General features: G+C 43.3%; 4 protein-coding genes across 5 annotated transcripts in view; 2 read left to right on the forward strand and 2 right to left on the reverse strand.

Annotated features, from left to right (window-relative positions):
* Window positions 1-581: 581 nt before the first annotated feature.
* On the forward strand, window positions 582-34,626 carry LOC104349712 (gamma-aminobutyric acid receptor subunit rho-2). The gene is made up of 9 exons (XM_086461384.1): window positions 582-939; window positions 8,861-8,967; window positions 22,931-22,998; window positions 24,562-24,785; window positions 28,833-28,915; window positions 30,073-30,213; window positions 30,459-30,611; window positions 32,657-32,853; window positions 34,318-34,626. Exons 1-9 carry the CDS (start codon window positions 752-754, stop codon window positions 34,624-34,626), a joined length of 1,470 nt encoding a protein of 489 aa, XP_086317510.1. The 5' UTR covers window positions 582-751.
* A 28,617-nt stretch (window positions 34,627-63,243) lies between these two features.
* On the forward strand, window positions 63,244-93,098 carry LOC104345819 (gamma-aminobutyric acid type A receptor subunit rho1). 2 transcript variants are annotated; one of them, XM_086461386.1, is made up of 10 exons: window positions 63,256-63,359; window positions 76,173-76,226; window positions 77,959-78,065; window positions 79,436-79,503; window positions 82,833-83,056; window positions 88,032-88,114; window positions 89,299-89,439; window positions 89,907-90,059; window positions 91,781-91,977; window positions 92,811-93,098. In XM_086461386.1, exons 1-10 carry the CDS (start codon window positions 63,256-63,258, stop codon window positions 93,096-93,098), a joined length of 1,419 nt encoding a protein of 472 aa, XP_086317512.1. The 2 variants fall into 2 exon arrangements, with proteins under 2 accessions (XP_009948691.1, XP_086317512.1); XM_009950389.2 differs by lacking the exon at window positions 76,173-76,226 and having other exon boundaries at window positions 63,244-63,359.
* A 5,703-nt stretch (window positions 93,099-98,801) lies between these two features.
* Window positions 98,802-116,661, reverse strand: PM20D2 (peptidase M20 domain containing 2). Its single transcript, XM_086482458.1, has 7 exons — window positions 116,197-116,661; window positions 115,974-116,122; window positions 111,700-111,842; window positions 108,734-108,888; window positions 106,238-106,373; window positions 101,728-101,835; window positions 98,802-99,950 (listed from the first exon to the last, which is right to left on the reverse strand). Exons 1-7 carry the CDS (start codon window positions 116,659-116,661, stop codon window positions 99,748-99,750), a joined length of 1,359 nt encoding a protein of 452 aa, XP_086338584.1. The 3' UTR covers window positions 98,802-99,747.
* A 26,148-nt stretch (window positions 116,662-142,809) lies between these two features.
* The window catches only part of PNRC1 (proline rich nuclear receptor coactivator 1), a 2,410-nt gene continuing 1,040 nt past the window's right edge, over window positions 142,810-144,179 (reverse strand). Inside the window, exon 2 of the mRNA XM_086461387.1 lies at window positions 142,810-143,936. Within this exon, the coding sequence (XP_086317513.1) occupies window positions 143,496-143,936 (441 nt within the window). The 3' untranslated portion in view covers window positions 142,810-143,495. The remainder of the gene's footprint in view (window positions 143,937-144,179) is intronic.

The raw sequence follows: 144,179 nt of genomic DNA on the forward strand, positions 1-144,179 counted from the left end.
TGTGAGAAAATCAGCTTCCAATGGTCTCTGAAAACAGCCTGTTCCTTGTGGTTAAAGAAATAGCTGCTTTGTGGCTTTTTGGTTTTATTTCAGTCTCCTTTATTAAAAATTAAAATGCCTGATTGTGCAACTACAATTTCAAAAATAAGTATTAATGGTGACTTGACTTCTGTAAAGGGTTGATTGCATGTATAGATACTTTGGGGGTTACTGTGTTTTTTCAACAGTAAATAAAGTGATCATTTTCAGAGGAAATAGCTCATTTTTTGTCTTCGGCAGCATACAGAGCCAGGCTAAATCAGAAAGTAAAATCTCAACTGCTATAAAACCGTCAAAATACGTACATTTCACACTGATATACGTGTCTGAAACATGGCACAGGCGCTTTCCAGTTGAAAAAAATGCCATGAAAAGGAACAGAAAATCTGGAAAGCCTAATGAAAAGGGACAGCCCGGTTTTACACAGTCTGGCAGGAGGATAGCACTGTCCTGAGATTAGGGGATTGAGCAAAAAGCCGGCATGCAGAATTGTGGGGTTTTATATAATGGCTTTAGTAAATATCCTTTAGGACCCAGTGGAAATGTTTGGTGAGGCAAACTTCGTGAGTAATGGCCAATCATTAAGCGGTGATGAGGGAAAAGCTTTGAGTGAGAAGCCCTTGGAAGCCTGTCGGAAACATCACGTCGGGAAAGCAGCATTTCTGCCACTGATTGCCGGCGAACGCACGACGCCAGAGTTTGAGTTGATTCAATGTTTAAACCCGGGGGGACTTGTGCTGCAGGAGGTTACTGGAGTGCAGAGTGCCCGGCTCCTGTTTCCAGCAAGATGCCTTATTTTGCAAAACTCCTTTTATTCATCTTTTGCTTAGTTCTTCTTGTGGAAAGCAGAAAACACAGGAGGAGGAGGTGGACAAGCCAGCTGGAGGTGCAGAGGGCAAGGTAAGGGTTGTCGAAACACAGATGTTTCTTTTCCTGGAGTGTTATAGACACATTGCTGCGTAGACATAAAAATCCGTCCTGTCAGTGTCTTTGTGTATATTGTGTGTGCAAACAGCTTTATAGATAATGTTTTTATAATAGTCTCTGATAGTACAATCAGTTTTAACTGTAAACGGACGCATTCAATGGTAATGTTAATTAACTCTTAATGAGGCAGGTTTTGCAGGCAATTTGACCGCTTCAGCATGGGTTGTGGTAAAAATATTCTTAGACCTATATGTGAATTACTGAGAGAATTCAGAGATGTTGCAATTAATAGAGACGTTCAAATCTACATGTTGTTTCAGTACTGTTTCAAGAGCAGTCTCAAGGTTATTTACTCTGCTTGCTGGAATGTCTGTGCTACTTATGTTCGCTTGAAATTGCATGTTATTCTCTAACAATTTGAGGTGGGGATGTTGGTTAGCATGCATTATACTAATTAATTACAAATAAATCTCTGGAAGTTACCCAGGGATTGTAAAATTTTGAAAAAACACATGGAAACTTTAAAAAAATATACATTTTGAAGTCAAGCAAAGGCCCAAGAAAGAGTTAAAGGTCTTAGTACAGTTTATTAGATTTACTGTTGCTGAGATTTGACCGGAGGTTTACATTAGAAAAGATAATCTTCCAAACCTGTCAGGCAGTCCAAAGTATGTTATCCTTTTTTGTAGTTATGTCATCCCGTGGCAGTTACATCTTACAAGACTGTTCATTGTTCGAAGGGCTCAAAAATAAAATTGGGTTAATCCATCTTATTAAATGGCTTCACTGTGGCTGTAAACTTTCATATTTTCATTTATTTTGTTGGGTGTTTTGGTTTAACACCTAACGCTTTTGTAGGGAATGTTGTTACTTGAACGTTTGACAAAGAAATGTGATATAATTGAAAGCAGAGAATACCTAATATGCTCTCAGATTTATACTACTCATTGAAAAAATACAGTAGCATATGCTTTTAGTGACGTAAATCTTATAAAGCTGAAACAGCTAGGGCCTGATCCTGAAATCCTGAAGCCAACTGAAGTTTTACCACCGATTTCCACAGAATGTCTGTTGCTGAATAAGAACTTTCATTTCACTCTGAAAATTTTTCCAAGCCTATGTTTTGGGAAATGCGGGGGATTCAACAGTAACATTTTCTTGCAAACCATTCACATGTAGTAGAGACCATCTACTTTGAAGTAACAAAATAGTATAAATCCTTCTTTTAAACGTGACTTTGCCCAAAACTAGTGCCATTCTCTCGGTTAAAAGTTGTTTGAATATCTTCTATTTCATTTAAACATTGCAAAAATAATTTACAATTTCTACAGCGCCATTATTTTTGTGAAGCTGTGATAGAGTGGAAGTCAAAGCACTGCTAAAATTGTATAAATTACTTTACTGTAAAGAATAATTGATACTATTTGGTTTCCTGTGGAATAATGATTTTAATGAACAGTTTTCCAGCCAGGTAGAACCTGAGGAACAGGTGTATATATATACACACATATGTATAGGGGAGTGTGTGTATATATCTATGTATACACACATATATGTATTTCCTATGCAATGTGCTTACTTAAGAGTATATAAAAACAAGTTTTAGGGACTATCAAATGTGATTGAAATTTTAAATACAGAGAAATCTGCAATAGTCAAAAGAAAAGTGTATGGAGCAGTGACACTGATATTTTAAATTTCCAGTTCTATAGGAAAAATATAGTTGTTTCTAAACCAGCAATGAATAGTGGACCCTTCTAGTAAAAGGAAATTAAAACCAGTTCCTGTGCTGGTTTTCTAATGATGTAAAAGAAGTGAAAACACTGTCATTTTTAATAATTTCATCACATTTTCTGCTTACTATTTCTCTTGCTAACTTACTGTAAGAAATACAGCAAATTTTGTATTAGCCAAGAAAGTGTATTCCTGTGTTTGGGAATCTACATTTGATAAGTTTGGCTGAAGTGTCCTTTAAGGTGATACATCAACCTGGTCTAAAGATCTCAAGAAGCTAGCTTGGGCTGTGCAAGCGCAGAACATCTTCAGCTCTGTAGTTCATCGCTTGAACCTTGTACAGAGGTTCTTACCCACGGAGCTCTGCGGGCTTGGGGTGACTGGTCCTGCAGGCGCCGGCAGAGCTGACTGCAAAGTGTAGGCCGAGAAGCTGAGCCTGAGCCTTCGTGGGGAAGGGAAATGCTAAAGCCAGGTTAGGGCTGTGGAGTTAGGAACCCAAATTAAGAAATGCCAGGTTGAGGGTTGCCTGTGCATCCTTAATTACTCCCTTGGTTTTACATTAATATTGAACTGTAACGCGTGGTTTTTTCTGTCAGTGGTACCTCACTCGGCGTGCTGAACGGGTAACACTTGCTTAATTGGAAACTGTGTCACATTTCATTTTCTCTAGCTCCTGCGCCCCCGCCTCACTGATAATGCAACTGTTCTACAAAACAGAGATGTGGCTTAAAGAAGCAGCTGCCTCTGTGCAGCATTGCCGTGACCATTGCCTGGAGAGGCTTCATGTCATGCTCTGGAGAGCCTGGGCTTTGTGTAGGAAATTGATGTGTGCTCGTTGAGTAGCAACTCCTGGCTTTGTACTTGGATGGTAGGTTTTTCACATTTTCCAGGGATACGATCCCTGTCTCTTATGTTACAAAACTGGGTGAAGGATTCAGTGGCACCTGTTTGTATGAAGTCAAGAGCCTTTTTGCTGATGTACAACCTGGCAACTGGTGTGTGAAACCAAGGGCTTATAACTAACAGAAGATTTGTTACTTAAAAAATTTTGCGTTTCATTCTGGTTTCGAGACATCAGTTGATAAAAGAACAGCGAAGTAGAACCTGTCAGTCACCTGGGTGACTGCTGGGCAAGGGATGTTGGCCCTGGCATTACCTACACACCAGGGAATACATTTCCAGAGAGGTGGTAAAGACTTTGGTGCTGAAAGAGATGGTGTAAGTGTGGAAAGGTGCAGGTGTCTGTGTGGGATGGGCCATGGTCTGTGCTGTCGTGTTGCTAGCCAGGATTTTCCAGGGAGCTGTGTACTGCTGCCAGGGCACATCAGACTTGCTATGTGTAGTACTGACTGCACAGTGCATGTGTATGTGTGCTTGTAGCTTCCTCGGAGCATCAGCTTTACTGTAAGTGCCAAGCAAGTGCTGTTGGCATGTCCAACACTGGATTAGAACAGTTTGCGGTACTCTTCAGTAGCTCTGTGGTGGCTGCATCTCAGGAATTGCAAACAAATGCTGGTAGTCCTCCTAGACTATCCATCTGGACAGAGAGGTTGTGGCGTCTCCTCCTCTGGAGATCCTCAAAACCCAGATGGATGCGATCCTGTGCAACCTGCTGTAAGTGAACCTGCTTCCGCAGGGGGGGGTTGGACTAATGATCTCCAGAGGTCCTTTCCGACCCTACTGTTCTGTGAATTTCCGCACAGAAAAAGAGAAACTCTGAAAAATAGGGGTTTTTTTAATATGTATTGCGATGTAAAAACTGCTGATAATGCTTCTGGTAATGTTTATTGCTCTGCATAAATTGTCCTAGAAGAGAGGGCTCAGGAGACATTTGCCCTCTCAGTTGTGCCTGTGAATGCTGTGTTTCCAATGGCCTCTGCACTGGACAGACAGACACAGTCTGGCTCCGAGTCTTCCTGTTCCTCTCACCTAACTGTTGTGCAAAGCCTCATGCTTCAACCGGCAGAAACACGGCACTTTTGAAGTAGAAGTTGCTTTGAGCTTCTGTTAGCTAAAGACTTCCTGCCAAGGTTTTTGGAAGTGATCAGTGATTTGGAGTATCTCATTAGAGGTGTCATGTTCAGGACATGCTACGTGCCAGCCTTAGGTGGGGACCCAGAAGCAGAAGTAGACCATCAGGGCATGGCAGCACAAGACTCAGCACATGGACAGTTTTTCCAAACAGTGATCCACTGGGGCAAGTAGTCTGTTGATCCCTGCTGAAATGGCTGCGGCTGGCAGGCATGCTGCCTCCATTGCCTTGCAGGGCTGCGTTTTTTTCCCCAACTTTTGACCAGGTGCTACAGACAGGTCTTCTGGCCTGTGCTACCTCCCAGCCCCTACTGATCCTCTCAGCTGTATGTTGGTTTCTCAGAAAATGCAGTATTTGTAAGTGGCTCGGTGGTTACAATGTTGATAACCATTTCTTACAGGCGTGAGGCTCACCCTGAGGCTGAAGTCCAGGGCATTGCAAAGCCTCTGGTTGTGCGAGGTCTGATGCCTCCTGAGATTTTTTTCGCCAACACTACAGCTTCACTGCAGGACCAAATAACAACGATGTGAAACAAAATGCACGCGTGAATGGCAACAGCGGATCTGAGAAGGAGACCTCATGCCTTCCCTTGGCTGTGTGCTCCAGCTGTGGTTCATGTTTGCAGTTACGACTTCTTTGCTGTTGCTAACATTGCCCCCTCGGACCGTGCTGCAGCTGTGTAGTTGTCTGTGCAGACCGTGAGATCTTTAGAGCCTCAACACTGCTTCCTCACCAGCCTGCGTGCATTCGGCGCTGTCTTTTCAACAGTTGTGCCTCCTGCCCCTTCAGCAGAACAGTGGCTGGACCCGTTATCCCTCACATCTCCATCACTTGGTGTTCGCTGCCCAAGCAGCCTATTTACACTGGAAAGCTGAGCGTTATCACAGTGCTCTACCTCTGTACTTAAACACGCTGGTTTCCTTTTGCTTCTGCTGGCACTGGTGCGACTGGCACTGATTTCACAGTGAGGAGGGCCTGTAATTATTTTTTGTTTTCGTGGGCCGAAGATGACACCTTAAGGGGCAGGGGGCGTGGGGACAGGCAGGTTGGATAGTTCTGCCCTGAAATGATGAAAATAAAAGGTTGAACTTTTTAGCCTTGCAAGGGAGTGTCTCTGCATAAAACATCTTTGTGAATTTTACCTAATTTTATGTTACTGTTGCTGGCTTTGGGCTGGCTGGTTACAGGAAGATGTAAGGAGTGCAGGATTTGGGATATACTTGGTAAAAAAAGTCTCAATTTATTGCTGTGAAGAACAAATGTATTCTGCATTCATCTTTAATATGCTAAAAATATGAACTACCATAGAATAGATTTATTGTTTTTTTCTGGTTAAAAACCATACTTTTATAAAACCAAGCAAAAATGGAGGGTCCCAAACAGTAGATGATAATGTGTGTTGGACAAGTGACCATAAGGTATTCCTGATGTGTACCATAACAGTGATTGTGTCTGAGTTTGTGTCCATCACTTCGCAGAATCTGATTAATTTTTTTTTTTTCTAGAACTCTGGCAGGGAAAGTCACTTTCCTTTCCTTGCTGCTCCAGGCATAAAACCACAAATGTGTCAGTGTGGAGCATGTTACATCCGGAGATAGGGCAATAGAGTCCCTCTCCCCTGCGGCTCTGGGAGCAATAGGGACTGGTGTAGCCATCCATGTAAACCAGGACAGACCTGCCTTGTTGTAGAGCTACCAGGGCCTCTTGGGCAGCTGGGACTCATCAAGCCCTTGAATTGGTGGCCCTGACAGGCAATGGAAGGAGTCCACCCCAAAATAGAAGACCTTGAGGCTCCCAACTTCATGTGATCCGTGTATTAAAGATACACACCTTTGTGGGGTACACGTACAGCATAATGGAGATAATAAATTTGGAAACCTGACCTAGGAGTGAGTTAATTGTTATTGTACCTTCTCTTTTTGATTTATCCTCTAGGGGGTCTTTGCAGCAGTCATATCCTTTGTTGGTTAGAAAACCAGGAGGTTTTGTACGTTTCTCAGTGCTAGGTTTACACAGTGTGCCTCTCCTCCAGCTTGCTGTGGCTGCTACACAAAGTAAATGACACCTTCAACTAATGCGTTTTGGGCTTTTTTTCCTAGATAATATACTGCACTGCGGTAAGATTTTCACTGAAACTGTAGAGATATTTTCTAAATCCCAATAGGAAATGGGATAATAGGAGCCAATGTCCTATGACCACCTTATTGTGACCAAAGTCAGTGCTGAGTTCTCCAGAGGGAGGTGCAGAAGCCTCCTGGACCCTGGCTGCTGGCAGCTGCACTGTGCTTTGGCCAGAGATCATGTTTCCTTGCAGGCTCACCACTTAGCCATTGCCTTATGCCCTACAGCACGAGGACTGTTTCGAATTTTATAAGTTCTTTATCTTGCTCTGGAAAGGTCCAAATGTCTGCACAGATACCCTCTGCTTTTTTGAGTCCTTCTGAGCTGTTACCTGATTTCTCACGCTATCCGAGTTTAATTTTCTTTGATCTATTTGGCAATATAAAAAGGATCCATTTTATGCGATCGAGAACAATTCTGAATAAAAGTGTCGGGAAAGGAAAATACATATTAAAAAATAGAGCAATAATGGAGAAGCCTTTACAGAAGCTCAATGAGATACCTGTCCCCTTCTGTTTTCTGTAAAGCGGAACAGGTCTTCATAAAAGACAGTTGTATCAAACTCATCCCACTTGAGCGAAGTGTGAACAGCAATAAAATTACATACGAAAAACACGGCAAAAGAGAGAAAGGGAGATTGGTGGCTTTAAATGAATAATGGTGAACTGCAGAGAGTATATAAAGCTGAAAGAAACCCTGACAAATCTATAATCAGAAGTGCTAAAGACTGTAAGTACCTCAGGGAGGATTTATGAGATACCGGTGATTAGATTGTCAGTAAAGGCACTCGATGGGCAGGAGTGTTCTGTGCATCCTTCAGCTCTGCAAAGGCACTGGCAGCTGTATTTGCCTTTGCTGCAGATAATGAGATACTTCCTATGCCAAACAGCGCTGGGGGTGGCACAGGGATACCTGCCAGAGAGGATCAGAAGATACCAGTGTAACTGATGTCACTTACTCTTATAAAGAATGTTTTTTTCTTCAAACAAATTTGGTCTTGCTTTTGTATTAAATTGACAAAAATAAATTTCAAAGGCTGTTTAGACTGCCTATTATTAAAAATAGCTCTATACAAAATCTTTGTAAATGGATTAAATTGATTAAAAATTAAATGACAGACCTCTGTCTGTAAATTCTGACTCATCTGTCGCGTACCTGAAGGACTGGGCATGAGCTGATGGTTAAATGCTGGCTATTAAATGCAACCCCTGGTTCAGGAAGTTCCTGAAACCCCCTGTTTTCTTCCTAAGGCAGCATCGGTGTCCCCAGCAAGCCCTCTGAAGCCTCTGCAGCCACAGACTTGTTCTTAGCAGCTCTCCTACGTGCTATTTGCTGTTTGATGATTTTTAAATTAATGGATCAGAGCTTGGCATTTTAGTGAGGCTGTGCTGTCAATCTATAAGATGGTATTGCAATACCATCAGGGTTTTCCATACTATTTCCTCATACAGCATGCAATCCAAAGTTTTATTGGATTTTTAATTTGATATCCCCCCCCCCCCCCCATTCTTTGAGTAGAGAGGTTTGATTAAACATTCCCTAGTACTTAGGCCTTTCCCTGATGGTTAGTCAAGCAGACACAGGAAGATCATTCTTCTCCACTGCCAGCTTTTCAGGAGCAGAGACAATACTGCAGACTGCGAAGTGGAGCGCATTGTCAGCAAATGTCAGTTTCTTTGCAAAGAAACGCAACCTTCCCTTGCAGCAAGCAGTTCAAAGCTCAACCTTTGCCTCCAACCATTCCCATTAATGGCCGTGCTTGGGTTTATCTTCCTGCTTTTAGGGAAATACTAATGCGGCTGTGTTGGGAGGTCACTTGCTCCAGCTGGGTCTTTTTTTTGCAGCCAGCAGGAAGAGAGATGTTCTAACATCCCAATTTAAACAGGAGCCCATGGTGAGGTGAGGAGGATCCAAATTTTTCTATTTAGCATGTGCCCTGGAGCACAAGGGCTTATATTCCTTCCAAACATCTATTTAATATACATTATTTTTTAATTCTGTTGGCAGTCACATCTATAAGAAGAATCATGACGTCACCAAAACCTGGAAAGGAAAGACAGAGCAGCTTCTCAGAGTCGACGACCATGACTTCACCATGCGGCCGGCTTTTGGAGGTGAGAGTTAAACGGTTCTCTTGTTTTCATGCTCATCTAATTAATAATCTAATTTTTAAAAAACAGCCTCTGACCAAATGCACCAGTGTGAAAGGAAAGTTCTTGGGTGGTCTTAGGAGATGTTCGAGGCAATTCAGAGTGGCCTCATCCTCACTTCATAGCCCTCTGTGCTCTGCACAGCTCCTACACTCCTTCCTGTTGTTGAAGTTGGCTCTTTTTTTGGCTAGTGTTCCCTAGAGCTCAGGATGGACCCCCCTGGTAAGTGTTTTGCTCTGTTGAGGAGATGAATAAGCTGCGGGTTTTAATGTTCATTTGTAGTTGTGAAATTGCAATGAACATTTCTGCTCATGTGGTGAAATTCCGAAGTAAAGAGCTCATTAGGTGGATCACATTCCCTCCTTGCTAGGAGAAAATGGAGTATTTTTGTCCAGATAAAATCTTGTCTCAAACTCTCTAAAGCAACAAAAAGAGGAGGAGGGGAGGCCTCTGTCACCTTCACTTCTGTCTTCTGTCATGCCCAGTTACAGGAATATTCTTGCCTGATGTTTCCAAACTCACTATGGCAGAGGCAAGAGAGTATCTGAATAAAAAATGTGCTGGCAATCCCTCTTCTGATTAGATCAATCACCATGCCCCTCCAGAGTTTTCTGCAGGTTTCACTGAAGGACTACTACCGCATCCTTTGTCTTCTGGCCTTCTAGGATGAAGTGCAACATCTCCCTGTCCAGTGGGTCACATGAATATGTTGCACTTTGTGCCTAGTACGTAGAACAGAACTTCCCTGACCTGCTCATTCCTGGTGTGGTTGGAAAGCCGTTTCTCGCCCCACAGTGCAGATATGCTGATTTGACAGCACAGTGCTGTCCTCATGCTCACAACTTATATATGTCCAAAACGTGTCACCACCAGTGGTTTTTTTCCTCCACTGTAATTTACTAACAAGTTGCAGTCCGGCCTGCCTATCTTTTGATAATCAGTGGTAAACTTGATTTACTGTTTCTACGGTTGAGGAGTTTGCCTTAAATTGTCCTCTGGGTAGAACATAGGCAATGGGGTTGGTGCCAGCATGCCTGACAAACCCAGGTGTGCAGCTGAGGCTCAAGGCTGAGGTCTGGGAGCTGGCTCTGAAGACATTGGCCATGTCTGCTCCTTCTTGCATTGGCTGTAAAATTTAGTCTGAATGAACTACCCTCAGGCCTCTCACCTACTCCAGGTGGGTATCTCCTTGACAGTGATACTGCTGCTCCACTCTCTGGTTAGGGAAAGGGAGATTATGGGTTAAGGCTGGTATTTCATCTCCTGACAGGTTGCTTCTTTTGGAAGGTGAGCGTTTTAGCAAGGTGAATTTGTGAAGGAATCTGACCTCAGAAAAATTGAATCATGGAGTCGTTAGATTGGAATAGACCTTTGAGATCATCAAGTCCAGCTGTTGACCTAATACCACCATACCCACTAAACCATGTCCTGAAATGCCACATCTACCCGCTTTTTGAACACCTCCAGGGACGGTGATTCCACTACTTCCCTGGGCAACCTGTCCCAATGTTTGACCGCTCTTTTGGTAAAGAAATTTTTCCTAATGTCCAATCTAAACCTCCCCTGGTGCAATTTGAGGCCATTTACCCTTGTCCTATCACTTGTTATTTGGGAGAAGAGACCAACCCCCACCTCACTACAACCTCCTTTCAGGTAGTTGTAGAGAGCAATAAGGTCTCACCTCAACCTCCTCTTCTCCAGGCTAAACAACCCCAGTTCCCTCAGCCGTTCCTCACCAGACCTGCTCTCCAGGGCCTTCACCAGCTTCATTGCCCTTCTCTGGACACGCTCCAGCACCTCAATGTCCTTCTTGCAGTGAGGGGCCCAAAACTGCACACAGCACTCAAGGTGCGGCCTCACCAGTGCCGAGTACAGGGGCAGGATCACTTCCCTGCTCCTGCTGGCCACTCTATTTCTGATACAGGCCAGGATGCTGTTGGCCTTCTTGGCCACCTGGGCACACTCCCTGCTCATGTTCAGCCGGCTCTCGACCAGCACCCCCAGGTCCTTTTCTGCCGGGCAGCTCTCCAGCCACTCATCCCCAAGCCTGTAGCGCTGCATGGGGTTGTTGTGACCCAAGTGCAGGAGCCGGCACTTGGCCTGGTTAAACTTCATAGCATTGGCCTCAGCTCATCAATCCAGCCTGTCCAGATCCCTCTACAGACCCTTCCTACCCTCGAGCAGATCAACATTCCCACCCAATTTAATGTCATGTACAAACTTACTGAGGGTGCGCTCGATCCCCTCATCCAGATCATTGATAAAGATATTAAACAAGACAGGCCTCAAACTGAGCCCTGGGGGACACCGCTTGTGACCAGCCACCAGCTGGGTTTAACTCCATTCACCACCACTCTCTGTGCTCAGCTGTCCAGCCAGTTTTTAACCCAGCTTAGTGTACAGCTGTCTAGTCCATGAGCCACCAGCTTCCTTAGGAGAATGTTGTGGGAGACGGTGTCAAAGGCTTTACTAAAGTCCAGGTAGATGACATGCACAGCCTTCCCCTCATCAACTAGGTGTGTCACCTGGCCATAGAAGGAGATCAGCTTGGTTAAGCAGGGCCTTCATGAACCTATGCTGGCTGGGCCTGAGTCCTTGGTTGTCCTGCACATGCCATGTAAGCGCCCTCAAGATGAACTGCTCCATAATCTTCCCCGGCACCGAGGTCAGGCTCACAGTCCTGTAGTTCCTCAGATCCTCCTTCTGGCCAGATGGGCATCACATTGGCAAAAAGATGAAAAGACCAGGGAGATGTGAGTTTGGTTTCATTCACCTAAATCCTCTTGATTCCAGGAGGAGACGGTCACTGTCAGGATTGTCCAGCCAGCCACCTTTTTGGCTCAGTCTCCTCTCTGTTTTTTTCTTTATTGGAGTCTTGATTTTCTTTACCTTACTTTTTAGGCTTCTTTTTTCCATTTTTCTGTTCTGTTTGCAAAGCCTGGATCTGTGAGGTGTTGGCTGGATGTCCACTGCCTTCAGTCTGGCTTTTTTTTTGTTGGCACGCTGCTCCGTCATGGATTATGGTGATTCCACACTGCTTGCCCAGCACAGCAGTGCTTTATCACAGAATGGATTGGATTGGAAGGGACCTTTGAAGATCATCTAGTCCTTCCCCTTGCCATGGTCAGGGACATCTTTCACTAGATCAGATTGCTCAAAGCTCCGTCCAACCTGGCCTTGAACACTTCCAATGATGGGATCAACATTTCATTGATTCGCCTCACTAGGCTGTATGTTGTCTTCTGAAGGGGGATAGGAGGTTGCATGGTTTCACACATGTGAAGACGGATTGGTATGCTTCATCTTTCCTAAAGAAGACTAGATGCTGAGAAGTAGATATCATGCCCTGTTGAGTGAATTCACTTAGTGGTCCCTAAATACCAGCTATGCCCTGTCCTGCTATAAGCTCAGAGGGTTCCCCCCCTACTTCCCATCCTTTAGATCCTCTATGCTTCTTCTCTTCCCTCCCCAAGGCCTTAAAAGAGAGTAGTGAGAAAAGCTCCTGTGGCTGCTTCTGAAGCAGTAACTTTTTCTTGGCTTTATTCTTCTCCTATGTTCAGATAGGAACCACTATCATATAATAATCTGGCTTTAAAATACATTTTCCTCTGACCGTTTTCACTCCCTACTGCAAGGCTGGTGCCAGTCCGGAATTATACCTTTTCTCTCCGAGAAGAGACATCCTCCCTGGTCACCCCTGATCATGTCGGGAGGTGACCGTGCTTGTTCTAGTGGCTCTCCTGGAGCAAACAAGAAGGGAGAAGCAAAGTGCAGAGGCAAGCTTAGATTTGAAGGCACACAGGACGCCAGGCAGGTAGGCTGTAGGACAGGTACAGCATGCATCGTATGCAGTTGCAGGCACTGAATGAATAGGCCCATGCACAGATTGTAAATTACAGCGAGAAGGAGGAGAATCCCAAACGCTTGCCTTTTGCCCGCTCATGAGAAGGCAGCCACTACTGAACCAATCTCACTGAGGGTGGCCATCCAAGCCATATTTTGTCATATTAAAATGAGAGGGAATACAGCAAGCAGAGAAAAATAGATGGGGCAGAGAGAGACTGCAGCTATGGGATCCTTATTTGTCTTGGTGACTCTGCGTTGAATAGGGCTGGTTTTAACTGTAAGTGGTTTTCCCAGCCAGTGAAGTCAGTGACAAACTCTTCTCAACCCAAAGGGAAGGGATCAAGCTTTCCCTTCAGCAGGCAAAAATCAGTGTCAGAGAAGGAATCTTTCTAGTCTCCTAGGTAGCAAAGAAAAGCCTCAAAGCAAATGCCTCCACAACCTTAAGAAACACAAATTGTTAAAGTTTAGGGCACTGTGTTGGGTTTTCAGGTTTTGGGTTTTTTTAAGCCAACCTCAGTTTTTGCACCTTGGCTGATGACTTCTGGATGTCCAGTGTGGACAGATTGGAAGCGCTGATCTCTCCCCAGTGCAGCTGTTACCACTCTGGCCAGAAGACCTGCTGGCTCCTGGGTCTCATGGGGTGGAACGACAGGGGTTCTCTGGGATGATATTTTGGAGTCCTTCCCTCGACTTGGTTGGAGATAGCTGGGAAACCACTGTGGTTTGTTTTGTTGGTGTTTGTTTTTTTTTTTTTTTTTTTTTTCCTAGCTGGATGCCAGTGCTTTTTGGGGAAGCTGGGGAGTTTTGTTCTGTTGTGCTCGTGGTTTAGGTTTTGATGTCCAGTGTCACCACTGCACTGTATTTCTGTAAATTTTTACTATTTTTATCAGTGTTGCAGAGCCCATGAGGGTACCTTTGTGCACAGTTCACACCAAACAGACACACATAGTGAGATGGTTACTCTTCCAGTGCAAATGTAACTGCATTTTAATCTCCCTCTTGTCTTGTATTCCCCTGCTACCTCCTGTCATGGCATTAGGATACTCCTAGAGCCTAAAACCTTGGAGTAACATTTATAAAACTGATAAATATCCTAACAGCCTTCAGTGAGACAATGACTTTATTTATAAAGGAAAAACATAGTGTTTCTTTAATTTTTGCTCAAAAACCTCCTTATCTTGCAGAGCTACCTGGGACAAAGGTGGGGTATTAGTAAAGTAGTGCTGAAGTTGCACTTGATAAGGAGCAAAACAAGGCAACATCTTGGCCTTGGAAAGCGTGACTCACATGCAGCTCGGGTGCTACAGGTTCTGGCACAGCTGCAGAATTATGCAGTATATTTTCAGTGACAGGTGATAAGCCTGATGGAAAAAAATTCTGAAGGAAAGAAAACAAAAGTCTGGTAAGAGGCAATGCTTATATTTTCTTCTGTAATGTTTTTCGTCAGTCAGTCACAGGGATTTGCTATGCACTGCAAGTCCTTCCAGTTCTTTGCTGTGGCAATGTCAGTCAAACTGATGTGGTCTGAGCTGCGTAGGATAAAAGGGCTTTTGTGCTGTGGAAGCAGAGTAGAGGAGCCTGTGTGACGTGTGTGACTTCAACTGGTCACTGCCCTAAGACCCTCTCTGCTCTCTCAGTGCAGCTCAAGGACCACAGGCTAATGGAGAGTCCAGCCCCATGGCATTGCATTGGGCCTGTGATGTTATGGTGCAGGTGGGAAAGGCAACTCATCTCTGGAAAAAACATAAATAATACCATAAGGAAATCATAAGTGATATTAGACTATAAAGAAACCAAATACTGTAAAAGTGATGGTTTCCAGGCTTTGTGCAATAATGGGCGGCTGTTAACCTTAAACATTTTTGGTGGAGCAGTCTACTACTTCACCATTGAACTTTAAGCTAAAAGGAGATGGGGTCTCTAGCTGCTTCATTGTGGTCATAGTGACTCTTGCTGGTCTGCAGAGGACAGTCAACAAGCTGCCAGCCCAACACAGCTGTGACCACTAGACAGAGCAGGCTGGGGTTATGCAAGGTGAAATGGAAGTAAAACATTAGAGAAAGGTGAAGGGTTTTTCAAGAAAAAGTATCTTTGTAAAGAGCAAGTGAGCAAGCAAATGTTGTGTAAGTTGTGTTATTAACAGCCCAGTAAGCATGGTTGTCTTGCCTGCTCTCAGCCCATTAGAGACAAGCTAAGTGGTAATGACAAACATTTTTGCTTTGCTGATGTTCAAAGTAGCCTCCATAAGCTAAAATAGACTGTGTTTGTTATGACCCTTAGGGAGTTATCTCCATGTCAGTGACCTTGTTCTAGCTAGCAGATGTTCAGGTATTATTTACAAATATTAATATTTAAAGATTATGTAAATGTTTGGTTTGCTGCCTTCCTTAAACATCCATTTTAAGCATTTCATCTATGACCTCTCGTATTTTACAGGGAGCCTGTGAATAAGCAGCTTTAGTTGATACTTAAAATAGCTGTATTTTCTTTGCTGAGGAACAGCCTAATGCTGTACTTCTATTATTTTTCTTCATAGCCTAATAGCCTAATGTCAGCTGGTCCCCGCTGCCCTTTCTGGGCTGTATTTTTGTCAGGATGGATGAATGGTTGGGTGAATGAAGCATAAGTAGTTCACTTAGGGTTAGTATCAAGGGCTGGAAAAAAACTTGATTCTCCCTCAATGACCATCCGTCAGCAAGGTGCAGGGAAATGAAGCTCTCTGCACTCACACGGTCCACACCGAAGAGGTCCCGAACATATATACATTCATTTAAAAACCATAAAATATATATATACACACATACACGCAGAAACACTGAAGATGTTTTGCAGCTTGCAGACGTGGGATCTCTTACGGATGTTTGTAAATCTCTCTGGGTGTGCGCAAAATATCTGGCAGGAAAGAAGTCTCAAACTTGCTTGTATCCCATGTAGATATTTTTATCTCAGGGCCTATGCCTGCCTCACTCCTTTAAAGATAGAAGAGGGGACAAAGAGACTGTCTCAGAGAAAAACAATGGGCCTTTGAAATTACTTCCAAAGAGAAAAATTAAAGAGATGTCACAAAGCTTTCGTCTCAGAGCTGGAGTGGAAAACTGACTCCAGGCATTTTCACGGTAGCATGTTATTCCCTATCTTCCAAAGCTTGCTGCACTGTTGAAAAATAAAAACCATGTTTGTGTCCAGTTCTAACAGGGAATTGACTGGTCCTTTGCAGCTTTCATGAAGCTCCTTAGTGGGTGGTTTTAGGTGCCAAGACAAACTGGGACTCAGCAGGCTTTAATGCTGGGCACCTTCGGAAGTCATTCCTGAATGGGAGTTGTGGAAACCTCCTGGGTTCCCTGGAGGGGTTAGCCCCAGACCAGATGTCCCATGCAACGTGAAACAGAGTTAAGTATTCAAACTGAAGTTTTTGCAAGGTGAAACAAGCCTCAAAGTCTCCTCAGTGTCAGAACCCACCCAAAACGGAGATTTGTTGGGTTCTCCTTGTACAACCACTGAAGGTACATGCAAAGTCAGCCTTTAAAGGTTTTCTGTACCGTATCTTTTCTATATGCAGCATGCAAGTTGAATGTGTAATGGATTTCACTGAAGAGTAGGTCACAAAACAGAGCAGCTCACTGCAGAAGAAAGAGAAATGAGGGAGCACTCTCACTGCTGATTCTCAGGACGCCGGGCTGTGAATTTGACAAAGGAATAAAGACATATAAAGCAACAAACTCCTTGACAGGCTGGTCCCTAAGTAACTTTTTAACACCCAAGTTTGATCTGAGGCAAGGACACTGACATGCAGGAATTTACAGAAATAAGATGTTGTTGATGCAGTTTTGGAAGGTGGTACCTTTACAGTGAGAAGGTGCAAGAGTAGTACCGTGTTGCGTGTAAATCCTATGCAGAAATTGTGGGGCTAACGGACACTGCCCAATACAAGAAAGAAAGCAGAAGCACTCTTGTCAGCCTTGGATTGTGCTTCAGGTCACTTAAATCCTCTTTCAACCTGCAATTATAAATATCTCTTTCAAAAGGAAAATTTCCTATTTTCCATTTCCAATTTTTATATTGTCAAAATTGCTAATGACTGCATGAGTGTCTTGAGCTTGCTTGCAATCCGCCACTGTGCTGTGTCTGAGATGCAAGGGGAATAGTTTATTTGTGGGTTTGTTTCTGTGTCATAATTGGAAACCTGTGACTTTTATGAATTTTTCTGAGTCCAGGGTTTACTTTCTGGTTGTATCAGTCCTGCTGAATTAGGATTCCAGTTCTGCAAGATATAGCTGCGGACAGTGATGGAGATAATTGATGTTGACATGTTTGCTGTTTCTGGAAGAAATGCTTCAGTTGAAGGTTATACAATTCCTCTCTAGACCTTGATCTATAAATACTTGAGATGATGTTTAATTTGAATAATTCCATGAATTTGGCTGACATTTTTCAAAGACCCTGAAGTATGAGCTGAAAAGCATTGCTGGGCTGCAGTCTTTGAGCAAAGCATTGCTGTTTCCTCTTCTGAGCCAAATCCACAGCTTTCACATGGATCTGTTTAGCTTCCCATCCAGCAGTGAACATCCTGGAGAGGAGCCTGAGCTTTGAGATTTCTCCAGTGTTACAGTATTCAGGTCTTTTCCTGCTTGTAGTTCTCCAAGCTGGTCCTTCTATTTTTCCTCTCTCTGAACAAAAAATGAATATTGATAAAATATTGTTTATGACAAGGAAAAGCTGGAATGAGGGATTTTTTTTACTTACAATGCTAGAATCTAAGTTACTTGTCCTCTGTCTACCTGCTCCGTGTATCAGATACCATCTCAGCTCTTCTTTTCCCTTCCCATTCACACCTTTCTCATCCTCTGTTCCCTCTCAATAAAGGGATTTTTTTCTGTTTGCTCATCCCTAGTGGCATTTGATGGGGAATTTGGAAAAGCACCTGGAGGCCCAGTGGTTCAACAGTTTAGTTTCCAGAGGGACAGGATTAAAAAGCTAGCAGTTCCAAATTGACTCCAAGGATTAGTGAGACCAAAGATCTCTTGACATCTTTCTGTGACTGATCAGCAGCCATTTAATTCAATGGTATGTGCTGTAGCCAAGATGACCCTTAAGGAAACCCAGGGTTTGTTTCTGTGGTTTAAAGAGGGCATTTCTTTACAGGGCTTCTGTTTCGCTTCAGACATTGCATGCATTTGCAATGTTGCTGGCATCAAGTGCCTCTGCAAAACTGCATCTTAGTAGAAGTGTTGAAGAGTGATGGGCCAAGTGAATAATCAATTATCATTATCAGTTATGCTCATCGCCTAGAGCAGGACTTGGTGATGGTTTGATTCCGGCCACTAGCTCCCAGGTAGCAACATTTAGGATGGCCCCACTGGCTCTTCACCCGCTCTTTCCTGCTCAGTCCAAGTTCTCGTCCAAGCCAACTGCAAAGGCACTTAGTGTCTCAACGTGGTCTTGTTCCCATTCGTGTGCTTTCTCCTTGCCTCAGCCCCAGGTGCTGAATGAGGAGCAGGGAGAATGGAAAAGCAGCGATTACTCCTGCTGATTGTAGTAAGATTTTGCCCAAGAAAGGAGGGTAAATATTTCCACAGATAAGTAAGTTTTACAGTCTTATCTTCATTGTGTCTTTATTAAGAACTTCATGTTTATGTCCACAGTTCAAATTATTTCTCCCACTCTCTGTTGTACTCACTGTTTTATCATCCCTCAAATTCGTAATTAACTACAGAAAAGAAAAAAAGTAAAAGCAGTTTCACTGATGTACAGAAGATACCTAACACAACCCCAGGCCTTATTTCTCAAGGACTTTCCAGACTGTCCAACTTTACACTGAACACCCTTTATTTTGGATTTAATAAAGCTTCATGGCAGCTCCAGACTGAATCTTAGACTTTGGCCTTGCAATGAGGTAACTGCTGGTTATCTGGAAGCCAAACTGACCGTTTGGTGCGGGTACATGAAAAAAGAAAGTACTGTAGACATAGCATTTTATTTTCAAGAGCAGATACGGAAGGAATAGCAGAGACGGACAAATATCAGCTTGGCAGAGTTCTTCTGTTTCTGATTTTGGTTTTTTGTGTTTGGTGGTGTGTTTGGGTTTTTTTTTAACTGTGATTAGTGTTCAGTCAAGCGTGGAAATCACAGCAGTAAATAGACTTTGGATGGGTGTTGATTTCCTGAATCGAGGCTAAATTAAGCATTCATACACAGAGAGTGTCTCTTGCAGTCTGGAGGTTGCAGGAGTGGGTGTGGGATGGGTGGGGTGGGGGCTGCCCAGCCTGTGCTGGGCACGCAGCCCCTCAGCATTAGGGAGATCCAGTGGGAAGTACCACAGATGACCACTGCCTTCCTCTTCTGGCATAGCCCGATTGTGCTGTGAAACCGTCCTGGCACAGACTGTGTCTTTTCTGTTAGCATCGTGCCTACCACGACATGGCTGTTTAGGATGGCAGCAGTGTTGGGCACTACTGCAATGTCAACAGGTGTGTATGACAATAATATTAATCACAAGTGTTTTCTAGAGTGAGAGCCAGAGGCAGGACTCACGGCATTCTCCTGCCTGCCCTGATGTATGCTGTGTTGGACCGTGGAGCCTTTCCAAAGTGTCTTTCTCTGAGCATTGTGCCTTGCTCTTGCAGAGGCCTAAGTTTAAGTATCAAAAATATGGCTACACTGAAGAGCTATTGAGTATTTAAAGACATTAAAGGAATAGATAAGTATTTGAATTGTTTCCCAGGATCTCCTTGATCACCATGCATGACTTCATGAGGTATCTGAGCAAAGAAAGACTAACCGGCTACCAACAGGGCACTATCAGCAAGCTTGTGTTGTTTCCCTCTTGTATATACTGCACATCAAAATGCGTTATCACCACAGATACAATGTTTTTTGGTACACAGTCTACCTTGTTTAAAAAAACCCAACAAAACACATTTTACTGAGCAGGAGGAATGTCATATAGAAAATCTTTCTCTTGGTATTGTTTTTAACTTTTGTTTACTCAATGTCCTAAATAATCATAGAGAGTAGAAAGAAGTGAGGCTGCAACCAAGGTATAAACTCACAGAGTGATTTCAGATTGAAAAGGACTACATTAAAATACTGTATGTAAGACAGGCAGGGTTTGTAGAGAGCTGAAGCATGACTTACTAGGTCAACTGAAAGAACCAGAAGTAACAAAACACCTCCTTAAAAACAGCACTCTAAAAGCTAATTTGCTTATTATACCTTATCATGCTCCACAACTACTCAACTGAAGAGGACAAAGGAGCGCAGAATACCGCAAAACCATTGTCACGATATTTCCACATAATGAAGCCACTGTTTCCTTTGGCCAAACCCAGAAGATGATGCACTTGTGGGGTGACAGAAGGGCCATGTGCTGGTCATTGTCTGCAGGATTCTGGATTGTGTGTTAAGAATGACACATCTCCCAGGGACATAAACAAAGTCTCTTCCCAGAGCAAGGAGCCAGTCAAAAGAAAGGACATGTGGCAGAAGCAACAAGGAAAAGATATCTGTGATTTTACCATGGATTTGCCCCTCTTTGATGAGTTACGATAGTCTGAGATGGAATACGCTGGCTGATGAATGGTCACATCCTGTGGCCAGATCAGTAGGGACCGAGTACATTTCCTGGCCCAGCAGGCAAGGACTGGCTTGTGAGGAGCTGAGCCGGTGCCACCAAAGGCAGAGGGCTCTCTGTCCTGCTATCCCCTTCCATGTATCTCTCCTCTGGCCCTGGCAGCCAACTTGGCCACCTGACAGGTCTTTCCCAGGGCTGAATCAAGTCACAGATTTGGAAGAAAATAGTCCAATTGCTGCTGCTGTTCTTGGTTTTGGCTGAGTTACTTTTCTGTGGGTCGGTAAGCTGAAGAGTCTTACAGAAGGTCCCATGCAATCTCAGTCTGCTCCTCTATGCAACTGCACCCGTTGCTGAAAGTTGTTCCCTGTAAAATTTGGGAGGGGGACTGAGGATTGTTCTCTCCTGCTGAATGAGCACAGCTGTGTTGTGAAGCCCTGTATGCAAAAGGAAAAAAACCTTCAGAACTACTCAGCCCCACTGCTAGATGCGGTCATGACAGCATGTCTGCATTTCATCAGTGGGTGCAGACTGGGGCTTTGTGATTTTTCCCAGTTTCAAAGAGTAACTGGGAGAAGGGGAACTGAACACCAACAGGGTGAGAATTTCCTTGGCCTCCAGTGATTCCTTATAATACATAAGCAACCAAAAGGGAGTCAGATGTCATTGGAGTGAAAAATCTTAGTCTCTGGGCTCCTGAGAAACATGCCAGTGCTGATTAATTTGAATTTCTCCCTAAGTAAATTTTCCTGCAAGCGCCCTTCAGCTTGGACAGATGCCACCAAGACATGAATAGGAGTGAGCAAATGTTTGCTGGCATGTTTTTTTAAGCATGGCACACACAGCTGTGTGTCTGAATGTGACGTGTAGGTGTTTGTAAGCATCTCGGAGTCATCTGAAAGTGCTGGGTTAGCCATGTTTCAGCTTCAGTGCTGGGGGCAACAGTCACTTAAATTGGAATTGGTGGTGCTGAGGAGCCTGGTCCTGCTCCATAGGGCTCACTTAAGGGTGCCTGTACCCAGCACAGATGCTGATGGACAGTGTGGGCACAACAGGTTGGAGCCGTGCGTGCAGAAAAGGGACAGTGTCACCGCCAGCACGCTCTGCTGTAATTCAGTGTGGCTGGCTTATCAAAGCCCTAGCAAAATCTGTATCAGGGCCAGTTGCAGTAATCAGCTTGTCTCATGGGCTTTGCAATTACCCTTTCCCTAGCGAAGCCGAGTTGGTGCTTCTTTCTCCTCCAGCAGAGGCAAACATACGGCTGTGTTCAAAAGCCCTGAAGATGCAGGGAGTCTGTGCACGCTGCTGCAGGTACAGGAGCAGGACAGATGGCAGCTTGCAAAAGTGTTCCGCACTCTCAAACCAGCAGTTCTGCTCTCTTGTTAGGCTTGGACATAGTCTTGAGGAAGATGCTACTGTAGCTAAATACATACATGCAGCAGGCCCTGCTGTGCATGGCACTGCACAAATATGGGTCAGGATCTACAGAGGGATTGTGGTGCCTCTTAAATACCATCCAGCTGCTAATCAGGTTCCAATCTATGTGCTAAAAATCTTTACAAACCTTCATGGAGGCCACTGTGGTCCTCGGAAAATTCATTTCTGCTGGACAAGTCCCAGACATGTCTGCAGAGCTGCTACTTCCTTTGCCATGGTCTGTCTCACTGACAGTGCCCAGGCTGGAGATACGCTCTAGGTACACACATCGGTGTGAGCCCTGTGAGACCCACTGCCACACACTGAGAGCTCAAGGTAACAGTGGATCCACCTGGACAGTTTCTCAGCAGTTCCTGCTGACCTGTCTTAGTGGGGCGTGCTTGGTGTGCACGTCTCTGTGGGCACTTACCTCCTCAGTGCACCAGAAAAGGGAAAAAACTGTGTGAGGACACGCTATGTGTGGGGAACTTGAGTAACCTGAGGAGGTCCTGGTCATTAATGAGCAGCAGTCTACAGTGACATTTTGATACAAGGAGTACGTATTTCTTATGGGATGTTTTCCACTTATTTACTCTTTGTGAATTCTCTGCTTGCTAATTTTAAAATTACTGTGGAAAATTATTAACATCATCAATGAGTCATATGAATGAAAACAGTGATGGATTCTTGAAAGTTTAATGTAGCTTGTCATGTTGATAAGAAATGAGAAACCCACAAGGAAGAGCTCATTGCTTGCAGTTTCCTCTTCTCAGTCGCCTGTTCTTGGGGCTGAATTTGTTCATAAAGGCCTAAAATCTATGATGGGGTGGCTCAGCTTTTAAAACCATATGCAAATGTTTCATCCAAGCGCTGGATTAGCTGGGCAATGTCAACATTGCAGCACATGCCAAGGGAAGATAATTCAGTGTTTCAAAAAGGGCCTTACATGGTTATTCCTCCAGCCCCCTCATGAAGAATCACGGACAGAAGAGTATAACATAAGCTCAGAAGTATTTTGCTTGCTACCTTGTAGTGCTAATTAAATGCAGATGATATAAAAGAACAGTTATTTACATATCTAAATCTCATTCTCTACAGGCCCAGCAATTCCTGTTGGGGTGGATGTGCAAGTTGAAAGCTTGGACAGTATTTCTGAGGTTGACATGGTACGTAATCCACTTTTAAGCCTCAATTATTCCTAGTCATAAAAAGTCCCTCGCACGGGAAACCTATGGATTTCAAATTATTGGTCAGATGAAAGTAAAGGTAGCATTTGTCGAATTCAAAGAAGCTGATACTCAGAACTAAAGACTTGATAAAACCAGGTGTTCAAAGGCTTACCTCTGTATTTCAGATAAAGATCAAAATATGAAGGAAAAAGGGACCTTAAATAGGAGAATAATCAGTAGTGCCTGGCCCTCCTCTTGCATCATGGCCAGAAGGCTGCCCCAGGGCTGGTGACCTGAATAGCCAGGCTCATTTTGACCTCTTTTTTCCCTTCTGGTGTAAGTGGCACTGTCTCCTAAGAAATCATTAGTTGTCCCTCTTCCTTGCTTTCCTTTTTCCCAGCTCTGGTCAAGCTGATGTGCTTTCCTTGTCCAGCCCCTGAGGTTGGCTTTTCCAGCCAGGTTGCAGCCTAAATGCTGCCAGTGGCAGCAGTCGCTGGAAGATTTTCTTTGGGGCTATAGCTGTAAGGGCAAGGTGGCCAGTATCCTCTAGGGAACAGGAGCTGGCAGCATCCCTAGGGGGAGAAGCAATGGAGACTGGGGCTAGTCTGCCAAGGTGGGGACCTGCAGGTGGGAGAGCCTGTCCCTACAGCAGGTCTCTGCCATGGTCAGAGAGGGACATGTCTAGCTAGCTCTGCCCCATGCAGCAAGGCGAGGGCTGGCGCTGGCGATTTCTTTGACAAATTCGTGAAAAACCTATTGGCAATGCAAGACTGCTGCCAGGCAGCCCTTTGAAAGAGACAGTCAGATTTACTGATGGTTTGTCATTGGCAAAGCAAAATGAGGTGGTGGTGGTGGTTTTAGAAAGCTGTGTGGTTAGGAAGAGATCCCAGCCTCTGTTGCTGCCTGTCCAGGCTTGGCAGCTGTGGCTCCCATAACCGCTCACTTAATTGGGAATATAAAGAAAACAAGTGTATTTGATCTCTCAGCATGAGAGAGTAGATTCAGCTCTGAAAGCAGCAGCTGCCAGGTCAGGATCAACAAACAGATGCTTTCCTTTTTGTGACTCCTGCCCCTCAACGAGCTTAAAAGAGAGCTTTATTTATACGCTTGTACAGTAGGAAAAACAGTTCCCTCAGTTGCTGTTCGCAGCAATCTAGGTTTTGGGGGGATAAATTGCTTAGTGTTTAGCCTGACCATTAAGCTGATTTTTAAAGTTTTTCCTCTTGAACATGCTATTGATACCATAGTCCTTCAGGACAATTTTGCCAGGATTGAAGAATCATTTCTGCAGGGCACTGCTTCTCTTGGGGCATATTTATATCGCTTTCAGGACTGAACATTACTGAGTACTGTAATACATTGATTGGGGGGTTATGTTTTGTTTTGGCTGAAATTATTTTATCAGGAAAACCTATTTACAAAGAGCATTGCTCTAGGGAAAAAACAGAGAGGGGAGGGATTTCATCTACTTGGTAGGAGTGAGTTTTCTTTCCAGTGCTTCCTAGGTGTAGAAAGCAAGACTGACAGACCTCTTTCTGGTCCTTTTCGTTTTTCGCGAAGGATTTCACTATGACTCTGTACTTAAGGCACTACTGGAAGGACGAGCGTCTCTCGTTTCCCAGCACCAACAACAAGAGCATGACCTTCGATGGCAGGCTGGTGAAGAAGATCTGGGTCCCTGATGTCTTCTTCGTGCACTCCAAAAGGTCTTTCATTCATGACACTACTACGGACAACATCATGCTGCGAGTGTTCCCTGACGGTCATGTCCTCTACAGCATGAGGTAATGGTGCTACTCCTGTACACCCCATGGGACTTCACTGTCAGTTTTGCTCCTGATGCAGCTTTGGTGACCACCAGCACTGCTACTGCCAACCCTCCTGCTCCCACTGCTAATGCAGAGCCCTGTTTCCAGCACGTCCAGTATAAGGTGCTTCACAGGAAGCTGCAGGAAACCATGCTGTGGGCAGTAACAGGATCATCTCTTCCCAGGGGAAGCATTCCCCTAATTCTTTGCAGTCAGAGGAGGGCTTAGTCGCGCGGGAATTTTTGTCCCAGGGTCAATGTGTGATTAAACTGGAAGCTGCTGATATACCAGATGGTGACCTCTATAATTATCCTATTTTGCTTCCTGTTTGTCTAGAAAAACTTTTTTTTTTTTTTTTTTAGTTGGCATTTGCGTGTTGATGTAAAGATTTAAGTTTATTGAAGCTGGAATGGCAGTATTAAAGGCGCCCTATAGTCCCGAGTTTTCTAGCAGATTTGTTGGCTGGAAGAATCCCGAGGCATGACCTGAAGGGTTACTCGGCCTGTGGGTATACACAGACCATGACTGTGGGTTTGAGGGTTTCTGTAGTACACAAGGACATGGAGACTTAATCCTCTAAACTCCTCTACCTTATTACAGATTACCAAAAGTACCACAAAAATCACCACTAGCAAGTAAACTGCCATATAATCACCACTAGCAAGTATACCTATGATTAATCAAGTGAATATATATATGTAATGCTATCAAAAATTACTATCAGCAATCAATAATACAGTATCAATCAATCATAGAGCAACAGCCAATAACAGCAATAACTGACTAGGTATATACTATTACAGGTTACTATAGACGTATCATTAGTGGGGCAGCTGATCAACAATATAACAGGAGGTATTCTTATGATGCATTGCTTGTATGGGTGTATAATACTGGTATCAAGTGATACTATCATCAACTGAACCAAATCATCCCATGGTTGGGAAGACAGACTGAAACAACTCCAAAAGTAGGCTCAGAGGTGGACCAATGAGACAACAGACAGAGTCTCACTTCAGAAATGCTCTGCATCACAGAGTCTGGAGTCAGACGGGCATCCCCAATGACATCCCAAGAGCTGGTAGAAAGTTCATGCAGTGAATTCAACCTGTTTAGGAATGGAAAAGTACAGGCAGCATGGGAAGTTCTGAGAGAGAGAGAGGCTCCATTTTAGATAAAAATTATGTCCTCCTTATGTCACAGAGACCACTTCAAGCAGCCAATAGGTGCTGTTAATTTTTATTTTTCACCTGTGATTGCCAATAGATGATGATATTTTCTGTTCTTTGAGAACAATTTTTATTTTCCAGACTGTTTTCCACCTTTTCAGACAATACTTTTACAATCCTTTTTTGTGTGCTTATCAATGACATCTCAGGATGTCTCCAGTTTCTGTTTACCCCATCTGCACTTCAAAAGGGCTGGCTGTGCTTCTCAGGGACGTGTCTGGTTCCTAGGCTGGCAGGCCTTTCTCCATCAATATTTTTCAGCAGACATTTTCTTTTGCTCAGTAATTTCCCCTTTCTAACCAGGCCATCTCTACGGCTGCTCACATCAGCATCCCGGCAGATTTCATTTCCTTCAGATGAATGGAAAAAGAGATGCAGAGAAAAATACATTGCCAGAGGAGAAAAGCTCAAGAGCCCAGACAAAAGGACATTTCCATAGGACAGAAAAAATGCTCTCAGTGTACAGTGACCTTTGAATGCTTTGTAGCCAAGGATTTCTGTTCTAGGATCTTTCTGGAACTTATTCACTTCAGCTATGGTAAAATAATTCTCAAAAACTCAGAAAGGCTGTATATAAAGTTTGATTCAGGAGGTTATTTCTCTTTGAAGACTGAGCACAGTGGGCAACATTGTCCGAAGTAGGAATATATCCCACTGAACCAGAGGGCTCTAAAGTTCACTGGTTTCATAGTCCAAATACAATTCTACTAAATTTACTTTAAAAAGCTCTGGACAAATTATTAAAACCACAAAGAAACATGTATGCGTGTAAGAAAGAGAGAAGGCACCATATGGCCACTTTGTTTTGCCTGGTCTTAATGACGAAAACCACATCTTGACCAAACACTTAGGAACACTTTCCCTGTTTTGAATGCATGTAATAAATACATTTATTGCATGAAAGGTCTGATTGCCCACACCTTAACTAAGCCCCTAAAGACATTGTGTATTTTGTTAGAACTGGATGAGGATGAAGGTGCCATGTAGCAGGAAAGACAAGAAGGAGAAAGAAAAATGAAGGAGGAGGTTAGATGTAAGCTTGGGTCAGCACTGGGAGGAGATGAGCAGGAGGAGGGTAGGAATGTTTTTGACAGATGTTGCTTGGTGGAACTGAGTATCGGTTTCCATTGCTCATACTCTGCAGCTCTCGTGCTGAAGCCAGCAGCATGCCACTTGTTAGCAGTACCCAGCAACCAAAACGAAGTAACAAGTATTTTTAATGGCAAACATTGTCTCTGGTCAGATCTGCTCATTTGCCCACGTGCAGAGTATTTACTTTCAAAATTTTCTGTGAGCTGTCAAGGAGGTGATGTGACTTTCTAATGTTACCTGCAAGAGAGAAGGATGTGAATTAACCACAGCTGACCACACAAGAGTTAAATGGATAATTTGGTACCTAAACCACAAGAAGAATGAGAATCTGCACGGTATTCGGGCCTGGTGGTGTTTAGGATACTCAGAACGTGATCTGGCTGACCAAGCATGGGTGTCCATTGGTGCTGGAAATGCCCTCAGGTGTCTTGAGGTGTCTGCATGGGGTTGGCACTGGGCTGAGGGACCTTTCGTTCCTCATTTGGGCCTTGACCTTTCAAGGCCACCGGAACACTGCACTCTAATCAGGGAATACTTTATTGATGTTCTGAGTTTCTGTGCTGTCCCTGACAAATGAATTGTTAATGACCACGTGTTGTGCCACAGTTTAGGTGACCCCAATGAAAGAAAATAGCACATTATAACGGGACTGAGTTATAAAATGCTTAAATGCTGCACACAAATAGGGGAAGTCATTGCTAAAGTATACCTTCTACAGCATATCCCAAAAAGCTTCTTTGAGTTTTGCTCATATGGCAAAATTTTGCTCAAGTTTTATGGTCAAAATGAACAGCGTGTGCTTTTCAGGGGCGATCAGTGTGTAGGTCAGAGTAGGATTTGGATCACAATCCCTTGAACAGAAGAAAAGTTCTTTATCAACATCTGCAGTGAATCTAGTAAATGGTCATGGCCAACGTAAGTCGGCCTCTGAAACGATGACTCACAGCTGATTTGCCCCTAGTAAATCAGGAGCTCCACTGCAAATCTGTCCACAAGAGACAGTTCACCCGCCCTCTGGAAAACTTGTTACGTAATCTTGTGCACAACTGGACTAATTTAAAAACTGGATCTGTGATTGCTGCAGCTTTTTAGCTGACATGAACTTAACAGAGGCAAATCTCACTTGTTGAAAAACAGCTGCACCCATTTTACATCCCCTGCCCCAGAAATACACCCCCCAGATTAAAAGAATTTAATCGAGGACTCAGAGAAACTGCATTTGCCTTAATAACGTATATACTGGAGGAATTTTGTGTCTTGCAATGAGGATAGTCATGTTCCTCAGGCTTGAGTCATTGTTGGGGTGACTACAAAGGGAACTGAGCAATTGGGAAACCTTATTCAAACTGGACATAAGGGAACCTTTGAAAGTAGTTGGTGAAGCTATTTTGTGTTGTTGCCTTGTAAGGAAATAGTTGGATATAAAACACAGTGGAATTATCTGTGCTGACGTTAGTATTACTGTAATGTCCAAGATAGTGGTTTAGTTTCTTGATAGATATTGAAATTACAGCTTCCTTTAGAGTTTCTGTGTATAATCCATCTCACTTGGACTTGGAGAATTGTTAGGCATTTTCCTGGGGATTTTATGCTAACATTATGCATAATTGTTGGCTTTAAAGCTGCAGAATGATTTATCTGTGATACAATCTCCCTTCATTGCTCCTCATGAAAACCAACGTTTCTCATTTTTGACTTCTAGGATCACAGTGACAGCAATGTGCAACATGGACTTCAGCCGCTTCCCCCTGGACACTCAGACATGTTCCCTGGAGCTGGAAAGCTGTACGTTGTGTCTGTCTTTCTAGTTGGACATGCTCCATGGTTGGCTGCACAAACATAGACTGGACACATTTCAGAATACAGTCTATTTTAGAGCCTGACGAAATAGTTCATCAGATGTATTAATACCGTGTTGTATATCTAGCCCTTATGCTGCAAGATGGGAGTTTGCAAGCAAAGCGTTTTAGTAGATGGCACTTTCAAAAAAGATTGCCAACATAAATGTTCAACATACACAGGTTCTCAGCAACTTGCTGATGAGAAATCTGGGGGAGAAGCTTTGCTCTGTTCATTGCTTCTGATGGAAAGGTGATGGTTTCAAGGGTCACAATAAAAAGTTCATTGTAACGATCATTGATTTTCTCTGAATTTCATCACCAATGTGGTTTATATATGATATAATCCTGATCCTGCAAACACTGTGACCTGGGATCAGCTTCTTTGGGAAGGAGTTCTGTGGAGAAAGTGAACAGTAAGATTTTCGTGCCTGTTCAGTAAAATTTCTCCAGGGTGAGGCAAGACTAACATCTAGTTGTTTTGAGGTCCTCACAGCTATTTAACTGAAAATTTTTGTTTACAAACAACAGAATCATAGGGTAATTTAAGCTTGTCTAGAGGTCAGCTGCTCCAATACCCTGCTCGGAGCAGGGAGAGCTTTATAGTGGGTTGCTCAGGACTGCGTCCAGCTGGGTTTTGGACATCTGCAAGGTAATGGAGGCTCCACAACTTTTCTGTGCAACCTGTTGAAAGGTTTGACAGCCCTCGTCCTGAAAAAGTTTCCTTTTACCTGCTGGGAAAAAATCCTTTGCTGCAACTTGCATCCCTTGCCTCTCATCCTTGCGCTTTTCATCTTGGAGAAGAGTCTGAGAAAAGCCTGCTGCCATCTTCTTTATGACCCCCAGCAGGGCAGCAGTTAGGTCCCACCACAGACTGCTCTTCTTCCAGCTGAGCAAACCCAGTTCGCCCAGTCCCTTGCCTGGATTTTTGTTGTTGTGGTTATAGTATATCATATGACAAGATCTTTTTAACTTGCTCTTGTTAGCAAACTTATTTGTGGCATTACTTCATGTCAAAGATGTCTTTGTGCTTGTTAATTTTGACTGGGTTTGTTTCTCCTCCAAGCCAAAGTCACAATACATCGCGTTTCTTCTTTCCCTAAGATGCTTACACTGATGAAGATCTGATGCTGTATTGGAAAAATGGGAATGAATCTCTGAAGACTGATGAAAAGATTACTTTGTCTCAGTTTTTGATACAAAAATTTCACACTACGTCGAGACTGGCTTTCTACAGTAGCACAGGTATTGGCCTTTTCTGATTTAATGCTATTGCTAAACCTAATGCTGTATTAACTACTTGTGAGAGAGCTCTTGGGATTACATGTCACTGAAATGTAGTCTCCACTGTCTGGACAACACATGTTTTGAAAGATCAGTTTCTCTTTTCTCTACCCTTTAGAAATAAAAGATCAAAAGAAAAATCTTGTCTCTCTGTGCCTGCCATCCAGGCTGTTCTCACCGATTCTGGCTTTCCTCCTCTCTCAAAGGTTGGTACAATCGCCTCTATATAAACTTCACTTTACGACGACACATCTTCTTCTTCTTGCTCCAAACCTACTTCCCTGCCACCCTTATGGTCATGTTGTCCTGGGTGTCCTTCTGGATCGATCGCCGAGCAGTTCCTGCCAGAGTCTCTTTGGGTGAGAACAACTGCAACAAGCCACGACTGTGTGAAAATCTTTGAATGTGAAAATTTTGTCAGGAAAGGAAACTATTCTTTTTGATGGTTAAAGATACTGGACAAGCAAATGTTTGGTTTGGATGATGGTTAATATAATGTAAAACTTGCAGTTTGTCTTAAGTCCTTCATTGCTAAACAGTCATCCTGATCTATACTTAGCTTAGGACAGAGAGGGATGTGGTTTTAAAAATAAAGTTGGGCAGAGAAGAGAGGTTTCAGTATTTATGAGCCAATGAATCAAAAATTTTCCCCATTGTGCAGTCCTGCAGTTCTGACACACATCGCCATCGGTGAAGGTAGAGTTTTACAGGAGTTTAGGCCTCTACAGGGAGTTAAAGGCTTCTGTTAGAGTTTTCATGAGTGCCTTTCATGAGCAGGATCCTGTCATGTCCCAGCTGCCACAGCGGGTATCCTAGCTAGGTCTTCCCAACCAGTCAGCACTAGTGCTGTGGCTGGTGGTTTTCTCCAGGCTGCCTGTAGGGAGCTGATGTGGCACATCTTCACAAAGTTGGGAAAGAAAGGCAGCAAGGATCTAGTCCTATCAGCACCTGCACACTTAGGTGTCCCTCCATCTGGTGTGCCCCTGGGGACACTCAGGGCATCTCTGGAATATCAGGTTTCAGACAACAGCAGGGCAGTGAAGGGAACGGGGCTTTCCTCTCACATCTGCAGGGCTGAGGATGAGAGGCCACCAGCCCCAAGGTGAGGCGGAGGTTGTGTTTCTCCACTTCCAAGGGGCCCTCGCACTGAGGGTCCAACGTTTCTGGGGTAGGGAGGTCTCTCATTTGAGGGAGTGGGAAAGCAAAGAAGGAGCTGCTTGAAAATCCTGTGCACAGCAATCTACCCCTCCGGACACCTAAAACCGATCAGGAGGAGCTTTGTCTACATCAGGACTGGAAGAAATTCTTTCGGCTGAGCATAAAGAGCTGAATTATTTATCACTCCATGCATAGGTTAGAGGAAGGCAAAAACGTGGTAGGAGAAAATCTCTGAATGTTAATATGTAAGGCTTCCAATACTAAAAGCATAAACCCAGTATTTTAGCCCACAAGTTTGTCTCACTTAGAGAGCTATGCATTGCAGCAAACATACAAGAAGAGGCAGGCAAGAGTCTGCTCCACCGAAATAAATGTGTTTGGTGGCTATTATTCAAAAAATATTAGATCCTGACGAAAAGTGAACAACAGTAGCTGTGTTTACAGTGGTCATTCTTTTGAAATGGCTGAAGTAACTATGAATGTTTTTTGGCTCTGTTTTCTCTACTGAAATGACTTTGGGAACTTGTAAATATCCTTCTCTCCATGACAATCCAAAGTATATACTATTTTGCAGGATTTTAACTATATCTGTCTCAATATATGTACACATTCACACACAGAGGTATGTATATAGACATAAATACACATGTGTTTAGAAACACATATACATGCACACATCTCTATATATAATACAGTGGTTGTTCAAAACTTTTTGATCCCCACAGCTTGAACTGTAGACAAATATGCCTGGAGGTAAAAACATAACACTTTTCTTTTGCATAGTTTCATGAAAAACATTTTATCATTATTGCACATCCCTTTTAGGATCAGTGATTTAGATCAAATCCTCTTTAGCTGTGACCAAAGGTCAATTCTAAGTTGCATTCTGGCAGTGCCTGTAACACAGATTGGTACAGCTAGGAAACAGGAGTCCCTGTCACCACTGGTCTTAGCAGACCTGGCTCTAAGCACAGTGTTAAAACTCTAGCAGTTAAGGAGGGAGTTGAATGCTGTTCCTAGCAAAATGATGGCTGCTCCACTGCTCCTCAAAACTAAACCCATCGTGCGCACAGAAGTGCAGGTAGTGAAACAGTTCTGCATTGGCAGGAGAGATACTTATCACAAATTTCTTTCATGTCTGATATCTTACAGAGCATCATTTGGAGCATAATTTCTGTTTTTCTTAAGACAAAAGCCTTATAGACTGTATGAGTCAGTAACACCTATTTCTCTCGGTTCTTTCCAGGGATAACCACTGTGCTGACCATGTCTACAATCATCACTGGGGTGAATGCCTCCATGCCTCGTGTTTCCTACATCAAAGCAGTGGACATTTACCTGTGGGTCAGTTTTGTGTTTGTCTTCCTTTCGGTGCTGGAATACGCAGCAGTGAATTATCTGACTACGGTGCAAGAGCGGAAGGAGAGGAAACTGCGGGACAAGGTGGGAAAAACTTTGTTTTGTTCATCCATTTTATTCTTTTTTTTCTTACAGCTGATCTGGTCTTTATATTGACTGGCTTGTGTCTATGAATGGGGAAACACTGACATCCATGTGTGTATAATTGGATCTGTTTAGACCACTCCCCCTCAGGCTGAATTGCTAACACCAGAAAAACAGGAGCTGGTTTCACAGGTCTTCACAGAAACATCAGAGAAGGGGAGAGTGTGGCCTTAACTGTGGAAGACTGCAACCTGGAACAGTGTGGGGATGACAAGAGGGGAAAGTATCAAATCTGATACTTCACTGCAGCTGCCACAATTGCTATATTTTTAAGCTAAAGGTGTTAATTGGAGCAAATTAATTTCCTCCCTCTACAGTCAGCTTCACTCCAGAAACTAGATTCAATGGATGTAATAGTGACGTTGTCCCTCATTACCAAACACAAACAACAGTCAGCCAAGTTTATGCTTGTACTTTTTAATGTGCTATGAAAGGTCTTATCCTGCATCCTTGGAGGTTTTCGAGACCTGACTAGATACAGCCCTGAGCAGCCTGGGCCTGCTATGAGTTGGGGTCTTTTCCAGCCTGAATTATCGTACAGATCTGTGAGCACTTCTTCTTTGTAATTAAACAAAACTCCATCACCTTTTGAACACTAAGGCTTGGGACCAATTTTTTTCAGTACTCACCCACCCAGAACATCACCATGTTTTACAGCTTCTTTCTTCCCATTAGGAACTCCCCACGTTAGTTCACAGGTGACATGGTCACCTATTGCCTTTGACTCTGGGAGATATCTGTATCATCAGCCTTTCAGAAATGCCATTGCACACATCATCTTTCATATGATTTGACCATGATATTTCCCCCTCCAAATGACTCTGTTGGCTTTGCATGTCCTTCTCTTCCCCTTGCACTGTTTCCTATGACTTCCTTGAAGTACGGAATAGACCACCTATGAGCTCAATACCTTTCCTAATTGACATCCCATCAAAAATTTAGTTAGATACATTTTAAAAAGTGTCTGGAATAAATTCCACAGACTCCTGTGACAAAATTTTCCAATGGCTTTCTCCAAGGCCTCCCATAACATGTAGTAATTTCCACAGACAAAACTGCATCTTGTGCTTGAATATTTATAAACAAAGATTGCAAAATAAGGAATTTCAAGACAGCAAGGCTGAACAAAGCTAGCCAAGAAAACCTTTTGGTTAGTTTTTATGTCTACTAAAGCTTTTTTCTAATCTTTTCTGAAGTTGCTTGTCCAAGCAGTGTAGCTAAACTACATCTCTTCGGAACACAAGCAAAAAACGTGACTTTTTTGTTCAAAGGGAAATTTACAGTATCTCAACTAAAATTTCAAGCTCAACTGTTTGCAGGTTGTCTGTTAATAGAAAGGCATCATTTCTGTTGATAATGTGTTCTTCCAGTGTTCAGCTTTTTTTTTTTTGTTTATGTTCCTAGTTTCCATGTACATGTGGAATATCTCATTCGAAAACTATGATGCTGGATGGAAACTACAGCGAATCTGATGCCAGCAGCCTGGCAGGATATACAAGAAACCAGATGGTCCCAGAGGAAGAAAAACAAGAAAAGATGGTTGTGCACTTAGCTATGAGCAACGAATCTCATTCATCAAGGAAGAGAGGCCCGAAGGGCCATGTGGGCTTGCGCATCATCCAGAACAGTCATGCAATTGATAAATACTCAAGATTAATATTTCCAGGCACCTATATATTTTTTAATTTGATATATTGGTCTGTCTTTAGCTAAGCATGCTGGCCCAGCAGTGACTGAAGCAGAAGACATTTACAAAACTTTCTTGTTGGTTCTTTTTCAGTCTAATCTGGATGCAAAGCCAGAAAACTGATTATTTTATTGCTTCTTTGGAGGGTAAAGGGGAGGACACATCCTCCAGTGGGCAACTCCATGCACAGTCATCTTGGAGGAACCTGCTGTGCTGGTTGCTTTCCAACCCACACCCCAGCTCCTGTTTGCTTTATGACACATGTCATTTCTCATACTTGAAAATATGTACTCACTGTTCACCCAAAAGGTGCTGTATGTTCATTTGGGGCCGGCCATGCTGGTGATGCCTGCTGTGCAATGGACAACCAGAGACAGTGCTCACGTGGGCTGCCAGGGATTAGACTAATTCAACTTGCAAGGGGAGGTCTGGACAGTGCGTCTCCTGTAAGGGAACTGAATGAGGCCTTTCCTTTTCAAAATCTCTGCTTTTGAGCAAATCCTTTTAATTTTCTTTGGCATATGAAGATCACATTTCTTTCCATTGGTTTTTGCAGAAGACCTCCTTTTAGGGTCCAAATTCTACTTTCTCTGGATACGACCTTCATCCATGATAGGACAGTTGACTGGCCAGGATCAACAGGATTGGTTACAGAGTGCAGGTGGTTCGTTCAAGTCAGTGGTCATTATTTTTCCCGATTACAAGTAAGGAGTGATGATGAAGCAGAGCAAAGAAGCCCACAGACTCACAGAAAACGGCTCCCAGGGTATACGGGTAGTGAAAACAGGGAGGTTTAGGCATGTGTTCTCCATATAACGTGAGCACAGCACATGATATGTAGCTCCTGGCCTCTAAAGTGTGAGGGGAAGCTTATGTGTAGCATGTACAATCAACTCATGGTGAATGGGCAGTGTCTCTGGGACCGTCACTTTCTCTCTCCAGAAGCAGAAAAAACAGTGTTGAGGGCAGCACTGGTGGCTTTCAAGGATTTTCCTTATCCCTGTGAGGAAAGTGCAGACCACAGAGAAACTGTATGTCCCAATGTGCCTCTCCCAATCAACACATTGTCCTTCAGGCATTATGGATCAAGAGGGAGAGATATCTGCCAGAACCTCTCTCTGCAGAAACATAGGCATGTCAGAGATTAAGTGGCCAAGAATAATACTGTGCAATTCAATGAGACTCTGTCTGGCCTCTGACTCTAAGGTTGATGTAAGTCCTTTGAAGTTGCTGGAGAGCATGGTAACAAGATTCCGTGCTTGGCATTTCATTTTTCATCCTGTGATATCTCCCTTTCCTTTGCTAACAACGCTGACAGCAAAACCCAAATGTAGAAACATGATAGCAACAAGACAGTGATATCCAGGTTTGCATGCTCCTTATTTTTAGAAAACACCGTGACTTTTTGGCTGTGGTAGAGATTATGTTCATCAAAGCTTCTGGTTTCCAAGCTCAAACTCAGCAGGGTGAGTAGAACATGAAGAAGACACATGACTGGGGTTAGAAGCAGGATAAGATTGTTACATATCTGACTGGATGTGGGCCATGAAGATTCAGATGAATAACAGAAAAGAAATCAAAAATGCTAATAAAACCGTAACTATTTGTTGGCATGTGAAATTTTCTGCTTACCATAGTGGTAATTCTTATGTCCATCTCATAGGATGTAGAAGATGGCAGGGAAGTGTCAACCCTAGGCTGTCAACAATACCCAGGTTTTCCCTTGTGCCTCAGATATTGCTGCCTAAGTCGCACTGATGGTTGCACTGATTTACTGGAAACAAAATTCTTGAGAGAAACTGAAATTAACTTTTCCCCTTTCATCAACCATGTTAATAACGGACATGAATGGAGTTTTGTCTGGTCGTAAAAGTGAGAAAATACAGCCCTGAAATCACTGGCAAGAAGAGGAGCCATGGGAGGACAGTATTTGAAAGAAAGGATTGCCCTGTACCCCAACCTGTCACTTCTCTCCTGAGCCACCAGGTCAGTGCATTTACCACACATCGCTCTTCTTGGAGCTGAAACCTTGACAATTCTCACATCGACAGGTGGAGATCACTACAATAAAGATGCACCAAAAATATTAAAGAAATAACCCATTCATCTTTTGAGAGGTTAAAGCCTGGACATAACAGTATGCATCCTTCAGCTTTAGCAGTTTTGAGTGTAAAACAGGAACCAATGCCATGGTTGGCTGCCGGATAGTGCCGCGAAGGGACCTTTGCTGGGGTAAGGCAGCAGAACTGCACTACGAAGTCACCAGTGCAGGGAATGAGAAACTCGCTTCCCGTGCCCCCCATTTTGCCAGCCTTTCTGCATTACCCATGGCACGTGCCATTTAACCTCCCAGTGCCTCGTCTCCTCTATCTGGAAAGTGGGGAGCAATAACATTTACCTACCTCATGAGGTGCCGAGGGGCTTAACTTGCTTAACTAGCATGTGTGTGGGGCACGGTTATGGTTTCTGAGCAGGTCATCCAGCGGGAATCCAAAAGTTTTTGTCTTAGTTACTAGGGAGTTCTTCAAATGTGTCCTCTGAATCAGTCCAGCTGGAAGAGAGTATCTCCCTTGCCTTATAATGATAGTAAGCCAGATAACTCATCTGCATTATAATGATATTAAACCAGAGACAAATGTAGCCCAACAGCTGAAAAAGTGAGCACTGTCAACAAATAATGCCTCCTGCCATACACAAAAAAAGAGTCGTCCTTGTGCTTTACTTTGCTGTTTATTACTATTATTACATCTGCTGTTCCCTTAGAAGTTATGTGGTGACAAAGACAGTCCTTTAGATCCTATCATCTTTTCACTAGTGCTGCCTCTAGTTTAAATGCTAGCTAGCTAATAAACATCTTTTGGAGAGGCTACCCTACTATTATTTTATATGCATGTGTACATAACGGATAGAGATTGGTGTCTGTTTCTACCAGACACAATTATACGGCCTATCAAACCATCACGGAGGGTATTTTTCCATTAAAGGAAAAAAAATCCTCTGTCTTAGGCACCACTTACACTCACTGTTCATTAAAACAATAGATGAAAAGTATAGGTGCAAATAAAACCAAGACATCTCCTTCAGGCAGAGTATGAATTGTATTTTTCTGCTTATTAAGAGGAGACTGTCTAGGCATGAAGCTAGAATATTTGAAGGGTGGTATTGAGAATGTATTTCACCTTTCATCTTCCCTGGATTACAAGAGACTCCATGAGCACTGTCTAACTTCTAGTTGCAAAATCCAACCAATCTTTTGAGAGACAGTGCCTGAAGCTAGGCTCTGAATACTGTTTGACGGATACAGCCCAATTCTGTGAAGCCCTGAGCATCTGGACAATTAACCTACTGAAGGACAGGATTTTCAGAAGTGTACAAGGGATCTGAGCAAATGAAGCCCATTCATGAACACGCCTTCTCTGAATAACCTGGTCCAACTGCAAAGAAAGAATATGTCGGCCTCGGTCATTCTGTGTCTGGCTCCACTGTACTTCTAACCAAATCATGTCTTTGAAAGAAAACAACTCTCTGTATAGCTATGTACACATATATATAATGTATACACAGGTAGAATATGAAAAAGGAAGACACTAGGACGTTTACCTATGTTAAATAGTATACATATGTGAAATTGCAATATATTCTATGTAAATTACCTTTTATTATGGCCAGAAACTTACTATGTTGAATTGAAAAAAGGTTGGTTTTGCCAGCCAAGGGCCAAGAAATGAGTTATTGGCAAAAATTATGGGTTTTCTCACATTTTCCTTCTGAAAAAGGAAGTATTGAAAAGTTTGCAAGAAAAGCTGATGTTAAACTGGTTATACAATGGGTACAATCCACTGTGCTGGTCGCTGTAATCAAACCTGCTAATAAAATAACAAATGGAAAGGGTGGAAAATAGTCCATTTCACGGTGTGAACTTTAAGATGTGATTTAAATCTGTTTGGGTATATGTTACCTGTGAGCTAATGCCCAGGAGTAAAGGATTTGAATAAACACCTAATTTCTAATTGATTTTAAATAAAAAGCATCTTGAAAGGTGGAAGAAATGTGGTGCAAGCATGCAAGTACTTTGAAGTACGCAAAACTCCTTGGGAAAACTGAGCCATTAATTACAGCTGTAAGCTACAGAGACCTTTTGTGAAAACTGCAGCCCACAACTGAAGAAATGTTAGTAATTACTTTGCATTTAAGGCCACATTTTCAAAAGCCCAAATGGCAGGTATGTATCTCAATCTCCATTTGACTATAAATGAGAACTTGTCATTTAATTCCTCCTTTGTGCCTTTGAAAAGATTGTCTCCACACTTACCATGGAAGATAAAACCACTCTGGGGTCCCAGCTGCCAGATCTCAGCTATTATCCCTAACCCAGACAATGGGACTAAAGTAAATGTGCACTCGTGAGACTGGTACCTGGACCACTGAATAATGGCTATTGTCTGTCAGATTTCCACAATGGAGAGATTACAGCAAGGTACAGTCTAAGTGAGATACTGCCCTGCTGAAATTTAAAGAACAGAAAAATGTATTTAAAAACCAGCAAGACTTTAGCACTATTAAAATTAAAATGTAATCCAGTCTCACACTAAGCTGATTAATTCCTTTGCAAAAATGACATTTGAAATAATGTATCGGGGTCATTACTTTCCTGGTCAGAGGAATCACCATTTCAGACGAAGCAAGAAGACTGTGGAGGGAAGTTGTTCACGAGCAGGGGGTAAGGTGCTGCTCTTGGCATCTGGCTCTTGGGGCGGTGTAGGGGGTGACCCCAGGCTGAGCCTGGAACCAACTTTTCCAAGGCACTTGGTGCCTGGGCATCACACATCACCATGTGGCACACTTTGATTTGGGCAAGAAAAAGCTATTTTCTTCTGGGAGCTAGGCTTAGGCTGGCTGTGGGCTGGCGTCTGAGGCAGGGGGACCTTGAAAGCCAAGCAATATTTCACCCACAGCTGTCCACAAAATTTTCTCTAAATAAATCATGCCTCATGTCACTGACTTTTGATGCTAGCCTGCGTTGTACCCATAAAAGAAGATCCCCAAAGCAGGATAGCCCCGCATTGCCCACCCCTCAGAGAAACGAGCAAAACCCTCAGTAGATAATTTGAAGACTGATTTTTAGGATTTCCTACCTTTGAGAAAACACACAAGACTCGTCTCGTTCAGTGGTCCAAACTGGACTTCTCCCACGAGTCTTTTAATGGGCTCTGAGTGGGGATATGCACCCTTGCAACCTTAGAAATTACCTTAGGAAAAGTGCCTGGCAACGCAATCCATGCGAAATGTATATAAATGATGTGAGGGGAAAAAAAAAAAAAAAAAGGGGATTTTACTGCTCTACTTGTCATGCAGATTTATAGAAGAAAATTGTGTGTTTAGCTTAGAGGGAATTCGGAGAGGGAAATGAAAGGACAAGTTAATTGTAACGACAGTTTGAATTACTTGAACAAATATATTTTGGGAAATGGGACGGAACATTAGAGCTGTAAAATTCTCTAGCCTCCTGGCTCTTTCCATTTTATCTAGATTTTTATTAGGGTCCAAATTCATTTCAAATATGAAATTTTAAACCTTTCTTATTAAGGTGCATAACAACCACACTTTTATAGGTACGGCTGGGAGGAGACCTTCAGTGCCATGTGCAGGCTGCAATTGCAGCAGCTTCCAAGTAAAAATACTTTTTTCGTCTAGAGTTTCAGGAGAGCTGCAATTCTGCAAAATGGGAAAGGCAGAGTTATTCAGCCATGAGGCAGGCAGACATGGCAGCCTCCGAGGAGCTGGACAAGAGAAAGACGGTATCATTTGCACCAGATAGTTGCCTCAGCATCTAATACATATTGTTAGGTGCTTGGATGCGGTGCTGAGGAGGACTGCTTGGGGAGGAAAGGAAGCTCCTGCTTGAGGCAGATCTGGAGACAGTCATCATCTCGGATGGTCACTTCCAGCCATGACAGTGGCACAGCTGCAAACTGCCACCACGGGGAAGGTGACAAAGGACATTTCCTCAGGGCTTGGTCCCACATGCTGTGCCTCCATGAGCCCCTTTCTTTGTGGGGTCAGCATCCACTTGCCCCAAATGGCTCTGATCTGGCCCTGGGACAGTGCACTGAAGGAAACATTCCTCTTCCATGAGGGCTGGGGCGGGGGGGGAGCAGCTCTCCATGCATGTTTTGTCCATGAGGGAGGTCAGTGCCCTAGTTTGAAGATATGGTGGCTGCTTGCAGGATTTTGCTGTCAGATTCCTGCCACACCAGAGCTCGCTTTCCTTCTGGCGATGGCCCAGGAGAGGAGAAGGAGGAGCCCTTGCTTCAAAGGGCTGATTCCTTTGGAGAGGGGCTGGTGAACAGCACAGAAAGCAGAGGAAAGGATCAAAATGGGAGGTCTTATTGACTACTTGATGTCAAATGGTCGGCCCTGGGCGCTCTCTGCCCTAAATAACAGAGGACATGAAAACTGTGCAACTCAATTTTGAACTGAGCTGCTAAGTGGAAATGGCACTTGCTGAGCTGCCCAGAGCCCTCACCACCACTCACATGGAGTAAAGCCAGGGTAGGAGCTCTGTGGGTGTCATTCTTTACCTCACTAACACACAGAGAAATGCCCGGTGTCCAGCAGTGATGCTACCCAGGATCGATGCTGCCCAACAGCTTGCCCTTCCCCAAGCTCAGCTGCCCACAGAAGGGCTTTCCTCATCTCCTGCCCACCCTCGTGCAGGCCCAGCCACGTAGTGCTTATCAGGACATGGCTTCCTTAAAAATGAGAAAAAAGTGGGGAACGGGAAAGAGGCAAGAAGAGAAAAAGTCCCTCCCCAACCGAAAATAAGTATTTTTGTGACTGTGCCAAAGGCAGTATTTTGCCAAGCCATTAGCTGCTCCTCACTTCTCCCTCCAGCTTTTCTTTAATCATGGCTGTAATGTTTGTGCTTTCTCTTCCTTAGTCCTCTAGCAGCTGACGTAAATATTACAGCAAGTCAACATTCTTCCCACGTCTCAGCTGGTGACAAAAGCTATGAAAATATGTGACTAACAGCTTCAGTGCAAACCACTTTTGTCCCAGTGCTTTGTCAAGGGAAGAAACCGTCAAGGCTGTTTTACAAGTACAAACCCTGTCCGTAAAGACGTTTCCTTACCGTGTGAACCAAATAAACCAATTAGTTGAAGCAGTTTAATGGAGGAGGTAAAACAGCCTGGTACAAATGAAAAAAACCCCCTCCACATTCTGCTTGATTTCCCAGAGGAAGAGGCAGCCTCAGAAAGAAGTCCGAGGCTTACTTCAGCAGCTGTGAGAGGCCTGGCCCGGCTGGCCGGTGGGTGCAGGTCCAGGAGGCAGCCCACAGGAGGACCCACCAGTGCACCCAGGACTGGAGCAGCCACCCATGAAGGACCTGAGATCCAGAGTTTCATTCCTCAGCTATTCCATCCTATGCTGCTGGGCTGCCGCCTAAGCCCTAAAATGCTTATGGTTGCTTTCTGGTACAGAGGCTGTCCTGAAGCCTTGTGGTCACTCCTAGGCATGTCCCTGGTCCCTGGCTCAGCCTGGATGGAGCTGAATGCCCTGCCACTTATCTCTCATGAGCCTCCAGGCTGGTCCACCCTGCTCAGCCCCTGGTGCCATTTCCCAGCTGCCTCCCTGAATGTGAATATGCCTCAACACCTTGAACACCTTGCCCATACCTCAGCCCAGCCTCCCGGCTTTCCACTGTCATTAGAGCAGGTAACAGACTTGAAGACTTCACATGCACTTGCTGCCAAGCAGCCACCTCTCTGGCCATCTTCTGGTATCTACCCTAATCCTCATTTCAGCTCCCTGTGAGGCTGTGAGAAGAGAGCAGGAATTGCCCAGAAACAAGCCAACAGCAGCTGCAGAAGAGGGAAAAAGGCTGAAAAATGTTTCTGAAGGGAGAAGGGAGAGGATGAAGCTGCTGAGCTCTGTCCCTGGGTGCTTGGGCAGAGCACACACACATGGCACTAAGGCTTGGTGGGTGCCAGGGCTCTGGCGTGGTGCAGTAATACCCAGCCTGGCTCCCACACCAACACCTTGCTGGCCAAGGAATGGTAGACTTGGGGCACACCCCCACCGCCAGGACGAGGCCACCATGCCGAGCGCTGCCGCAGTAGCCAGGCAAAACAAGCTCAGTGGGGCCGCAGGGAGGCCAGCCAGCCGGCTCCTGCGCCTGAAGGCAGCATCAGCTGCACTTAAATAATTTCTGACAGATGCTTGTGCAGCCTGCTCTTAAAAACCTGCAATCCCACAGCCTCCCCAGGCAGTTTATACCAGTGGTTAACCAGCCCGAAAATTAGAAAGCATTTACTGGTAGCCTGGCTGGATCTCCCTTGCTGCAACTTGGGCCTGTGACACCCTGTGCTACCTGCAGCGGGTAAGAAGGAAAGTTTATGTACCTAAAGATATGTACCAGGTTTCCTTTGCTCTTCACTTCCTTGGACAGACTCCACTCTATCTGTGACCCTCCTCAAAGTCCCCCAGTTTGTTTACAGAAAATCCTCACAGCAGCCTTGCTGCAATCAAGCCGTACGAGCCCTGCTCACCCCCACCATTTCCTTCTGCGGAAGAAGTAGCACGGTTTGAGGTTGGTTTTGGGGTTTTGGGGTTTTTTTTTGCGTATATGTTTTTTTCAGCTATTTCATTAAATGTCTTATTATACCGCACAGAGGTGATAACTCACCCATGAACAACAGCCCCATCTTTTCCATAACACCAGCTAAGATTACCTGGCAGCCCAGAAGTGACTAGTTTTGAACATTTACAAAAATTCTACTAGTCAGAATAAACCCCTCTCCTCACTTAATCATCAATAAACTCACTCATCCCATAAATACATAGAAGTGCTTTTCCATGCCCTCTGCTTCGCTGCAAACTTTGGTTCCTGCCATGGTGGCAAGTAATGCCCCCAGTATAATCCAAAGGAGGGCTTTTACAGGATGGATCTCTTATCAGCTCGACTCTCCAGCAGGGAGGCTCTGATGAGCTGAGACCGCATCCTGCAACCAGGCAGCGGGGAGGCAGGAGGAAGGCTGAACCTCTGCCCTGCCCGGCTGCCCTCATTCCCCTGCGCCAGCACATGCGTGGGCAGGCAGGCGGAAAGCTGGGCCCCATGCATGCCTGGGCTATGGATAAGTGCATTTTCATATTACATCTAATGTAATAAGTCAGTTAAATGCCCCTAGTCTGGGGAGGGCAGCACGTTAATAAATGGTCGTTACCAGCAGTTGACAGTTGGTTAGCACAGATTAATTCCTAATGAAGAAAAAAACTCTTTATGTAATGTAATGCTTCTGGCTGGGGATCAAGGGTTGCAATCATCCACCCACGGCAGACCTTTAAATCCGGCTTTGTTCCACTGCAGGAAAAATAGACCCAAAAAAAAAAAAAAAAAATCTGCTATTTTTTAAAGGTTATGATTCAGCCAGCGTCACTCAAATCCTAATTGCAGGAGCACTGAGCTTGTTTTCTAAAGAGTACAATATGTTGCACCATAGCCTGGTGATGCAGATGTGGCGGAGGAGGCTGTGTGAGGCGGGAGGGAGGCGTGGCATGGACCCTGCGCCCCAGGGATGCAGGAGATGGTCTCATGCAGCCCCAGGCAAGCCAGGGCTCTTGCACCTGGTGGGATGATGCCAGTTCCCTGGCCACAGCCGCAGGTGCTTTGTGCTGGCTGGTGGGTGTCAGGTCACGCTGGGTTGCATGGAATCACCCTGGGAAGGTGCGAGGAGCGGAGACGCATTGCTGTATTGGGCTGTGCTTGCATGTGGAGCCGGGGTAGCCAGCACTCACCTTCCAGCAGCCATGCAGAAACTGGCTGTGAAAAGCAGGAGGTTAAACCCAGCTTAAGCAGCAGGGGTTTTGGCAGGGGACTGTGCAGCTGCCCGGATCCTGGTGGCTGGTGCTGTAGTGGACACACACACAGGCTTTCACCCTTGCAGCCGTCAGGAGGCTCCTGAGACCTTTATTTCCACTTGCAAGAGAGCAATGTATTTCACACCAACTCACTTTCCTTCCCTTAAGACATTCCTTGAGATGAGGTTTTAGGAGCTGGTTCCTGGGCTCCTCTCCAGGCCATGCCAGTGTCACCTGTGCAGGGGGGATTTACAGAGGCACCTGCACCCACACCAGCAGAGGGTCTGAGATATTCTCCAAAAACTGTGAGATCGAAAGCAAAACTCACTGGAAAGCCAAATCCACTGGAACATCAATAAACAGTGTCAATAATTACTCTACCAGCGTAGAAGAAAAATCACTAGGGTTATCCTATGATCTAAGGATATGGGTGTAATAAAATCAATTCACATACAGGAAAGTGATTTGTGCTTGTGAAGACTGTTTTTTTTACTATATTTTATTTTACTTATGATCTGACGGGAACCTTCCTACTGATTTACTGATGATCTCACAGGAAATATTTGGAAAGGATTTTACAATTATGGCTTAAAGTGAGAATTATTCCATTTTACTTGAGCATTTTATATCTTACAGTATATTGACTTACACAAAATAAATGTACATAAAGTAGGAGACGCCCCACAAGCTGTGACATGAGAATAGGATAAGAAAAATGAGACTCACATGTCCTGAGCAGTGTAGGTCCTCAGCAGGTAAAATTGGGATCTCTCAGATGTTAGGGGTTTCTTTCATCTCCTTTCTGTTTCACCTTGCTTTTCTGCAGTGATGCCAAGCTGCAGAAAGCAGATTAAATCTGTAAGAAGTCTGAGAACAAAGTAAGTTCTGTGAAGGCAAAGGACTTCAAACGGGGAGAAAGGCTGCTGGTGGTGATACTGTCGTAGACAGAGACTTCAAAAGAGGCACAGCAGGTGATTAACTTTGCAACTAATCGGTGCAGCCGGAGTGAGGTATGCAGGCTGTATGAGTGAGGCTGAACTCTTCAAACTTCTGTTTAAGTGATTCCTTAGAGCTTTTGCCATTTACATTCACTCGTGTTAAGGGGACCTAGAAGAGCCCTGTGCTCATGTCTGGGAGCATGACATTGCCCCTAAGGGCTTCCCATCTCCTTGCGTCCCAGGGACGGGAGGGCAGGGGCACCACCACTGAGGGATCATGCTGCTAATGCACAGCTTAGCCAGCAGCACTCCCAAACCTCTCCGCAGCTTACACCAGCCACTGTGGCAGATGAGAGAGGGGAAAAGAAACACCATGGGGCTGCTGCCCAGGCTAATGCTGCCCAAGGAAGACCTCTCCAGAAGTCCAAAAGGCTGTCAGCCAATGGTACCTGAGTGTTAAACGAGGCTTCCCAGCAGGCTGCCATGCAAACAATGGAGTTTGGGTACCGATGTGAGCAGAGAAAATGGGCAACACCCCCTTTCTGAGCCTTTTTCACACATTGTTTTTTATCAGTAAAGGCCATGAGCAGCTTTATGCTTCTCAGCACAAAGCAAAATCCAACTTCTTTTTACTCACGGACAGCTCTGCCTGTGCTGTAATGAAAATTACAGGCCACATTTATAACCAACAGAAAATTTTGTGACACCGATACGAAGTGAACAATGAGATGAAAACATTTGATTATTGACATCAGAGATGGAACAGCTCCATTAGATCATCTTAATCATCTCTCAAAAATGCTGGATGTTTTCTAATACTTTGTCTGGGCTATGAAAGAAGTTATTGTTAAAGGGATGCCATCTTGGGGATGGTTAATGGCTTTTTTGGCTCTGGCACACTGGATAATGCCTTTAATGCCAAATGGTGAATTGAGCTCTTCCAAGGAGCTGCAGAAACCATGTGCAAAAAGCAAGTACAAATTAGTAACAACCATCTTGTAACTTGATTCAGCACTAGAGAAAGACAAAAAAAGAAAAACATTTTGCAGAAATCCCATTGTGTTCTTGAGCTTTGCTGTTTTAAAAGAATCAAGTCTCAAAAAAAAGTTCACCAACATTTTCTGTCTCAAAATGTGCTGCTTTAGGAACATTTGCTTTGTAGCTTTTCTGGGTTTATTTCATTTCCTTGCTCAGTCTTGCTATTAAAAGAAGATAGGAAAATGAAGGGAGTGAACAATAGGAAAAAGCTTGAAAAACTTGCAGAAATATTTTAATGGAGAGGGGAAGATGATTCTGTTTTGGTTTTTTTTCCTCCTTTTTTTTTCTCTTTTTTTTTTTTCCCCCCCTCTGTTTTTGTTTTTTTTTTTTTAAATGTTGGAGAAGTAGCGTTCTCAGGGCTCAGTCCTGGGCGGTAGTGTAGGACACCATGCACTGGCTGATGATGATAATGTGTGTGTGTTGAGGCCTTGCAGGCATGTGGGCCAGTTCTTCCACATCTCCCTGCTCTGAACAGGGCTCCCAGATATTTCTCTACCATTCCTTTTTTTTTTCTGCCAGAAACATAGTGATCCTGGGCCTCAGTGTAAGCAGGGGAAAGCAGAGCTCTTCCATAGAGAGTCTCCTCTTACACAGGGAAGTCTTCAGTGCAATGACCAAAAAGAAACATGTCTTCTTCCTCTGACACCATACGCAGAGACGAGCGGAGTATCACCATAAAGGAGTACTCACTCACAGCAGTGGATGGGCTCAGGAACTCAGTGAGACACGTCAAGTCTCTTGGTCACACTTTGAAAGTGTCCATGTTGGGAAAAACCACACAGTTCCATTTCCTGCAGGACTGCAGATTTATGGATAGGTGTAATCGTGTCGCATATACATTTTTGATCACGGGAAACCAACTTTCTTTTCCTGTTAAAATCAAACTTGAGTCTGATCTTAGAATATCCTTTCTTTTGGCAAGGGTGTTTTGTTTTCCCAGACATGTTATGCTTCATATAGTCAGCACAAAACTCAGCTATCGTGTTCCTGCATACCGTGGGCTGAATTTCCGAGGAGATTTCTGCTTTTCCTGGACTATTTCTGGGCTGACATTAGCACGCTGTGCTGCAAAGCTGTGAAGTTGCAACTACACATGCCCACAGTCTGCTTTTTGGGTCCTTGCCCAGAGCATCTCAAACCGCTGTCTCCCCCTCTTTTAGCTCTGCTCTGGATTTCTCTCAGAAATAGTTACATTATTTTCCTTTAACGATAAGCTATTCAAATGGTATTATTATCAAGCCACTGATAACAAATTCACTCTTGCCAGAGAGGGAGGGGACAGGATTTGGCTGAAGAAATCAGTGCCTGTTTTCAAATGCCTGAGAGTCCAGTGAAACTGCCATTCAAACCAAAGCCATAAACAAACCCACTAATGCTAGGCAGCTTTCCATAATTAGAGTGATGCTTTTTGAAGAGGGAGGAGGAAGAAAGGATAGCGGTATTTTATTTTGTTTCCTTGAATCTTCGGGGGAGTTTCACCACCCGTGGGAGCTGCTCAGCTGGCTCCCCTGAAGTCTCCAGTTACCCATGTGTTAAGGCGGCTGCGGACTGTAGCAACCTGGATTTTTTTCACATTTCCCCCATCCTGGGCAGATTTGAGGGCTGTGGGGGACGTCCTCAATCCTCTCCCTTCCCCAGCTGGTACCAGGGAGGTGTCATTTCCTTCCAGACACAAATACACATCTGCTTAGAGTATCTTTTTCATCCTGGGGTAAACTCCCTTGAAACACCAAATTGCATGAGCAAGACTCTCAAAAGCCACCCATGTACTAAAGAGTCGTCTGCTGGTCATGGTTTTTTTCACATGGAAAAATGATTCCTCCCCTTGGGAAGAGGTGTTTTTTTTTTTTTTTTTAATTGCTTTTAAGCTCCCTTTTCTTCTGCCAGGACTTGCTCAGGGTGACCGGCTACGGCCAGCCTCGGGGCTGCTCCACCCCTGCTGCTCCCAAAAGCCCCTTCGCCTCCCCCCCGACGCACCCCGGCCCCTGGGGGCACGGCGGGGGCTGTGCGGTGGGTGCGGGCATCGCTGCCGGGGCCCCGCCGGCCGCTGGGAACCCTCTGGCCAGACAGCGAGGGAGAGCGGTGCGGAGCCGCTTGTCTCCAGCAGGTGGGAGCCTGCCTGCACTGCTGCCTGCCTGCCTGCACTGCTGCCTGCCTGCGCTGCTGCCTGCCTGCACTGCTTCTGCCTGCACTGCTCCTGCCTGCACTGCTCCTGCCTGCACTGCTCCTGCCTGCACTGCTTCTGCCTGCACTGCTGCTGCCTGCCTTCACTGCTCCTGCCCGCACTGCTGCCTGCCTGCCTGCACTGCTGCCTGCCTGCCCTGCTCCTGCCTGCACTGCTCCTGCCTGCACTGCTGCTGCCTGCCTGCACTGCTCCTGCCCGCACTGCTGCCTGCCTGCCTGCACTGCTGCCTGCCTGCGCTGCTGCCTGCCTGCACTGCTGCCTGCCTGCCTGCCTGCACTGCTGCCTGCCTGCACTGCTGCCTGCCTGCACTGCTCCTGCCTGCACTGCTCCTGCCTGCACTGCTGCTGCCTGCCTTCACTGCTCCTGCCCGCACTGCTGCCTGCCTGCCTGCACTGCTGCCTGCCTGCACTGCTCCTGCCTGCACTGCTCCTGCCTGCACTGCTCCTGCCTGCCTGCAATGCTCCTGCCCGCACTGCTGCCTGCCTGCCTGCACTGCTGCCTGCCTGCCTGCCTGCACTGCTGCCTGCCTGCACTGCTCCTGCCTGCACTGCTCCTGCCTGCACTGCTGCTGCCTGCCTTCACTGCTCCTGCCCGCACTGCTGCCTGCCTGCCTGCACTGCTGCCTGCCTGCACTGCTCCTGCCTGCACTGCTCCTGCCTGCACTGCTCCTGCCTGCCTGCAATGCTCCTGCCCGCACTGCTGCCTGCCTGCCTGCACGGCTGCCTGCCTGCGCTGCTCCTGCCTGCACTGCTGCCTGCCTGCACTGCTGCTGCCTGCTTGCCTGCCATTGCTGCCTGCCTGCACTGCTGCCTGCACCACTTCCCCTGCTGTTGCCTGCCTGCGCCACTCCTCGCCAGTCTGCACCGCTACCCACCTGCCTGCCACTGCTGCCTGCCCTGCTGCCTGCGCTGCTGCCCACTTAACTGCTTGCCTGCCTGCACTGCTGCTTGCTCACCCACGAGCAACCTGCACTGTTTCCAGCCTGCCCACACACTGCCTGCACAGCTGCCTGCCTGCTCTGCTGCTCACACTGCAGAAAACAATGATGTGAGAACCCAAAACACTCATAGCAAAACTGATATTAGTTATGTTTGTGCTTTTGTCGAGGCTTTCCTCTTTTATGGGTGTATCTAATATGTTTTAAACACTACCACTCTGCGTTTGTGAGGAGGCGTACATTCAGTTTTCTCTATTTTATCTGGAAATAGAGCAATGTCAGATAAAAAATGCCTCTTCTATCTATTCCCCCTCATTGATCTGCTGAGACTTTTCTGGCGGACCTTTGTGCCTCGGTCCCCCCGGTGCTGTGCCTTGTGCTTGCTCATACAATTCAGTGGCGCTTTTCAATGGCCTCCACACGTGACCGCTTTAGTGGGATGTGTGTGGATTCATATAACTGGCATTGACCTGGTTTGGAAGGGAAAAGAAGAACAATGGTGAAACCGCTTGGGTAAGCTAAAAAAAGATAACAACTGGCTTTTCTGTAAGACAGCTCACCTACCACGTTACAACCCCAACACTGTGGCACTTGCTTTTCAACATCTGGCACCCTGTTTTTCCTATGCAGCTTCTGCTCGTGGCAGGTCAAGGCCTCTCTGACCTTGCTGAGCTGGCTGTCCCCTGCATAATCACTGCTCCCAGGTCAGTGCAGCAAGCACTGCTTCACCCAGTAACAGTGACAGCACTTTCAGGAGGTTTTTGGTTTTGCTTTCCTGGATGGATGGACCTGTTCTTAGTGATGTTCGGCAAAAGGCAAGAGCTGAAAATCACAAGCTGCAGCAATGTACAAGGGAAAAGCGGCTCAGACAGACTATGGAAACTTCACCTTTGGAGATACGGAAAATTCAACTGTACAGGGCCCTGAGAAGCCTAGTCTAAGTTGGATCTCTCAGGTGTAAGAGAAGAAAGTACCATAAAGACTTTTTTAGTAGATCATACAGGAAAAGAAGCCTGTTACTCACCATATGCCCATCAGAAAAGAAGTGCAAAAATCAAGACTTCCTTTTACGGCTCCGCTCATACTTGTATAAAGATTCAATTATTCTTGCAAACCAAAGAAAGAAATTAAAACCATGGCATGAGATAAATATGTCAGCTCTAGACAGTGGTTGCATTAATAAAAAGTCTACTTTCAAACAATTTCTTGGAATAGCAAGAAACCAGATACCAAGACTGATGGTCTCACATCCAAGCTCCATTGTTTTATGACTTTGATGTCAAATGAGCCTGTCGAATACTTCAGTCAAGTCTCAAGAGATCAATGTCAATTGTGCTGCAAAAGGAACATCAAAATGTCACTAATAAGAAGTTATGAACTCTATGAGACCAAAATTAATTAAAACTCTGTTCCAAACACAGATCTGTGACACCACTGAGACTTGACAGTTAATAGCTGCTTCTGGCCATGCAGTCTGAGAAGTGACAGAATTAAAAGTCATGACTTGGTAGCTCTGCTGAATCCCGGAGAAATCTCGGCAGCCTTCATAGGGGTAACACTAGGAGCAGAAGAGGCTAAGCCAGGCAAAGGGACACTTCCTAACTGTGACCAAGCTGCCCAACACCAGAAGACCCACCCTGATGGTGCAGCCCTAAGGGATGGCTAGCACCATGCACATCACCCTTACTGGGAGAGACCCCACCGTAAGTGGAACCAGACCCTGCCATCCAGCCCTAGGGCTTTCCCACGCAGTGTTTCATCAGACCCTTCTTGCCATTTGCACCATTTTGAGGTCCACTGGGAGCCCAGACGAGTTTCATTATGCAGCCATCCTCTTCTGCTAACAGTGTGTGACCTCAGGTAAATATCTGCTGTTGCTGAACACTGAAACGTGTGTACCTGGGGAACCTGCACAAGGTTTGGGCTGTCAGATACGCTGGTCCTATGTGCTGATGGGCTCATCAGTTGTAAGTGGCTGAGGAGAGAAGTCTGACTCTGTTGGTCAAGCAAAGGATCTCTACATTTAATAGGGCTGTGAATTGTTCTCCCTTACTAATAGGGCATTGGAAAAATTAGATACTAAAGAGATTGCTAATGATGCTTCAGCAGATGACTTCTTTAGTAAAGGTGAAAAATATTATCACCAGGTGTAGAGTAGTTGGTAAGACCTCATTTTTAATGTTTTGTACAATTCTGCTTACTATTCTGTGTTGAAGAAACATGCATGTGAACAGGTGCAGGTGTAGAGAAAGACTCCTAGTATGGTTAGGGACATGGAGAGGCTGTCTTACAAGGAGAGAATTAAATAGCTTGTCTTGTTGAGCCTTGCAAAATCACATCTGTGAAGGCATATGACTGCAGTCTGTGGACACTTCAGGAAGGATAAATACCAGACAAGGAGAATTACTGACGTCAAAGGGTAAACTGATACAGCTTCAAATTAATAGAACTGAATAGTGTTACAGGATGGAACTTAATGAGTTTATGGAGATGAGCTTGTAGGTTTTGGGCATCCATTTGCTTGGTTTCTTTACAAGGGTGCTGCAGGGAAGGCTGGTGGTAAGGGAAGAGGATGGTTATAATTTGTTTGGATTACATGGATTTAAGATACCTATTTGAATATTGAGCTGGCCTCCTTCAAAGGCTGGGAGCCTGCCACACTTGCTCTTCTTCGTACATTTTACTTGGTTGAGAGAAAGGGCAGGGGGTCTTTGGTTTTGTCTTCTGATAGTGCAGTGGAGATAGGTGACAGATGGAGGCAGGCACTGGGCACTGAGGTCTCCTCTTCAGACTTATCCTGGAAAAGCTTTGAGATGTCTGCTTGATGTTTTTGATGTGTGCCCAGGATTAGGCTGATCACCAGTTCTGTAATCTGAAAGGAAATTTTCCCTTGGGTCAGACCAGCAGAACAACTTGTTGGTTTCTTTGGGTGTGATTTTTTTTGGTTTGTTTCCCTCTGTGGCATGAGCCACTTTCAAGAACAGTCTGTGCTGACATCTGAGGAACCCCGTTATTCTGCAGAGGGACAAGCAGGATGCTCTGATACTCATGAAGCTCTAAACCCATACTAAGCTTGCTTATTTGCCAATGGCAGTGATTTCTATGCTATGTAATAGTCTGTTGATTCCTGTAGACTTGCGGTCTCTTGCGGCAAAACTCTTATTAGTATTTTATTTCAGTTAAATATTAAATTCAGACTAATATTCTACTATTTACAGTCTTGTATCTTCCCATATTACACCATACAGTATCTGCAGACAAGGGGCAGAAGCTAAGCTGGTGGAGATAAACAATGTGCTTCATTGTGGATTCAGCCCACTATTTGTGTAAAGACATAACAACAGCAGTAAGACAAATTGAGCAAACAAATGTTCTGCTAAATTGATATCCTGAGAGACAATAAAGCATGCAATTATTTCACTTACAATAAAATTTTTAAAACAAGTGCAAATCCAAGCTGTATCCAGTACAAGAATTTTTATCAGGGAATTAATTTGTTAAGAAAATGGTCTGAAATAACTCCAGTTCACCTATGTAAATCTGGAGGACAGAGTAGTTGAACACCAGTGGGGTTACACTGTTGGCAACAGGCTAAAGGGAGAGACAGTGGGCGATGTCCACTGTGGCGTTTCTATTTTGTCACAGATCTGAAGATCTAGAAGGACTGCAGGTAGTTTGAGATTCAGAGGTGGTAAACTGTACCAGCGGTGGTGGTGAAATTCTGTCGGGCAAGTTTCCCTGTGATAACCCACCTAGCAGCTTTTAGAAGCTGGCCACAGAAATCAGAATTGCACGTTTCAGATTTGTGGTTCCTGTGTTTCTGTGCAGTTCATAATACCTTTTCAGTTTGGTTTTTATTGCTGCTTTCAGGCATCAGTGCTACAGTAATGAAGATCAGTAGCAGAGGAAAATGAGTTGTTTTCCAAATGACCTTGTGTAATTCACAGAGCTTCTGTACATCCAAATGCCAGACTAACAGCATTTCACAGAATTTCAAGGAATGTTGTTGTTAGAGCTGCCCTGATCTGCAGTCATGTTCCAATGTTAGTGCAAAACCATGAAATATCTCAGAGCTGACAGAGCTGGAGATGCTGCAGCATATTCACAGAGGAAAATAATAGCTTCTGATTTTTTTTGTGTCAAAAGTAAAAGGTTGCAGTGACTCCAGTGAGGGGAAACACGTAGGAATTGGGACAGGTTGTCCATGGGCATTCAACATAAGAGTCTCCATCAGAACAAAACAAGAACAGAAAGGTGGGACTTGCTGACATTAATCACATCATCGACTTAGAAAAATATTCTCACAAGCCCATGAGGAGGATCCCATGGCACAGCTGTCTATATGTCAGCCAGATGTACCCGGCTGCTGTCTTCAACAGCGAGAGAGCCTCTGCTGGAAGACAATGCACCTGACTGACTTACACAGCTACCTCCTGATAAAATGCAGTTTCCTAGAAACACTTCCTCAACAGCACCGGATGGCTGGCTCGGATGTAGCTGTCCATGCTGCAGGTAAGGAGTTTGGACAGGTGAGCCCCCCGGCTCTTTACACGCTGAGGGGTGCAGAGTGCTTGAGACACAGTCCAGAGGCTGCCAGTAGACTATGTAGCTTGAAAGTGCTTCTCTCACTTGTCCTGTTCATGTGTTCATCCCCGAATAAATCCAAGATGAGCTGTACTAGATGCCTAGTGTTTGGTTGAAAAAGTTAAGTGGTGCTGAAGCCATATTTGAAATGTGTGGGTCCTGTGAGTGATGGCCAGACAGATCATTTGTGGCTGGCTGGTGGGTCCACCAGGTGGCCACCCATGGAAGCGGGTGATTTCAAGAAGCAGCTTACTGAAAACCACTGCGTACCTCAGAGTACATCTACGGAGGGAGAATATTGTGATATTTATCTGTCTTTATTGACAAAAAATACAAATTGTTATAATCTATTATTTGTTTAAGAACCTCTTTTTGACCAATAATTATGTAAAATTTAGCTGTTATACTGCCCTCTGAAGCTAAATTCAGCAGCGGTTGTCAGATCCAAACAAATTTGTCTTTCAAAAGCACTGTTAGAATTTGCCATGTTAGCTGGTGCCAGTAATTGATGGTTCTGAGCCTGGCTCATTGACAGCTCTTCCTTATGGCAATGGCTGTTGGACTTCCCCAGGCTTATCCCTGTCTGAGAACTAGCCCATATCCTTCAGAAAATCACACTATCTTCAGTTAAAAATTACACTCATAGAGCAACAAACTTCATTGTTACTGTTAAAAAAATAAAAATGAATTTATTTCTATTTCAAATTTGTCTTCTGTGATGTTCCAGCCACTGTATCTTGTAACAGATTTAATAAAGCTATTTTAATAAATCTTTAGCTTGTTGGATAGAGGAGAACTCTCGCTTTCAAGATCCAGTCTACATCATCACATAAAGACACAATTCATACTCTTACAATATGCCCTTTTTTTAAACAAAAGCTAGAAAATTTTGGCCCCTTTTTTTTTTTTTTTTTTTTGATATGGGAAGGTGCTGTTCAGTTAGTTTTACAAGAAAATTCTCCTGATATCCAGAATTTATTCTCCTTGTTCTAAAATTATAACCCCCATTCTTGACTGTTAAATGGATAGTTTTGCAGCAGCAGTAGTCAAACGACCCTAGTAGTTTCTGGACCTTTCCCTATGATACTCCATTTACTCCTTGTCAGTGATCCTTCGGTTTTTCTGATCTACTTCACACCACTGCAGGCTTGTTCAGGAAGCAGTCTGTGTTTTATTCTTGTATTGACAAGAACAGAACAGCATAAAGAACCAGTCTCTTTGAGGAGGTAATTGCATTGTGTGATGGAGATTTGCCATTTACAGTCATGTTCAATACTGGGATTTTATCCAGTTTTAAAATATTTTCCTTATTTTATCTTGATACTATACTGTTGCAGTTCCTTAATCAAAATGCCATGTGGTGCAACATTGAATGCCTTACAGAGCACATTGCATAGCTTCATTTCCTCCAGCAAACACATTTTAAATTAATCAAAAAAAGATTAGCTTGGAAAGATCTATTTTTCTTTAAAGCCATGCTAATTGACATTAATCAAATTACTATCTAACTCTCTATTTATTGAGTGTCATATCAGCCATCCAATATTTCGCCTCGGATCAGTGTCAGGCTGAGGGCTGTAATTACTCCAGTTGTTCCTTTAATCCCCTCTGAATATTGGCAGAACAACTCTCTTATTAAGCACTCCTGCCTTCTCTGAATTGCTGTTGACAGTTCTGAGGCTGTTATTCATACCTGCACTAGCTTGTGCCTCAAGATGGCCCTGTTGGAGTCTCAGCATGTATAAGAGTTTCTGACTCACGACCCTTCTTTTTTCTTCCATTTTGTTGCTGTCTTTGGAAAAGTATTTTTAATTATTTCTTGGTGGACAGGCAGGGGTCCTTAGCATATTACTGATGAAATTCCCTGTGGGAGTGATGCAGATGGGCAGTGAGAACAGTAGAGGAAACTGGGAAACCCTTTTTAGTTAGGGTGGCATGTGTAAGAAAGGCACTTACTGCAAAAAACGGGAACGACATGGGCTGGATAGGAGGGCTGAGGGCTAGAATTTAGTAGTCAGAGTGAAATTAGTCCCTATGCAGGATGTGTGGAGCATAATATCAATCCAGTCTGAATGCTTTCATGTCTTTTAGTTGTGGATCTTCCAACACAGCTAAACCGACACCCTTCAAGTGAGCAGTCCCTCCTGGTAAATGAGTGTACTGCGTGCTCTGGGGATTAGGACGTGTGGGGGAGCATCAAGGGAATCCTTAACACCCATAGTATCCTGTGTCTGCCTCCTCTAGTATATCTGCCAGTAGCAGACAAAAATACTTTCCAACGGGCTGCACTACGCACTAGTATGCAAGTTTCAATATTTTAATTCAGCCTTCTCAAACTGCTAACAGTAAACTATCCTTCTAAAAGTGTCTTTTTACTTTTTATTTGTCTTTTATTTTTTAAAGTATATTTTTCCAGTTTTAGTAGCAGAACCTCCATGCAAAAAGGTCAGGTGCCCCACGGCCGAGTACACGCAAAGCCGCCTAATCCAGCTAACGCAGCTCCAGGAAATTGCAGAAGGGACTGAAACAAAAGGACACAGCTCAGCACGCAATGTACATAATCTCTCAGACAGAGTGTAAGGCCATGTAAAGATACTTGCGAACTCAAATACATCTCCGCGGGCACAATGACACATCATGTGGGGAGAAAAGGCGCATTCAGTGGACAAAGACATCCCTGAGGAACGAGCTCTAATGAAACCGGAGTGGTATTAATGATGTGCCTCGTTGGGGTGCTGTAGCATTGTTACTCATTTTGGTAGTGAGAAACAGCAGCTGAATGCATTAGTCCTGAAGCACTGCAATTCACTCAAGCACATTGTTTGCTGTAGCCTTTCCGGTTTCTGCCCCGTGCAGGCTTGGCCTAGTTCCCTTGTCTTTCATACAGTGCACAATCCATTTAGGGATTTATAGCGGCTTAGAGGCACATGTACAATGCCTTGCCTCTAGCTGATTTTTATTCTGTGATAAGAAGGCTTGGGGTCATGGGTTCACTGGCATTTCTCTCCTCCCTGCCATTCATGTCCATGGAAATCTAATTATTCATTAGTGTTTATGATTTCTTGAGGTTCACCAATGTTCTCATCACTACCTGGAGCAGTCCCAGGGTTTGCCATGAAGAGCATTTGAATCTGCTGTGATGTGATATTATAAGTAACGGGTGCAAGAGACACCAGAGAGGAGCAGGTGCATAAAACCAAATATGATAACAAACTGCAAAAGCTATATGCAATGAAATCCTTGGCCAGTATAAAGTGGCATGATTCTCATCCTGGTGCATAATTATGCCAGCTCATATGTTCATCTTCAACACTGGAAAGTAAAATCTTCCTGTCTCGGCATTTCCCCTGCCCCACTCTTGCCAGCAGCTCCCAGTCTCTGCTCTCCCCAAACACAGCACATCGAGTTATGGCTTGGAAAAGAGTGTATTTGCCTCTTGAGCCTGCAGAGGAAATATTATTGTATTTCCCTTTCCGTGTGAGCTCCTTTAGTTTTAATCACCTCAGTGTTAATACATGTATTCACACTTTTCTCATCCTCTCAACATCCTGGAGAGTTTGATTTCGAGTCACACAAAGAGCAGAGCTACGAGCATTATGAATAGCCACCCGCTCTGCTGACACCGCCATAGTGAAACTCGGTGGATATGCCACTTATTCCCAGGTTGTTCAAATTCTGTTCATCACCTGTACTAACATCCTCCTTGGAAGTGTTCTTATATCCAACAAACATGAAGGATCCAGCTGACATATTTCGCTTTACACAGAGCAAGCATGGATCTCCTGTGAACATCCCAAATAATGGAAGTACACTTATTAAAAAGAGATAGAAGTAATGGATTCAGAAACCCCAGTAACATCATATTAAGCTTGATTTTTAAAGTCTCTGACAATGCCCATGATTGAAGGCACTAAAGAAGTAAAAGTCTACTCAGACCAGTGTGCCCTGGAGACACAGAGTGCTGTTTCTGAAAGAAACAGAGCTGCACAGGGGAAATAAAGTTCCAGAAGACAAATAGCATCCTATCAGTTATACAAGTACCCTTGTGCTCCTCCAGCTCCTGCAAACATAAATCACAACAGAGATGTGGTGACACGTTCATCCATGTTTGCATTAAAAGCTTTTAGATAAAGGCAGACACTTATTAGGAAGAGGATAGAAAATGTAAATGCTGTGGGGTTTTTTATGTGTGGCTGCTTGCGGTCCGATTATAGCTCCAGGAGTGTTTACCTGGTGTAGACTGTGTATTACTGCACAGTTTGAAGCTTTGGGTAATTAATTAAACAAGAGAAGGCCTGGTTGAGGATTTGACTGGAGTTACCGTTGTGGCAGACACACTGCATTGTGCCTTGCCCTCTTGGCCACTGAAAGTACTCCTGGTTTCCTACGGTGGCTGGTGGTTTGTGTGACTGTTCTGCAGGCTGGATTTCTGCTCCTGACAAGTTCAGCACCTCAGTACAGAGCTGACTTAAAGGCAAAAAAAGTCTCAAATTTTTCTTCTGACTGTGTTCGCATTTTGGAGATAGATGGGTTATAAATTCAATTGGTCAAATAATTGACTTTTCTATGGTCACATGGAAGAAGTGCATCTTTGGTTGGCACAAAACTTGTTTTTTTAACAAATTATAATAATATGGTTGGGTCAAATGGAATGTTTACTTTTGTGACATTTCATATCATCCTTTCTTAACGAAAATCCAGGAAATACAGGCATAGAGTCCCAAGCAGCCTGGGAAACCTGCATTTAGATGGCCTCAGTAACTTAGTAAAAGACCAGGGTTCCACTGAACTCCTCTGAGGAACAAAGTGACCAAAGTGATAAAACCCTGGAGCAGGGAAAGCAACATCAGCTGGTGAGTGTTGAGCAGGCCCCTGAGCTGAGCAGGAGCTGGGGGTGACACCCTGGGGAGACACCAAGCCACTGTGCTCAGAGGCAGCTGCTGGGGACTGCCCTCCAACACAAAGGATTCAAACCTTATTCATTTCTGCCTGAGCAAGAACTCTGAATTTTTTTTACCTTTCCTATTCAATATAATTTGTTTCAGCTGGTTGAGATGTTTTTTTCCTCGTGGATTATTATTTGCATTCAGCTCCTCCTGTACATAAGCCTGGTACCCAGCTTCAAGCACCGCAGCATTCCAGGAAAGGTGGCTTTGGCCATAAAAAGTAAATAGTTGGCCTTTCCTACCGCGAAACTCAACATTGCTCAGCTGACTTCAGATCTGAAATCCATCCACACTTCTTGATCTGTTCCTGGATCAGGTACTGGCTGTCTCTGAGGGATTTGGCACAATTGTTTCACATTCGTCTGGCTGTCTACTATCCGTGGAACTGGTGTTAAAGTTAGGAAAGTCAAGGGAAAGTTAGGAAAGTCAATGGTATTGTAGCTTTCAACTGGCATTTTAAAATTTGCTCTGCGATTTTGTGAATGTTGTCAGATGTGGGTGGAAGGCTGATGCTTATGTTACTACTAGTTGGGAATCTAGGAAGCAGAGGGTATGTTTAATTGTAAGTTTGTGAGCACTCATTTCAAGGGTGAACTGGAAAACATGCTGACGGATTAAGAAACCAGATAAAACTAAATAATAATTCAAATTTACAATATTTTGACACAAATCCCTAGGACCCTCTTCCTAAATGTATCAGCTGATAAGCTAAAATAATAAAGTCATTTAAGGAGACCGCAGTCAGCTCACAGCTAGTCTACAAAATGTAAAACAGATGAACTTGTTGAAAATACTGTTCACTGCGAATTCTTCATTCTTTTCTTTTTTGGTATCCAGAGGGTTTCTACCTACCGAATGAAAAGAGTGCTATATCTTTAATCTTTAGCTATTCTCACGGAGAAAGTAGGCAAAGTTAACTCTCCACCTACTCAAGCTCAAGATTAAGATTAAGCAAAATTTGAGGACAATATTTTAAAATGTATTTGTTCAATTTTTCTGTTTGTTTGGTGTTTTTTTTTTTTTTTTTTTTTTCCCATACATAAGGCGCATAGCCATCTTTTATCTTTTTCCTGGATGTTTGAATTTTTCACATTTGTTCTAATTCTTATATGCCAACTTTCCACCATTTTTCATCTGGGAAACCCAGAAAGAAATAGTGCTGGAAGTGACCCTGAGAAGTAATATAGTCTAACCTTTGGTCCTAAGACAAGATCAGCTATACCTGTCTTAATTGCCTCTAATGATGGCAATTGCAAACTCTTCCCATGTAATCTACTGCAATGCTTCCCTGTCCTTATTGTTAGAAAATATTCCTGGTATCTAATCTAGTATCATAGAATCATAGAATCATTTTGGTTGGAAAAGACCTTTAAGATCATCAAGTCCAACCATCATCCTAAGACTACCAAGGCCACCACTAAACCATGTCCCTAAGCACCACATCTATATGTCTTTTGACACCTCCAGGGATAGTGACTCCACCACCTCCCTGGGCAGCCTGTTCCAATGTCTAACCACTCTTTCAACAAAGAATTTTTTCCTAATGTCCAACCTAAATCTCCCCTGGTGCAGCTTGAGGCCATTACCTCTTGTCCTGTCATTAGTTACTTGGGAGAAGAGACCAACATCCGCCTTGCTACAACCTCCTTTCAGGTAGTTGTAGAGAGCAATAAGGTCTCCTCTCAGCCTCCTCTTTGCCAGGCTAAACAGCCCCAGTTCCCTCAGGTGCCCCTCATAAGACGTGTTTTCCAGACCCCTCGCCAGCTAACCTCATTTTTCCATTAACAATCTTTCGGCCCGTTACTTTTTGTTCTATATATCATGGCCATTTGGAACAGAGTACTTTTCTCTTTGAAGTGACTTTTATATATCTGAGGGCATATACGGTGCCATTTCTACCCTTTCAAGCCTTCACTTTGGGTTATGCACCCAGATGATTCACAGCTTCCTTGCAGATCATTCGCAAAACTTGCTACTTGCTTGCATGTTTGTAGTGACTCACGGATAACTGCTCCTGAGGTACAGCAAGATGAACCGACCTGAAGCTAGCGGTTTTGCATCGGTTCTATGAATACTTCATCAAAGCCATGCTTCCCTGTGTTGCTTACGAGAATGTTGTGTGAGATGGTGTTGAAAGCTATCTACAGCTTCTCCCCAGGCTATGAAGCCTGTCGGCCTGTCAGGGAAAGAAGTGACATTTGTTCAATGTATTTGTTTTGTGAGCCCGTGTCTATCCCTCATCTGGGAGTTTAGAAGTTGTCTGATGATTTGTTCCAGGATTTTTCTGCGAATTGATCATATTTGAACTTTCCTGTGAACAGCAATCAAAACAAAGCGAATTGAACATATTTTTTGGCCTTCTCTATATCGTTTTTTAGTATATTCCCTCAGTTAGTGGGAGGATGTATGTTTCCCTCCTCTCATGTGTACCAAGGGACCTCCAGCTTTTCCAGGGTAGATAAGTGAATTCATAGTTATCCATTACTTGCCAATCCACATTGCTCCTCTGGTGCATAGGCAAGGGACTAGCATTTTCAAAAAATATGTATGAAGTAACAAAAATGTATTTCAAAGAGAAGAAAAAGTTCCTGTGATGAATGACATCATAAAACTTTCTATAGATTATTGCAAAGACTGAGAAGAGTATATCTAATATCACCACACATGAAAAAAACAGTTATCAAGGTACTTTTTATTCTCCTTGAGAAGGATAAGTGTAAACTGAATGCAGGTAATTTTCAAAAATATGATGGGTACAACTTCTTTGAACAGCAATGGCAACTAACTGTTGCAACAGACTGCTGGTGACTGATTGTCCATCTCTTGAAGCCTGCGTGACTTTGTGTAGGAAATGTTTTAGCCCAGCAAATCATTAAATTGAATCTTGGTTAATGGAATGAAGTTTCAGTGGCTTTCAATATGTTGTTCCTGTTGATTCCGTGCTTATGCACCAGCCTAATTGCTCACGGAAGTCAATAAAGCCTCGGCAGTTTAGATGAGGTAGAGATCTGCTCCCCAGGGTTTTTAGAAAGGGCTTTCATGAAAAGAGATGGGTGACTTGACAAGCTGCTGTAAAATAAAATCCATGGGTAACCGGCAGAGGAAGAAGAACCTTATCAGCAAAGGGATGGGACAAGGCTGGTGGCGTCTGCAGAGCACAGGGCAACATCTCCATGGTAAGGCATAAGTGAGACCAGAGCTGTATGGCCTTGGGGGGAGGCAAAGAGGAGAAGGAGAGTAAACATGGAGCTGTGGGCTGTGCACGGAGCGGGTGAGCTCCAAGGAAATGGGCAATGTGGTTGGCTCAGTCATGTAGTTCTGCCCCTGCTGCTTTATTTTCTTTAGCACCGATGAGGGTTTTGTCAGCCGTATGAGACCCAGCACACCAGCCCCCCAAGCACTTCTGCAGCTCTGGCATTTGCTGCTCTGCTTTGACAGGATCCCTCCAAACAGCCCCGTGCAGTGAGAAGAGCTGTCTCCCCTGTGCTGCCCTCCTCCCTTCCTCTGCACACCCAGGTACCTTCTAGAGACCCTGCTCAGCAGAGCAGTGAGTTACGTGACCCACGTCCTGAAAGCACCGGCCACTCCAGCCGCAGTACTGCTGTAACGTAGAAAAACACACAGGATCAAAATACTTTTTGTAGAGCTAAATGGAAATGAGATTTTGCTGGAAACTGAAACCTGTTTGTTAACACGTTTCGATCTATTGCAGTGCCTGTTGCAAACATCTCTGCTACACAGATAGTTTGGTGATTAAAGAACGACTAGTGACACCTGCCTGACCAGCTGCATTGCTTTGGTCAACCAGGCAGAAATATATACACGTCATATCCCACAGGTACTTGAAAAGGTTTCAATTTAAACCAATTAATAAAATAGCCTGTTTGGACAAAAAATAATTGTTCTCTGAGAATACGTGAATTCAACACTGCTAGAAAATCCCTGCCATCTGACGTAGAAGGATTTATAGGTTTAGTGGAAATTGCTTTCCCCACTGTCCAGATTAAATACTGCAGGATGATTTTTTGTATGAGTAAACATCCTTCCAATAACGATCAGACCGATAATGTCTTAAAAAGAGGAACAGGACCTACATTTTGGTTTTCTTCTTCTTGTATGGACTATTTCTGGATACAGAGCCTTCAGGTAACATATTGACTGTCCATAAAATGCATTTTAGCATCTTCCTCCTTTTGTGGGGATGGGTTTTATGCACTGAATGCAGAGCCCACCGACAAGGAAAAGAAGTACATGAGGTATACAAAAAAGGCAGGTGAGTCTCTTTTTTTTTTTTTTTTTTTTTTACATTCAAATAGCTACAGTTTGGACAAATGTAATGTTTCAGGTAAAGATATAATAACTAACAGATAATTAGAATTTGCATTTGCAGGTCATGGTCTCTCAGTCAAAAATATTTTCTGTTACTGTTTTTGCCAATGAATGTTTTAATGCATTTTCTATAGTTAAAATCATTGCTTCCCCTCAAAAAATGGGTTTGTGAGATATCTCGGAGTTTGAAAGGGTGCAAAAAAAGAAGCATTTGCTTATATTTATTGTGGTTTAAATGTGATAGAGTATTTATATGAAAGTGGAGAGGAAATTTAGGTCCATGAGGATTGCTGTATTCACTGAAGTTTAAATTGACTTGAGACCTCACATGAAAACATTCAGAATTTATTTTATTATTCCCATACCATTTGTTTTATAGAACTTTTGAGGGGAAAAAAATTAAAATCTCTCTGCAAACTTCAAGGCTATGGTCAGTTATCAGAGGAAACAGAGCATTCAGTGTATTGAATCAAGATATTAAAAATTATTTAAAATATTGTCTATTCTTCTCTTTCTCTCTCTCTCTCTCTCTCTCTCTCTCTCTCTCTCTCTTATAAAAAAGACTATGTGACATTTTTCTCCCACTATCTTGTAGACAGCCATTTTAGGAGATTTTGTGTTGAGGAAGGTTTTTTTTCTACAGCTGAGTTCTGATCGCTTATATTCTATTTGGGGAATATTTGGAACTTCGTGTGAGGATTTTTATACTCAGGCGCATAACAAGGTACATCTGGAGGAAAAATCCTTTGGGGTTTTTTTTGGAGAATATAGCTGACACATTTAGTTTTCTGTTCAAATGTTGTGTACTTCTGCTTGTGACAGATTGAACCTGTGTCGTTTCTGATTTGCTGTGGACACTGTTTCTGTTCTGTAATGACTCCGTATCACCATCAATACCGTAAAGTGCATGGGGGTGGAAATGCAGGACTGTGACAGTCCTAAGGAATCCAAACAACTCCTGTGGGCCTTCAGGAAAAATGACTGAAAGCTGGAAGGGATGGAAAATGCAGTGCATTTTTGTTTTCCCATAGCCCCTTGTAGCAAGTCACGGCTACATTACAGAGTCCCCTTTGTAGCAAGTCAGGGCTACATTACAGAGTGACTGCTGTGTCCCGGTTGGCACTTGGGGGTCCATGAGCCATTTTAAACATAGGAAATGGCTTTAGCAGTGACGCCACCTTCGTGGAGATATAACTGGCAAGATGGATGCAGTGGTTCTGTTTATGATCAGCCCCCAGGGACGGGATGTGTTACCAGAGACAGTACCGGTGCAAGACGGCCATGAAACCTCTATTTTCATTGAGTCTTCATGGCAGTGGTAGCAGAGGTGGTATGCTGGCTGTAGCAAAATAAAGGGGTGAGAAGCAAGGTACCACCATTTGAGCTGAAAAGCGTCCAGCAGAGAGGAATGTGCACACACAGCCGTGCTCTTGTTTAGCATCTTTAACGAAAGCTCTCGCTGCACCAAGTGTTTAACAGTGTCAGTGCAATTAGGTGACAATACAACAAATCACAGCAGCAGAATGCTAAAAATATGTAAAAATGGAAAAGAAATACCTGTTCAGTTCATGTGGGAACTGGCTCTCCACCTCTGCTTTGTTGATGTAGTGTAATTGTGTCCATCAGAAAGCCCTGAAGTGTTGTGGCTCCCAGAAGCTGGGTCCACTGCCTTTCCAGCGTGTCCACGCTGGGCTGGGAGGTCATTTCTGGCCTATTGTGGCCTCAGTAAAGCAGTACTGATGCTGAGGAGGGCTGACGGGGAGAGGAGCAAAGCTGGTATGTGGCTGTAGGGTTGTCCATCAGCAGTGTGGTGCCCAATACAGCGCTCACTTTCCCCTGTGATGGGACAGGCCGTAAGAGAGGAATGGTTTTAACAGCCTTATAATCTGTAAGGTAAAAAAAGGACGATTATAGTCATCCATCTGATTTCCTGCTAAGCACGAACAATAAAGTATTCTTTATGAATTGAACACCGAACCCCTAATTTCTGATAATTACCTTCAGTGTCAAATAAACTCAGACTAGAATTGCAAGTATTTTTTAACTTCAGCTTCCATCCATTTGCTCCCGTTCTTGGGACCTTGCGTCTTCTCTATCCAGGTACTTGCAGACAGATCAAGCCCCCATTTTATCTTCACTTACATATATTCAGGAGATTAAGCTTCTTGTATTTCTTAATGTAGGCTGTTTCCCAAGATTTGGCTCAGTCATTTGCTTGTTTTTCTCTGTCCCTTCACTGCTTTTTCAGGATTGACATCAGGACTCATTGCAGAGTTTGTACAGTCCTCATGTAGTTGCTGTATACAGAGTTAATCCCATTGACCTCTTGGGATTGTGGCCATGGTCTCCATTGCAGCCCTGCAGTGGGAGATCATGTTTGCCCAACATGATCGGGCATCTGTGTATGGCAGGACACCTTGTCTTAGAGGTACAGCCAGTCCTCTTTTTGCTCTCATGTGTGGGTCCCTATGCATTAAGTTGCTGATCATACAAGACAGTTTTGAATTAGGCATGGTTCCTTTCGTTTCAGTCAAAGTCAATGCCTTTTTCCATCAGAGAATTAGATCCTGGAAGGAAAACAGAGCAAGGGCGGATGATACATAACATCAGAAAAACCTTGCAGTGAAGATCACTCCTGAACATTTTGTTATTGACTCCATTTCCCCTCCCTTCAACACTCAGCCCTGAATCTCGATTATGCAAAAGAAGTTATAGCAATTGACTTTGTTACTCCTCTCTGAGCACTGTTATCTCTTGCTTCATAACACTTGTGGTAAGGACCAGGATGGAAATCTATCCCTTCACTTCTGAAGAGAGACATCAGCCTCAGTGGAGATTGATGGGGGAAGTCTATTTGAAGTGGAAGAGGCTGGCTCCACACCACCACAGCATGCTCGGAGTGGCTTGATTTGCACCCATGGGCTCCCTAGCCTCCAGAAGCCCTTTAGGGCCACAAGACCATCTGCTTGCCCTACTGCCAGGGCTCAGCGCCAGCCACTGGTGTTGGCAGGCAGCGCAGGCACCTGCTGTAGAGACCTGCCACCTTGGGTGTGCTGCCAGCATCCTGCTGTCCCTGGCAGACGTGTCCAGCTTTGCTCCTGATTCTCATGGGGCAGCTGACGGAGGAAATACGTAGGCTTTTAGCTTCTTTTTTTGGATGGTGCTGTTCTGTAAGCAAGTGTTAGTTTCTTCCAAGGAGATTCACCTGCTCTAAACTCTGCTTTCGAATTAAAACTCACCATTTGCTCCGCAGTTTTCAGCCCCAAGGCTTGTCCTTTCACCTGTTCAAATCCAGCCTTTGCACTCGCTGACGTTGCGGATGATGTGAATGGGGGGCTGCAGGGTCAGACACCTCTGTCACAATTTTTGGCGCTGCAAGTACCCCAAGGCAGCCATTCTAGCATGAAACACGACAGCCCTGAAGAAGAGTGAGCAGACAGGCATGATTTTCCCCTACAGAGTTCATGCATGCACCATGGTCTTTTGGGGCATGTGTTTGCATCACAGGAATTTTGCAAAAGGTCCCAAATCGTTCCTTAAATAAGGATGATGAGGCTTGGCAACACAGGGCAGAGTGTGATAAGGGAGTGGTAAATAAGTGTAGGTCAAAGTATGCGTATAGTCAAGGCGAAAGCAGCAAAGTAGACAGCTTTATTTCATGGGACTTATTACAGAGCCCTCAAATATTGTAATTTACCGTTAAAATGTCTGTGTGCCAGTCAAAGACACAACTACTTATTTTTTGCTAATCTCCAGAACAAATCACCTCAAAGGAATTTCACTTCAAAGAGCAGCAATATAAAAATAAAACCTTTCTCACCTTGCAAACCTGTTCGCAGTTTGTAGTCAGACGTGTGCAAATCACGCGGGGTTTGCAAAGCTTTTTACTCCTGTTAAATCCACAGCGCCAAAACCCTACAGGAAGGAGCTGAGATCCGGAGCACCGGCAAGAGGGCTATCTGCTGCTTTCCCAACTGCTCAGGCTCTTGGAAAGCCACCAGGCTACACGGGGGTCACTAGAAGGATACAAAAGATCACATATTTTTGCCAACAAAAGGGCCAAAGCCTGTGTTGCTAATTAGACTTGCAGAATCTGCCAGAGAGGATGAGCAATAGGAAAAGAACTGGCCTGGAGCTGAGCCCAGGTTGTTCTGCCTGAGCTAACTGCTGGGAAAAAAAAAAAATCTCTTTTAACACTAAAATCTCCCTGGACAGTGCTATAAGCACCTTTCAGACAAACAACTCTCAGCAGATGAGATTTCACTGTACAAGATCTACGGATAATGTTTGTTTAATCTTGGCTAAGAGACTCACTTCATGTTTTCAGTCATGTCCCTACCATTCCCTGGCTGTGTTACAATCATTTTGCCTCACTCTGGTCCCCAAATAGCAACTCATTTTCCACTCCTCTAGAGCTCCCTGTCCGTGTTTCTGTCAGTAAGAGCTATCTTTTACAGCAGTTGAATGACATGCTCTACAATAGGCCCTGGGCTTGTTATCACAGAGTTTCTCTCATGACCAAAGATCTTTCTGACATTTTCAGATGTTATTACAATTAGTGACAGCTATTACGGTTGCTATTATTATTACAGTTATTAATATTACCATTATTATTATTGCTATTATTATTATTACAATTATTCTGGGAGCCACCCTACATCATAATGGCCATGGTTCCTTTCAGATCCTTTCTCAAAGGCTCAGTATCATATTGAACATTTGCAACATTAAAGTTACCTTCCCTTGCTTTTGTTGACTTTGAATAGGACTTCTGTGTTGTCAGCTCCTCCAAACCCCAGCCACGCTGTGTGTGAGCTGTCTGTGCTCTGTAAATCACAGGTGGCTATCCTGCTACCTTCACTGAGGCTGCCTCATACACCTCCTAATGCTTTCTCTGGCCTTATAAATTCGTCCCTAATAGGATTTCTTCCTTTACCTCCCAGCAACCCTTAAGCCATTCTCTTGTCCTAGAGTTTTGCTCTTGTATCTTATCTTCAGGATTGATCCCAAAAGCATTTGTTTGCATGAACAAAGCTTACTAATGCAAGCTGTCTTTAGATCAGATCTTCAGAGTACACGATAAGCTGTAAAACGCCTGTTGAAAGCATTGCCTATAGGAGCACATTGTCAGTAGCGAAACAGATCCAGTGGAGCACTGAGCAGCCACAGCTCCCAAGGCACTGCTTTCTGGGGTCAGCAGTTTGCCTTGTGGCTTGACACCATTTGCACCAGCAGTGCTGGGTCTCAGGAAAGCAACAAGAGGCCCAGTGTGGGCTTCAGATCAATGCAACTGGAGTCTCTCTACCTCGTTTCTTGATAACTTGCCTTTCCTCCTTTCACCTCCCTCTCCTTCACTCCTTTTCCTTCAATCACCTCCATCCCCTTCACTCCTTTTCTGGAAATCATTTGAGGTTCCTCCCTTGCTCCAACTTGCCCTTTCCCTCTTTTTGTGCCTGACTTTCTCTGCCCTCCTGTTCACCTGCCTCATTTATTTGTACCTAGGCACATCTCTTGCCCCTGTCACACAGCTCTCCCAAGTTTTCTCCTGTTGCTTTTAACTCTTATATTATTCTGCAACTTCCTTCTCTACTGTTGCTGCTGCCTGTCTTACCTCTTCTCCCACTTTGCAGAAATCCTTTTCTTCTGTCCAACACTGCTTATCTTCTTTATCCTGTTATACATTAACTTTTTTTTTCATTGTTGCTTTGCTATTTCTCTCATTTGCCTTTCCACCCCTGTTGTTCTTTCAAGTAACTTCAATACTGCGTGACAACTTTTCTTGGAAGTCTTGTGGGTTTTTATCTCACAACCCAGCCAAAAGTGTCCTCTCTTTGCTTATCATTGCAAATTATGATGTTTTGAAAATTATATTTTCTGCTGTCATCATTATCACCAGTCTCCATTCATCCTTTCTAGAACTTATTTTGGGTCTACACTTCACATAGCTTCCTATCTTTATTCAGGTGACTCATGGCAGAACATAGTCTCTACTGTTATTTCTGTAGCTACATTCATACGTCCATGTACTGTGCCACTCTACTGGCCCACTGATGAGAAAATCTCCAGTCAATGTTGTCATCATGTACCTTGCTCAGGATCAGCAGCTTCATACTGTCTTCCTCCCTTCTGAGTGCATAAAAATTGTTTGTTTTTCTGATTCTGGGGTTCTGTTCACATCTGAAATGCTCCTGCTGGTCTTTCTTCTAAAAACTGCTCAGTCACCTTCCAAACTCACTTGTGTTTTTAGCACTCGCAGCTTTCACATGCCGTGTTTGTGCACTTCCTTTCAAATTTCTTCTCCTTGTTATGTGTTGTAGAAAGTCTTGAGCAACAGATTCCTATTCACCTTCACCATGCCACTCCTGGTTTTATATCATTGCAGCATACACATGGTCGTTGTCTCCTTTCTCATGCAGAGAGCCCTTGCTCAGCCTGCCTGGAAGCCCTCACCACCTCTGAGCTCGCTCTCTTCCCTTGCTCTGCTCTGTTTTTTCCAACTGTGAGCATTCGATATGTGACATGTGGACATGTCTTGGTGTCACTAATAGTGTTGAAATGCTTTCTGTTTGGTTTACTACACCATTCTCAATAATGCCTAACCTCCTGTTTGTCTTTTTGGAGCGTTAACCTGATGTTTACCAAGAAACAGCCACAATGACACTGAGACCTCAACTGTTGATTTGGAGGCTATCACCATCCTAACATTTTTTCTGAAAGTACAATGGAAAAATTTAAAAATAAGAAGTACAAAACAATGTACACTTCTCTGAATTTGCTGACAATGATTTTTGTGAAGACACTTGACATCATGAGATTCTGCTGTAATTCTCTATTTCTGATTTTGACTACCTTGAGTGGTTGCATATCCTCAGTAAATATTGTGGCCAGTAACTATTCTTTTCTCCAAAATAATTTATAAAGCTGTTGAATAACAGTGATCCTACCATAGATTTCCATGGGACTACACTGAAAAGCTTTCTTCACACTGAAAACTCTCCATTATTCCTCTATTTCTTATTTCGTAACCATTCACACATGGTGAACTTCCTTCTTTCTGCCTGGCTGATTTCTCTACAAATCTCTGGAAAGGACCTTTTGGAAATTGAGGTACACCGTGTTGTCTTGGTCGCCAGCATCTACAAGGTCATTAATTTTTTAGAGAAGTCTATTATATTTACAGTGCATGAGAAAAGTCAAACTGCCTCTCGCTCTTCTTCAATATATGCTATATTTATCTGGTGTCTATTATTGGTGTTTTTTACTCTCCTTGTAGCTAATTTGTCCGGTGGAGCAGTCTGTAGTTGGAGCTCTTTTTCCAAAGAAATGCAAAGTTGTCGCCTTCCACTCCTGTGACATCAAGGATAATTTAAATGCTGCTTCACTGGTTTCTTACTTGGCTTTCTTCTGGGTAAAAGCCTGGTAACTTGTTACCATTCAGTCCATTTACTTTAAATCTGTCTCTGGTCCTATGTCAATATGAGTGTTTCTTATCATTGCTCCAAGAGCAGAATCCTGCAATTCTGTATTTTTTGTAGTGTAAACAAATTCCATGTTGATATTTTTGATTGCCCTTATAAAGACAGAGTGCTTTCATTGCTGTAAGTAAGGAACTAAGACAAGTGTAGTATGCATAATTAGCTAGTTATTCCCCATCCTGCATTTGTACAATTATTTCTCTGTATTTCATGCAGTCCTTTGTAGTCTGTTTTCTGAACTTCATCTTACTGACATCAGACCTTCTCTCCAATGTGTTGAAGCTGCATTGAATTCTGATCCTAGACCCCAAAATGTCTGTTTCTCTTTCAAGCATGCTGTCATGCATGAGTTTTATAGGTCTGTCATCTGCATTATTATTGAAGATATTGACTAGTAGTTCCCAGGATGAAATCTGTGAGATGTCATTTAACATCTCTCAACAGGAAACTAATGGCAGTTACTCTAACCACGGTCTTTCAACCATGCTCAAAGTCACTGTTTCATCTCAACTGTATTTCCCTAGTTTAGTAATGAAATATTAAAAATCTCACTCAAATCTACTTTTCCTCCTGCTTACACTAAGGTGGCCAGTTACCTGTGTTGTGAGGGGACACCCCTACTCATGCAGGAGTGTCCAGGGTGTCTGTGCCCCAGGAGTCATCCTACACAATGATGAGACACCATTTGAGCCTGATGTCTCCTCCCTGCTCTTTCTGACATCTTCTCCTCTGGCCTTACCCAGTGTTTCCCCTGCTTCCCCATCTCTGCCTATCCACTCTCACTTCTCCTCAGTCTCACCCAATGCATAGGTTCTGTTGCAGATCCAAGCTCTCTTTGCCTCTGCCCCACTTTTTCTCTGCAGAAACTTTCTCTATGTTTGTGCATACAATCCCCAGTTCCTTCCTGCCTCTCCCCCATTCCCTGACAAAGCACCCTCTGCCTGGTTTCTGCCTTTAACATGAAGCTAATGTGGTATGAGCCGAAGTCACTAACTGGTCATAAAACAGAGGGAGGAAAAAACCCTAGTCAAATATTTAGGCACAGGTCCTTAATAAGACCTTTACACTTCTCACAGCTCTTTAGTAGTACCAATACACCTTTCCCATTCCCGTGTCCTCCCCACCAAGACTTTGTCCCATGCAGGGAGTTGGGCTGCCTCTGCTGCTCTGTCCTGGTCCTTCTGCCTCAGGCACCATTTCATCAGGGCCTGCCTTGCCCAGCCGTAGTTTTATGGGCAGACCGAGGAGAATGTGGCTCCTGCCATTCCCCTGCCCAGCGTGGCATGAAGGCTGTGCAGCATAGCGGGTGCAGGACAGGAGGCACCACACAAGCTGTCCACCAGTGTCCACCCAGGGATGGGGAGCCCAGAGCTGAGCGCTGTGGCACGGCTGGCAATGATGAGGGAGTTTTAAGCACTTTCATTACTTTCCAATTAAAAGTCCTGCTGAAAACTGGCTTAGCAATCTCCTCACCCTCCCTTGCCTCGCGTCAGTGGTAGGAGAGGCTGTGGATCAGCTGCACTGCAGCACAGCGTGAGCTGCAGATCTTCTATATGGCAAAACTAAGTGAGTGGTGGTTTCAGAAGGGAGTGGGGGAGAGTCCACAGTCTCTGCACTGGAGAAGGGGTGAAGGCATCACCCAGACCTGAGATAAGCAAAGAGAAAGTGGGCACCTTGGGTGTTTCTGCCCCAGCCACTGGCTGCCAGGCTTCCTGGGGCAGCAGGCACCTCCATTCAAGGTAGGAGGTTTGGGGTCAGTTGCAGCTACAGCCCTTTGCCAAAATGTTGCTGAAGGGTTATGCCACAGCCACATGTCAACAATATTTCCTGAGACAGGATCTGTTCCGACATCTCTTCTCTGATCTGCCATACTTTTTGCAGACCTAAGAATACCATAAGCAATGGAAAGAACAGACTGTCCCAGAATTTAATGAAATCTGAAAATAATAACATTAGTGTCAACCCAGTCTGCCAAACCCACCAGTACCATTCCTTGAAGATGTCACCCCTTGGATCCAGGAAAGACAACGGTAATCTGGCTCCATTACTTCTGCAACTTACTTTCAGTTTTCTCTTGAGGAAAATACATCACATCTTGCTTTTTCCTGAAGAACTGAAACTGTATCTTGATTTAACTCCTCAAGGAAGAAATGTTCTCAGATGCTAATGAGATTATCTTAATAAGACTGTAAAATAGGTCACTGTCTACTACAGGTATATTGCCCGCTGTAGAGAAAAGAGAGTATGATTCATAGGTGGGAAATGTATGCTGCATAAGTAATTACAAACTAAATGCTAAGGTGGGTAGTGACTTCCCTCACATTTGTTGTGGTTGCTTCCAAATGCTTTTATTTCAAAGATGGAGAATACTGTGGGTTTTCTGGTGCACACTGCAAGTGTGGACCTGACTCTCCTCTGGCACATGTCCTGTGAAGCTAGGCGTTTGGAAATGCATTGAATTCTGAAGGGATGGGACCTTCAGATGTCATGGTTGGACTGTCTCTCCTGAAAATCAGACATGGTTATCACTAACACTGCAACACTTTTTGATGTGTTGGAGGGACTATAAGTAAATTTTGGGCTTTAAAAAAAAAAAAAAGAGTAAGTGCTTTTTGTTTACAATGAAAATCTGGTTTTGCTGATTTTTTTTAACCTAGTTATCCTAAACTCCAATCACCTTATTCCCGCCCAGCCCCAGTAAGCCTCAGCCTTTGGAACAGAGGCATCTTGTGATTGATTGAAACAGTGGGGTGATCTGTGGGAATAATGATGACTTTGGAGAGGTTGCATCATCCCAGCTGCCATCAGGGGCCTGAGAGGTACTCTAGCAATGCACAGGGAGTGCTGTGAACAAATGCTGCTCTGCTCCAGTTGCTGCTTTATCATGAAGGTCTCAGTGACCTTCATGAGCCATGAAATGCCTTTCAGCACTGTAACTGTTAGGAGACAAATATTGACATTGGGAAAAAAAAAAAAAAAAGTTTGTTCATTGTTCAGTATATTTCACCTGAGGAGTTATCGGTTAAAGACAGCCTGTCACCCCAGAGAAGGCAGAAGCAATACTGTGTCACACTACGTGGTGGCAGTGGCAAACAGTTGCTCTGAGCAATGTTTGAGCAACTTCTGGACCGAATCTCCTGAGTGCGGCTGTCTGCTGCAAACGCTCAGGGACAGCAGACGTGAGAGGGGAAGCCGTAGTGACTTGCCATCGATTCACAGCCTGAACAGGCAGGCTAATGGGTTCCCATGATGGAGCTGCCATTGATCACTTAGCCAGCAGAGCACTCCCCAGGAACCGGACCAGAAAAACTATTTATTGAGTAGAAAGAAATGGGGCTTTGAATCACAGTAACCTGGGAATGACTGGCAACAGGTAAAAAAGTTTTGCTGCCATAGAAGGAGGTAGGGAAGTGGTGGAGGCTTGGTAACCTCAGAGCTGCAACAAGAGGAATGGGACTGGCAAAAAAAAAGTGAAGAAGCTGAACCAAAGCACAAATGGACACAATCTGCTGTGAGGGCTGGAGCATGGGGGACATTCAATGTTGGTTTGTGATAAGGAAATAAAGTTTAGTTTAAAGGCAGTGGAGAATCACTTGGAAGAAATAAGAACCACCTGGGGTTGCTGCGTGCAGAGGGCAGGGAGGATTCAGCCATGAAACCTTGATGTCCAGGCCTTGAAGTCTCCCTTGACAGGTAGGATAGTGCCCACATGAAGCATTAGAAAAGTTCTACAAAGAGAAATGAAAATTAGAAATTGCAAGAGCATGGCCTACTTCATCCCTGTTTGAATATCAGCATCATTCCTGACCAGCCAAGAGTTTACTAGGGCACTTTAAAGTCATGTAAGTAGGTCAGCTTGTCGCCAGAATCTGCTTATCCCCAAAACACGTGAAATTACTTCCTGACAGCCAGCAGATGAGAAGCAGGCAGCAGCAAGACACGCCAGTAGCAGCCCAAGGGCATATCAACAAGGCTGAAAACCCCAGAAAGTGCATTTTGCATTTGCAAGTGCATTTTGCTGCATGATGCCCAGGTCCAAGCAGTGCCAAAGAAGCTGCTCCTTGCAATAGCAACGGTGCTACACAGCTCAAGGCTTCCCCAAACACTGGGCTGCCTGTGGGCTTATTGCCAGCTCTCCTCTGGGAAGCACAGAGCAGATTCTGGAAAAAAAACAATCCTACTCAGCCAACGCTTCACTTCAGGGTGAGTCAGTGATACAGCTCAGTATGCCCACTCCTAGTCTGGGCGATGCAGAGGATGCCTGCTTTTCTGTGGCAGCAGAAAGATGAATTTCCCTCTAATAGTATCAGCTTTCAGAGAGTTCCTAGCCCAGGGAAAAACCATCCTGCCACCGCTCACCAAACAGACAATGGTGCTTGGGTGGTGACACTCATTGCAAAAGGAGTTTTGCCACTGTAAATCTCTACAGAGGGATTTGAAATGTATGCTAATGGGCAAAAAATCTCATTAGTAGAGTTGATTAGAGTTAGTCTTTACTACAGAGAGAAGCTAATTCTTTTAACTTTTAGTTAAAGATTAGTTAGAACTGTTAAATATTTTAAAATGTTACTTTTGCTCAAGCTAGTACTTACATTGTTAAAAGCAATATTCTTTCCTTTAGCGATAAAATAAAATATTGGCCAAGCACCTGAGAGGAGCTTTAGTGATAAAATAAAATATTGGCCAAGCACCTGAGAGGAGCTTTCTTGACAGCCAACTGGGAGAGAGCATGAAACGAGAAACAAGTATTTCCACAGCTTTAAACATTTTTTTTTCCCCTGGAATACTTTGAAAATATTTTATTCTCATGAAAATACCCAGCTGCCTCTGGTGAGTAGCTGTAATGGCTGTGGTCCCCGCTGGCAGAGGCCCCCGGGCAGTCTGCCTTGGCCTGAGCAGCACGGCCTCTCTCCGGAGCCCCTGAAGGCGCTGGCCATGGCTGCGGGAGGAGGGAGGCGAGGCGCCCGCCCGAGTCCTTTGCCAGGCAGTCAAAACCAGCGGTGTCCCACCTGACAAAAACCATCACTCCCCTCCTTCTGCCCTGTCCCGGTTGGAAGCCCCCGGCACGCCCACCCTCCGCACCCTGCGCCATACCCAGCCTGACACCAGCCTTCAGTAAGAAGGTAGAAAAAAACCCAAAAGTAAGAGCCAATTCACACATGCGACAGAAGGTAACACCGCGGGGATCCGGTGCTTCCCACCACACTTCCCTCCCGATGTCCTCACCCACCCGCCTGTGACCGCCTGTCTCAGCTCTCCCTTTTCCTGTCGTTTCCGTGCAGCCGGCCGCAGCGGCAGAGACGGGAGGCCCACGGCGAGCCGCACAAGCAAGGCAGGTAGGTGAAACCCTCCGGCGGCTGCTGCGGGCCCAGCCCTGCTCGCCGCATCCCCGTGGCCAGGTTGAGGCTGCGGCAGGGGAAGGGGACGCCACTCGAGCATGAGAGTTGTATTTAGGTTGGAGTCGTGCCATTAGCAGGATCCAGCGGGCCCCAGAAGAAGCCATGTTGCCTGACACCCTCATGGAGGTGAGGTGTGATGCCATGGCCATTTGACACAGCCCCTTGGGCTTCATGTTGTGCTGCCGCACGGTTTGTGCATCCCACGCTGTGTGAGCAGGCGCCTTCCCTCTGAGCATCCCTCCTGCAGAGTTAAGCATCCCTCCATGGGTTCTTCATTACACTACTCATCCTCCCCTCTGCCATTGTCAGGAAGAAAGAGCCTCTCTGAGCACGGTCAAGCCTGCTCACAAATATTGCAGTTTTTGCCAGTGACCTGCTAATATGGCTCCCCTGTCACAGCTGGGTGTAAACCTTCCCTGATGCACAATCACAATGACACAGGTCTTTCAGACACTGAATTAAATCTAAAGCAGAAGCAGGGGCCACTTTTTTAAATGCTTGAAGGATAATTCATAACTAAAAGAACTCACTGATGGAGGTAGACGACTTGCCACTCCTAGAAATTATTAAACCAAGACTGAGCACCTTTCTAAGATACTCCGAAGTCGAGATAAAGCTTTGGGTTTGAGAGAGAAGTCACTGATAACATGGCTGGTGTCTGTTAGGAGATTGTTGTATTGGCTTCTCGTGGTACAACTTCTGCGAGAAGTACAGCACGGCTAAGCAGCCTAACTTAGGAGAAGATTTATTTCAGAAATGTATTCCCCATCAAGTTTCTTTGTTGTCCTGTTTTCCTTTAATCTATTTCTGACTTGTCATGTATGTTCAGACAAGTGCCTCTCTGAGCACGCCAGCTTTTCTCAAACCAAGAACCAGCAAAACCTTTACTCCTGTTTTTGAGCCCTCCTGCTGTCTGAGCAGCTGGCCTTGCAGCTGGCTCTGAGGGCAGCAAGACTTCACCTACATGATGGAGCAACCGAGGAGCTGCTGCCACCACCATCCCAGCCAAAGCACTGGGGCCATTCTGCACCTTGGATGTGGAGGAGGAGCAGAGCATCCTCTGCCCAGCATTTGGTGCAACTCCAATAGCTTCTGGAATGACCCTCCCAGGCTCTTTAATGCTCAGAGACCTCCCAGGTCTTTAATGCTCCTTTTTATCCTCGTTAGAAATCTGGGGCAGGAGCTAATAATTTTATCCCAAGTTAGGGGATGGCCTGCCTCCTGGCCTGCTTCCCAGCCTGTCTCCATTTTGTTCCTGGGCAACAGCCAGCAGCTTATTTGATATATTGTTTCCCTAATTCCACCATAACTCAATGTCAGAAATGCCTCCCCACTGTTTCCCCACTTAGCCACACACGATATTCCTCCAGCCCACACTTTTGAAATATTGACTCCAAACTGTGCTTGGAGATATATAAGCAGAGATAATTTTACAGAGACAAAAAGTCACCAAACAAATGTTTTCTCAGCACCAGGGTTATTGAAGGTGCCTGAGCTGTTACGTTGAGTGCAGGAATCATTTTTTAATGATGTGCTGCCAACCACTGCAAGCAATCACATGGTTATGGTCTAAGGGGTAAATTGTCTAAGGGGTAATGGAGCGAAGTGGGCACATACTTCTCACAGGCACTGTTCAGGGCTCATAGCTGTGCTTCTCTCTTCCTGGTAGCCCAATCCTAAAACGAAGCCCTGACATCACCAAATCTCCCCTGACGAAGTCAGAGCAGCTGCTGCGAATAGATGACCATGACTTCAGCATGAGACCAGGTTTTGGAGGTATGAAACGTGCACATTTTTCACTCCTCCTGTTTTACACTGTCACTTCTTTATACTGTAACATGTACTCAGGTGAACAAGCAGATTGACAAGCAAAGCCTTTTCTGTCTCTAATTTTTGTTATTTTGTGTTGTGAATTTGTTACATGCTCAGGGGACAGGGGTGCAGTGAAGTAGTCTTCTTCCTTGGATAAGCAAATAGGGTAGTCAGAGACATGGAAATGTGATTACAGGCAATATAACATTCCTGGTATTCAATGACACTGTCTTCTGATAAATATCTGCAAATACACCTTATGTTTATTCCTGGATGATGGGGAAATCTTAAGGTTTCTTCTTACTATGGCAATGTGTGTGCGTAATCAACTCACACACCACACTTACCGACCTGGCCATTTCATTTATAAACCAAAAGAAAATATTTTGACTGCCGTGTGTTAATGCTTGCTTATGATTTTGTGGCTGTGTGCTAGAGCAGCCTAAGCTTTCAGGGAAATGGATGAAGGAGAACACGTTTTCTTTCAGCCCATCGGATTAGCGAATGTTGTAATTTATCTACCCTTTCTGGCTGACAGATGGTCATTCAAATCCAGGATACCATTATATACTCTGATGGAAGAAGATTTTATTGCTAAATGCTCAATATACCAAATACCAGCATGTTCAATTAATTTAAAAAGGTTTCTGTTTCATAGCAGTCCACTAATGAGAGCATTATTTGTCTTGATAGATCTCCTGTATTGTAATTGTCAGAGGTATTTGAGGGGCTAGTCAAAGCCTGGAGGAGTGAAAAAAGATCGAAATCCCTATTACGTGGGGTCACAGTTGGACCCTTCCCCTCAGGAGCCGGAGGCTCAGTGACACGTGCCTGTGTTCTGCAATGCATCCCCTCTTGTCACCCTGTCTTTTCCAAAACTGAGCACTGAGTGATGTGAAACCCAAATACACAGAGTAGCTCTCAGTGATGCTATTAGCCTGAGAGAGGAGCAGTGAGGGAAAAATCCAGAGTCACTCTCTAACATTCCCTTAGCTGCGCCGCCACTGCTCTCCATGTGAATGGATGCTTTGCTGAGCATCTGTCTTGTAAGCCCTGGACCCGAGCACTAGAGCTGAAAGCAATTACAATTTCTTTTAAATTTTGAAGGGACGTGTGTAGGATGACACAATAAGAAGAGAAAGTTAGTAATAGGTCAGTCTTATTGCTGATTTTGATAGTTACTATGAGGTATTTGTTACTAATTCAAATCGCTTCTACTTTCAATTGGTTTACTGTTGTTTCTATTTCAGACTGAACATATTTACGTCTAAGCATATCTCTAAGATATGAAAGCCAGATTTACACTTTGTCAACTTTTGATTTTTTTTCCCCAGGCCCTGCAATTCCTGTTGGGGTGGATGTCCAAGTTGAAAGTCTGGACAGCATTTCTGAGGTGGACATGGTAAGAGTCACAGGAGGGCTAAGATCTGATGGGATCTCCAGAGACCATCTAGCCCAAAACCCTGCTTGAAATCAGGCAAGCTAGAGCAGGCTGACTGGGTTTGTATCAGTGGGGTTTGAATACCTCCAAGGACAGACAGTCCACAGGTTCCAGGAGGCAGATCCGGGTTTGATCTGCTGACAATTACTTCTATTGACCTCACACAACCATTTCATCTCCCTTGAAGCAGAAGGAAGAAATCTGACATTTTATTTTCTCTAGGACAAAATGACACAACACTGCCAAGACCATCCCAAAGGATTTGGGTTTTTACATTTTCTGAAGAAGTGACAAAGTGTTTAAAATCTCTGGCGAGACCAATTAATGTGTTAGTTTTAAGGCACTTTGATAAGCTGCAGACACAGTTTCACTTTGACCATGTTCTGAGGTGGTCAGGGGCCAGCTAGATTGCAACCAGAAGCCATGTAGCCATCCTGAGAGAAACACTGGTTCAGACTGATAAGTCCTGCTCTCCGCAGTGCAGCCAGAATGAGCTCAGAGGGGAGAAGTTTCTCCAGAACTTGCATTTGGTGCATTAGCAGTTGTAACACCCTTGTTGTGTGCTGGGGACCAGCATAAGGTCCTTCTTGTATCTTCATATTGCTGTTGAAGTAGGATTTCAGGGGTAGACAGGATTAATGCTGGTGGTCTGCACAGGCTGAATTCCATACTGAATCTCTGTCCTTTGTTTCCTACCACACAATTAGTAATGTGAAAACGGTCAGTTTTCAAACACTCTCAAAGTGGTGCAGAGTTTGGTCCTGATATTTGTTGAAGGGGCTTTTTTTCATCACAAATCAGAGTTGAAGTAAGGTATAATTTCTGCAGGAGATTTTCCACGGGAAGATTTTACATGTGTACATGACATGTAAACAACGGTCTATGCAGGAGAGCAGGAGCATAGAAGGGAAACAGTAGCTCAGCTGGCGTTCGGCAGCCGCCCTGGTTCCATGCCAGACTCCTCTCACTGCAGCTATTTCGGCTTTTGAGCAGGCTGGGATATCTGCAGTCAACTGACCACTTGCAGGGTTGCAATGCTGAGGCACATCAGGGTGCATATTCTCCCCAGCCCCAGGGAGCCCTCCAGTTGTACCTGCTGTCTCCGGTGCTCTTGGCATGCTGACTATCAGCCATGGGGATTCCGAGCTTTCTCCTCTCCTGAGATGGTCCCAGCACTTCTGGATGAGGAGAAAGCTTATGAAGATGGCCAGAGAGCCCATGAAAAGCTGTGGGACTTGAAAGCAAAGGGAAGGAACTTAACATTGAGGGGTTTAAAGTAAAAAAAAACCCAAACAACAAACCCACTCATTTTTTAAGCAAGCATTACGATTTTGATTGACTTCCCCTGGGTCTGCCCATGCTCCTCAAGTAACATTGTGCTGCAACACCCAGCAACATGGGAAAAGCATGGTATGGCCTCAGGTAAAAAAAAAATTCAGGGTCAATTTTGTCTGTTTGCAAAATAATGATGGAGAAGACTTTATGTTGTCAGAATCAATTCTTTTTAACCCATGCATCTTTATAGAAAAAGGCCATGGTGCTTTGCAAGATCATTGCTTGCTTTTTAAATGAAGAGACATCAGTGACAGAGTTATTCACTCTGTACTAAATTTAAGCTTGAGGAGTTAGATATATCAATCTTTCCTTTTTTCTCCTGCTTTCTATTTGCAAGAAAGTGGTAAAATAATAGAGGATGTTATAAAACTTCATTAGGATGTCACAAATCAGATTCTTCTTGTCCAATTAATTTAAAAATTTATAAATACCTATTATGGGCCACTGACCCTGAAATTAACAGAGCTTTTGCAGGATGCAAGGGGCAGCTGTTTTAGCTGGAGGAAAGACAGGAAGCAGGATTAAAACAGATTGTTGCCCAGGACTGGAAATTCATTTGCAAACACAATGGGGGAACTAATAGTGTCTCTGAGAAATGGACCAAAAGAAGAGGGAGATATTATATGATTGTTACTTGGGGTATTTTCAGATGATGCATTGTAAAAAATTTAGTAGCCTAAAACTAGTATTAATGAAGCTTTCCTAATGAAAGCTGACAATACTTGATTTTTCCACAGCAACTATAAATGTAACTTGATGCAAAAACGTGAGGCATTGACTTCTCATTGAAGAACAAATGTCTGTCAAATTATTACTGTGTGAAGGACACATTGGCACACAGGAGTCAATGTAAAAAGTGTCCCAGAATGATCTTTAAATTTGAATACAGGGAAAAGAAGTTCAAGAGCGCTATAGAATGGATCAAATGAAAAAAGAAGAAATTACATGGTCAGTCTGTTTGGGAGCTTCAGTTGGATGCGATATAAAGCATTTCCAAGAATTATATTGGCCTCTAGTGTAGTAATAGCACAGGCTGCAACTAACAAATCACTTCTACTGAAAAAATACTGCAGAAACCCCCATATTTCAAAATGCTTGGAAAGTGTTGTGGAAAAAAAAATTCAAATGTCAAATAATTTTGAAAGAACCCACCCCAAACTTATCTGACTTTCTCTACCCCATACACCAGGGTAGACTGGTCAGTCTCAGACACTTTGCTGAGTTTATGGGCAACACATTATGCCACGCTCAAAGATATCATGCTTATAAACACTCATGTGCGAGCTTATCTTCAGATATGCGGGGGCTTCCTTTTAAATAAGGAAAAAGTCAAACCCAAGTGTACGTGCCTCTGGGGTCTGACTCCAAATACAACAGAGCTCAAAGAGGAGCATGCCTTGGTTCTAAGAGTACAATATGTGGGGAGAAAGAGGAAAAAAATAAAAAAAGAAAACATTTTGGTCAAATATTGAGTCAAAAAGATTGCAGTGGCTGTGCTGGAGACAGGGCTCCCACTGCAGCACACTCTTCCAGCTACCTGGGGGAAGGAAGTTGCTGGAGCAGTGTGGTGGACAGCACAGGGAGCAAATGCTTCTTCACCGTTGGCTCCAGAAACACAGTGTCATATGGCTGGGGGATTAAGAACTTGGCAGCATCTCCATCCAACACTGCCTCGACGTGTCTGCCTTTTGGCCCCTGGAGTGACTCGCAAACACCAAAATGCAACATTTGCATTTCAGAGGTGGACTCGCCACCCGGATGGCCTCTGACTTCTGAACCCAGTAAGTCAGTCTGACCTGAGGAATGAACAAGCTGCAGCGGTCATGTCCCCTGCAGCTCAGGGAACGGATGTGCCTTCAGGAATGGTGCTTTACAGCTTGTGGTTTGTCCCAGAGAGGAGGAATCACTGCTGAGCCAATAAGGTGTAACTTGTGACACAAGCCTGTTTGTTGCAGGACTTCACCATGACGCTTTACCTGAGGCACTACTGGAAAGACGAGAGGCTGTCCTTCCCCAGCACCAACAACCAAAGCATGACCTTTGACGGCAGGCTGGTGAAGAAGATCTGGGTCCCTGACATGTTCTTTGTCCACTCCAAGCGTTCCTTCATCCATGACACCACCACAGACAACGTCATGCTGCGGGTCCAGCCAGATGGGAAGGTACTTTATAGCCTCAGGTAAAGCTGCATTCAGTCAATGTGAGCTATTAGTGGAGCGAGAGAGAAAGCAGTTTAATTGATTCTTGTATTGTGTTTTTGCATGACTTCATACTAAAACAAAACATAAAAAAGAATGAATGTGCTGACCATCCACCGACATCTGAGTCCCTGTGCAAGTTCATTAAGTGCCTGTCGCAGGAAGACAATTTCTATGCCAACACTGCTGATTCCATGACTGTCCCTTTGCCTTGGTGCATGGTTAGTCCCTGCTCCTGCTATCAGGAAGCTGTGGCCAGATGCAGCAGTGCCTTGGGGCAGCTCACTGTGAACCAGCAGGCTGCGATCCCCACAAGGCACTGCTGAAGAGGCAAGGCACAATCTAAGGAAGAAGGCAATGTCTGGTAATAAACAGAAGTCCAGGGCAGCTATAGTCGTCCACTTCACTATACAATAGTCTCTGAGCCTAGCAAAATGTGCAAATTCTATTCTTATAGGTAATTATGAAGAAGTATAAATTATACTGAGCGCAACTTCAGCTTTATGATAAGCAACAAAACAGATGGAAGATCCTTCAGCACCTGAAGTTATAAGCTTCAGAGCAAGAGTATATAGCTCCTGTGACTCACATGTGTGGCTAGAGCAACCTAAATACTTGACTTTGGATCTTCCTGCTTTTTGCTCACATTTCATAAAATCATTGAATCATAGAATCATAGACTCATAGAATCACAGAATAGTTTGTGTTGGAAGGGACCTTCAAAGGTCATCTAGTCCAACACCCCTCCAGTAAGCAGGGACATCTTTAGCTGGACTAGGCTGCTCAGAGCCCCGTCCAACCCGACCTTGAAAGTTGCCAGGGATGGGGCTTCTACCCTGGGCAACCTGATACAGTGTTTCACCCCTCTCTTTGTAAAAGATTTTCTCCTTATATACAGCCTAAATGTATTTAGTAAATATTTTTAGTTTAAAAACATTATTCCTTGTCCTATCACAACAGGCCCTGCTGAAAAGATTGCCCCCATCTTTCTTATAATTCCCCTTTAAGTACTGGAAGGCCACAATAAGGTCTCCCCAGAGCCTTCTCTTCTCCAGGCTGAACAACCCCAACACTCTCAGCCTTTCTTCACAAGAGAGGTGCTCCCATCCTCTGATCATTTTTGTGGCCCTACTCTGTACCAGCTCCAGCAGGTCAATGTCTGTCTTGTGCTGAGGACTCCAGAGCTGGACGCAGCACTCCAGGTGGGGTGTCACCACAGTGGAGTAGAGGGGGAAAATCACCTCCCTCGACCTGTTGGCCACGCTTCTCTTGATGCAGCCGAGGATGTCATTTGCTCTCTAGGCTGTAAGTGCACATCGCTGGCTCATATTCAGTTATTCATCCATCAGCACCCCCAAGTCGTTCTCAGCAGGGCTGCTCTCAATCCCTTCATCCCCTAGTCTGTGTTGATGTCAGGGGTTGCCCCAACCCAGGTGCAGGACCTTGCACTTGGCCTTGTTGAACCTCATGAGGTTCACACGGGCCCACTTCTCAAGCTTGTCCAGGTCCCCCTGGATGGCATCCTGTCCCTCAGGTGTGTCAACTGCACCACTCAGCGTGGTCATCTCCAAACTTGCTGAGGGTGCGCTCAATCCCACTATCTGTGTAACTGATGAAGTTATTAAACAGCACTGGTCCCAGTACAGATGCCTGAGGGATGCCACTTGTCACCGATCTCCACCTGGACATGGAGCTGTTGACCACTACCCCCTGGATGTGACCATACAACCAATTCCTCATCCGCTGAACAATGCACTTGTCAAATCCATATGTCTCCAATTTAGAGAGAAGAGTGTTGTGGGGGACTGTGCCAGAGGCCTTACAAAAGTCCTGATAGACGACGTCAGTAGCTCTTCCCTTGTCCACTGATGTAGTCATTCCGTCATAGAAAGCCACTAAGTTGGTCAGGCAGGACTTGTCCTTAGTGAAGCCATGCTGGCTGTCTCGAATCACCTCCCTGTCCTCCATGTGCCTTAGCAGAGCTTCTAGGAGGATCTGCTCCATGATCTTCCCAGGCACAGAGGTGAGGCTGGCAGGTCGGTAGCTCCCAGGGTTCTCCTTTCTACCATTTAAAAAAAATGAGTGCAATGTTTCCCTTTTGCCAGTCTCCAGGGACTTCACCTCACTGACAGGACTTTTCAAATATCATGGAGAGTGGCTTGGCAACTGCATCAGCCAATTCCCTCAGGACTCTGGGATGCATCTCATCGGGTCCCATAGGCTTATGTATGTTTGGGTTCCTCAGGTGGTCACGAACCTGATCTTCTCTTACAGTAGGAGCGACTTTGCTCCCCCAGTCCCCATCCGCCTGAGAGGTGTGGGAAGAGAGGTTGCCAGTGAAGACTGAGGCAAAAATGTTGTGGAGTACCTCAGCCTTCTCCTCGCCCATTGTTACCAGCTTGCCAGTTTTGCTCATGAGTTGGGGTACGCTTTCTTTGACCTCCCTTTTCTGGCTGACAGACCCGTAGAAGCCCTTCTTATTATTCTTTGCATCCCTTGCCAAGTTCAGCTCCAGCTGTGCCTTAGTCTTCCTGACCCCATCCCTACACAACTGGGCAGCGTTGCTATATTCTTCCCAGGGTCCCTGTCCCTGCTTCCACTGCTTGTGCATTTCCTTCTTGCCCTTTAGGTTGACCAGCAGATCTGGGTTCGGCCATGCCAGTCTCTTGGCTTGCTTGCCTGGTTTCTTACACCTGGGGAAAGGATTTCGTGTGAAATGCATGAAAGTTCCTTGAAGGGGACATTTTGGGTAAACTTTGTTTTATCCTCTAGTTTGAGGGGTGACTCCAACTCTGGCTTTCTCCCTTATTTTCCAACTGGTCGATCAGCTTTGAGAGGAACATTGCTGACCTAAGTCTGAACATCATTAAACCAGAATATTTTTCCTTCTAATAAGTAACACTTTCATACTTGGAGACACTGAGGAGCTTCTGTCAATCTCTAAAAGAAACTAAAATCAGTGATTCTGTTTTTCTTGGCTGCAGCTCCATCCACTTAGAAAACAAGTATTGCCAAATGGCCCATAAAAACCTATTAGAAAGGAAATTTCTGTACAAAATTCTGATGTAAGAATGTCGACATCACCTCCACAGCAATGAAACATCAAAATACATGATAAATAAGCAGAGCATCAGATGATAGGTAATGTATTCTGAAGGACAAAAAAGACAAAAAATCTGACTGACAGGAAGTCAGTATCAGCAAGATGCATAGATTTAACTAACGATAAGGCTGCAGAACACACTGCTTGGGAAGTCTGTGGAGGACTTTAAGGACATGTTAGACAGTGACCTTAGGAGTGACAGAGGTAGAGCTGAGCCTGCCATGAAGTGAGGAGATTAACTTCTCTGCCTGCTGAGGTATTTTATGATTTTATGAAAGGAAGGAAAGCAAAGAAATTCTTGATTCCCTGTGGGGTATCAGTTTGACAAGAATTCTCTTATTCTCTGGTATTTGTATCATACCATTCATAGGAATTCACAGCCTGAACAGAGTCTACCTTCTTGTTATTAAAGCTCTTTCTTCACTTACCATATTAGACAAGGTTCAGGTGTTCCTTAGGCCTTTGCAAAGTTTGTTCAGGTCCTTAGTGCAATAAAAAAGGACAATAAAATGACATAATGTTCAGCTGTAGCATGCATGCCTATGTACTTTTTCATTTAGCTGCATGATACCAATCATCTGCACTGCAAGCACTTATGATTGTGTAAAGAGGCTGGGAACAGAAGAACATCAAACTACTCAGATCCTGTCATGCACAGTCTTGTGCTTAAACAGTTGTCCTGTACAAAATGGTAGTGAACGTCTTGAACAGCAAATTGACAGAATTTCATTATTTTATTCAGTGGCGACTTCAGGTTGGAGTACTTTATGAATGCTGGAGAAGTGTGAGTGCTGGTCTGCCCTTAAGAGCAAATGGGTCATTACTGCCTGCTTGCCTTTGCTGAATGCCTTGGCCTGTAGATTATAGTTTTCCTTGGTGTCTACCTCTTAGAGGTTCTTTGCCAGACTTTGTCTTCTCTTGTCTTGGAAACCACTGTAGACCTTATTGGCACCTAAACAACAAATCTGAGCCAAGCACTTTCACTCAAAGACTAAATCCAGATAGGGAAGCAACATCAGCAGGAACACACACACGCAGAAGGACTACTGACATGAAGGGCTGCGCTGTGTTTTTATCACTATGTGGCAGACCTATGTCTACCATTAGCACTGCTATAATTCATTAATTCTTTCCCCATTATGATTTAGACTTCTATTTTCATTTACTTCCCTAGAGTTCAAGCCAGTTGAGTCAAGATTTATGGATGCTTCCAGTGCAAACACAAAATTGTGCTATTAAAAATGAGGTAATCAGACTATAGCAAGACCAGAGCTTTTGATTGATGGGGCAGAGCATTTCAGTGCTCTCTGTTGCATACCAGTTCCAGACCTAACTCGAGGCACTCCCTGTGCCCTCTGGTGGCTGATACCCATGTGTGATCACCGGCTTCTCACTGAGCATCTGGAACTTCGCGGTGTGCGGAGAAAACTACCTGCATCCCTCATGGCACTAGGATGGCTTTGACAAACGGAAACTATTTTATCGCACAAAGCATCCATTGAAAGCACAGATCTCTGCGGGATCTATTCTATAACTCTATGATTCTGTGATTCTATGTTTGCTGGTAGTCAAAGAGGAGGAAGTGCCCTCTCTGCTCTTTCCCATTTTCTTCGCCAATATTTTTGTCATCTAGTAGCAATTTGTAGTGGCCTAACTTTCTAGGTACCTTTTCTAACACTAGTTTGCTGAGAAGAAGGAGTGGTTTTAACTAAAGTGGAATGGCTTCAGCTGAATGGAAAGTATTTATTTTCTGGCCAGATAGTTACTTAATAAAAAACCAAACTCACAGCTTTACTATTTCTCAGTCACATAAGAAGACAAGTTTTTAATGGAGTGTTTTTTATTATTCCTAGAGTTACAGTAACGGCAATGTGCAACATGGATTTTAGTCGCTTTCCCCTGGACACACAGACGTGTTCCCTGGAGATTGAAAGCTGTAAGTAAAGTGGAGCTGTAGGGGAGCCAATGGCTGCACCCCATGGGCACCCAAACTGTATTTAATTATATCAATAATTATACCAATAATCAAACTGCTGCTACCTTCATGGGAGCTCTGATCAAAGTCATCAGACTTCAACACTGAGAAAACCAGGCTGCCTATATTTTTTCACTAGAATTAGATAGTGTTTGCAACAATGCAGTGTTTTTAAAAACCAGCTGTGAGCACTGTCTTGCCAGCATCCCTGAAAGTCAACCAGGCTGCCCTGCTGCCACCCCTCTCCAGAGGACCTGAGCCACTTGCTGCATCTCCAGCAGCATCTGCTTGCCCAGGGGCCCTCAAACACATAAGTAAATGGCCCTACACCCTTCATGTGCACCATCTGCTCATCCATGGTCTAGAAACCACGACGGGGCAGTGACACTAATCACCTTCCTCTTATGTTTCTTACACCTATTTGAGATAAACCCAGCTTGTACCCACATGTAGCTCCTTTGTCTCAAGTATGACACACATATGAATTGCCTAGATTTCAAGCAGCGACGTTTTAAACTGTAAGCTTTTTAGGAGTTTTTTTCTTCTCCTTCTTAAGCTTGAAATAAGAAACTCTAGTCTTAATTCTGTTTTAATATAATTGAGTGCGATTTGTTTCTCCCTGTCAGGGAATAGCTGCTATTAAACCGATCTGAAAGGATTAACATTTCTATATTACATGTATTAAAAAACCAAGACCTGTAATGTTCATGTACACGTCAGGCAGAAAGTTTACCCAAGACTTTTTCCTCCTGCATGCCTCAGACCATTGATAGGTTGTTCCTCCCATTACCGCAAGCAGGCTCTTTGCTCTAGGTCTCTTTTCCTTCGCTTCTAGTTCTAGGACATTTATTGTTCTGATGCGGTGGATTACCTGACACATGTAGTAGGTGTGCAAAGTTACTAGAGAAACGGAAGGGTTTACAAAACACATCAGGCACCAGGCCTGAGGGCTGTGACAATGAGCTGGTCCACTCCTTGCCACAACCATACCCACCATCAGCACCACTCTCAGCTAGGTGGTGGCATTTGGCCCTTCCATCCAGGACCTCACAGGTAGCCTGGAAGGTGTGTGGGCACACCCTGGGCTGTGGGTGTGATAGCAGCTGGCTCAGTGCACTGCACCGAGGTTTGCTCTGCTGCCCTAGATGCCTACACTGAAGATGACCTCATGCTCTACTGGAAGAATGGGAACGATTCTCTAAAAACAGATGAGAGGATATCGCTGTCCCAGTTCCTGATCCAGGAGTTTCACACCACCACAAAGCTCGCCTTTTACAGCAGCACAGGTGGGTACCGTAGCGCCTGCCAGAGAGTGGGCTGGGGGAAGAAGGGGTGTAAACCTTCCCTCTCGACCTTGCCCATGGAGGACTGTCCGTTGGGAGGTCTCCCTGTGGCCTGTCAGACCTGCCTCTCTTCTGTGTCGAGGATGCTGTCCCTGACACAGACTTCCATCTTGATGGTTATGTAGTCTGGAAATACATTCCCTCTTCAAGTTCACACCAAACCTTAACATGAATTAAACTCTCCAAGTGCACAGGTTGTATTATCTTCTCTGGAAGGTTTGGTCCTGAGAGATGATTTGACTTTGATATTTGGTTCAACAAGGAGTCTTTTCTGCAAATTGCGATGATCTGTGGTCATTAACTGTGTTTTTCTAAAAGAAAATGAGGCGATATTCCCCTGATCATCACCTTACCTGAAAGTAGTTTGATGTTGGTGTGACTTCTCTTTTTTCCCTCTCTGTGTTGCACAGGGTGGTACAATCGCCTCTATATAAACTTCACTTTACGACGACATATCTTCTTCTTCTTGCTCCAAACCTACTTCCCTGCCACACTCATGGTCATGTTGTCCTGGGTGTCCTTCTGGATCGATCGCCGAGCCGTTCCCGCTAGAGTTCCACTAGGTAAAAAACCAACCTTACAGTCAGCAGACCTAAAAGACAATTGCTGCAACCGCAGACACAATCATCAAGACGAAATCCCCTGTGCTATGCACTGCCCCCACATTGCCTCGTGGCATGGAAATCAGCTATGTCACACGTGGCACGGAAATCAGCTATGTCACACGTGTGTCCGCCGTGCAGGGGACTGGCCATGGTACAAACCCTCCATCTGCCCTGCGGTGCCAAGCGGATTTCCCTGCTTGCACAAGCATTGGCTGCATGCAGTGCAGATCGGAGAGCAAACGTCCCGCTCTTCTTTTATTGCTTTTAACAGAGACAGGGCACCTACAGAGCCAGTGTCAGTATCCTTCAGAGACTGCAGTGAGTGAGAAGGTGAAAATGAGTATTAGCAGCCCCGACAAAATTTCAGTTTATTGAGTTTTGCTAGAGGAGGGTGGGCGGAGGTAACACAGTCAGCTAAGCTACGCTGTTTGAGCGGTTAAATGAGTTTGTAGTGCGATGTGAGGGACTGAGCTTCCCCCTTTGCAGCATCTTTCAGACAGATGAAGCTGTATGTCAGAGGAGTCAGCACAGAAGCATAACGATGACACAGACACAAATCTTCTTCTAAAGCAGTTGCTTTGCCCTAAGCAAAGTGTTGTTTGCGTTTTTGCAGTCTTTGAGCCCAAGCTTGCTTCTGCTTATTCTAGGCAACACCCCTTAGGATTTTATTTGTTGTTAAAATCATATTCCTCGTTGGAGAGGATATGTAGAGGCACAACAGAGAGGCAACGGGGTAGTTATTCATGTCTGCATCTAAAAATAGCATCCATTGCCTCAGGACATTATTAAAAAGGGCATAAGGGTTTGGGCCATGGCTTTTCAGAAGATGTAGGCCTTACTTTTAGCAGCACTTTTTAGCACTTAGATACTCCTGTGAATTCAGTCCTTTGTGCTTATATGCATCATTTCAACTTTCTAAGGGATCGTTAACATGACATAATTAGCCACTGAAATAAGAGGGCCACAGAGAGCCTCTGTCAGAGCCAGGATAACACCGAACTGCAGGGGCTCCTGCCCTTGCTGATATGCTCGTCATCCTCACCCCTGCTGCAACATGGGGCAGCATTGCCCTCTGGGGGCCCATTAGTCTCTGCTCTCACTCTGGGGAAGGCAAAGACCAGGTGTGAGAGCTGGCTGGTGACTTCCATGACTTCCCACAAAGCAGATGGAAAACATAGGCCTGGGGAAACCAGTGGAAGCAGCAGCAGCAGCAGCAGACGGGCTTCGTTTGTGCCCATGCTGTGGAGGGGTTGAACTAGAAGCTGAGATGTGCAGAATCATAGAGTCATAGAACATCTCGAGTTGGAAGGGACCTGTAAGGATCATTGAGTCCAGCTTAATATACTTGTACACCTCCAGGGACTGTCCTGAGCCTGGAGATAGGGTGCAGCCAGCACAGGATCAAAGCACATCTGATGGTGTGGCGAGGAAACCAGGCTAGCAACACCTTGAGACCAGGACTAGCACTGTTTTCACTGAAAAGGCAAGAAAATCCCAGTTAGAGATCAAGGCTTCCTGGACCTCCCTCAGACAGTGAAACCCATCGCCCAAATGTGAAAAACTATACTGCAATACTGCAAGGTAACTTCAGATGACGGGAAATTGTAACAACAGCCGTACTTGTGATGAAGAGTCTGGTTTGAAAGTGTCTTATGGTTTCTCTGCTGGTATATTCCCAGGGATAACCACCGTGCTGACCATGTCTACAATCATCACTGGGGTGAATGCCTCCATGCCTCGCGTTTCCTACATCAAAGCAGTGGACATTTACCTGTGGGTCAGTTTTGTGTTTGTTTTCCTCTCGGTGCTGGAATACGCAGCAGTGAATTACCTGACTACGGTGCAGGAGCGGAAGGAGAGGAAACTGCGGGACAAGGTGAGGTTTTTGGTCTCTGATGCAGCTTTATGCCCCTGGGAAAAGGTATGGCAAATGTCTGGAAATCTTTGAAAGTTTGCAGCTACGGTGTGCTGCTCTCAGCTGCCTGGGGAGAATGCAGTGTGCACAAAAAGACACCAGCAGTGAGGCATTCCAGGTTATAAAGATTTGCTACAGACAACCCACACCCAAGCTCACTGCTCTTTCTTCAGAGCCTAAGGATGCTAACGCCCCCTGCATATAGCTTCCAAGGCCTGTGGAAATGGGATAGGTTTTAGGATTTTACCTTTAAATATCTTTTTATACTGAAGACCCAAACTCGTGAACAGCACCAGATGGATACTGTGGTTTGGGTTTCAGATAACATGGCAGATGTCCCCCACCTTTCTCCAGGCACAGTCTAAACTTACACAATGGTCCAAATTTCCCCCTTCTGCCTTTGTTACACTAAATTATAACCACCCAAAATTTCAGCCTAAGCTCTTCTTTTCAAACGGGGCAAGCCTCCTACATTCCTCCTTGTCATTTCCCTCTGCCCTCTTCTCTGATTTTCTCAGCTCCAATGCACAGGTCCAGCCTTTATTTATACCCCGATAGCCGTGCTTAAGCCAAATGAGCTTTTCCCCACTCTCTCTCTGACTGTGCTGTGCCTTGCGGACATGAAAACAGAGAAGTAAAAAGCTGCTGCCCAGCTCAGTCCTCTTGTTCTCCCTTTTGTGTCCCAGCAGCCCGAGTGTCCCAGGCTTGTCCCCCCCTCTGCTTTTGTAAAGAGAAAAGGGATGCCTGTGTCTGTCTGCACACAACTCAAAACCATCCTGCACTTGTGTCCACAGCTTCCCTGTGCGTGCAGCCTACCTCAGCCTCGGCCCATGATGATGGACGGCAGTTACAACGACGGGGATGTGAACGAACTGGGGCACTACATGTCTGAGAGCGGAGATAAACAAGACCGAATGATGGTGCAGCTGGCACTGGGGTCTGAGAGGGGCTCGGGCAGAAGGAAAAACCAGAGATACGTCAGCATGCGGATTGACACTCATGCCATCGACAAGTACTCCAGGATAATATTCCCTGGTGCATACATTCTATTTAATTTGATATACTGGTCCATTTTTTCATAAATACACATAACTTCTGTAGTCACAGAGCATTGTGACATTAAACGAAAGTACAGTCTCATAGGCTAACAGAAAGAAAATGGAGAATTGTTTCAATTGGAAAGAAAATTGATTTTTTTTCAGGATTTAATTTTTTTTATTAGGTGCAACTCATCCGTGGCATAAATAATTGTGTAAGTTTCACATTTCAGCAAAACACAGGATACACAATCTAAAATTTTATACTTATTTAAAGCTGTGCTATGTTCCTTCTTGTGCCTCACAGGCCGCTGTAAACTGTTTTAACAAGTGACTATAATTGCCAGTTGCTTATATATGGTGCATCCTCCATTTTGTGCCCCTGAAATCCTAATTTTCTAAGTACCTGAGTGCATGCATACATCTCAGCTCAGCAGGCTTACCACGTTCAATACCAATAAATACAAGAATATGCAAATACTTGCATGTTTGCAGGATGAGGTCAGAATTGGTCATTATAAACACAAAATAATCCAGTACTGGGAAACACTTTGGCAAGGTTATTGATGGCTATGGCTTGCTTTCACTGCTCAGTGCACGCTGCCCTAGCAGTACTGCACTGACAGGTCCACGTGGGAATACTTTCAGACTTGCGCTTTGTGTTGGTCGTATTTAAAACAAAGAAAGCTTTCCAAGCTCTTTTGACTGTCTTTTTAAAACATGACTTGCAACGTGCATTTACTAAGGAATGAACAAAAGCCAGACTTCCTGCAATGCTAACCAAATCCTCTGGGAAACACAGGAGCTCTCCTTGGATCTGCTTATTTGGGTCAATGGGACTTTTACTCCTGAGTTTCCCGGGAGACAAAATGGGTTTCTCTACAAAATCATCCAATGAAGACAATCAGGTGTCTATGAAAAGAATAAAACTACTCCAGGAGAAGCCTCTTCTCTCTGAAATAGTATGGGCGTTACCGGTCTGTACAGCCCAAGAACCTGTAAAGCCTGTAAAGCCACCAGTAACTGTACCTGCCTCCAGGAAAAGTCTAGTTCATCAGTTTTTAGTAAAAGCGTAACAGAAAGGTGCTCAACAGCTGACAAAAGAGTAGTAAGACTTTATATTTGAGTCACTAAAGATACCATGCCAAAAACTTTGGAATGACGTGAAAAGGAGCTTCTGCCATGAGCCAGCAGCTCCATTGCAGACTCGGGTACAACCAACCAACTCTGCTTTCATGCTGCATCCATCCCTCTGGCACCCTGCAGCCCACCGTGCCCTTGGAGCAGGTTCAGCACCCTCCAGGGCGGGCGCAAGGAGACACAGCTGGAGCTGGGGGAACTCACCATTGACTCAAGTCCCAACTCTCCAATACAGTTTCTGCAGAGCAGCCAGTCAGCATAAATACTCCACATGGAAAAAGCAAAATCTGTAATGCAGAAGTAATAAAATAGCTCAGGAAAACAAGAATCAGTTGAATGGAATCAGGGGCCTTTACAATAGCAGGAGCACCAAAGGTGTCTCAGAAAGCGAGGTCGTTCAGTCGGTCTGCTGCCACGTGTTACATACCTACAGCTACACAGCTCAATGAGTGTTTGGACTAACAGGACTTTAAACAGACGCACGCTTTTGCACACAGTCACAAAATTCATCATTCCCTGCCCAGCAGATGCTGTTGTCTTTTACAGGTGCAGCTGCTCTGAGAATCAGACTAAAGCAGTTGTGTCTCCAGAAGCAAAGTGAGTCTTTTTACACGGAATCTGCCCTGGACTGACTGATCTGCCACTCTACCATTAGGCTCGTGGCACAGGCATTGCAGTTGTTTGAACACTGCTGGTTGTTGCTTTAATCTCCTATGTAAATAAATGTCATGTAAACATACTTAGCATTTCTTACAACTGCTAAAACTCATGACCTGCAAAACTGCCTACGCTCATCTTGCACTTACAGCCTACACCTCATACGTAAGGCAATGAAACCACAAAAGCTAAAATCATTAAAAGACACACCCACTCATAAGATAGTTTTACTACTCATTTCTAGTTGCTGGGTTGTTTTTTTTTTTCACATACACATCACATACTTTATCTTAAATAAACATTTCAATCAAATGAAGGCAGAAAGGCCACTCTGGCAAAAGCAGATGAAAGGCTGGCCACCAGGTCTGGCCACCCTACCTTATTCCGATGGCACCTTTCTCCATAAATAGCTCCAAGATTTCTTGGGCACTACTTGCACAGGAATGTATTTTGACTCTCAGCATTGTAAGAACCCATTTATTTCTACAATTAAAGAACAGCACGAACAGGAGTGCAAGATTTTATAGTAAGCTCTCCAGCTTCGTAAGAAGCGCACTGCTATGTAGTTTGCCGCAGTACTGTACATTCCTTTATAGACTCATTAATCTCATACTACGTACATTACTTGGCATCTGACCAGCATATTAAGGGACATTTTGAAGACACAAATGGGAGCTGGACTTTTGAATTCCCTGGCTTTCAGTGGGACACTGGTTTCTAACTTCCCATGTGATTTTCAAAGTTTCCCTTCTCCTTAAACAGATTCCCCAACCTCCATGTTTTGGATTTACGTTGTTAATTTACTTGTGTTTTATTTGGGAAACTCTAGTGCCTTTTCAGTCTTATATAAATGTGTATATAGATATATTCTATAAGTATAGGATATGTCATATACAGCCAGTGTTTGCCATCAACAACTGTACTCATTAAACATATTGACACACACAGGTTTTGGCTTTTAACCTTTCAGTGCATGGTTTTTGTATCCAACCACTAACACTCTGCTCCTTTCCATCTCCACAATAAATCAGAGTGATTTGTTTGGTTTTGTTTATTTCTAGAAACATTCAGAATCACAATAAAACTTCACATTTGTACAGCATTGTGTGTTTTCTACCTTCGAAAGAATGATCTCCGTGAGTTTGTACTTGCACGTAAGACCTTTTTGCTCAGGGCCTGATCCAGTCAAATACCAAACGTCCTTAAATCCTGTGACAGTGGCAGGGCTGGAAAGCCCTGGGATCTCACAGGCAGGGCTCTGACAAGAAGCCTGCATGCAAACTCAAAATCACCAAGAAGGTGACATTAAGCTTTCCACTGCAGATTGTGCATGTTACAGTTCTCGTTCTTCTTGCTTAGGGTGATCCTTTGCAATATAATTCAGACCAATTTCTTGAAGGTTAAGCCAAAGCCCAGCCTGGGATGATGCTGTTTTTAGAAGTTGAAGGGTATTGGCAGGTCTGCGTGGATTATAGATAGACACAAGCTCTGCCTATGAGCATGTCTAGATTAAGAGCTTGGGAGACTGAAGCCTTTAATAGTCTTTAAGGAGGCTGATAATTACTGATAGACTGAAGGAGCAAGGAGCCAAACTTCAGTCAGCAACAGGTAGAATAGTGAGAAGGCATGAAGGAAGATCAATGATCTCTTCTGCAGTAAAAGGATATTCTTGCAATAACCAAATCATTAGAGGTCTCTCTTTGTACATGCTGCACGTCTGAGCAAGTGATTCTGTCAGTACAGAACAGACCCAAATTCCCTGCAAGCCCTGATGAGCAAGCAGAAACCCCTGGGACTCCCCTCTCCTGCACTTGCTCATGTGGCAACACCGTATTTGATGGAGCACTGAAGCAGCAGCAAGGAGAAAGGAAAAGCACCCGTGAGACCACCAGCACCCCATGTTCCACAACAGGACACACGTAGCTCAGTGGCAGTATGACGCATGAGGGCTGTTCAGACACTGAAACGAATCTGTGAAAGCCGAACAAATTGTAGGGTGTGAAGCGTGCTCCAGTCTCCGAGAACCAACAGTATATATAAAAAGGAAAACTAAGGAAAAATCACCGCTCCTAGTGAATTTCAAGTACTTACCAAGCAGTTGTTACAAAAAGACTCCAGCACAGTAATTCTGATGAACATGTACTGTATTTGTGTGCTTCTATCCTTCGGTAGGGTCTTAAAAAGACAAGTTATTACATTTACCAGTTACCTTTGAGACTAAACAGCTGAAAAGATACAGGTACTCTAGAGCAATCGTAAACGGTAGCACTGCATAGATGGCTGCTAAAGACTATCCACAACCACACGGACCTCATTCTTTCCTATACTGAGGCATTTGGGTCTCACTGTATTTTTAAATGAGGACATTCAGATGCAGTTGTGGCTGAGAAAAAATCCTTGATGAGTTCGTCACATACTTTTAGCTTCCATTAGTGCCTAAAGGAATCTAAACCAGCAGCAATCTTACCCAGCTTTGGCTTTGTAGAGTTTGGGTAAGAACTCTTAAGAGGGATGCACTTTTGTTCCCTAATAAAAACACCAAAATGTGGGTGCCATCAGCAACCAGACAGGCTGGCGGACAAAGGCTTTGTGGAGGGCTGCTGCTTTCAGGACCAGGAAATAGTGAAGCTTAGGGAAAAACAGGAAGCCACGTACACTGACTTTTTCTTTTAAAATTGTTTAATCGTAAACACTTTGCTCTAAATAAAAATGTTTTAAAGAATGCTGTTGGCAAGTTATGAGGAGATCGCTCAATGAATACAAGACAAAGACTTACTTCGACAGCCAATGTGTTACGACTCTTCTGCACAGGAACAGAGTCCTGCTCTCTGACTGCAATGGGATCAGGTACAGAGCACTCAAGACAAGGGGAATGAAGTCATTACAGAAATACGATTCACAGGAACACAAAGCTGCTTCCCACTTACTGTTTGAAGGCAGGCTGCTGGACCCTTCTACACCAGGTAGCTTAACTCAGCAGGGTACAAGTTCCCTCCTCCTGATCTTTTCATAAAAATAAATCCATCACATTTCATGGTTTATTGTTTATTTTGTTTTAGACCAGGCATATCTTTCACTCTAGGACAGATACTAAATAAGGAAACACTGCAGCTTGGTAGACTGGCAGAGGCTTCAAGTTCTTCACAAAGTCTGGACATAATCACACATGCAACAGCTGTGATTTGCTATCAGCTGTTCAGAACCACTTCAGCAATTACAGTATATGACCTACACATTTTGATTCATTGATAAAAGTACTATTCTTGACAAATATTCCAATATTCTTAAATTACAAAGGGCTTGGGGAAGACTGCAGTTAGGGTAACTTAAAAATGCCAGATACTTTCATATACATGTGATTTATGAGCACAAATTGCTGAAAATCGAAGCGAGTTTTACTCCCACAGGAAATACATTTCTCATATACAGCATCATTGTGACAGTAAAACCTTACCATTAAATCCCAAACTGCTTTAGTTCTGGACCTTAAAAACGAACGTTCTGAGACACAAATTGGAATTAACTTGCCTGGGAAGGTGAGAATCCTCTGTCCTTGGAGGCTTCCAGGACTGAGCAAACGAAGCCAAGCTTACCTGACCTAGTGTTGGTGAAAATGCCACTTCAGGCTGGAGGCTGGACCAGGTTTAGCCTAACAGAGATCCTCCACAGAGCCCTCCCAAGAACCATTCCTATTATTCTATAAATTCTAACATGTTTCAATAGTTAAAACAGCCCTAGGATTATAAAGACTACCATTAAATACCATATCTGAAAAGCATTAGCCCTCACAAACCCTGCTCACTATGGCAGACTCAAATGGAAAGCTTGAAATACCCTCAACTCGTACATAATCATATCAAACTGGGCAGGGGGTGGTGGTGGTGTGGAAATCAAACACACTATTCAAATGAAGTCATGCAGCATCCCAACATTAATCAAAGGACAAGAAAATTCAGTCATAATTAAATTGCTTTATTGGTATCAACTCATCTTTAATCAGTACTTCAGTTTCATTTTCACTCCAGCAATGATTACAACAAAATTAAGACACGCTTTTAGTGCAGAAACATTTAATTAAATGATCTTGGACATGATGCAGTCAACAGCCAGCTAGTCTGGGGAAAGGGAACAGAGAAGGCTGTAACTCACATCACCTTGTGTGGACACCTAGTATTGCCAAAGGTGCACACGCATTTTTTCCTGCAGTAATGTAAATGTGTTAATTTAAACAAATAAACAATTAGTTGCTTTCTGATTTTTTGATCAATGACTTCTCCACAACACCTCCAAAATTTATCAGGAGGAACATCAATGCATTTCAGGACAATCACCAGTTACAGACCGCGTTTCCATACAAACACTTCTGTTCCACTGCTAGAAGCTACTTCTGTCAAAACCAGGCATCTTCCAAACATATACCCTTCTCTCCAGTGAAACTCGCTCAGGTTTTAAGCCTCTATCTTGTCCCAAGATAAAGTGACCGGCCAGAGAGAAATGCTTAATAGATCAGGTTCAGCCTATGATCACCGAGTGAACAGTGCTTATTTTAGAACAACAATTGCCATGTAAATGCCATATTTCCCCTATAAGGAATATTACTTTAGCAATACACAGAAAATCACTGACAAGGGAATGAAACACTATCATTTATTCAACACTGCAATTTAAAGACAACATATCTGAGATCTCCCTCTGAAATTCATCACCATATCGAATACAGCAAACATTACAGCTCGATGAAATTGCACATTTTTGAAAGCAATGATACTATTTGCTTCTCCTACAGTCCAAAAAAGAAAATCAACATTTCTTCAGCTATGTGTTTATCCAGCCCCTTCTGGGACTTAAATACAGCATCTCCATTAAGTCAATCCTACTGAGAGAGGTTTAATAAAGTCTAGTGTGAGGCACACGCTCCTATGCCAACGCCAGATTCTTTGTTGGGTTCTACTGGATTTATTTGCCCCTCTTCTTTTAGCTTCACCTGTCTGAAGTCTTCCCTGACTTCCTCTAGCAGACCTGGCTTGAAAATGACATCCAGTGCTGTCATTGCCAGAGCTTTTGCTGTGCGCAAAGCATAGAACTGAGCATTCTGCGACCCTGCAGAAAAAAAAAAGTAAGGGAAACTTCCGGTTAGACTACTAACACTAGATATGAACCACTGGCTTACTGCATAAGGCATATTCTATAAAATAAGATCTCTGAGTTTCAATCGCAAGGACAGTTTCTTAAAAATCTACTTGCATGAAGTATGCCTATTTTCTGATGCCTCAAAACAAATTTTCACATGCAAGTACTTCACTTCCTGCTACTGATGTAAACAACTAAGACTGAAAACAGGAAAAGGAGTGTTCACATCTTCCTTTTTTAGAAAACACAGGGTTTTATACTGTTACATCTATTACACTTCCAGAGTATTGTGCTTCAGGAGTAAAAATTACTTTTATCTGTTGGCTCATATTTAGAGACTCTTCTGAACATGCTGCTAGGGATAATGCTTCTAATTTCTTCTATCTAGATGGCATACCAAGTCAGGCTTTTGGTAGAAGGAGTAGTCATCCTTCCCATATAGAATCACAGAATGGTTTGGGTTGAAAGGGACCTTAAAGACCATCTAGTTCCAAGCCCCCTGCCATGGGCAGGGACACCTTCCACCAGACCAGGCTGCTCAAAGCCCCATCCAGCCTGGCCTTGAACACCGCCAGGGCGGGGGCAGCCACAGCTTCTCTGGGCAGCCTGTGCCAGTGCCTCACCACCCTCACAGTGAAGAATGTCTTCCTAATAGCTCATCTAAATCTGCCCTCTTTCAGTTTGAAACCGTTACCCCTCATCCTATCACCACACTCTCTGATAAACTGCAGTCCTTCTCAGTCAGATGAAGAGGCCCAGCTCAGCTGAATTCCTAAGGTGAAGTTGTTAAAGACTTCAATCCAGGATCAGAACCAACCACTGATGCATGCTGCTAGAGGAACTTCAGGGCAATTCCAAAGCACGTAATGCTGCCCATTCTGGTGGCTTTATTTAAATACAAGATTTTTGTGTTCTTTTACACAGCCTCAGAAAACCCTTGAAATACACTTTATTTTTTTTAATCTGCTTTTTATAAGTGTCAGAAGTCTGAGAAGTAATTACATGAATAACATGGTTCAGCTGTGCCCCTTCTTGTCTTGTCACACACTATATCCCATCTTGAGTTACAAGTCCTAGGCAGGTACTTTCAATTTGATTTATTCCTCTCGCAGTTTCTTGGGAAGACTGAACAGGGTTTGATGAGATCTTGCTCCCATTCTAAAGTCCAATTTAGCTTAGATTTCAATTCCAGACAAAAAGAGCATTTTGATTTTTATTATAGTTTAAGAACTCAAATTACTTTCGTATCATTTGCACCCACTTAAGCCAGAGTGGTAGTGGAGGGTGGACGGGAGCAAGCACAGTCACATGAACACATCATATAGATCAGTTTTGGCTTGCTTTGGTTGGTTGGGGGTTTTCTTGGCTTTTCTTAACCATATATTCTTAACCATACACACTCAACGTTAAACACAAAAGTAGAAACTACACTTTGTCAGTTTTTTCTGCAACTGTACAGTTAACTAATTGTTTCGGTGTTCGTATTCAGCTCAGATTCCATCATGCTTGAAGAAAGCAACTCCATTCCTAGGTAAGTATTCACATGCAGCCACTTTCAGATCTGGTACTTGCCCTTTCATACATTTACTACACTGTAGCTTTGAGCACCATAGAAGCATGTGAAAGCTTTAATCCCCTGTAATCTGAAAAATTTCTAATTCCTAGGTCTGCTGGAGTGAAGAGTGCAGTTATTACAATGCACAAGGATTCCAAACACAAAACTCTAACACTTTTCCCTTCCACTCACCTGCAGCTTCTGTGTACTGCTCAGTATGATTCAATGCATCAGAGCCGATATAAAAATAGGGATGAAGCCCAGGGACTACAAATGTAACATTTCCAAAGTCTGTGGAACCTACAAGCAGCACAGAAATTTTCTTACTGAACAAGTCTTGAAGAGTTTTGAATGCTGTAAGAAAATGTATGACAGATATTATCTCCAGCCCATATCTAGAACAGAATACCCTTTGCCCCAAATACTAAAACAAAAGCGTTTCCACTGAGTCATTATCCATACAAAAATCTCCCACCACCGAGAAGTTTTCCCTAACTAGCCATCTTCAGATGCTGCTCTCCAGTGCGCTTCTGATCAATAATCAGTTACTGGACTACAAGGAAGATGTATCAGCCTATTCCTATTCTATTTACTGTTAATTTTTCAACAAGTGCCTCCTGATAGTAAGCTGTTAATTCAGAAACAATGAAAGCTGCAAACCTTGGAATTTCAGGCAATTCAGCTATTTTCCTGCTACAGCCCTTAGAACCAGGCCCAACAATTCCCGCTTTTCACCAGCATGCAAATATTCAGCACTAGGTAGGGGACTCTGAACTGGGAACAAGCTATCTTTAAACAAAAACAGATTGAGGACAACTATTTTTTCCTGTGCTTTTTGATTATTCTCAGCTATGGAAACCTTAACAGCACAAGCACTCTTGAAATAACAAGATCAGAAATAAACTCCAGAGAAAACGCTAGTGCTTTCTAGATGTAAAAAAATTCTTGACAGCAATGCTGCAGACCTTAACGGTGATTCTTTCATGCCTGATTAGCACTTTCAGTGTGTTAGCTAGCGATAGTACCTGTCTCACAGTACTGCCTTATCTATTTAATGTACCAATGTACCATCCAGAAGTAGTAGATCCTCCACAGCAAATCATTCAAGCAACTGAAACTACTTCCTGAGCTCCCCCCCGCATTTTTTTTTTGTTTGTTTTTTTACCTAAACAGGCAATCCACTCAGTGTTTGTTAAAATGACATTTAGAAGCTGGAGAAATCAATACACCAGTTATTGTAAAATTCACATACCAGAGGAAGCATTGTTTCGTAGCAGGGAAAAATCTCAACTAAGATCTCAGTTAACTTTTTCAGGCCAGTAAGAGCTGCAAGGATTTTTTTTTTTTCTTTAGCAATGGCAAATAAAACAATTGTTCCAAAGCCTTAAAATTATTTGTAACACATCAGGTAGCCTCCATATCATGATACTTTATGGAGATGAGATTTGCTAATGCCTTAAGACTTAGTAATGAAATGACTGAAGAATATAGATTTTACTTGGAAGCATCTAGTTATTGAAAGTGAGTCCACAAAGCCTACATTATGTGATCAAAGAGGACAAGAGTAGCTTCCTATTTGCTCTGCCTACAGACAAACGGAAGCAGCAAGCCTTGTCCAAAACCATGATCTTTTCCCAAAAATTCTGTATGCATTTGAAGAAAATCCAACTCTTGGCACAACAAGAAGTTATTTTAATTTTCAGTAGTCCGTACTATTGATCTGTCCTTGTTCAGTCTGGAAAGACAAACGAGAAGTGTAGTAGTTCTGCCTACTCCAGACTAAACCAAGAATTCTAGACTTGCCTTACTAAGTCCTAATACACAAACTGCTGGACAGACTGTGTTGGCCTTTTTCCCTGCTCTCAATTAGCAAACGAGGCATTGGAAATTTCAGTGCATCCCAGCTCTCGGTCATGTAATTCCACTTAAATTTATATCCATATCCAATCTACCACCAATTTACAAGTTATTTTTGCTCAATGTAAGGGATTTAAACTTGGTGTTTGCTATTAAGATGGAAAGCTTACCAAGCCAAAAGCCTCACAGTTTTTAATGAAAGTGTGACGGTCAAGTCTTCCCCTCTATCAGAAAAAAATGTTACACCCTTTAGTGGCAATACCCTAGCAGCACGTTTAAAGCATTCGTTCTAATGGTTTCCATACAAACATCTGGAACTGTATGCTTGCTAGAGATGTACAGATCGGGATTCCCTCTAGAAGCATAAATAACTGCACAGTTATCACCAATGCAATATACAGACTTGTGCACGATCTTCAATAGAAAGGTATTGGGAGCTCCAGCCTCAAAAATATATCCTGAAGCTGATACTGAAGCCTCTTCCAGTCACTGAACACTGAAGTCAGTATTACCGCAAACATACATGGAGGGGGAAAATGCAAAAGATTCCAGGAAACATTTAGATACAGACCCAAGCTTCCAAAGTGGTATTTTCAAAACATACCGGCTCCTTCTTAAGATCATCTGTATTAGTCTTGTGCACAGGAAGCCAATGAACCCCATGAATGCTAAAAATATCAGAGTACATTATCACAAGCGTGGGTGCCTCAACTAAAGCATGCTAAACTAAGCCATCTGCTTTGGGAGGTTATCAATATCCTGTAATAGAGCTGCCCTATCAGCAGAAGGAGAAACAGGTCAGGGCACCTGGTCAAAGCTAACTCAGATTCACATTATTTCACACCATCCTGGCTGTGTGCCAAATGAGTGGAGCGTGCACAAGGCACACGCAAGGCAGTGTGCTTTGATGGACTAAAGGAATTCTTCATCACGCTTAGCTGCCTAGAGCGATACCTGTAAGCAGACCGATACTAATACCCATGTAGAGGTGGCAGCGAGTATGCTCATCTGTTAACGACTTTTCTGCTGCACAGACATGGAGAAGCAACTGAGCTATCTTCCTTCCCTTTCAACAGAAGAAACTGATATCCTAAAAGAAAACATTGAAAACCATATGAAAACTAAACAGAAATAGAGGTCTTGAAAAAGATGAGACAAAACACTCAACCCCCCCAAAAAAGGGTAGCATACAAAATTCCATTCCTATGTCTCTGGAGACTGTGCTTTGTTATCACTCCTGAATCCCCCCTGCAAAAATTCAGAGGAGAAGCTGTGGAAAGAAAATTCAGTGAAGCCTACTGCAATGAGAGATAAAAATGCAGTTGCTCAAGCACATTTTGACATCTGACAAGCAATTTAAGGACAGAACAGGCACATGGGGAGTTTCAGTTTAAGCAAGTTAATGGTTAACATTTAGCATATCATGTAACTTAGATATGAAAGCACTATTACAATTAGGTGTCTGTACTACGTTCATTTGAAGTCCTCTGAACTAGCCAGATCACCAGTATTCATGATCTTCACACCCTTAATACAACAGCTTGAAGGAAGCAACTAGCAGAGCTCCAGAAAGTTTCATTACAGTAAACATTCTAAGTAAGGTTCCTCAGCCCTTTTTTTTTTATGCTAAATGAGCAAAGTAGTAAACCTTACTTGTACCACACTGAAGAAAGAAAGAAATCTGCCTTTAGTTATAATTTGTGTTTAAACACAAGACAATAAGCCAATTGGAGAATATATGCTACTGTTGCCTTAATTTGGAAGGAAAGTGAGAAATAGAGAAAAACCACCAGAATACCATTAGATATGCTGTCTCCCCCACTCCCAAAAAAAGAGTTGGGAGAACTCTGTCCCCAAACACCAAGATCTCAACTGTCCAAAGATAATCTGCATTTAATATAGAGAAGATTAGTACGACAAGCAAACTAATTAGAATAACAACATTTTACTGAGAACAATCTTTTCCTTCCAATCAAAGAGAAAAACCTTTAACATGAGTGGAGTAAAAACATTTATATATACAGTTGTGATCAGTAGTGAAGGCTATAAAGTATCAGCAGCAGTTAAGACTTGAACAGAGCTCCCGTAGGAAGATACTGAAAAAACCCCCGAACTGTTAAGGTTAATGAGAAACCCACCTGATCATTCAAGGATTCACATTCCTATTACTAAAGTTCTGAGAGACCAAGAAAGTGAAATAGTTTGAGACATAGTCAAGACCCAGAAGTGAACACCTACTGGAACAGCACCCTTTGGAAAACTAATCTGTTGAACTTGTGAACTAATAATAGAGGCATAGAATTACCTGTTAATGGAAAAGGGTTTAAATTAGGGTTACTGAGATGTTTAAAATTACACTTAACCTCTTCAAAAATTCCTTCTAAAAATATTAGTTAGTAAATTTGTTTGTATGTAAGCTTGGAAAATATTATTAAACAAGGTTCCTAAAACGAAGTCTCGTCTCCATCCACAGCAAACCAGGATTCTGTATTTCAAAGCAACAGAATGAGCCGCAATTCATTACACATACTCATGTTCCCAGTAAGATTTTTCTTAGCTTTCCATCCCTCCCCTAAACCAAACTGCTTCTTCCTTGAGGTATTTTCAGAAATATTACCAGAAAATGATTACTGCTTTTCAAACCTGTTGGGAACACTCCTCAGCTTCTACAACAAATACAGAAACACCGGCCAGAGGTACAATCCTTTTACAGAGCTTCAACTTTCTAATTTAGCTTTTTCTTCTGACCAAACTATGTTTAACCTAGCTCTATGCCATTATTTTATACACTTAAGAGCTGATCAACCTAAGAGTAAATCATAACAGAAAACCCAGATGGCGTTACCTGACAAACCATTCAAGATACAGTCTTCTGATATAAATTCCATTCCAAGCTCCTTTCCATTCTCCTTGTAAACCTTCTGCAGGCTCTTATTTGGAAGCACATTGTAGTAATCATTTTCACCACCTTTTATTTCCACCTAAAAAAATCCAAATTATTAGAAATTTTTCTCCAAATTAAGCCAGTTTAATGTAAACAATTAAAAGACCAGAAAAAATAAGTACATATACATACTTCAAGTCCATGTCAAAACAGATATAAGTGCTAAATTTCTTTCAGAAATACAGCATTCTGTCAAATATTACGCTTGATCAAAACACAGCTGGTGTTCTGTCAAGCTTTCACCAGACAGCCAAATTCCAGAAGCGTGCATTTCACAGATAGCATCTCCAAAAATAGGAAACAAATGTTTCCTGTAACAGCATCTAATGATTTCCACTGCAGGTACTATTAAACTACACAGAAATAAATTCAGACTTTCACCAAATTCTATTTTACTATTGTTTAGAACACTTTCAATAACTATAGCCCCATTCACGAAATTACTTCACACAGGCAAGAAGTTCAAAAACAAACATAAAAAACATACCAATGTCAAATTTCAAAATTCTGCATAAAATTCCATTCTGCATAAGGTGCACTGTCTGAAATCCTTTTCCAGCTAGAGTGGAGGGGCCATACTAGGAAAACAGCATCTCAAAGAGACCTTAAAACTCACTAGCTCACATTCATATACACTGCACCTATTTGTTCTGATTAGCATAGACATTCTTTTTACAGCTGTATTGGTCATAAACCTGTAATTAGAGAGCAGGTAGATCTGTCTGTATCTTAGCAATACAATGCAAGGTAACCATGCTGCTTGAACCAGCTACAGGAGAGACACTTCCATTTACTAAAAGCAAAAAATTAAGAATGCTAACTCAAAAAAATCCCTCAGTTTTTCACATTTGGTGGCTACATAAGCCCTCTGTTTAACAGGGCAAAGGACTTAGTGACAAAGAACATGAAAAAAAAGCCAGTACCTGTTTTGCCTGGTATTTGCCTACTGGTAAGGTTTGCCATCAAGCCTCCCAGGTCTCTGAGCCTAGCAGTACTGTCTGTAGGACAGGAGCGAGATCCACAGCAAAACCAAAAGATTATGGGGCACATAAAGAAATTGTATGTACACAGGATCAGGTAGGATGCATCCAAGGATGCAGAGTAAGAGAGGAGCAGCAGTACATTCAAGGAGCTATCATTTTTTAAATTACATTGAAATAGAGGGATGCTCCAGCTCACTGAAAAAGAGCTAAAGGTCACACCCACCTTGAAGGGCCAAGAGAAGGATTTTGGAATTTACAGACTGTCCTGTCCTCAAGCTCCCAGGGGGATTATAGAGCAAGTAAGTCCTCCTAAGACCCATGTCCGGGCACATGAATCACAAGGCGATTGTGAACATCCAGCATATATTCATGGAAGAGCAGACAGTGCAAGACCAAGCTTAGCTTTTCATAACATGTCTGGCTCAGAGGACACAGAAGACACACAAGCTCAAAGCATTATGAACAGTAGCACAAAAATCCAAATGGCTGCCTGTTACTTGTGGCGTTCCTCTGCAACCAATACCAGTGCCATCTTTACTACTGATGCAGACAACTCCTGTAAGACCACATCTGGCTTACTGTGTTCAGGTTTGTGCTTCTCAAATCAAGACTGCAGCCAATCCAGGCAAAGCCCACCAGGATGATTAGGGTGCTGGAGAACGTGATATACAAGGAAAGGCTGAAAGACCTTGATCAGTTGAGCCTTCAGAGAAGGTTAGAGGGAGATCTTATTGCTGTCTGCAGTTATCAGATGGGGAGGGTATAGAGAAGGCAGAACCAGACTCCTCAGAGATACCCAGTGATATGACAGGAGGCAACAAAGAAAACTTCTATTAGATACCACAGAATCACAGAATGGTTGAAAGTGGAAAACACCTCTGGAGGTCACCTTGTCCAACTCCCCTGCTCAAGCAGAGTGACCTAGAGCTAGTTGCCCAGGACCATATCAAGGTAGCTTTTGAGTATCTCCAAGGATGGAAACACCAGAATCTCTCCAGTCAACCTGTTCCAGCTCTCAGTCATCGCAGCACAAACATCAGGAAAAACCTTGTTCACCATGAGGTGGGTAGAGCACTTGAGAGAGGCTGTAGAGTTTCATCCCTGGAGCTACTCAGAAGTCCACATGGCAGTGAGCAGTCTGCTCTAACTAGTCCTGCTGTGAACAGAGGGTTAGACTAGATGACCTCTGGAGGTCTCTCCCAACCTAGATTCTTCTATGATTCTGTGGCATTCTATTTATAAACTAGAGCTTGCTTTCAGGACACAAAGCAATAGAATAGCAAACAGTATCATAGAAATTTAGATTTATTTCAGCTAAACACCATGCAGACAACTGCTGTAAGCCTTGATTTCCTATTCTGGCCCACCTTATCTCCAGCATAACAGAAACACATGACCATAAATACGTTCTTACTTTGCATCCTGTGGCCAGTGCTGCAGATTTGAAGCAGTTCTCGACCTTCTCTGTCAGAACAGAAAGATCTTTCATTGAAGGGGCACGCAAGTAAAACTCTAGTTCAGTGTAAGAAGGAATGATGTTAGGTTTCACACCACCATTTTTTATTACACCTGCAGAAAGGGAAAAGTCATGTTATCAGTGTTTAATACAACTGCTTGATCTTCAGCCCTGTCATGAAACTCCTTGCTGAAGAACTAAATACATAAATAAAACCCCAACAAAATATCAGCTGAGCATGAAATACAAAGAATGTAAAAAAATACAATATGTGGACAAAGTTTCTTCATCACATCAGATTAAGTGGAATGTGTACATGTTTTTCAGCACAACTTCATTGCATGCTTTCATTAGACATCTGTTACAAACACAAAGACAAGCCAAACTAGCATTTGTAATGAATCCCCTAAAATTCAATGCATCGAAATCATAAAGCAATCTGTCTGCTACTGAAAGACAAAATTTTGTTACAAAGGCTACCTTGGATTCCAACTTTTAAAGGTTTCCTCAATTAGAGTGTTTCCAACTTATTTTGTCAGCTTGGGGAGAAATTGAGTAAGTTGCATTTCTCAGCAATACTGGAGTAATATGTGTGTTGCAGTGCACAAAGCTCATTAGATTCCTCATACTAATTCTTTACAAATACTGGGGTGTATAATGCATGTACAGTTTTATTCAAGAGTGACATTTGAGTTGAAAGTGTTCTCTCAAGAAAATGCGTGACAAGTACATAGTTTTCAATTATGGCATCAGAGGCATTCCATAAAAGATGGTAATATTTAGGTATTTCAACAGTAAAACTTTGTAGACCTCTATTCTACATTAGATTTCAATGCATTAACAGCTAGTTGCTTTCAACAGGCTCTTTGTTTCCCTGGCCTCCTACCCTCAATTTATATTGCAATAAGATTTGGGTTTTGTAGAACCGGAGAAAATATCTACCTTAAATGGAAACACTGCACAAAGTCACTGGTGTGTGTCACTAAAGCCTGAAAAGACAGCACTATCAGGATGCAAGTGGGCAACAAATCTTTACTTTTGGTGCAGAAAACCTATTAAGACTACGAACTCCCCCTCAAGTGAAACCCTTCCAGTCTGGAATACAGTCGAAGTAAACAAAGTGCTGAATTAAATCACTATTAGTACTGGCCCATAATGAAAGGAACAGCTCAGGCAAGAGGGACAGACATTACAGGAAAGGAATCAGCAAGTCGACAACTAAGTAATCATGCAAATTTGCATGACACGTACCATAACAGTTTGCTCAAAACAAGTAGCTTAATGAGTAAACAACCTTCCCTTGTCTTGTCCAGCAGATTTTTTCAAGGGGACAACATCGCTCACAAGCAGGGAAGATAACTTATCAAATATCAAGCTCAAACTCAAACAGTGTTCAAGTACATAAAACACTGCTTAGAAATTCTAGACTTCCAAGCAATGGAAATTATTTCAGTTTTTGCTAGTGGGTTAACACTAAGATTTTGAGGATCACTTAAGTCAGCCACTGCTGTTATCGCCAGTGTACAACACAAGGTCTCCAACACATTGTTGTAAAGAAAGTATTCCTAAAATTAAGTTTCATTCTGGCTGCTTATACTTTCCCAGAAGTATTTTAACTATTTCCAGTTTGAAAGCCAGGTTTATGACAGCAGTTGTATCAACACAGTAATTCAAGTTTTGCTCTGTTTCAGGAAGTATTACCTCTAGGAGGCTTGTTTAGATACTTAAGTTTTTTGCCTCCATTACCCATGTAGCCTTTAGAAACTATGCAAAAAGCAGTATTTAGGGGTTTAGGCTTAGATTCAATAGAAGACTCAGGCACCTGCAACACATGGGTTTCAGACACCAAAACTCATAATGAAGCGCCTTGCTTCCTACAGAGCAATAGGATAGAGAGGCTATGCCTGATGTCTGAAATTCATTTGGGTAAGCTGCACAGCAGAACTGCAAACATCTTCATCTACAGTCAAACAGATTAGGGCTTCCAGGCTCCATCCAGATATCCTGGAGAGAAATACACACACAGATTATACAACACAAGCAGCCAAGACATATAATGAGTAGCTCAGAACTTCTGGAGGTGTTTTAAGCTCATAACAAGTATTTCAAATAAACAGTTCCACATTCAGAAGCCCTGTAGAAATGGCAAAGTTTCTTAATTTCAAATGGGAAAAGGTTGTGTTGGGTGTACTAAGTGAAACCTGACTTTATAGCTAAAGGGCAGCTTCCACCTCAACCTCTGAAACTTTCTCACTGCACAAAAATAAATGCATGATGTTGAAGGAGTACAAGTCAAGCTTAACATGTCCTATTGCAAAATGACCTTTCTACTCCAGCTTCTACTTGATATTAAATATGAGAATCCAGTGAACATCTAGTTGATTGGGCTACTAACCAAAACTATAGACTTCTCTCATCACTTGTGTTTTGTACTTCAGCAAATAAACTTCAGTCACTCTGGACCACTACCCCTTTCCAATAAATGCCAACTTTTTTATGGCTAATTAATTAATGACACAGTAAGTAATATTTCATTTTTCAGAAGCATTTAATCTTACACCTTTGCAAAACCATGTACACTAACTTTAAGGAATTCCAGGAAATTTAGCTTTTTTTTTTTTCTTTCTGAACAGCAACTTGAAGCACAAAGGCTTAAAACTGGTCTAGCCTCTACTGAGATATCAGTGTCCTCTTTTGAATCTGACCTATAAGCCTATTTTCAGCAGTTAGTTCTGGACGCTAAAATGATTTTAAAGATTACATACAAACTCTTCAAATGAAATGGTGCTATTTCATAATGTTTGAAGTGAACTATACTAATTTAGTGAACCAATGCAATACTTTAAATTCTGGGATTTTCTAAGTTAGTATTTCAACAGCCTAAACTCTTACTTGCTGGACATTAGATTTAATGAATATCTCACCATGAACTCTCCAGGTCGGTTTCATTTGCTGTCTTAAAACAGACAGATTGTTGTATGCAAGAACAGCAGCATCTAATGCATTAACTCCTTCCCAAGGATAAGCAGCAGCATGAGAAGCTTTTCCATAGTATTTCACAGTCACACTAGGAAATAAAAGGCATTGCTTATTTGTTTTTCATTCACCAAAAAAACCCTCTAAAACAAAAAAGTTCCTTTTGTTCACACAAACATTTGTTACACAAGTTTCATGCAGCAGAACATCAAACAATTTACCTGACACTACACTGTTGCAAAGTTGAACTATCTTTGAGTGCAGGAAGACGCTGAAAAATTTCTAGAAAACCAGTGAAACAGAGCGATACCAAGAGCCAATCAGGCAAAAGACTCACCAGTAACATGCCACTATATAGCCTTTTCCTGAGAAGTACAGGCTTCACAATAAATTTCTCCAACATTATTTTTATACTGCCTGACTGTTCTGAGACTTAAAGTCACCAACATTCTCCTCAGAGTGTAACAAACCCTTTTCTTTGATTCAAAATTAGAGGTTGATTGTCGAATTGTTGTCAAACAAATAAAACGTGTACAGTATATGACAGCAAAAGAGCACACTAATGAAGATCACATACAACCCATGTCTAAACAACAAAGGTCAAGTTTTAAAAGTGTAGTAAAGGCATAGCCTGGTATAAAATATATATTACTATGCTATAGCAAAGCTGTTCTTTCCCCAGACACATCAAAAGTGCTGCCAGAAAGGCACGCAAAAGGGAGAAGTCCAGTGCAAAGGTTATCCTCCAACGTTGCACAAGTCATAAAACACTGCAACTAAACACATCCAGTAAGAATTCATGCTTTGCTTTGTCTGAGGGACATTTATATTAGCCTTAAAAATTAATTTATTATTTCCAATTATAGGAAAACCCTTTACACGAGAGGCAAATATTAAATACTGACAACTACATAAGCCGTTACTATTTATGAAATACAAAAATACTAGGTTTTTACCAACAGTAGAGATTTTAACTAAATCTGTTCATATTCAATACCCAGTCCTTACATAAAAACCTCCATCTTCAAGCTGAAACAGTTCCCCCACCTCGAGACAAACCTGTCTGTGACCCAGCTAGGACCAGCCTCACTTGCTTGTCCCTCTATTTTGCACAAATGCCAACTTAGCCACTTGTCCTGAACTGACCCCTCGTGTTCTGAGCCACACCACAGCTGCAAGTTAATACCAGAACTTAAATACTGGATAGCAAAGACGGACACAATGGAGTGTACTGTTGTAGCAGAATACGTCTCCTCCTACTGCCTGCAATCCAAGTTAAGTATCACAGAACGTTACAGGTTGGAAGGGGCCTCAAAAGATCATCTAGTCCAACCCCCCCTGCCAGAGCAGGGCCACCTACAGTGGATCACACAGGAATGCATCCAGGCAGGTTTTGAATGTCTCCAGAGAAGGAGTCTCCACAACCTGTCCGGGCAGCCTGTTCCAGTGCTCTGTCACCCTCACAGTGAGAAAGTTTTTCCTTATGTTGATGTGGAACCCCCTGTGCTCCAGCTTGCACCTGTTGCCCCTTGTCCTGTCATTGGCCATCACCGAGAAGAGCCCGGCTCCATCCTCCTGACACTCACCCTTTACGTATTTACAAACATTAATGAGGTCACCCCTCAGTTTCCTCTTCTCCAAGCTAAAGAGACCCAGCTCCCTCAGCCTTTCATCACAAGGGAGATGTTCCACCCCCTTAATCATCTTTGTGGCTCTGCGTTGGACTCTTTCAAGCAGTTCCTTGTCCTTCTTAAACTGAGGGGCCCAGAACTGGACACAATATTCCAGATGCGGTCTCAAAGTACACCCTTCTCCATCCCCTCCTCATCCTCCAAGACAACCATACATTCCATTCTGTAAAGTATGCGTTTTATTTAAAATTATCAACATGAAATCAAGATAAGAAAACTTACCCATTAACATCCCAAATATTAGACTGCAACCCCTGATATCAACTCAAAGAAGGCAGGACAGATACCTGGATATTCCCTCAAAAATGGAAAGGCAAAGTAAAGCAGAAAGTCATGTTGCAATTATTTTTTTTTCCCCACAAGAAACACATGCTTCTTACTAAAAAAATGTTCTTTTCTTCTACTTCCATTGGTACACTAATGTCACATACCCTCAGAAAAAAAAAAAAAAACAAACCACAACAGATTTTGGTGAATAACAACACCCTAAGCCAGCTTAAGAATATCAGCAGAAGAATGGGGATCCTGTTTGACCAATAATAAATGGGCTGATTAAGGGAAGGATAAGTGAGTGAGAATCAGCAAATGTTGGCATGTATTCACCACAGTTACCCCAGTATGTTAATTTTACTTCAGGCACAAATCAGCTTTCAGAGGCTGCAGACACAGTAATACTAGCAATTTAGCGATCACCAGTCCTTAAATTCCGTGGAAACCAAAGATAATTACAAATTATCAGAACAGTCTTTGTACCTTTGGAATCTGATAATTACATGAATCGTGGCATAAACTCAGTATTTCAAGCTTTTGTGTGCAGTAAGTTGTTTCAGTACTGCACCTCCATGCCTATGCATTTCAAGGTGTAAAGGCTATCTAGGACTTGCATCCTACAGCACACCATCACCTCTGAAGGGAGATTTCCAAATCTAACTGTATCGAACTCAAAAGGCTATTGCAAGAGTTGAAATGAACAGAAAGACAAAACTATCAAGGAAAACTGCATCTTGAGGATTATGAATATAGTCTTAAGGTACAGCAACCAAAAGGCAAGCTGAGGTAAGTCTTGAAGGAGGTTACAATAACCAGTTAAGACTCTCTAGAAACACAATGATGGAATATAGCAGACAGCTAGCTAGGTAAGGAAGTCTAGGTGTTACTAAACTTGTCTGTCTTACCATAAAACTTTTCCATCAAGCAAAATTGCCAGTAAAATCAAGGACACAGGAGCTGGAGGGTAGCATAACCAAACTGAAAAGAAACTCTCAGTACACCAAGTTAGAAATGGCTGGAAAACCAGTCATTTAAATATTACAGAACTTTGTCAGAGACAGCCAAATGTAATACTTGGAAAAAGCTAATGCACTGGAGGGAGGTTACCAGTGGAGTCTGCAAGGTAAGACCTTGGGATCAAAAATCATTAGTAACCATGACATGAAACGTAGTAATAAAACCTGCTGATAGACTACTGCTGGAACACTATAAAAACAGGTTTATAATATCAAAGGCAGAATAGCATGGCCTTGCAGACTAGCAGAGAAAGAACAGAATGAAGCTCAAAAATATTTTAAAAGATCACGTACTTACAGACTAAGCATTTGCCTAAGAGCTGATTGCTTGAAAATGACTCAAAAGGAAGCCCCAAACATGCCAGCTGCCTCCAAAATGATGAGGAGATACACTTAGGTCCCAGCATCAGCTGAGTAAGGTCTAAGGAAATTCCACCTCATGTGCTGTGTACAACTCTGGTTAAGCCCATCCAGTAAGGAGTACTTCAAGACAAGTCAAGTGATTCCAAGTACGAACAAACAAGTGATGTCACTGAACAGTATGGCTAATCAAAAGAAGACGACAAGGCATAATTTCCGAAGTTATATGGCTAGCTGGTGAAAAAAATAAGCTGAGTGAAGGTATGACTGCTGTCTATATTTATATTGAGGGTAATCATGAAGAAAAGCAAAGAACTACTTTCAATCAAAAAAAGTAGATGTGAGAGTTAATAGGTATTAAATGGCCATAATTCAGTTTAGGCTGGAAGTTAACAAGGATCCAAACAGCAGTCAGGCTCAGCTGGCTGACTCGGAAGCAGGAGAGAAAACGTGAAACACTTTCAAAACGGACTAAAATGAGAACTATATGACCCGGTGTCCAGGAAAGCAAGGAACTATGATCCATGAGACTCTTTCCAGTTGCATTTTTAAATATATATATTTTTAACAGATAGGATAATCATGTTTATGTTTGAAAAGAAGCACCTAGAAACATCAGAAGAAAGAATGGATTTTTGGGACACATGCAATACAATCTCAGAGCAGTCAGGGATCTTTAACACTAGGCTGAACACTACACCTTGGAAGCACAGCCCAGGGCGTCCAGGAGAGTGACCTGGCTCCTTAGCTGATTGCAAATGCTTCGTCTGAAGGGCACCTGCAAGGTCCCTAGCCCCGAGATCAGCCCCTTCCAGAGCAGCTCCCCTATGTGGGGAGAGAAGCCTAATAACAACCCACCCCTCCCACCTCAACCTGCTCACTCACTCGTGCTCGGCCACATCGGGCAGGTAGGCCGCGTTTTCTTGCGAGGGGTGTGCCATAAAAACCACATCCAGGCCGTCAAACGCTCCGGCGTTTATCAGGTCTATTTTGCCTCCTCCTTGCTCTTCCGCAGGCGTCCCCAGCACCGCGATCTGCAACACAACCGCAGGCCGTCAGGGGCCGGCCGGCCCACGGCTCACACCGCTGCCCTCGGGAGGGCTCTCACCTGGACGGCGACGGTCGCCGGCTGCGGCAGGCTCTCCAGGGCGGCCTTCAGCCCCAGGGCGGCGGCGGCTCCCACCTCGGCGATCAGGTTGTGCCCGCAGGCGTGGCCGATGCCGGGCAAAGCGTCGTACTCGCAGAGGAAGGCGAGGCGGAGCGGTCGCTGGCCCCGAGGGGCGGCCGTGCCCCACTCGGCGCGGAAAGCCGTGCCCAGCTTGTAGCGCGGCTGCACGGCCCAGGCGGCGCCCGGCAGCTCCCCGCTGGAGAAGAAGCGGGTCATGGTGTCGTGCGCCTGCTGCTCCTCGTAGGCCAGCTCGGGCCGGCTCCAGATATCGCGGCTCAGCGCGCCCAGCCTCCCCGCGTTCAGCTCCACGCTCTCGCAAGCCCGCTGCTTCAGCGTCTCCAGCCGCGGCAGCGCGGCGGCAGCGCCGGGGCCGCCCTGCGGCGGCATCGGCTCCTGCGGCCTCATCAGGGACCGGCGAGGCGGCCCCAGCAGCGCCCGCCCGGCCCGCACTGCCTCCCCTTTTTATCACCTCCCCGGCGCTGCGGGGCACGCTGGGAAGTGTAGTCCGTGATCCCGGCAGGCCCTGCGGGCGGCGCCCGGCCAGAACTACCCGTCCCAGAGGGCGCGGGGGGAGCGTCCGTCGCCGGGCCGGGGCCTGGCGGGAGGCGTTCCCGTGGGCTACGGGCGCTGCCCAGCCGTGCACCTGAACCCGCAGCAAGAGTCTGATGTGCTGATGCACAGTGAAGCCGATCCCATCCACAGCACCACACGTGGGCTGAGACGCTGCACGGTCCAAGAGCGGGAAGTTCTCGGAAAGCCTTGGGCTTGCCGCCTGTGTGCCGCACGGCATGTAGGCCCGTCGTGCTGTCCACAGAGGTCCACGCAGTAATCGTCTGTGGCTTTGCTGACTTTCATAATGAAATCCTGACGATCAGATGCATGTGGTTTGTTTGGTTGGTTGGTTTGTTTGTTTGTTTGTTTTTCTGCAGCATTTGTTTAAAATCCCATGTGCACTTATCACTAAGGATGGTTTATCAGAAGTTGGAATGGGCGTGGAGTGCTCATCGGGAGTTTTTAGATACAAGCTAGATAGCAGGGACCTTCCCTGTCTAACCAGCCTATACCTGACAATAGCTGAAGTCCACAGAAACAAAATGACAAATTCCGTTGTTTTTCCTGTATTCATTTCATTACCAGAATTAACTTTTTGTTCATTTTAACAACAACTTGTCCACTACACCCTTTCTCCACAAATTTTCTGTCACCTGGAGAAGTGCTTTGGTGTGCTGAACTGCAGCTTGCCCCTCTCCACAGAAGATGGGGGAGGTCCTTTTCCTAGTGACATCCAAACCCTACAGGACTCTCGGTCACTCCAAGCAGATGCCTTGTATTTGTCACCAGCTATTTTTACTCTTGTAAACTCCTCTAGCAAGTATCGTGGTTGTGGTTGGTTCTTCCCCTCCACCTCCAAATCCTTCCAAGTGAAATAAAACTGTCCACCCAAAAACATGCACTGAACTTTCAACTACGCTATGGACACATGCAGTTAGGATTTGTTATCAGCTGAAGGGGCACATACTCAGCAAAGGGATCATGTAATTCAGGTCTGTACGCCAAGGGATTTCTAGGACTGGAAGCCCTCTGGAGCAGGATATTCCTGAGGATAGTGCCAGTGTGCTTTAGGAACAACCGCTCCAAGCATCCATCAAACCCAATCACTTTTGCACACATGGAAAGAGCTGGGTCCTACTTCAAATTTTGGTGAGAAGGGGAATAAAACCCCACACATTTTTTCCTCCAAAGTACCTGGTTCCCTGAGGCACTACTGTTCACTATATAGTTTCGTATTTCTTTGACAAAACCACAGGGTCCTGCTCAACCCGCTGTACCTTTTGCACAGATTCATCCTGTACGCTGTATACCTTTATATACCTGGTCAATAGTTCTGCAACCAAAGGTGGGTGCTTGCAGTAGTTTTAAAATCTGTAAACTGGAAAAATAAATATTCCATGATATGACATCTAAGTGGCTTGCACATGGTTCTTCGGGAGGATTAAATCTACTATGTGGACCTTGTCCATCTCCTCTAACAAAGTAAGAGCGACATCTTGGGTCATGGTTTTCTGAGGAGGAGTACCATGCGGGGAGCCCTGCAGTAGGTTGCGTAGATATTTGCTGACAGTGGGGGAAAAATGAGTCAGGTGGGAACTCTTGGGCTCCATTTCACTGCAGAAGAGGAGTATCCTCCACAGACCATGAATTCTTTTGCCCGCCCTTCCTCAGCCGTCACCTCCTCCCACTAATGCTCACCCAGTCTGTCTTTGCCGCATCCCTGTGTGCTTGTTACAGCCCTACTTACTACATCCAGGCTGTTCTAGTCTTCACTCCTCATCATCACCCAAAAAGTACTACTTTGCCCCTCCGGACTCCAAGTCAGTGTTTGAAGTCCCATTCTCTTCACCTAGTGGATCCTAATTCTCCTGTTCAGCTCCCCCCTCCTAGCTGTATTCCTTGCCTCCACTAGGCACCAGTGTCTCCCTCCCAGCTCTTTCAGTCTTTGCTCAAGACAATCCCAGTTTGTTGCCCAGCCAGCCCAGGTCACCTCTTGTTTCCTGCCTCAGTCTCCCTAAACCCCATTTTCTTTACAGCTTTCAAAGTCTGCTCTTCTACTTTTCCTCCTTGCTTCTACCTCTCCTGTACTTTTTGTACAGCCTCTAGTCCATCTGCATCTGATGCAGAGAATGCCTCATATGATGCAGCCTGTGATTTGAGAATTGAAAACGAGGGGCTTTTTGGCTAGGTTAGTTTTCTGCCAGACCACTGAAATGGCTCTGCATGGGGTCAGATGAGAGCAGTTGGCACAGTGTGCTCCAGAGGACATGCCAACGCATGGCTGGGGTGGCTGTGACACGAAAGGTAAAGCCAAAGTGGCCAACACACTGACTGGTTTTAGTTTAGGGCTGGATTAGGCTGCTTTGGCATTACAGCTGAGGATGCCGAGTCTCAGAACCGTGGCTGAGCCTGAGCTAATGGGCACAGGAATGGCGAGGCTTGGCCACAGAGCAAATTGCAGTGTGGCAGCTGCCTCCAAACAAACCAGCCACTTGTTTGAAGGGCTGAAGGAGCAGCAGGGAGTGCAAAGGAATGCAGGCCTCTGAAAGTGAGACAAACTTAGCTCTGGCTCATCCAGAGAAAATTTACCACTCATGGGGAGCAGCTAAATTACTTTTAGGGATTATGTTATCTGCTGCCGGCTTGCTGTTTTCTTTTCCAACTGAGACACCTCAGATAATGAGAGGGTTGAATTACTCATGTGGCTGCAGTCTTAATCACTTGAAATTAACCTTTAGGATATACTTAAAATCCTCTTTGTCTGCTATGAGGACTTGTCAAGCACGCATCAGTAAATATCCAGTGATTTTTAAACATTAAGCATTACAGGGTTTATTCCAGCTCGACAGTTTCAACTTGCATGTTTGAAAACTGAGAATATGTGTCATAATTAGTGTTAACATCAGTTAATATAATAATGGGGATATTGTTTTGGTATGTTCCACTTCACAATAACAGATAACTTGTACACTCCACATACAACGTAATTTTCTGTTGTTAGTATTGTATGTCTATTTGTGCTAAATCCCAATTTTCTATCTTTATATTATCGGTCTTTCTGAACTGCAATATTTTTGAGTGTATAAATGTGTTAGACTTTAGCAAATGCTGAACCTATAAAATACAACACGTTCTGTAGATGTCCATCTTGGGAATGCTAATATTTTACAATGACCCTTTGAGATGTGGAATCTCTTTTTCCTCTTGCAAAACTGTGAGGTGTTCATTACAGGATAGAGCAGGCAAAGGAAGAATGTGCTTCAATTTCTCATATAGATGAGGAAAAATCACTATGCAATCTCTCCTTAGTCCTTTTTCTTCTTCTACAAATGAAATGTGTGGCCTGTTGCTGATTTCCTTATCATCAACATTTCCTAGATAACAAGCTATGGACTATGTCCTATCAGTACGTGGACTCTCTGGCATTCATGTATGCCCCAGGCTTTCACAAGGTGATCTACAGATCACATCTACAGATGTGACAGAATCGCAGAGTCAGAGAAGGCTGAGATCGGGGAGCATCTCTACACATCTAGTCCATCCTCTGCAGGGTCAGCTGGAGCAGGCTGCCCAGCTGCGTTCTGACTGTCTCTAAGGATGGAGACTCCACAAACTCTCTAGGCAACCTGTGCCAGTGCACGGTCTCCCTCACTGTGAAACAGTGTTTTCCTGTGTTCATATTGAATTTCATGGGTTTTAATTTGTGCCCATCACCTCTTGCCCTGTCACTGGACACTGACAAGGGTTTGTCTCTCCAGGTACTTATACACATGCTAAGATCCTCCTGAGACTTCTCTTCTCCAGAATGCACACTCCCAGCTCTTCCAGCCTTTCCTCGTATGGCAAATGCTCCAGTCCGTCAGTGATTTTTTTGGCCTTGTGCTGGACTCACTCCAGTAGCTCCATATTTTCCTTGTACTGAGGAGTCCAGACGTGGACACAGCACTCCCGATGTGGTCTCACCAGTGCTGTACCTCCCACAACCTGCTGGCAATGCTCTTCCTAATGCACCTCAGAGGGCTTTTTGGCCCTCTTTGCCCTCTGGACTTATTGCTGCCTCATGCTTAGCTTGATGTCCACCAGAACCCTCAGATCTTTCTCAGCAAAGCTCCTTTCCATCTGGTTGGCCCCCAGCATGTACTGGTGCCTGGGGTTATTCCTCCCCAGCGGCAGGACTTTGTCCTTCCCGTTGTTGAACTTTGTGAGATTTCTCCCAGCCCATTTCTCCAGCCTGTGCAGGTCCCTCTGGATAGCAGCACAACCCTCTGGTCTATCAGCCACTCCTCCCAGTTTTGTATCATCTCTACACTGTCCAGGTCATTAATGAAGATGCTTAACGGTACTGGACCCACTATCGAGCCCTGGAGTACATCAGTAGTGACTGGCCTCCAGCCGGGCTTTGTGCTGCTGATCACAACCCTCAGAGCCTGGCCAGTCAGCTAGACACTTCCCTTGCATACATCTTAGATCTGTAAGACTGTTAAAGTGCTTTGACAGCGTGTCAGTCAGTAATGGTAGGTCACAGAAAACATTCAAAGGACAAATCCAAAGACTATAGTAGGCAAACTATATAAAATGGCCGGTGTCTTGACATCACAGAAATTAATCAAAGAAGAGACACTTCAACGATCTTGACTATACTTCCAAGTAGGGAAACCACAGCACTACCAGAAAACTCTTATTCCTCTGCAAGGAGCACAGCACATGAAGAGGCCAGGCAGAGTGTACCTGCAAGTGCAGTTCCTTGAGAGGGACTTGCTGACAGGGAGAGCCTCCTGGTACATGCTCCTGCTACTGCTTCTCCTGTGTGGCTCTGGCAACCATGTTGTCTTCACTGAGCTAGTTCAGTCAGTAAAAATCAGCTCAGAAAAGAAAATGGATATTTTTTAGCTGGATTTGGTTTCACAAGACACATGTTAGCTCTCTGCTTCCAAAAGGGTCTTCCCCAGTTCCACCATGGTTTCCCCTCTCCCAGCCAAAAAACTCCTGCCACTAGCTATGCTGTCTTCGATATTTGTTAAACCTTTATCTGAGCTGATGCAATGTACTAAAATGGCACAAAAAATAACTTATGCAAAAAGTTGGGTAATTTCCTGCTGTTTTGGTGAGGAAATCAGGCAAGGGTCCAAAAAATGCCAGGGCAAGGAGGCTGTATTGGAACTAGCAGTGTAGAAGCAGCAAGCTGCTCAGCCAGCTCAACTGCTCTGGTAAATGCCATCCTGACATTGCTGCTGGGAGCATCACTGTCAAGGACAGCCCACAGAAGAAAAATTAAACCTCATTTGCAGCTGCAGCATGGTATCAAAGCAGAGGGTGGGGTCTTGGCTGTGAGCAAAGCAAGGGAACAGCTTCACGTAAGCTGAAGACTAAGCAAGGCCACAAGAATTTTTTCTCTGTTGTGTTAAAACCAGTGCTATGACTCCTGAAATCAGATCAATTTAGGAAAGACAAAGGAAAAGGTGTAAAGTATTTTTATTCATAAGCAACAGATTCATGCTAAATAAGGCTTCTATTCAAAGAGCTTTTATACAAAGCCCTTGCCTTCCTCATCTTGTTCCTATTCTATATTTTCCTCAGTATGTGCTAATTATGTGTGTAGAAGAACTATTGGATATTTACTCCAAAGATGGGGTGGTACCTATCAAATCAAGAAATAATTTTCTTGCTCCTTATATTAGAAAACTTCAGTTCACAGTTATTACACTATCACATTTTTTCTCCTACTTTGGGACAAGGCACTAGTCTTTCAACATTTTATGCCCATTTGAAAATCCATTGAATGCCACAAGTAGGAAGAAGACATTTATATTTAGTATCTTAATTTTCTACAGGATGTGCCTTGGATTATGATTATGAGAATTCTGTATTATAGTTAATCTAAAGTGAAAGTCTACAAAATGTAAAACATATATCGAAAACATGTTGTTCTTGTCTACTAGACATCAGAAAGAAAAAAAATTAATGCATTTTTTCAAAACAAGGTCAAAAATACTATGCTGATATTTTGATTGTGTTAAAGAAATCATAATGCAGTGTTAGACTGTTAAAAATACTGTTACTATGTAGAGGAAATAAAATCCAGACAACATCATGGTTCTTTGGGAAAAGTGAGAATTGTGCATATATTTATTTGTAAGTAAACAAGAACAAACTTCGCAGCTGCTAATTCAATCCATATTCCTGGAATCAAGCTGTAAACAAATGCTTGTATTTTTGTTTTAGAGGGTGGATGAGGTTCGGTAGCTTTCCATTGGTCTAAAAGAAGGAACATCTGTTGTGGCCATAAAAAACTTGATGATCAAGTTTACCACATCCCACATTAGCAACATTAGGCATTTAGGTTGAAATCCAGATCAGACTGAACTCAGTGAAAGTTTCACTGTTAAACTCAGGGTGGCCTGGATTTCAAGCCAAAATCCAAAGCTTTAAAAACAATAGCACAGTGAGTATTAAAAACAAAAGTAGGCTGTTGCTGTGTGTAGGAGCTACATGCTGACTTGCCTAAAATAACATCCCAGTCTGGTTTACAAATAGCTTTATATTAGGAAGTACGTATCAAGATGTACAATGCTATGAGAGTGGACTGTGTGTTTAAAAAGAAAGCGTGATAAGGGCTTCTTTGGTCAGATGACTATATCAATATTGCCATAGAGGAGAAGAATTTTAAAGATCTCAGGAAGAGAAATGGCTTAAGTCACTGAAGCATATTGTCTTATTAAACTGTGAATGGATCAAGGATGCCACTATGTCTTACACATTTCTTGTCGAGGGAAAAGAAATGCAAAATAGGTGGATTCAGAAAAGCAAGGCCTTCTACTTATAGACATAACACTCCCACCACTTAAGAGTTAATCTTAGTGGGGCCAAAATTTTGTTGCCCAGAGCAGACTGAGTCAGAAAATATGACCTTAATGTTCCCCTCAGGTTTGGTTATGTCATGTACAAAACTTGGAATTAAATCTGAAATTCCTGACACAGCACGTTTATTCCTCAGGACCTTTTTCATCTCCCTTTCCCAGTCACCTGTGTATTAGTATTTGACTTAGTGGTTAAGACCTCACTGTTTGTCAAATGCTGTGAATCTGTACTCAGAATGGCAAGGTAAAAGCCATGCTTAGAGCTCAGATACATGCGTTGAGAAGGCAGCTGTGGCTATTTGAGAGGCCACAGTGCCCAGCTCCGTACCTGCCAAAGATACCTGCCCCAGCCCTGGTGGGAGAATGAGACACAAGGGTCTCTGAGCTGTTTTGGTGCAAAGTCCAAGAGCTTAAGTCAAGCTGCCCCCATTCCCCTTGGCTTTTTATGCTTTAAACACTGGAGTTTATCCTGAAGCAGCTTAAAATTATCTGTGTTTTCAGTCTGCTGACTCTGCTGTGTGGGTGGTATCCTCTGGGAGAGAGGTGGTAATATTTTAAACCGACACAGTTATTTTCAAAACAATCACTTTCATGCACCATCAGTCACAGAGGCTGGTATAAGCTTTGTTAGCTTTAGACTGGTTTAACAAAACAGTGCTTTTCTATCTGGTGCAGATTTTCATTTGCACTCTGAAAGCTGCAAGAATGCAGTGAGGGTTTAGCTGTATTCTGTATTTTTGTGTTCTTTTTTTTTTCTTTTTCCAGCTGGGGTGAGATTTTTTAACGAGAAACATCAGTTAACACCAACAAAAGTTCAAAAATTGCCTGACATAAGCATTGCAAATTAGGGCACGTAGCTGTTTAAAAGTCAGGGCCAGGTAAACTTGCATTTCTTTCTTTGGCTTGGCTTTCTGAAGAGTTACATAAACGTTATCAGCTATTATGGGGCTCCTTGAAGTTTGCACAGTAGGATGTAAACAGAGAATTAAATCTCTGGTGTAACTGATATCCAGTACTCTTAACACACAAAACTTGCTGACTGCTTGCTCTCTTTTTCATGCTCAGATTTCTTTGGTTTTGTAATGGCAAGAAAAGTGTCAAATATCAGAGATCTTACCTTGGAGAAAAATGCCTTGAACCCCTCCCACTCCTGCAATAAAAAAATCCTTCCTCAACTATGCCCTTTTATTTCTTACACCGTTAAATTTATGTATGTATTTTAACCTCTAATATGGTCATGTATTTCACATTATACTATAGGCCTTTTGCTGTATTTGTACCGTTTCCGTAGCAGCATCATTACGGTCACAATGCTATCCCAGCTGGAAAAGATTTGTGATTAAAATGGCCGGATCACATAGATGTCCCATCAAGACATTTGATCCTAAACCAGCTTCATTACTGACACTATGAACCTTTGTTATATGTGTTTAGTTATTATATTTGGTTGTGTCTTAGATGTCTAGTTCCATCCTCTCTCTAAAAGGCAGATTTTGCTTATTGGAAGTCAGATGAATTCAGCAAGTGATTTCATAGCACAAGTTACTAACTGGACCATAAACACAAACAGCCCAGAGTGGAAGGAAGAAGTGATCATAAAATGCGAATGGCTTAAGTCTCTATTGCTGCCAACTCCGCTCTACAGCCCGAGTGACAAACCACCTCACCTTCGGGAAGGACAGGGGCAGGCACATGAACAGTTTCTGCTGGCTTTCCTGCTGTACATTCGCTGGCTGACTCATAGACCACTACTGTGGACAGCATAGTAAACAAACACACGGAAAACAGGCAGGCCTGTAACCGTCAAAAACTGCAGGCACTTTGCCCATCATTGTTAACTTTCCCCCCACTACCTGTAAAAAAGAGTTTGTCCATCTCTATGTTCATGAGACCAAGTGTTTTCCCTGTTAAATCTTCATAGAGCTAAAGAGAAGGTAAAATGTTATTTAAAAAATCTCTACATATTTAATTGCTTCTTTGCCAATTTTAAAAATGGTTGATAATATTTTTAATATTTGTTACAATGCAAATGTAAGTGAAAAATGAAATTTAGACTGTGCTAAACTTTTTAAAGCAATGAAAAAAAAAAGTCTGATGTTTCCTTATGTTAAAATGACCCTTTACTAACATATGTATGCCAGTAGTTACTTACAGTGACATCCTATGCTGTTAGAAATAAAGTTTAATTCTGCTATTGATTCAAACAGGACCATAGTCAGGCCTCAGCTCTTTTATTCCCTTGGAGGAAGAAAGTCTTTTGCAGCTCTCACAGATCTTTATTTTTAATCTGCTGAGCCTTTGGAGTATTACAGCTGCTTGTTCATAGACAGTATCTATTTGCAGGTTAAACAGACAGAAGATAACCACTTAACTCAAACAATCCAATATTCAATTTTCTATTTTTAAGTGTCAATTTAAATATAGATGGAGATTTTAATCTCATTTAAAAAATCATGTGAAAGACTCTAGTTGGTTTTATATGAGTATACTATTTTGCAGATAGACAGCAAAATTATGATATATTTACAATCCCCAGGAATCTTAAATGGATTACTTCTGTTCGGCATCACAAATTACTATTAAGTACTTTGTTGTGGATTTAGTCATACTGAGGAGCTATTGAGACAGCAAACCAGCAGTTTACTGTGTCTAATTGCAAATCTCTTTACCCCCACAGCTTTTTTGTTATTAATTTTTTTTAAATCTGAAGTATGATACATCGCATAATCATAAATACACTTGTATTAAGTGTTGACATTTTCCATAATACCCTGGGAAGTTACACTAAAAAGAGTAATTATTTTTGCTCCTATTACTGAACAGATTCGTACCAATCATGCAAATACAAACACAACAAGCCTTATGGGTGTTCATTAATAACAATTATTTGCTTAAGATAATAATTTCAAAATAAATATTTGCAAAACTGTGCTTTATCTATTCATAGTGGAATATACAAAGGAAAACCACGCTGGAAATAGCCTTTATAACACACAATGGTTTTTTTTTTCCTTTATTTAGCGTATGGGGTATTACAAACTTAAGTAAATACTTATGGAGTATGTTTGCACTCACCACATATACTCCTGGGTTTATTGCTGACAGGAAGAGGTTTATGGGTATTGTGAATTTGCAGATTTGCTGGAGTTTTATCAGTTTTCTGGAAAAAACAAGCAGATAAGTGAAAAAGAAGAAAATGTATTTGTCTGCAGGGCTGTTAAAAAGAATCATATTTCTAATTTAATATGAACTTTGCTATATATAAGTAACTCATGAGAGTGCAGTTGGATTTTTTTCAGGTCAATGTAACACGTGCAGAACTTTGCCAGAGTTTTAGGGTCATTTGAACTTGTGCAGTTACCACTGTAAAATGAAACAAGTATGTTTTTGTATTTTTAAAATCCAAATAAACTAGGACTTCCAGTATACCCAGAGACCTGTGAACAAGTACTGAAAACTGCAAACAGCTGTGGTCAAACTTTATTACTGAACAAGCTAGTCCAATCCATTTTGGTTTCAACTAATGGTTAAAATGATTTTGAGGTGGAGTCATGTATTGCCCACTGACATCTGGCAAACTTAGGTAATGTGTTTTTGTTGTTTTTAGTCCAAGAGAATTTGATCTTTAGTTACCCCAGCCCGTTCTTCATTGCCTAGAGTTAAGCTGTTTTGTTTTTAAGGACATCATAGAGACCTTGAGTTGCAGTTTGTTCAGGTGCTTCATAACCTTATTACATTTTCATAGTTTATTATAACTCTCAGATCTGGTCTGTGCATGTACACTTTATAGAGACCTGACTCTCCTACTGTCCCAAATCTTTTTGTGAAACAGGAGACAAAGGTGGTTCAGTGTTAGCAAGTGGAAGAGGGGTATCTGGTTAGTAGTAAGGTGGCCAGGGCCAGTTCCTACAATTACAAAGTTCACCTCCTACATTCTCATGCACAATGTCCACGCACCAGCAGACACTTGTGTGCTTCGTAGTATGTTTTATGTACGTTTTGTGTCACATGCATGTGACCTCCCCTCTCCTTGTCAATGCTGCTTACTGTGTATCACACACCAAAGGCACTTGTTAGGACTTGTGTGCAATGCCAGTGATGCATCCCCTGCCCACCCATGTGGAAATGCGCCTTTCCAGAAATCTGCCTGTGGATAACCTGAATGTCATCACGTCAAATCAAGAGCACTATTTAAAAAGAAATACTGTCCTTGCAGCATGTGGGTAATCCATCCTGAACAGGAACGTGGGAGAGAGCTGAGGGTGCTGTGCAGGGAAGTTGGAGAGACAACAGTGGATACAAAACTCTCTTTATTTCACGTGCTCAGCATTAGAGAACAAGAGAAGCAAATTTAACTGGAGCCTGACAAGACTCGCAATATACCTATCTGGGACTGATGGCTTCCCTAAGCTTTCAATGAGGCTGCTGGAGAAGCAGAGAACAGACAGACATGAGCACCTCTTTGCTGAAAGCAGTGTTGCCCAGTGTTCACCGTCAGCAAAATAACCAGGCCCTTCTTGTTGCATTCCCTCCCCACTCAGTGATACTCACCTCTAGCATATTATTCCAAGACCTGCACTAAGTTGCTAAAAACGTTACCTGATTGAACGAGCTCTTGTGATTAGTAGCCTCACTACATACAACAGGGAGGTAGAGCAAAAGGGTATTAAAAATATATGACAAACTGCAGGATACTATAGGGAGTCTGGAAAATTCTGTGGCTCTTAAGTGTCAACAGATGGCACAGAGTGACCTACTTTGGAGTAAATAAATAAAAAAAGAGAGGCAAAAGTTGCTCTGGCAAGGAGTGCCTGTGCTGGTATTGGGAAGCTGCAGCGACTGCAGAGTGCAGGGGACTGACAATGGGGTGCCTCAAGGCTGCCAGCTGACTTCGCAGCCCAGGCTTCATTAGTATGTGTTGGCTGTTCTGTAGCCTACTCAATATGTGCCAGTAATATTAATCTAGGTTCCCTAGCAGCAGGTGCCTCTATCATAAGACTCTCTAGCGTGATTACTTTGCAGATTGGCAGAAAGTCCAAGGCTTGAGTGACTCGAAAAGCAAAATTACATTTCCAACCCTAGCAATGTCAGGCTGGGTATTGATTCTACAGTATCACTTTTTACTTTTAATGGATACTTAAGAAAAAATTATTTCATTCTCCAAAGAAAAAAATGCAGTCCAGTACTTTCAATCAGCACCACAGACACAAAAGTAATTGTCAGGTTTTTCCACTCTCCTCTCAGAATTGCTTTAAGGTATACGCCATCTATTAGTACTATTGCTAATTTCTATGAGGAAATATCTAAATTGTGTTATTCCTATAACATCTAGTGTCTTCACTTTCCTCACCAGCTGTTTTATAAATTCCACCTATTTTCACTACTGTATCTGGCCTCTTCCAGAACTTTCCTTAAAAAAAAAAAAAGCACATAAATCCTTCTGAAAAGACAAAGGAAAATTAAACTTGGATAAAATTTGTACTCTGAGACACAGTGTATGGACAGGTCAGGTACTTTACTGAGCTCTGCTTGTTGAGTAACATGGTTGTGAAACTCACGGGACAAGCATGGATTCACTTGATTTTCTGGACAGCTAATGCAAAATGACTGTTTGCCACCTGGCGAGCAGAACGAGTTATCTTAAGCCTCCCGAGCTTCCTGTTTGTAGAACAATATAACAAATTAATTATCCAGTATGGATCACTTAGTTTTTCTCATCTGTTCAAATTTCTACAATTTAAATCTGTATAAACATTCAGTTCAGTTATGAGTACAGTGTATGTGCTTGGCTGCCTGTGTGCAACATAAGGATACGCTTTCCCACCAATATGGGACAAGTCCTCTCAAGGGATGCTAGGATAAATATCCATTTGTTTTCAGATGATAATTGCAGAATTGAAACACTTTACACAAGATCTATTGTAATTTTTTAATCCTTCCTGCCCTTAAACATTTCAGACCTTTCAGACCATTTAACTCAACACGCAGAAAACAGGGACAGATTGATGTCAGAGCTTTCCCAAACTGTTAGCATTATGGAGCTATACTTCAACTCAACAGGAAGAATCCTGTACGACAGGAAGAGGTCGAAGGCACTCAGTCATCCAACCCTTGGCCAGACTCCTTTTCAAATGATCAGAATTCCACCTGAGTAACCTGGTCTGACTCTGTAGTTGACCCTGCTGTGAGCAGAAGGATGGACCGGAGGAGTCCTGAGGTCCCTTCCAGCCTGAATTACCTTATGGTCAGGTATTGGGAACTACTGTTTGCATTGGACTTTAATATGGCAAGCCTTAGCAAAGTGATTTTTCTGGAGTGGCAAAGGCTCTTTCCAAACCTCCAAACGCTGCATGAATAATGTGGATGGAGATCAGTGGATAGACCTGCAGCTCTGCCCATGGTGTGGTATTCAGCTCACATGAGAAACATCTCAGATATCCTACCTTGGAACCACACACCTGCCTCGAAGGAGAAATTATTTTCTTGAGTAACTCAAAAATTTCAAAATATACACCTCATTTCCTACAACAGCTACGACATCTCTTTCTACTCCATTGCTTACTACAAACCATCAGCTATGGCCGCTGGAGTCCCCAGGGAACTGGGGGAGCCACACTGATGCTGCAGCCACGTGATGCTGTGCACAGACTTTCCCATCAAGCAGGCACAAATCCTTGCTGCCCACCTACAGTAGCAGCACTGACATCACTTTCTTGGCTGGGGAGGGTTAGAGATCGTGAAGAGTTCACAACTAGATAGCCTGCAGCACACAACGTGTTTCTTCCTGCCTTGAAAGATCACGGGAACTGTCCTTTGCATGAGTGTGCACTGCACTGGTGTGATGGTGGAGGAACAACGCACCCTTCTCAAAGGGCAGGTCTTGCCCTAGTCCATGGGGTGGCCACCATCTGTCACATATATCTCCTTAGTGCCCTTTGTGGGATGCAAACTGTAGATGGGAGGAATGAAAATGATGAAGGTGTATATAGAGTTTATGGAGAAATTATTAGTAACTTCATGGTTAATGTGCAAACATGGATCTTTGGTAAGGTCCTGAGCATGAAGACAGGTTCAGTATGTGCTTAATTTTGTTGTGAGTTGTCACATCAGTAAGTCCACTCATTAACAGAAAAAATAAGCATTGTGAAACTGTCTATGGAGTCAGGCCTTAGACGTTATGGTGGCATTTTCTGAGACTGATTGCATAGGGTGTGCCTTTTTTGAACTTGCTTTCTCTCAGAAATGCCTCTCCCAGTGCTTTGAATGCCCTCTCCTGGGTATTGCAGAGGCCCTGCTGTCTGGACAGGAGACCCACACTCAGTTCAGTGACCAGGGCAGGAGACCCATCTGCCATGTGGCTGAGGTCCCAGGTTGAGGGGCACTTTATCTCCTTCAGTATTATAAGGCATTAAATCATTAATGAAGTTTTATTTAGCTTCATGGCTAAAACGGCTCTAAATTTTCATTCATTACATATCTCCTTTGCTTTTATCTCCTGCAGATTGTGTGCTCATACAGGAATATTCAGTTTGCATGCAGGATGTAAAAAAGGTCTTATGAAATTACTTTGAACAAAGGCTTAGATTCACAAAAATATGTCAGTACCTAATTTATTCTGAGGAGGTGATAGGGGTAACACAGTTTCTTAAATGTTTTCTTATATTTATTCTGATGATGATATCACTCAACTCACAACAATATTTTTTATTCTTCCTGTGACCAATTTTGTAGCACAAATCTAGAGCTGTCAGACTGCAGAAATTTGAATGGAAAGAAACTATTGTTAAATATGAAAAATGGTGTTGTGTGGTACATAGATATGAGACCAAGTTACTTAAAAAACTTCAATAGATTTCAAACTAGAAAGCAATAAATATGAACACTGTTCAGAGAATTGACAAGATAGCTCAAGGATGCATGCCTAACATGTAATTTCTGCAATAAAAAATACTGTAGTTTAACTGAAGAAATGCTGTAATAATACTGTGTCTGCTTTGCCTGTCAAAGTATAGATGACACTCTCACAGCCAGTCTCAGTTCCACTCCAGAGCACATCCAAGATGCTGTAGATCAACAAGGTGATCAAGGACAAAGTCACAATCCAAGTCATTAAGGGAAAGATCAAAGTATGTGGAAAAACCAGGGTCGAGATCCCAACAAATGTCCTCCAGCTCAGGAACAAAATTAAGACTTTCTTCTTTGAGGCTGAGACCTCCATCTCAATCTCCCCAGAGAAACATACGGACATTCAAACTAAAGCACAACGTAAAGAAATGTTACAACATCCAAGTTGTCTCTTACGCTCCAGCTCTCAGAGTTTCTCTCATGAAACTGGTTATTGACTGGCATTTGAAGATAATTGACACCTGTTTCAAATGGTTAAATTTCTCAGGAGTATAGAACATAATAGATTATAAAGTTGTTTGAGACTTAGTAAACGTACGACAACCCATTCACTGTCTTGAAATGAATACAAGGAAGAATCTCACTGATATTTGGTATTTCATTTGAAGGGGATGTCCTCAGAACTCTAAATCTGGGCTTACACTTGTCTTTCCACTAGCAAGAGAAAATCTGGCCTGACACGATGATGCTACAAGAACTCTGTTAACTCAGTGTTCCCGTGAGGAAGCAGAGTACAAGGAGGACTTCAGTTTCTGATGTTGTGTACCTAGATGATGTTTAAGTGCCTATGGCATTGAAGTGGTCACGTGTGCCTCCAGAACAGAGCTGCGGCTAAACTGTCAAGTCTTGCAAAATGTGCCAAAATCTTGCCAATTCAAAAAAAAAAAAAAAAATAGCTAACACATCAAATGGCCAGGCTGAATGTGATCTGTCCTCTGAACTCCAGTTCAAGATGGTATTGGTTGTACAGTACAGGCACGGTCCAGGAATACAATCTGATTAGTTCTGACTTCATAGAGTGTGAGATGTTATGTTAAAAATAACTTGATTTCAACAATTAGGATGCTTTTAATTTAAAGAAGGAACTTTGAAAGGACTCGTTCTTTTTTCCTAAATATTTTTGCCAATCGAGTCATGGCTTTCTTTATGCCATATAGGTTGCCTGTACACTGATGTAGCAGCTCATCTTTTTTAAAATGGGCATCTAGTCTATGGAACATACTGCTGCAAAATATCACCAAAGCTAAAATCCAGCAGGTCTGAAAAGCATTGCAATTTATTTATATTTATGAATACCGTAATTAACCAACTATATTACAAATATTAAAAAAAAAAGAAGAGTTTGAACGAGGGATGAAAAAGCATCAGATTTGATACCACTCTCTAAGAGCTTAGAGGAGATTTCTTTGGAGGTAAATGACCTGATACCTATCTCCTCTATGCTGTGACTAGGTTAGCACTGACAACAACAGGTACCAGCCTAGACAAACTAGTGAAATTCTGAGAAACAGAATTATTTATAATCTCCTCCAAACCTGTAAAAATAGTTGCCAGAAATTAACATGGCCCTTTCTGTTTGCTGACTGTTGAGGCTGAGGTTAGACATAGGTGTCTAACTTTTAGGGCCTTGATTTATAGCATATTCTGCACTGTGTATCATATGATAAAAACACAGGATAGAGAGCAACAACATACAGTTTTACTCCTAGTTATTGCAATTTCCTCCAAAGTTCGTAAGTTCACAGCAGGAAATATCTTCTATATTTTTAAAACCCCAGGGACACAGTAATTAATATGTCCTAAGTTTGTGTTTTACAAAATACACTATCTGCCAAAAGTGCACCGGATGTTTGGTTTTAGAAATGGGAGGTTTCCTGCCTAATACAGTTTGTCTTAGTCTTCTAGCTGCCTTTTTGGTAAAACATCACCTGAAGAAAAACAAAAAATTAACTTTTTTTTTGTTGTTTTCTTCTATTCTTTCTTGTTTGCTATCTTTTCCCTTTTCTGAGGCAACAGTGCAACAATTATTCAACGATACTTTGACCTAATAAATTACTGCCTGATGTTCACTTAAAATAAATGTATTACACTGAGCCACAAATACGGATTCAGCTGCTGCTGGCTTTGTTTTCCATCTGCAGAGCCTTCCCCCCAAACTGCCTGATGGAATCCCACAGATTATTCTGACTCACTGGAATCTCACAAAGCCTCTGCCTAAGGAAGGTATTAGCACCAGCAGGTATTAGCAGTGGACATCAACTCAATAAAGCAGCAGAGTAAAGCAGATAGAGAATTTTTAAGGGTGGTTGCGTCTGCATGTGAACTAATGAAAAAATAAATACAGGAAAGGATTAATTTAATCTGTTTACATAACTCACTTAAAATCAAGTTGCAATTAGCCCCTCACCAGGAATTACTCAGTGATGATAGCCTCTAGCTACTTAACACAAGCATGGGTTCTGGGCAAGGCTGTATTGGGGAGAGATGGGCTGCTGCTCCCAAAACAGTTCCACTCGGGGCCACTCCTGCGAAATGCCAAAGCAGCCACTAGAGGGAACTCAGCCTATTCCCTACGAGGCCTTGGCCCTGGGCTTTCCCTGTTCCTCACTTGGACCTCTACTTGAAGCTATATGCATATGCATACTTAAAGCTACACGTATATGCTTTAAAGACACCTGCCACAGTAACTCCATCTGCTAAAGCAAATGCACCACGTATCACACATGCACATGATGCGTTTCGTCTTTTACATTAGGTGTAATGTAGTTTTTCAACTTTTTCTCTCTTAATTCTTTTTTTTCCTCATCATATTTTTGTCTATGCGGTGTCAGCGCCCTCTGGAAGTGAACCAAAAAGTTACTGAATATGCTTCTGGTTACTAATGGGTCTGTAAAACACGTTCCTTGCATTTCTGTCAAGAAAGGGACTTTGGAGTAGGAAACTAAGGAAGGGTGGAGACTTGCCAGAGGTCCTTAAAAGGTGAGGTCAGGGAGGCTGGCTGTAACTGAGGAAGACAATATGGAGAAAGTTTTCTAAAGGAGCAAAGAGCTCCTTCCCTTGGTCATCATGTATCGGCTTTCTGCTCCTTCACCTTCTTCAATATCTTACATCTGCCCAGAGGGAAAGCACTGTCCTTCACTCTCAGCCCACGCAACTATCTCAGTAATGTTAAGAGTAAGCAAAGCCCTCCCTAAGAAAATGGTGACTAAGCTGGCATTTGGATCAAGACTGCAAGACTGGATGAGGATTACTTTTACCCTTCCCCCCGCATCTTCGCATTGTGTCCCCACAGTATTTGAAAAGTAGGGCATGTTTGTGTTAAAAATGGTATCAAAAGGCAACAGTTTGGAAGAGTGCAAGTAATCAGTTATAATAGCAATATAGGTTAACTCTTCAGTGTTGCCACAGGGGAAGGAATAAAAACAGGTTGCCTCGCCTGTACAGAAGTTTCTGCTTCATCTCAGGGATATTTAGGTATGGAGGTTGCCCTCTCACTGGGTGCTACTTCTAAAGCAGTGAAGGAAAACCCCCTTTTTGTTGGAAGGCTGCCTTCTCTGAACGCTCTGAAATACTCTGATGTTGCCATCAAATCAGGCATGTTTCACAAGATTAGAGAGGGTGGTGACTATGTGATCCAGCTGGGGGGTCACCAGAACTGGGAATTTGCAACTGACCCCTCCCTTCACTCCAACACTTGCTAAAGGTAGAAATTTCAATGAATATGTTACTTGTTCGTTCTTGTGTGCCCAAGCTATGGCTCTCCAGAGCTTCAACATTTATCCCGCACAGCGTGGTAGTCAGAAAAGAAATAAAAATTAACTACTGAAAAATAAAGAGTGAAAATGAAAGGTCTTGAAAATAGGAGTTTAATTCTGCACAGGCATAGTTAGTTGATCACAGTTACCTGTGTGGAAGGTGCACCTCCTCCTCCTGGTGAAGGAGACTGAGAAATGAAGAAAGGAAAATGATAGAAATCATACAGAGCATCAGCCTTCAGTTGTGAACAGACCTTACAGGCTTTGGGATCTGTAGATGCTGAAGAGCATAAACAGTATGCTTGGTGCACATGTGGACTGTATAATACGTTTGGTATTTTGGTTTTTTTTTCCTAAAATGTATGACTTAGAACTTTGCGAAGGGCAACTCTGCCATGGTACCTGAGGGGAAGCAGGTCTTGCAGGTACTGCACCAATCTGGTACCTGGTAAATGATTTAAAAAGGAATAGAAACCATAAGAGCCTCTCAAAAGAGTGGTGTAAACTCTTACTTTAAATCACCTAGGACACAATGAGGTTGGAAACACATAGCTAACCACTGAACTATCATTGAACACGCAGAAAGGCACCGTCCTACAAGCGGAAGGCTGAGAAGAGTAGTTCTGGACACATGCAGCAAGCAGGCTGTACTTGTCACATGCTCTCAAACAGCAGACCCAGCCTGGTAAATTAGATAAAAAGCTTCAGTTCATAAGTCTCAGAGCTGCAGACTGCATTTTCTCTTCCTGGCATGTCCTCCTGCCAGCAACCAGCCCAGGTCAGACCTCTCAGACCTCCTAATCTTTGAGGAAACAATGCTGAAACTCTAATTGTTTGGGTTTTTTGAGTTGTGTTTGGCAGATGAATTCCGTGGTATCTGTGTGGACCAGCTCATCAGAGTCATTTCTAGTCCTCTATTAAGTAGGGTATGTTATGGTTATTGAGGCTGTGCTACATGCTTGCCAGGTCAGTTGAAAGGAGAACTTTCAAGAGAATTATTGCATCTTGTAAAAATCTAGCTGTCCTTCAGAAAAAATTACATTCTTTCTTGGAGGAAATGTACCCTGAACACAGCAGATAAAATTGGCATACTCAAATTAATTTTTCAGCTGAAAAAAATACACGTATGCACATTTGCAGGGAAATGAGGAAAAATGAGAATGAGGAAATGCATTTAGGGGGAAGTACAAGAAAAGAGAAACTCACAGCTGCAGTGAAGAGTAAAGAGGACAGATAGGCAGGGAATGCTTGAGATCTTAAGCACCGGATGGTGGTAGAGAGAGACTGGGTCACTCATAAACTTCACCTTCTGTCCCCCTCCTGTAGGAAGATCCTCTGTCTTGGGAAAGATCGGGCTTCTTTCTGTCCTCCAGGATCTAATGAGAGCCTAAAGATAAAGCACATATAAACTCAAGAAACTGAGGATACCGTGCATGCCCGTGGCCCTCTCAGCCAGCTGCTGGCTGCAGCATGTTCGCACAGCAGTGGAGAGCAGCAGCCAACAAGCAGAAACGTTTGACCTGTCACCAGCCTTCCCGCTGCTGGCTATGGAGAGAGGACAGAGAGGATGAGCTGAAAACCAGAGTGGTGTGTACACATTACATACTGTATCAAAGGGTCAAAAGCAGGAGTAACAGAAAAGCATAATACTAATCTTTCACGTGCAAATTACTAAAGCTATCATGTAATAAAACTGTACACAACACAAAACCTAAACGCAGCCTGATTTATCCCACCAGCCCTATCAATGACTACAAATGCCAAACATTTCAAAGCAGAGCATTATGTTCATTGCATTTTATATACTACGCAGTTGGATGAGGAAGACTTGCGGCTCACACAGCAACCATGTGTACTAGCAAAGGAAAAACCTGGCTGGAACCCCAGAAACTGCGGTTCTCTTCTTGGGTTAGTGAACAGCCTGCTGAGTGATCTTAAGCAAGCTGGTTCACTTCTGTATGCCTGTTTTTCCAGCTGCAAAAAGTGAAGGCTGCTATCACGCACGTACATACTTTATCTGACCACCTCTAAAAACCTGTGGAAATCTGAGAGCAGTAAGCACTTGTACAACATTTTCTGCTACCGAAAGCAGTGATAGCCATTAAGAATGCTGTGCTAAGGTACAATTTCTAGTAACGAATAATAGGTACTGATCACACAGAGAAAAAGTCAGTTATAGGACTTTCCAGCTCATATTGTCTTTCCCCAGGTGGTCCCAGTCAAGAATTGGTAGCAAATTGCATTTCATCTAGTCATTAAAACTCCCTAAATTTGCAGTAACATCAGATGCTTCGGGAGATGATTTTTTCTTGCAGGATCTTTCCTTCCTACATAGTTCAATGGTGACATCTGCTTCTCTCTTATCTCCTCGTTGACCTTGTTTTTCAGGGTTTTTTTCTACCTCTCACCAATTAGTTTTTCCTTATCACTCGTAGCACAGGGCACAAAAATGTATCGGCACTTTCTTTAGTGCTCGCATACAAAGAATGTCTAAAATTCGGACAAGGTCTATCAATTTACTGCTCCATTAATTCCTACAATGAGCTATTGATATTCTAAATATGACAATATGCAATTTCTGAATATTCTGATGCTAGGAATGTAACTTACAAAAGCTTCATGACATATATACATACATACATATAAGCAAATTACAGATCTCATGCTGTATTATTATTTTAGGCAAGGGCACACCTTATTTTTTCTCATGCAGCTATGTCACCAGGCAGTAAAGAACACAAGACTCAGGTGATGAGAGAAAACAAGAGAAAGGCCTGACTCTCTATACTAAGCCCTTTATTGATTGTAGCTCTAGGTCTTGTTTCAGGGAATAAAAAACAAAGCAAATTGTATTTTGACGGCCATTGCCATCACCACTTACATGGACATTTGCAAATTGAGGTTCATAGACCTACCTGATGAAAGCACACCGCTTCATTAAAGGAGCAAATGACATCTTCCGTAGAAACAGTGTCTCCTCAAAACTTTATGCTTCATGACCTTAAGAATGGCAAAACGGCAATGATTACATCGCTTCTTGAAATACATACAGCCGTATTCTGAACTACAACTACAGACTTAGCGAAGTCCTATAAACACAAGAAAAGTCCTTGATCGCCAAATACCTCCTCTTTCAGGTACAAATTACAGAAATCACACCAGTTTGCTCACCAGCAGTGTAAGTACACACAACCAGTGTCATTCTCAAACTGGAGACAAGGGTTTATGAACCACCCAGGCTAAATGACTGCATGTGCCACAGACAAGCCTGAATACGTGTAACTTGTAGTAATGTCGCTAGACTAGCGTTAAACAAAAGCACCAGTGCAGCACTTCCAGCGGAGTCATGGCTTTGTAAACTCTGAAGGCGTATTTTATGGGAGTTGAATAAATGAGATTTTACCACTCATGGGGAAAAAAGCTGGAGAGGAATGCTCCCCCCCCTCTAAGTTAGGGGATGCATTCACTGTGCAAATTAATTCCTGAGGATTTTTTTCCAAATGCAGCTGAATTCTTGACCTCCCTGTCGTAGCTCTGATTAACATTTTTCTACATCCTCAACACAAACCAAAAAGTTCACAGCCTTTATGTTGCTGATAACATTCAGCAGTTAGGTACTTTTATTGGATAATATATTTCTCCCTAATTGATGGATGTTCCCTTCATTAATCTTTTCTACGGAATCAGCAACTAAACATTTCCTGCTATCAAAAATATTTAACACTGTGGTTCCTGTTCAACAAGGCAGCATCAGTATTTCACAGTAAATGTTAACATTTTACAACCTTTATCTCTCACTTACCTCCCAGATTCTTTAGGGTAAAGACCAGCATAACATAAAACCGTCTTAGAAATTACAACATAAAATGATTCCCCTTAAACAGTTCGGGTAGGTAGGCATATATTATGAAAAAAAATTAAATAACACATTGTGAAATCAAAATTCAAAGAATGTAAGGGGTTGTAGAAGAAAATAAGAAATATTTTTAACTGCGTGATGGAAGTGTTGAGTTTTTCTACACAAAAATAAAGGTAAATTTATTTCCAAAATTACAATGAAAACCCATCTATAATCTTCAGGCTTCATATAATCTACATGGGCCGTATTTGAGCTCAAAACTGGGTAAAGCAGAAAAAAATCCTGAAGTGTGGCAGGTATCAAATGCTCTATAATGCAAAAGCTTAAAAAAAACCCTCTGAAAACAATTACAAGAACTGCTTAAAATTATAATACTCAGATAAAATATTAATCACCTGAAATAAAATTCAATTTATGTAGAAAGTTACAGCCTCACACAAAGACCACTTCAGAATTCAGCGGCATCTCTGAAGAGGTACTGGTGTAACGGAGTTCAAATGCACACGGGATTTCCAGCTCCTGTTGCATGAGCAGACAGCAGCGCTTTAGCAGAGCACCAAGCCAGCCGTTATTAATGAAGCTGTCTGATGGGCTGAAACTTAGCCACGCGTGAAAACCCAACGACAGATACTTCTGCACTCCATGAAAGCTGATTTTTCAGGACCATCACCACATGACATTTAACTGTTAAAAAAGTAAGCTGGTAGTTAACTTGCACAGTTGACTCCCCTGCAGTTCTGCACAGCCTTGCACCGAAGACTTTAAACAGATTTTCATTATCTAACCAAAATGCAGTACATTCGGTTTCCCTACTCTGAACACAGAATATTTCATAAGCAATTTATTTAATTCCTGTACAGCAGACACACGACCAGCTGGTAACACATCCACTGAATTTGTTCATCTTCTTCCTTCAAGGCTGTTCACTTTAAAAGACTTTATACTACATTGCAAAGAAGTCCTCCAAACGCGACACTAACGTTATTGTTTACTGGCTCTAAACTCAAACCAGTCCTATGTTCACGTAATACAATGCCTCGCCTTCAGGGAACTGGGATGAGAAATCTGTCACAGTAAAGGAAACCTTGAAAATAAAAATCCCTGTATGAAAACACCGCAGAGAGATAAAAACGTGGGAAAGTGACGAAGTGCAGAATACGGTCCTAAGAGACGAAGACGTCCTGATTTTTCACGTGATTTTCTTGAAATGTATATTGCACATAGGCCTCGATTTATAACCCACTGGCCAGGAAGGGACTCAACCGAAAGATCTTAAGATCAAAACATTAAGTGTCCCAACACTTCTGCCAGATGACAACAGAATCAGTGATACTGAAGCAGAAGCCAGGTAAATAAGCTTTGTGTCCCCCCATTGTTTGGAAAGACCGATGAAACACTGTTATCTTACCCTGAAAACCTTTATGGTCCAACAAGGCGTGCAAAGTTTTAAACTTTCTGGCTGAGGAGCCGAGAACTATCAGCACTTAAGTCTAATGGGTTTTGTAATCACCAGGGATGTGTTGGCAATTTCGGGCAGAAACAAAGAGGTGTGTTACATTGGGAAATTTTACCTAGGGTCAGAGTTACCATCAAAACTATGTAACTTGATGTCCGCTCCAAGGGGCAGGGAAGAAGAGAGGCTGTTAAGAGATAACAGGTGGAAAAAAGGACACCTCCTTTTAAACAATGCCAACCTGCAGGGCTGAGGAAACTAGCTCTTGTCAAGCTACTTATCAAGATTCAAGACAATTACAAGTTCAGCTGACAAAATTAACCACTGCTGCCTAAAGCTATGGGGAATCGCTGAAGGCATTTTCCTTTGTGCTTAATGACATTCAGGCCAAAGAAAAAAAGGATAAAAAAAAAGGCACAACAGCAGATTAGTACAACATATACATAACGTAGTAAAGTGGGACTCATGGTCAACTCGAGCCATCCTTAAGCAACATTCTACTAGAATTTTTCTTCACCCTACTACCGTTTGTTAAAGTATTTAGATTAACTACGTATTTAAATTTTAGTTAAATATTAACTAGTATTTAAATGAGGCAGCAAACTGGGCTGTTGCAGTCGTATGCTTACCTTGAGCACGTACTGTCGTTGATCGAGTAACACAGATCCGTTTTGCAAGACAGGGAACCCACAAGTGTTTGGGGCAGACCACAAATTTTGCATGAACTCTTAGTTTAGAACACCACAGCCTAATAGCATCATCATGAAAATTTTGCAACGATATTAATGTCTATAAACAATGCAAAGACATACTCCCTTAGTTTTCAACGACTCTCATTTCAGGGCCATGTTAATGATTGCTGCCAACCCACAGGCAGGGAACAAAGCGATGTGACATAGCAGCAGCAGTCGTGCACATGGGCACGAATGCAGCTAATGCTGCTCACTCCGATCTCTGAAAACACCGCTGACGCTAAGGAACCACCTCGGCTGGGACCTGCTCCTGGCATTTCCTTTGACATCCCCTTCGTTTTCTTCCGACATACACTTCCTCATACGCTAGTGCCCAGAGGGTATTTTTTTTTTCAGTGGATCCAAAGACTTAAAAATGCTTTTCTATTTTAGGTAAATTTCACATTTCCTGCTTTATTAATCTTACTTAAATACTAGTTAGTAAAATAACTGCAAATCTATGTTATCCCAATATGCCTGTCAGACTCATCTATGGTCCAGTTCCTCAAGAATTTTACATCAGAGGAATGCCACTTCTAGCACAGCTATCAGCAAGAGACAAATCCGGTGAAAAACATGACATTTAACTCACCCCATCCATACCTTTCTGTCATTGCTACTTTTCAGTATCAGCTAGTTTAATGACCACTTACTATGAAAATAGCTGAGGAGCATTGCAGCATGAATCTGAATGTGCAATTGCCCAGCTTTGCTGAAGTCTGAGTTTTCAAGAAACAAAAGGATAAGAAACCTAAATATGACAGATCACAAAGGCAACACTTTAAAAAAGAAAACCCAAGGAATTCTTAATGAGCTATTGAATCTCTTAATTTTTTGGATAGTTAAAGGCCGAGAAGTGTAATAGGTAACATATTGTGCTTTGTTCATTAAACCTGTATGGGAGGGTATGGATGGAAGATTTATGCGCTCGCAAGGCTTGATAGCTTAACCAAAGGACATCCAGCAAAGTAAACAAGACCCGTAGCTGAGGGGGTTGAATAGTCACATTCTTGCCTAAGTTCACCCACAGGGCAACGAGGAAGACCTTCAGCCTTCATCCTTACGACCACCAGGAGGCAGAGAAAGACCCCCTAGCAACAGAAGGAACATGCGCAGAGTATCGACCTGATTGCGACATCGCCCGGATTGCGACACCGCGAATACAGGAAATGAGCCTGTATATAATGTGCTTACACGAGACGGGAAGGTGCGAGCCGCTGGCGGAGCGCGGACTCCCCGGCCGCCCAGCGCTGCCTTTGCTCTTGTTCGCTTGCTAATATAATAAAATTTGCATTGGATTTAGACACTTTAAATTGTCCGTGTCTCAACTTATCACAAGAAGGACAAAATATTCCTATTGATGGACTAGAAGGCAATCAAGTAAGTTCACATGAATTAAAAGGCACGCGCACACACACACGCAAGAAAAACAGAGACATGCTTAAGGGGAGGCCAAATTGTTTTATTTAATTTTTTAGTGACCAATTGGATTTTTGGCAGAAAGCTCTGCTCTTTTCTTTTTTTTTTTCTTTTTTTTTTTCTTTAAAGAAATCAGCAGTGCTCAAATTGGTGGGTTGGAATTTCACTCAAATTCCAGTTAATTTTAAAAACAAAACAGATGAACACGAATTCCAGATACTGTTTCCAGAGCAGAGAGCAAAACTTCACATTTGTATGAAAATTCCATGTTTATACTCAATTGGGACACAGAATGTAAAACTATTGTCAGTAGTGCATGAATAAAACATTCACATTTGATCTGGAACCTTTAAATCAGAAAGCTGTACTCTCCTTCCAAAATTTTCATTACCTTGTGCAAATCAAGTCAAGTCTTCATGTGTCAAACACACACTTAAAATTGTCCATGTTTTATATACAAGACATCTACCATTCAGGCAGTGCAAAATACATCCTTTCATAACAAAACTAAAATGTACCTCTCAAAGTATGAACAAGAATATACACATAATACATGATATACACTATGTACACAACCATAAAAAATATAATACAAGGATATTTTTTAACATAAGACTTGACAGTCTTTTGCAATTTTTGTTGCAACAAGGCATGTTTAAGTTTCCTGGATGGAGTTTTGTTTGCCAATTGCTCATGAGATCTTGGAAACTACACTTGAACTTTTAGGAGAGTTTTCAAATGGACTGCCATCAACTCCCTGTTTTGGTCAGACGGTTCAGCTGTGCCACCCACCCAGTGGCTGGGAGGCTTTGGAAGGACACTAGGAGATGGTGGGTCACTAAATTTTGCCCCAGCGTAATTTTCTTTTTGGTTCGCTTCAGTTAGGGTGACAGGTTTCTTGGACTTGGCATTTCTGAAGTTCTCTGTGTTTTTAAGTGGCTTTTTCTCCTGCTTTTGAACTACTTCTGGCGATACAGAATCTTGCCAAAAGTTCTCTATCTTTTTTGCCGAGGCGATCTTTGTCAGCGGCATGTTACATTTAGTCTTCTGTCTGTTAATCTTTGGTTGTTCACACAGGTGTAAACTGTGAACAGGCTGGCTGAAGGGGATGGCAGCCTTCTCAGACTTTCCCATCTTGTTCTTTAAGAACTGCAGAGACAAAGAACTCACGTCAACGCCCCTTCCCTCTCCTCAAGAGGTGCCACCGGGGCACCCGCCCCCTCGGGCTCCACGGCCGGTTCCCGCACCGCCCCGAGGCGCAGCACTGGGGGGGGGGGGGGGGCGCGAAGCAAGATGCTACCAATCGCTTCACGCCGGCGAGGGAGGCAACGAGCCGCCCCCTCCCCTTCCACAGCTCCCCCGTTACACGTAGGCGCCCGCCAGCCCCGGGGC

This window comes from Leptosomus discolor, chromosome 2 (genome assembly GCF_034619465.1).
Source record: "Leptosomus discolor isolate bLepDis1 chromosome 2, bLepDis1.hap2, whole genome shotgun sequence".
In the NCBI taxonomy this organism is placed as follows: domain Eukaryota; kingdom Metazoa; phylum Chordata; class Aves; order Leptosomiformes; family Leptosomidae; genus Leptosomus; species Leptosomus discolor.

What these genes read in the sequence shown, in the direction of transcription:
- LOC104349712 (XM_086461384.1), top strand. Translation starts at nt 752, where the DNA reads ATGTTTAAACCCGGGGGGACTTGTGCTGCAGGAGGTTACTGGAGTGCA. An exon ending in CTGGAGGTGCAGAGGGCAAG is followed by an intron (nt 940 to 8,860) that starts GTAAGGGTTGTC and finishes TTCTGTTGGCAG; the next exon opens with TCACATCTATAAGAAGAATC. An exon ending in TCCTGCCAGAGTCTCTTTGG is followed by an intron (nt 30,612 to 32,656) that starts GTGAGAACAACT and finishes GGTTCTTTCCAG; the next exon opens with GGATAACCACTGTGCTGACC.
- LOC104345819 (XM_086461386.1), top strand. Translation starts at nt 63,256, where the DNA reads ATGCATTTTAGCATCTTCCTCCTTTTGTGGGGATGGGTTTTATGCACT. An exon ending in CGCCTTTTACAGCAGCACAG is followed by an intron (nt 89,440 to 89,906) that starts GTGGGTACCGTA and finishes TGTGTTGCACAG; the next exon opens with GGTGGTACAATCGCCTCTAT. An exon ending in AGAGGAAACTGCGGGACAAG is followed by an intron (nt 91,978 to 92,810) that starts GTGAGGTTTTTG and finishes TTGTGTCCACAG; the next exon opens with CTTCCCTGTGCGTGCAGCCT.
- PM20D2 (XM_086482458.1), bottom strand. Translation starts at nt 116,661, where the DNA reads ATGAGGCCGCAGGAGCCGATGCCGCCGCAGGGCGGCCCCGGCGCTGCC. An exon ending in CGGCGACCGTCGCCGTCCAG is followed by an intron (nt 116,123 to 116,196) that starts GTGAGAGCCCTC and finishes GTTGTGTTGCAG; the next exon opens with ATCGCGGTGCTGGGGACGCC. An exon ending in CACTGGCCACAGGATGCAAA is followed by an intron (nt 106,374 to 108,733) that starts GTAAGAACGTAT and finishes GGATTTTTTTAG; the next exon opens with GTGGAAATAAAAGGTGGTGA.